Source organism: Manis pentadactyla, chromosome 4 (genome assembly GCF_030020395.1).
Source record: "Manis pentadactyla isolate mManPen7 chromosome 4, mManPen7.hap1, whole genome shotgun sequence".
In the NCBI taxonomy this organism is placed as follows: Eukaryota; Metazoa; Chordata; class Mammalia; order Pholidota; family Manidae; genus Manis; species Manis pentadactyla.
The window spans coordinates 184837831-184959084 of NC_080022.1; the positions used below are offsets into that span (position 1 = coordinate 184837831).

The window sequence follows — 121254 nt, forward strand, 5'->3', positions numbered from 1 at the left end:
ACCCCGCCCTTCCTGCTACTCCCGGGTCCTCCCTCCCAGAGCCAGGGAGGCCTTCTCTCTGCGGGAAAGATGCGGGGTGGGGCAGCCTTCGTCCTCATCCTCTGTTTTCCCTCTTTAAATCCATTTCTCACCTCCATTACAGAGTGATTTTAAACTTTCAAATCTGATTGCATTGTTTCCCAATGTGAAACCCGCCATGGCTTCCCATGGCTCCTGGGCCGAGTCCGGAGTCCTCACGAGGCTCTGTCCTGCCAGCCCCAGCCCGGGCACCTCCTGCCGCCTGGTCCTCTCCCCGCTCTCAGCCTGCAGTGCTCCGGCCCAGGCCTTTCGGCTTCTGTCTTACTAACTCCCCTTGTCCTTCAGGCCTCAGCTGTCCCTTCAGGGAGGGGGTCACCGCAGCCCTAAGCCAGGACCCTTTCTCAGGGACACTGTCTTTTCCTTTTTTATCATCTGAGGGAAATTTGTGTTTTGTTGTAGCGCAGGGGAGCCAGACACTCCTCTGCCCTCTTAGAGTCTCCAGCTGGGCCTGAGAATTAAATTAACATAAAACAGATTAATAGGAGAAAAGCATATGCATTTATTGCCTTCACAGGAAAATGAAGACCCAAAAATTTTGGCCTATTAGGTCCAGGTGCTTATATATGACGTTGAACAAAAGAGTAGTGGTTGTGGAAAAATCACTAAATATATGAGAAGGCTATAGGGGGCTGAGGGCCACTTGACAGGGCTGATTTGTGCAGGTTCTCTCAGCTTCAGTGCCCTTCTCTGCTGATGAGAATGTTCTTTTCCTCCTGGTACTGGGAGGGCATCTCTCACATGGGAATGTTATCTCTTCGTTTCAGGGAGAAAAGGGCAGGTCAGAATGCCTCCCCTGCATCTGCTTTTTTCAAGTCTCTTTAGCACAAAATAGCCAGTATGCCCAAGTGGCATATTTTGCAGAGCCATGTTCTAAACTCTCTCAGGTGCAAAATACACATAACATAAAATTTATCATCTTAAGTGTACTGTTTGGTGGCATTAAGTTGTGCCACTATCACCACCATCTCCAGAACCTTATCATCAGCCCAAACTGAAATACTCTCTGCCCATTAAATACCGACTCCCTGTGCCCCACTTTCTTCGACCCCTGGCTCCCACCATTGTACTTGCTGCCTCTATGAATTTGACTAAGAACCTCATCTAAGTAGAATCATAACAAGACGTCCTTTGGCATTTGGTTTATTTCACTTACTATAATGTCTTCAAGGCTTAACCACATTGTAGCCTGTGTCAGAATTTCCTTCCTTTCTAAGGCTGAATAATACTCCATTGTATGTGTAGACCACATTTTGTTAATCATCTTTGATGGGCACTTGGGCAGCTCCCACTCTTTGGCTGCTGTGGACATGGTGTACACGTACCGGTTTGAGTGCCTGCTTCTAGGTCTTTTGGGCTGGTCCCCAGAGGCGGAGCTGCTGCCCTTTATTAATAAAGTATCTATCAGAGCTCCAGCAGTCATGCAGCCAGCCGTCTGCGTGGTTCCTAGGAGGGCGGCAGGGGCATCTCTGTTTGGATCCCTCACTGCCGTGTCCCTAGCACTGAGCACAGTGCCCCACACTGAGTAAATCTTGTTGAATCGTGAGTGAGTTTCCAATTTTAGCTGGTGGGGCAAAATGTAGCCTCCTGGCACACTTAGGTCTGGGTAGTCTCAGCTACTGAAGAACAGATCTGGGGATGCCCCAAGGATGGACAAAGCTTCTCTGTTCCAGAGCCTGTGCCTAAATTTTCTCACTTAGTCTTCAAAACAGTGCTGTGCAGTTTGACTCTTATTCCTGTTTTGAAAGTGAGGAAACTTAGGCATGGAGGCGCTAAGTACATTACCCAAAGGCCTTACAGCTAGGAAAGGGCTGAAGTGGGGCTTCGAGACAAAACTTTCTGATTCCAGAAATCACATACAAAACCATTCACCCCTGCTGGGGCAGAAAAGCATTGCTTTTTATATTAAAGCAAAACTGGAGATACTATGGAGTAAAATTCGAAATTTGAATGTCATTTAAAAATAAAGTACATGGGACAGGGAAGCACATTTCCTACCTGCCTCAGTGTCCGGTTCCATGTCCCTCAAGCCCATGTCGGGTGTGAGCTCCTTCCTCGCCCTTCTCTGAGGGCACCGGGGAAAGAGGTTGAGGCCCACATCCTGCGTGATGCCCTTGACGGCCACCCAGGGCCTCCCGCAGTTCTGTGTCTTCTGGAGCACGTGGCTGTGCAGGAAGGGAGTGACCACATGCCCAGAGTCTGCAGGCTGGCATCAGATGGGAGCGCGTATGACGGGTGTAGGACTGAATGGGACCCTGACCCTGCAGATCAGAGCTCTTCTCCTCCCTGTGGGGGAGAAACCCAGCGCCAGCCCAGCAGAGCCATCTGCAGACCTCATCCCCACCCAGTTCAGCCCCGCCTTTCTGGCCAGGCCTTCTGGTTAAGCCACAGGCTGGGGCCAGCCTCACCCCAGGCCTGGGAGGAGGGGAGTCGGAGGAAGGCGGTTCTGTGAGTGTTCCTTGGGAGGGACAGAGGCAGGCAGGAGGATGGTCTGCCTCTTTCCTCTTGGGGTGTAAGGAGGGGTGGGAGGCAAATGCAGATAAGAGGGGGGCAGGACCCAGCAGGCTGCAGCTGTCAGGAAGGGAGTGATGCTTAGGGCTGCCACTCAGTTGATTGTTTGGAACTCAAGCCCATTTTCCCACAGAAACAAAGCTCAAGTGGAGGTTGGCTTCCCGCCTGGCCTAAAGCAGCCAAATTCAGCTAATAGCAAGACAGCCTCAGAGGAGCCTTCACACTCCCCGCGGTTGCCAGTGCTGGCGGGGGCTTCGGCTGAGCCTTGGAGACCACAGATCCTCGGCAGCTCTGCCAAGGGTTCTGGTGGCCGTGGGAACTGGGGCCCAGCCGAGGGCAATTCTTACACCGGCAACAGCACTGGGGAGCAGGGTGTGTGTGAGCGTGTGCATGTGTAGGTATATGTGTGAATCTGAGTGTGTGTGTGTGTTCAGACTTTTCTAAGCACAGGACATACCTAAGGCATGGAGCAGGGAGTACGTGTCCCATACTGGGTAGCAGAGGGTTGTTCCATATCTCTGTGCCTCAGTTTCTTCATGTGGAAATGATAGTGGTAGGTTTTGATAGAGAGATAGCAGATAGAAGTGGACTAGATTGCTGGTTGGTTTTGAGGTATTTTCTCTTTTTTGCAAGCAGTCTTAAATAAGTCCCAAAAAATCTGCCCTGATTAAAATGTTGGCAGGGGTGGTGAGGGGCTAGCCACCCCCATGGCTTGCCTCTCCCACTCTGCCAGCCGGCCTTGCCTCAGTGTACCTCTTCAGAGCTCTAGGTCCTCTCAGAGCATTGTTTGAAAAGTCACTGGGCTGCATCCACACACAAAAACACATACACTCGGGCAGACATGCAGACACACATACCATACACACTCAAGCACACAGACATGACACACACAAAGACAGCTAGACACACACACAGGCAGGGACACGCACAGAAACACAGACTCTCACATGCACACCATCCCTCCAGCCCCAGCGTCATCAAAGGTCACAGAGGAAGTGCAGGGCTGTAGGTAACACTTCAGAGTAGGGGTGACACTGAACCTCTGGGCTCGGGTCCAGTCAGCCCCTCGCTAGCTGTGCAGCCCTGGGAGGGCCAATCCCCAGGTCTGAGCTGGAAAGCTGTTAACGCTGGGGTTTGGGATTATGATCCACAAGGTTCCATGAGGCTTTGGAAGCTGGAAATCCCTCTGCAAGTGGTAGGGACTGCTGTGGCTGCAGACTTGACCCATGAGGCCCGAATTCCAGCCGGGCAGCACCAGTCCAGTGCAGGAGTGTGCAGCTCACATTCCAAGGTGTGCCAGGCCCTGTAGGGTCAGGGGCTCAGGGTCCTCTGAAAGGGGAGTGTGGGTGGGAAGCGCCGGGCTGGGGGAGGAGGGAGTGTCCCTGGGCCGGGGTCTTGGAAGGGCCCTGAGAGAGGAGGGAGGCTGGGCACTGGGACTCTGGGAAAGCTCCCATTGGTCCACGCTGTGACACTGACAGGAGCAAGCTCCCCCATCCTGGTGAGCTGGGGGCCCCCAGGCTGCCAAGGCAACTGTTGAGCACACAAAGATCCAGGAGCAAGGAGGCCCCACCCGGAAAAACAACATCCTGGCGGCTGGAGCAGAAGCAGAGCTCTGTGGGAGGGGCTATTTTTAGCTGCTGAGGCAGGACTTGTATGGCCTTGCTGTCTGGGTGCATAACTCACCCATTGTCCCACCTGACCTTGGGCAAAAGGCTAAGAGGCCTGTCTGCCCCTGCCCTCTGGCACGGACCCTCTCTGGGGTGCCCCTGGGCCATGGAGAACCCTGGGAGGAGGAGGCTGGCCTAGAAACACGCACCCTGTGGCCTCAGGTAGTAAGACTTCCCCTTGAGGGTGGAACCAGGGCCCCCCAGGTTGGTATGGGGTTCTGCGGCAGCTGGGGGCACTGGACCTTCTTGGGAGAGAAGCAGAGGCCCTGCTAGGACAAGAGCCCTGGTCTCCCGGCGCGGAGGCTGAGCGCTGTCCCCGCCACACAGCTGGCCGTGCAGACATGAGGCTGACGCCAGAGGAGGACACGGATCCTTTTACCGTAGACGTTTTCTGCTTCAGCCACGTCCTGGGGTCGGCTCTGCCGCATGCCTCGTGCGCTGAGGTGTGCGTGCCCTGCTCTTGGGGGTGTGATGTCTGCAATCGATCTTGGGCACAAGCACCATAAGGCAGGTCCCAAACTAGGCTGTGGCCTCAAGGATGAAAATAGCTGGTGGGAAGCAGGCCGTCCAAAGCAAACCCTCAGGCAGCCAGAATGCCCTGGGTCTGGGCCTTGCAGGCGAGGCCGCCTCTAGCTGCCCCTGCCCAGAGTCAGGGCATGAGATCCCAAAGGGTAGGCACCCTGCTTCAGGCCCCTCCTCCTGGCCCAGGGTGCTCCCTCCTAACAGGAATCCTAGGGCCAGGAACTGGCTCCTCCTGCCTTTCAAAACCTGGTCTTGAAAGATAAGTACTAGGAATTCTTGGTGGGTGGACAGGAAGAGAGGAAAGGGAGTCATTCATTCAACAAATGTTTATTGAACACCTATTGTGTGCCAAGCACTGTCCCAGGAACCTGGAAAAACGGTCTGGGGTAGCCTGGATCTGTCCCAGCTGTGGCCCTCTCCTGGGACAGGGTAGGAGGGGCACTTGAAGCCTCCCCAGGAGGTGGAAGGCCAAGTATACGGAAGGTGAAGGCCTCTAGAAATGAGAAGGCTGGGGATGTGGGGACTCCAAGGCTGGTATCTTCCCTGGGGCCAGACGGGGGGCACGGCAAAGCCAGCGCCCCAGGAGCCCACAGCTGTAGGAGGCCCCACGTCCCCCAGCATCACCTCCTCTTCAACACGGATATGCAGGACTTCTTGAGGGGCCCGATCTGCAGGTGGGCGTCCACACTTTCCAGGAAGAAGGCAGGCTTGAGCCTGCGCGTGAAGAGCCCCGCAAAGTGGACGTCCAGGCGGCTCTGGAAGGGGTCAATGGGCGAGGCCGGGGCGCTGCTCCGGCGGGCCCGGGAGGCCTTCAGCCTCCGCAGCAGGCTCATCTTGCCTTCCCGCACGGTATAGAAGGCTAGGGCTCGATCGGCGTATTCCAGGCAGATCCCGACTGTGGGAGAGAAGGGGTGGGGCAGGTGCGCCTCCAGCCCATGGAACCAGACGGAGAAGCCGCGGCCATTCCACTGCAGGCAGCAGGAGTGGGCGTTGCGGCCGAGCCGGCCCCGGTCGTAGGGCTCTTGTGGAGAGAAGTCTTCGGCCATGACCCCCACGCTGACCCAGCCCTCAATGATCTCCACCTCCCAGTAGTAGGTGCCCCGGTCCAGGGCGCCCTCGCCCAGCACCTGCTCGCAGTGGGTGAAGCGGGTGGGTGACTCAGGGTAGTTGATGGGACACAGCACCCTCTTTACACCTTTGGTTCCAAACAGCTGCAGGAACTTGTCCGCCGTGTCGCTGTCCAGGTCCACGATGTAGGCAACTGCTCCCACAGATGGGGAAAGACACAGGGCTCAGGGGCAGGCTTGGGTAGGATGCCCTCCCCTAGGGGTCCACCTTCCCAAGCACAGCCTCTCCCCTCTTTTGCAACCAGGGCAACTCAGCCCCGTTGGAGAGCACCCTGCAAGTCAACTTAGTTCACCTCATGAATGAGGGAGGGGAAGCATGACCTCATGTTCCAAGGCCCAGACCAGCAGCATAGGGGAGGCCCAGTGTGAGCAGCGTGGGGAGCCCAGGTGCCTGCTTACATTTGAGGAAGTAATCCCTGGGAGCCTCACTCTCCAGGTGGTTGGTACTGTCGGGGTCTTGGGACTCGGCTTCTGCTGCGGAAGGGGAGACAGTTGGGCGGGGCCTCTCTAGCCACCCGTGGCCGGGCAGCTGTGCTCGGTCCTGCCTGCCCCAAAACCTGTGACCTACATCCCCCTCCTCCCCGTTCCTCCCAGCCTCCCAAGCTACCGGTGGACAGGCACATGCCCAAATACAGGCACCTGTGTTCGCACGCATGCCTGGACCTCCGGCCCTGCCCCTGCCCCACCTCCTCCCTGGGCCTCAGCCCCTGTGAGGCTGAAAGGTGGGCCCAGAGGAGCCCCGTCTGCCCCTTAGGCTGTGGCCAAAGGGCTGACAGGTCATTACAGGGTGGTGGCTCCTGTCACTGGCAGCATTCAGGTCCCACCCTGCACCAGGCACATACTTTCCATCCTCCGCTCCCGAATGGGCACCAGGCCTGGGGGCTGGTGTGGGGAGACTGGGGAAGGGTGAGTCACATCGAGGGGCTCCCACCTTCCGTGCCCAGCTTCTGCAGCTCATCCTCATCGCCTCCCGGGCCCCGCAGCCACTCCCACTGGCTGGCGCAGGCTGCTCTCAGGGCGTCTCTCACTGCCTGCACAGCCTGGGATGACTTGGTGAAGCTGAGCTCCCTCGGGGGACCAGGCCCAGGGCCGCACCCCTCCTCCAGCGCCAGCCTGAGTGCCAGGAGCTCCTGTGCCAGAAAAGTACCCAGTAAGGCCTTGCTGCCCACAGCTCTGCCAGGATGCTGGCACAGCCACAAAGGCCAGATGCCCCCCACCTTGTCCTCCCTCCACCTCACCGCCCTCACCTGCAGGAAGTTGACTGAGTCGGCTTCAGGGACCTGACTAAGGTTGTGGCGGGCTTGGCTTAGCCTGCTGCGCTGTTCCTCCTGCTGCCGCAGGTCGCCCTGGGAGCGGCCGAGCATGGTGGCCTCCCCCTCGTCGATGAAGCCCAGCACCTCTGTCTGGAACCCTTGCAGTATGGCTGCAGCCTCAGCAAACAGCCGGCTCACCCGCTCCCGTTCTGTCACAGCTGCGCTCTGCACAGAATGCCGGTGGGGGCAGAATGAAGGCAAAGAATGTCACTGACCCCGTTCTTTCTATCTTGCCCTCTTGGGGGGACAGAGGGACCAGCCTGAGCTGCTCTGGATCTGTGCCAGGTCAGGGGAGCCACTCATCCACAGGCTTCTTCAGGGTGGGCTGCACCGTCTGAAAGCTCACATCGCCAGGGACCTGATGCCGGAGTGGAAGGGGATGGGGCTGGGGGGGGGCTCTGACCTTGATGAGGGCCACTGTGCGCCGGGACTGTGCGATGCTGGCGCCCAGCGCGTCCATGTGGTCCTCCACGGCACTCAGGACTTTGGGCTGCTCGGCCTGTGGATGACACCCTTGATGAGCATGGGGTCTGGCAGAGGCCACAGCCTGGCACTGGGGTCCCAGGTCTCACCAAGGAGGAAGGGAGGAGTGACCTGGGCATAGGTAGGACTGGGAGTAGCCACGATGTTCCATAATATGCCAGAGGTGTCAAGCCCAGATGGTGCCACTCCCAAATGCCCTGGGAGAGCACAGGCTGGCTGGCTGGGGGTTGTCCTTCCCCCCTCTGACCAGTGGGCAGGTACAGGACCATCCCTGGTCCTCAATGTCACCCACATTCATCTGACAACTTTCTGCACAAGAGGGCACTCAGCTGCTCTGGGGATGACTGTCCCCAAAGAGTCTGTGCCCCTAATCCAGGCCTGAAAAAAGGGGATTCCGGGCAAATCCCCTGGGTCTTATGAGTCACTGCTCCAGGCAGGACAGACGGAAAATCCCAAGGCCAGGGGCGCCAAGACCAGGCTGGAGGCCAAAGGAAACTGGGGGTGGAGGTAGGGGGATGGACTGTGTGCACATGCTCCCTCCACGGGCCCCCGGAACAGCTGGACAAGAGAGGTCTGTGTGCTGGGCATACCCTCTGCGGCACTCCTGTCGCCTGCCACACCCATCCAAACCCGCTGCCCCAGGCCATGGCAGATGTGAGCCGGGACCGCATGATCTCGGCCAGCCACGGTGCGGGAATCGGCCCCCGCGAGCCTAAGCCAGCTCCCTCCTGCCTTAGACCCTCACTGGCCCCAGTCCGGGCTTTAGGGCCCCTGCCCGCCCTTCGCGTCCTCACTGGGGCCCTCCATGCCCCCATTCCCATCTCTAACGGAGTGTGCTACAGCGAGAGGGTGCCATAGTCAGGGCTGGAAGGGGCAGCTAAGGTCCTCGGCTTAGAGGAGGAAATTAAGATCCAACCCGGGAAGGATGGGCCCTCCGCCGGCTTGCGCAGCCCGCCCGCGGTGCCGCCACCCCCACCTCCTGGAGCGCGCGCTCCTGCTCCAGCGGCACGAGCTCGTGCCCCCGGTGCTCCTGGGCGGCGCAGGTCTCGCACAGGCACAGGCGCTCCGCGCGGCAGTAGCGCTCAAGTGGCCTCAGGTGACGCGGACACAGGCTCTCCTCCAGTCGGCGCAGCGGCGGCACAAGGCGGTGTCCCCGCAGCGCCGGGCTGCGCTCGTGCGAGCCGAGGTGCGCGGGGCAGAAGGACGCCAGGCATGAGAGGCAGGAAAGCGCGGCGGGCAGGGCGGCGCCCTCGGGGCACGCGTCGCAGCGCACCGGCTCTTCGCCCGCCGGCCACGGTTTCGATGCGCAGGGCGCCGACGGCTCCGGGGCGCTGGGTGGCGCACTGGGCGTCGCGGGCTCAGGGGCCAGGGCCGGGGCCGGACCGGGGCCGGGCCCAGGCCCTGGTCCCGAGCCCTGGCGGAGCTGCAGCAGTTCGGACAGAGTGTGGTTCTTGCGGAGCTGCAGGCCGTCGGGGAAGGGCTCCTGGCACAGCGGGCAGCGGACCGAGCCTCCGGACCCACCGGTGCCACCCGCGCCGCGGTGCGGCCAGAGCGCGCCCAGGCAGGCGAGACAGAAGTTGTGGCCGCAGGGCAGCGTCACCGGCTCCCGCAGCGGCTCCAGGCAGATGGGGCAGCTGAAGGGCCCGCTGCCGTCCATTGCTCTGCGGCCGCCTGGGGCACCGCCTGATCTTCTCCCGCCTGGGAGGGACCCGGACCGTTCACGCCGCGGCCCCGCCCCCTGGGACCCAGGCCAAAGGCCCAGCCCCTGCCTGGCCCAGGCTCGGGCCGCCCCCAGCGCCACGAGCCCGCCCTTCTGTCCCCAGACACCAGCCCAACCCTGATGGCGCGGGCGACTGACTGTCTGGAGCTGCGGCGCGACCGCCCCTCGTGGGCCGGCGGGTACCCGCGGCTTGAGGGGAGGCGCGTTGGGCAGACAACGCGAGGGGGACACGCCCGAAGGAACTGGGAAGGAAGTCACCCCTCGTTCCCCTACCTCCTCCACCCCAGGGCCAGGCCGGGCCTCCGGAGGGGCGGTCAAGTCACTGTCACACCAGCCCCTCGGTGCAAAGTCCTGGGCTGCTGACTGAGGGATAAATAACCGCTGATGAGCGCGTGTTTTTGCCCCTTAGCGACTCTGTTTACCCCGGTGGGGGAACTTCGGCTTTTCTAAACCTAAAGGAGAAGCAGACGTCATCCTTCAAGAACCTTGTGCAAGAATTCAGTTCTAGCCCAGGGCACTCGTGGTGCGGCATCTGTGGTGCGCTTGGGGCTATTGGGGTGCATTCTTCAAGTAGAGGCATTTGTTAGGACACATCCAGCTTTGCACCTAAAAGGTGCGTTTCATTGTGCCAAGTCATACCTCAATAATGTTGCTTAAAAAAAATAGATTGGCAACAAAATAACTAAAGTAGCATTGGATTATAACCCAGAGTATATATAAGTAAACACCCATGAATCCATGCTGACATAAAGAAATGACTGAATAAATAAATCCATGAGGGAGAATAGACAAATTTCCCCTTGACAGGAATTCCGAATAATTTTGGGGGATACTCCAAGGTGGAGCATAACTCCCCACTCCTTAAGTGTGGACTGTGCCTAGTGGCTTTCTTCCAGAGAGAACGAAAGAGTGACTTTACAGTGGAGAAACCTGACAGGCACTACCCTGGCCAGGTGATCAAGGTCATTAGCAACAGAGATAAGTCTCGTGGATAGTAAGTACCCTCGCTATGATATGGTTGTCCTCCCAAAAAAATCCATAAAACCCATACTCCCAGCCTCATCATGATTAAAACAGCAGACAAATCCCAAATGAGGGACAGTTCACAAAACTCCTGGAAACTGTCACGGTCATCAAACACAGGGAAAGTCTGAGAAACCGTCTCAGCCAAGAGAGGCCGAAGGAGACGTGATGAGCAAATGCCATTTATATTCTGGATGGTTTCCTGAAATAGAAAAAGGGCCTTAAGGAGAAACCAAGGAAATTTGAATAAATTATGGAATGTATTTAATACAAATGTATCAATATCAACTCTTTAATTGTGACAGATGTACCCCAGTCTTGTGAGATGTTAATAAAAGGGGAAACTGGGGGTGAGGTCTAGGGAAACTCTGAATTATCTTTGCAACTGTTCTGAAAATTTATAAATATTCTAAAATTAAAAATACATTTATAAAATTATAAAATACAGAATGATTGAGGCAATTCTTCCTACTCCCAGGACCGAAGACCTCCTTTTGATGAAAGCCTGATGTGGAAGGAATAAAGGGGGGTGGGGGTGGCGAGCTTAACCTTCCTCTCAGTGCCAGAGCCCCCTTTGAAGCCTGGGGCAGCCTACAGAACCCTTTCCAAAGCAATGCTTTCAAGTGCACAAAATAAAGCAAATAAAGTGCGCAGGATTCCATGGAAGCCAACTACATTGAAATACAGGGAGAAAATATTAATATTTGTGATCAAGTTATATATGTGTTTCTATAACACCATAAATAACAAGATCTGATGGAGGCCTAATAATTATTATTTTTTTTAGATAGTGATGCATATAAATGATATTTCAAGTTCTCTGTCACCACTGTAATGTCCTATGAAAATATCTGTAATTTCTACTGGTGATAAGTCACAGATATTGCTAATACCATTGTGGTTTGTTCTCTCCATTTGTAATAGAAAGAAATGCTAAATTTTGGTTGGAGGACAGTGAAAATAAAGATAATTCCCCCACCCCCACCCCAAGATCCCAGGTTAAGAATGTCTAATTTAGAAAAATGCTCTGCAGAGCATCCTGACATCTTCCCAGGAAGGAGAGAGAAAAACTTAAGATTTTTTTTTCCTACGCCAGTTTTATTTAAAACACACGTATTTCTCTTTCTGTGATGGCAAATGGTTCCAATAATGTTGAACAGGAATCATTGACTAATTAATACAAGGACTTAAATATGAAACAAGGTTACTTTTAAAAAGGCAAAAGAATAAAAGTTATATATGAAAAGGACTTGGGATCTATAGGCCGATTCCCAAAAAATGGAAAACCAAGATTTACTGAATAGTAAAAGAGGTGATGGGAATCTAGTAACCACAATGTTGCTCATGTGATTGTAGATTAATGATGCCATCATAAAAAGCATATATGAAAAAATAAATAAATAAAAAATAGGTGAGATCCAGGGGGATTCATGGGAGGGTGGGGAATCGCGGAGACCCTCGTGGAGGAAGTGGCATTCAGGCTGGGCTTCGGCAGACTGCTAGGACTCGGGGAGGAGAAAGTAGGGCAGAAGAAGATCTGGGCAGAGGAGCAGCCAAGGGAACAGCCTGGGGGTGCCCAGACGGGCAGGAAGGCCGGTAATGAGTTCCATACATTGGTTTCCACAAGGGGCGCTTGATCATGACCGTCTCGTTTGCCAAGATCCAGGAATGGTTCAGAAGCTCCGGCAGCGGCACTGCGCTGCTCTCATGCTCGGCGGCCAGGCTGCCTGGGCTTGCTGAGACCACAGACCTGCCTGGTTCTGGCGGGGACAAGAGTGCCATTTAGGTTGGGGGTTGTTCAGGGACCAGTTCCAGCCGACCCTCTGCTCCCCACCCCACAGACTGTTCAGGAAGATCTGGGCCCCCTGGAAGGCATGGCAGTGTGACGGTTTGTCTGGGTAGTGGCATTCTGATATTTCATTTCCATTATTATAGCTTTAAAGTTGCCCAATATATTAATTCTTTTTGAAATGAACTAGCTCTTAAGGGGAAAGGGTAACTGGCACTGTTGAGGTCACACCTGCATCTCCCTCTGCCCCTGCAGGGCTGTGTCATGAAGGATGGGAAATGGAATTTCAACATATCTTGCCAGAAGTCACCTAATTAGTCCTTGGGAGGAGGCAGAATTTAAACCCAGAAAGTGCTACCTGAAAATAATCCTAAACTTCATATATGACCCGGTCTGGCTGCCGTATTGCTTAAAGAAAAAAAAATCAAACAGAAACAAAAACAGCAAAAGCAGTCCAACAAATGAGAATAATTAGCAAGCCATTCCTAGCTTTGCTTGCATCTCTGAAAGAAACTGAAATGGGATCCAAGCCCTGTCCAACCAGGCACTTTTTTTTTTCATGCTTTTAATGTACTTTAAAAAATGATTTGTATTTATTTCAAAATAATGTATCTGAGTATTTGAAAGGTAACAATTTAATGAGGATTATAACAAAAGCTGCCAGTCCCATGCCCTGCCTACTTGATTCTTACTCCCACAACCAGTTTCAACGCTTACAACTGTTCCCTTAGTTATTTACCTCCACATCTTTAAAGCATGAGCTCTTAAGCCCTGGACATCCATTTGGATATCTGGGCTTGTATTCCTGGAGATTGATTCTTTTTTTTTTATCGTTAATGTACAATTACTTGAACAACATTATGGTTACTAGACTCCCCCTATTATCAAGTCCCACCCACATTCCCCATTACAGTCACTGTCCATCAGCGTAGTAAGATGCTATAGAATCACTACTTTTCTTCTCTGTGATATACTGCCTTCCCCGTGTTTCCTGCCCCGCTACATTATGTGTGCTAATTGTAATGCCCCTTTTTTTCCCCTCATCCCTCCCTTCCCACCCACCCTCCCCAGTCCCTTTCCCTTTGGTAACTGTTAGTCCATTCTTGGGTTCTGTGAGTCTGCTGCTGTTTTGTTTATTCAGTTTTTGCTTTGTTCTTATGCTCCACAGATGAGTGAAATCATTTGGTACTTGTCTTTCTCTGCCTGGCTTATTTCACTGAGCATAATACCCTCTAGCTCCATCCATGTTGTTGCAAATGGTAGGATTTGTTTTCTTCTTATTGCTGAATAATATTCCATTGTGTATATGTACCACCTCTTCTTTATCCATTCATCTACTGATGGACACTTAGGCTGCTTCCAATTCTTGGCTATTGTAAATAGTGCTGCAATAAACATAGGGGTGCATCTGTCTTTTTCAAACTGGGCTGCTGCATTCTTAGGGTAAATTCCTAGGAGTGGAATTCCTGGGTCAAATGGTATTTCTATTTTAAGCATTTTGAGGAACCTCCATACTGCTTTCCACAGTGGTTGAAGGAGACTGATTCTTTATCATTTCTCTTTTGGGTTGAACTCCCTGTTGCTTGGACCCAGGGTCCTCCAACTTTATTGACTTACTCCTTTATTTTTGAGAAGCATATCCTGTGGGAGCTTCCTGTGATTGAGTGTGAAGGTGTCTGCAAAGGTCTTTGTTTAGGCTTCATCACTGATGGACAGCTTGGCTGGGTATACAATTCTAGAATGGAAGTCCTTTCCCCTCGGAGCTGTAAAGGCCTGGCTCCATGATGTTCCAGCTCCCAGTCCCTTGTTACTTGATGCCGCATTTCCTACAGTCACCATGCTATGCCCTTCCTGCCTGGGGAAGAGCAGCTTCTTATTCTCCTTACCCCTCACGTCTCTGGCCTCCAATCTGACTTCCTCCCACTCCACTTGCCCCGAGTGCCCATCTTTTAAAATCTCCCCTGCCCTTGTTCTGTCTGTGCACCCACCCTCCTGGTTCTACCTCACAGAAGCCCAGACACTATGAGCAGTGGGCAGATATGCCGGAAACCTCTATAGGCTAATCAAATGTGTTCCATTTATAAATGTTACACCCCAAAGTCCATGCTTCCTTTTCCCTCTATTTCAATGCATTTTTCCTGGACAGGAGGTGGAGAGTTCTGTCTGAATTGGGTGGACTAAGTGATATAAGTTGAAGCAGTTTCAGGAAGACGGGTAAATGCTTGCCCCCACACCTGCCTGAGAAGCACTGCTCCACGGCACACTCTACACGAATGGCAGTAGCATCTTACCACATGTAAGTAAGGGTATGAGTCACAATGAAGAATACACTCCACTGTTCTTCTGGAAAGGACCAGTAACCTGATCACAAAGTAAATTCATAGAATGACCCAAAATACTTGCACCATGGAAGCAGAAGAGGGCCTTTCTTCCTTTCTCTGCCCTTCAGACTGTGGGCTCAGCCGTTTGGACATGCACGTTGTACCTTTGGGGTCAGGAGGGCTGGTAAGAATCTGTATACCAGAGCAGCCAGCAATGGCCCCTTGGCCAGCCTAATCCTGCTTTCTACCCTACTGGGCCTTTCAACAACTGCTCTTTTTGTTTTTTTTTTTGGTATCATTAATCTACAATTACATGAAGGACATTATGTTTACTAGGCTCCCCCCTTCACCAAGTCCCCCCCACATCCCCGTTCACAGTCACTGTCCATCAACATAGTAAAATCACTACTTGTCTTCTCTGTGTTGCACAGCCCTCCCTGTGCCCCCACACACACTATACATGCTAATCGTAAGGCCCCCTTTCTTTTTTTCCCCGCCCTTATCCCTCCCTTCCCACCCGTCCTCCCCAGTCCCTTTCCCTCTGGTAACTATTAGTCCATTCTTGGGTTCTGTGCTTCTGCTGCTGTCAACAACTGCTCTTAACCCAGCTGATCAGCAAGGTCCCCACTGTCTCCTGTCATTCTGTGGGGCTTCCCAGTGTTAGAACCCCCTCCACACATTTCAGAAACTCCCCACCATAGGAATTTTTCTGGAAGCTTCTTGCCCAGGCTGTACCAATCAGAGGCCTGGCCCTACCCTTAAACAGAGAGCCACACAGCCAAGGAGCAAGGCCACAAGATGTCATTTGCAACTGTGGCATCAGCTCCGCCAGGTTACAATATGGGAGGGAGATATATTTTCCACAGATACGAAAATATTTAGTGCTTGCTTCAGTAGCACATATACTAAAATTGGAACAATATGGAGTAGATTAGCATGGCCCCTGTGCAAGGATATCATGCAAATCTGTGAAACGTTCTGTACTTTTTAAAAAATTGCACTTTTGGGGAATGTGTTTTTGCATGTTATCTTCTTAAATTTTTATTGTGAAGTATTTATACAGGTGTATATAAAACATATATGCACAATATAAAACTTATAAAGCAAACACCCTTGTAACCATGACCTGAATCAAGCAAAATGCTTCAAGTAAGAAATTACAGCTGCCCTTTGACCCAGCAGCTCCATTTCCAGAAACACAAGCAAAAACACATCTTCACCGAAGCATGTCTGAGCACCAGAAACCAAACCAAGGGGAGCTCGCGCTGTCCTGGCACTCACACACATCACTGCCCTTCATCCCACAGCCGGCAGGGCTGACACAGGGCCCGGGTCTGCCGCGCTGACTTGGCTGATGCGACTGGAGTGGGGGACGGGCACTAGTTGGCCTGACTTGTGGTTGCTTCATTTTGGCCTTTCGTATGAAAATAAAATTTTCAAGTGCTTATTGTTTTTTCTGTTTTGAGGAATTCTACTTTGGTACGTTAGCCTTTACACGTAGCCATAAACATGGTCACGGCTTCCTGCTCAAGAATATTCATCACAGCAATCTTTTTATAGCCCCAAACAAATAAATTTGAATGCCCAATACAGGTTTCCTCCACTAACCGAATGTGGAGCGTCTCTATGAAAACTTTTGTAAGCCAAAATGGCATAGAGCAGAGTATCCCTCGTTTTCAAAAGTTCGAGCTATGCCACTGATTTTACACAAGACCCATGGTAGTATGGTAAGACTTTTTTTGTAAACGTGAAAATCCTCTTTGGATTTTCTTCTGTTAGCGAACACAAATACCAGTGTAGGTGTCGTAAAAGTGAAGTGGTATAACACAAACTTTTGGAAAGTGAGGGATACCAGTAACGGGTAAGTGAATTCTGATAGTCCTTAGAAAGACCATGTATACTGTAATGGTTCAGGGACAAATTTTAATACTGTAAAAAATGTTTATGTTACAATAAAACTATGCAGAAAACACAATTGTTTATCAAAGGCAATCACAAGAATGTACAAAATAAAAGAGACTAAAACAAACCCAAATAATCAGGGGAAAAAAGAGCCAGGGAGAGAGGAGGTAAAAATCACTTTTCTCTAGATTTTCTCTAGGAACTGTCTGCGCTTCCCCCGCCCACACACTGGCGCCCCACACCAGCTCTGCGGGAGGCAAGCCACACTTGGCGTGGCGCTGCCTTGCCCCACTTTCCATGGTGTGTACCACATTGCATGAGGGCTCTTTTCTGCAGGACAGGAGCCCCTGGACATCACACTAGCCTCTGAGGCCCAGGCAGCACCCTGAACCGGGCTCTGCTTGGGGCAGGGGTTCCCCAGTTTCTTCCCTTCCCAGGCCCTGTTTCCTTCCAAGAGGCTGGAAAAGTGAACTCCAGCCTGGGGGCTCTCTGCAGAACCTCCATCTCCAAGCGGCCAGGCCTGGTCCTTAGTCCATCTTCTGGCCAACAGCTGGTCCCATTATAGCTGCGGCCATGGGGCAGGGGCAGGGGCAAGGGCAGCTCTTAGGCACACAGGCATGAGCTCCAACCTGTGTCTTCCTTAGCTAAAGCCCGAGGCATCTTCCTGGGACTCTGGAGGGAGCTTGGCTTCAGGCCAAGGGCACAGGGTCAGGGTCCTACCGTCTAGGAGCCAGAAGAAGGGGTAGAGAGGCTGGGTGAAGAAGGCTTGACAGGTGTGCAGGGCCTGGGCCTTCCAGCCTGCAGAAGGTGAGGCAGCCAGAGGCCAGGTCCAAATCCATGCCCAGGAGCCATCCCAACACCCCTGGGAGGCACTGGGCCTCTGCACTGTGGCAGGCCTGGGCACAGTCCCCCTGAATGCAGAACCCCCAGGAGGTGGGCCCGCAGCCAGGGTTGTCTGCCTGGGGCTCCAGCTTATGCCGTGTCAGTGCTGGGTAGGCGACACCCAATGTCACTGAGTGGTTAGATGTGGGCACTTCCCAGTAGTGCCACCCCGCCTGGAAGCTCTGCACCTGTCAGAGCTCGAAGCTGCCGGGCCCGACTGGGCCCCGGGGCCTGCGACGACGAAGCTTACCTGCTGGTCCTGCCGAGACAGGTAGAGGTGGCGGCTGGCACTGTCTGGATCAAAAGTCAGATTCTGATAATCTGTCAGGGAGAGATGGACCAGTGATCAGCGGGCAGACGCTGGTGCACATCCACCATCCTGTCTCAGAGGAGAGAGACGGCAGCTGATGCTGCACTAATGGGATGCTAATCGTCTAGCATACTGCAAGCTGAGCGAGCATTAGCCAAGCTTTTGGTCCTCGCTGAAGTGGGCCCTTCCATTAGCCTAATTTCAGATGAAACTCAGGTTCAGGTAAAACAGGTTCAGAGAGGTAATCTCGGTGGTAAGGGGGAGAATCCTGGTTGATCCCACGCCTGTACGCCTGGGATCTCCTTAAACACTATGCTGGTTCCTGGTTCCTGTGGACGAGGGGTGCATCCTACAGAAGGCAGCAGACCCAGGGAAGGGCATGGAACAGACGTGCCCCCCTCATGCAGTCACATGTGCCCACAAACGTGCACATGCTCTTGGCGCCCACAATCATGTACACGTGCTTGCAGTGCCCAAAATAAGGCACATGTGCCCATGATGCCCACATATGTGCACACGTGCCCACGGCTCCCACAAACATGCACGTGCTCACAGCGCCCACAAATGTGCTCATACAGCCCACACGCATGCCCAGTGCACTCACCACGCAGCTGCACACGCAGGCGCTAGGCCTCCTTACTCTGCCAGTTTCTTCCTCCACGGCCAAAGCTGGCTTGGGACTGGTGTCAAGGGACCCGTGGCCTCTAAGGGCCAAACCAGTGTTAGGGGAGTGACAAGAGACAAGAGGGGAACTCATGCTGGCAGGGCCTTGAATCCACTCGCACCTCCAGTGGGAGGGGCAGCTGGGTCCAGAGGAGGAGGGAGAGATCGGTGTCAGCCTTGCCCATGGGGCCCAGGTCTGCAGCCTCAGCTGGTAACCTGGGGTGGCCCCTTTTGTCCAGGAGGAGGTCACACTGATGTCTCAGTGACTCCTTCAGGCCACCCAGTTGATGATCTTCATCCCACTGGGGAGGAGTCAGTGGCCCAAGGGATACTGGGGGCTCCAGAAACTGTGATTCCTGAGCCCCAGGGACAGCTGCAGTTAGCCCAGGTAAAAGGGCAGGCATGCCAGTCCGCCAACCTGCCACCCTGAGGCCTGGTACCTGGAGGAAGGTCTGGTCATCCAACTGCTCTAGGAGGTCCCAGATCCTATGGTCATAGTGAGCCAGGGCTTCCAGGTGGCCCCGCAGTTGTTGCTCCCTGTCCTGGGCTTGTGCCAGTGCCTGTGTCTTGGCCACCTCGACTGTCTCCGTGCCAAGGCCTGCTGCGTCTCCAAGGCCTGCAGCAGGCAGCTGAACTTGCCAGAGACCATGTAGGCCAGGGTGCAGGCTGAGCTCTGGGTGGGCACAGGAAGAGCCTAGTGTGGCCAGGGTCAGGACTGCCCACTGGGCCGAGGGGTGGGATGTGGGGAGCCAAGGTCCCTGGAACCTCTTCTCCCCACTCAGCCCCTCCCTCTCCGCTTCCAGGAGGCATTTTCAAGATGGCTCACACCTACTGCCCAGAGTCCCAGGCTCCAGCCTTGGTCTGAGCCCAGACACATTGGGCTAGAATTCCAGGGAGGCCTAGACAAAGCCCCTTCCCCACCTAGAGCAGGATGGTGCACAGGAGGAGCAGAAGCCTGGGGCTGAAGACCTACCTTCCAGTCCTTTTGAGCAGAGCACCCACCCTCTCTGGGCTGTAAACCCACCCCTCACTACCCTAAGTCAAGAAACAGGAGCAGTGCTTAGGGTTTAGGTGGCCTGGTGGGCAAAGGGTGATGGCCCAAAGCTGTCTGACAGGCAGGCGGCGCACGGACAAGTGGGGTTTTTCAATGCCTGGCTAGTCCTCAGCCCCAGCCTCACTGGTTAGGAGAGAAAGAAGGCATCCCTGTTTGGCTGTGACCCCTCTGGTGCCCTTGGGGATCAAACTGTGGTGACTCTCATGGGAGCAAGACAAAGCGCCATTCTGGCCCACCCACCAGGACTCGGTTCCTGGCATCTGGTCAAAAGCCCGTTTTACTTCTGCTCCTCCCGGTAACACTTTGTGGTCAGGACCATCCTTAGCCCCACTTCACAGGTGAGGAACCAGGTCAGAGAGGCTGATAACTTGGCCCAAGTCATCAGCTCTTCCTGAGTCTGTGCCTCTGCCTGTCCAGGCCCCCTGCCTGCAGGGCTGCAAACAGCCCTGAGGGTAGGAGGCAGCAGGTGGTTAGACCCTCTGCGTCCCCCTGACTCCCCCAGGGCTGAGCCTGTCTCCTCACACCGTCCATGCCCCACATCACTTCCCCTCTCTTGGCAAAATTCTGGCTCCTTTGGTGCAGATGCCATCTGCTTGTACGGCCTGTCCCTCCCTCCCTCCCGCTGTTGTCATCTACTGGCCTCTCCTGCAAACTTTCCTGTTCAGCGCCTCCTTACTCTCATTCCTCAGCGGCCACAGGGACTATCCTCCAACATGCTGTCCCTCCACTCCTTGACCTCCTCACCTGCAGGGCCCTTTCCTTCCTTCCACCTCAGCCACTCATGCCTGTGACCTCTCTGGGCCCGTCACCAGCTCTGAAATCTCTCTTCTTAGCACCTGTTTTCTAACCACCATCTCCTTTTACCCAGGAATAAAAACATCCCAAAGCCACCTCCCGCTTAAGCTGCCTGCCCCTGCCCAGGCGCGTAGAGGGGCACCCCGGTGTGTCACCTCTTGCTCCCGGCGCTCCGCGTCCAGCCGTGCCCGCTCGTGGAGACGACACTCGCGCACGGTGCACGCGCTGCACACGCAGCTACCCTCGGTGGGGCCGCCCGTGCAGGGGGCAGAGCGCGCCGGGGCGGGACTCGGGCCCGAGGGCGGAGCTAGGGCTGGGGTCCGGCTCGGGGGTCGGGGGTGGGAGTGGGGGTTGGGGGCCGGGGCAGCCCCCCGCGAACACAACTTCGAGCACGCCGCTGACGGCCACTTTGCGGCGCGGCTCGGCCCGGTCGGCGACGGGCTCCCGGCACTCCGGACAAGCCATTTCGCGCCGGCTCCACCAGTCCCGGATGCAGGTTCTGCATAAGTTGTGGCCGCAAAGCAGCGTCACCGAGCCCTGCTAGAGCCCCACGCAGATGGCGCAGGTCAGCTTGTCCTCCAGCAGCTGCGTGGCCATGGCTGTGGCGGGCGCGGGGGTCAGCGGCCTCTGCAGGGGTCGCGAACCCCGCAGGCGGCGGGAGGGAAGACCCGCCTCGGGAGACCACCGTGACAACCCTTCCGCCTGCCTCCGCCTCCCCTGCGCCTGCCGCTTCCGTCTCGGCCTCCCTCCCCCCGCTCCCCCATCTGGGCGCTGAGCCACCCCTGCCTGCCTCCTGCCACCCCAGGCTGGGAGCCGGGGCCCTGCTCTGTCTGGTCCCATCCTGTGACCTCCAACTCGCTTCGCTAGACTTAGTCCAGAAGCCCCTGTGTAGGGGATCTGGCCCCGTAGCAACAAGAGCCTTGGGGGCCCAGCTGGGCGTCTGGCCTCTTGGCATAAGGTCGCCGCGGAACCTCTTCTGGGTCCCTCACTTGAGAACAGTAACTGCGTCTACCTCCCAGGCGTTTTGGCTGTTAAATGAGCACACGTGGGAACGCCGGGCAGTGGGGGCACCGGAACACAGCTTCTAGTTCGTTCAGTGCCCTCTCCCGACCTCCTCTGTAGCACTTTTTCCCGTGAGCTGGGTTTCAGACATTTCCTGGATTGGGATATGTCCCTTCTTTAAGCTACACCTAATTTGGTTTTTTTTTTTAAGTAAACAGTGAGGTGGAAATTTCTGGTCACTAAGAGACCAGTCAACAGTGTTTCCTTCACCCCCCGTTAATGGAAACTCCAACCAACCTACAACTGCACTTGGAATCATCCCCTCCCTGTCGGTGCTCTGCTGGGGGAAGTCCCTCACTTGCAGGTTCGGGCTGTTCTGGACCCTCACGTTGCAGGAAGGGGTTTCCCCTGCAGCTGGAATGGGGTCCTGACTGCTAACCCGCCTACCCCGGGGCAGTGTGTGTCGGGCCTGGGCAGGTTGGAGGAGTGTTAACTGTCCTAACCAAGCTGGCCTAATTTTGAGGTAGGATGCCCTCTCACTGCCACACAAGCATGTTGTTGTAATGTGACGTTTCTTTCTAAAAAAGGTGCAGATCTCTTCTTGACTGGCTACTACGCAGTCGCCTCTCTTAAAGAGGAGAAATAAGTAACACACTTCCAGTGAGGGCACAGGGACTTTCTGGGTCTCCGGGACCTCTGCTGCCCCCACCTGCCACCATGCCGTGAACACCAGCCAGGGGCCAATGCCTAGGGCTGGCAGATTTCTTCCAAGAGGACTGTGGGGGCAGCCAAGGCCCACTGCCTGTTCTCCTATGCTTGTGTTCCACTGGGTCACAGGGCCTGACACCCTCAGGAGGCAGAGGTGAGGGGTCACTTCTTGGGGTGGGAAGCACCCCTCTTTCCACCCATGAAACAATCGACTCCACCAGGGGGGCTCTGGCTGCTCCTGGGACACAGACCCACATCAGCTACAGGAAAAAATCGTCTTTATTCATTCCCCCATGCCCGCTGCCACCATGCCCGTCCTGGGAGGTCCACGGAAGGGCTGCCTCGGGCAGGCTGGGAACCCCGCAGCTCGGCCCCCTGGAGCTGCGTCCTCGTTGCTCCTGCCAGCAGTCTGACAGGTTGGCCTGCGAGGCCCAGCCACTCTCTAGGAGGGTGGTACTCAGGCCACTCAGTAGATGCCGTAAGTGGGTTCATGACTGTCCCTGTACCGGTCTAGGTAGCGCAGGGGCTGCCGGTGGGGGAAGCGCTTCTGCTTGGGGTGGTAAGGGGGTGGCCGCACAAACTCAAACACAGGCTCCCGCATGTCTGCAAGAGAGGGACGGGCATGGTGTGGACGCTGCCAGCCTGAGCTCCCTCCCATATGCTAAGCTGCGACCACCCAGCCACCCACCCAAGGAGCATGCCTCCAGGTGGTCCTCTCCTGACAGATGTTTCTCCCTGGCAGGTCAGCAGAGGTCTGTGAGCTCAGGCCAATCACCCGCCCCAGCCCACTCTGCCCTTACCCAGAAGCTGGTGGAAGACGTGGGTGACCGAGTCATCCCAGCGGCACTGGAAGAAGGCCAGGCCAGCTGGAGTCATGGCTTCCTGGTGTTTCTTGTAGAAATCAAAAGTGTGGAAGGTCCGCTGGGCAAGCTGGTAGCTACAAGACGGGGAGCATTTGAGGGTGGGCAGGAGGGCACCAGAGCCCCAGGCCCTGCCTCCAGCCCCACAGGCAATCCTGAGAAGCTCCTTAGGGCCCACCAAGCATAACAACCCTTCTGCCCGTCTCAAGACCTAAGTTAAGAGAAAGGAGGACCAAGTGAGACTGGCTATTCTTGGGACACTGGCCTGAGGCTTACAGGGATGTGTGTGTGGGGGGTGTAGATTACCAGGGTGAGGGCCGGGTATCCCCAGAGAAGTCAACTGGCTTGTCCTGCTTGAAGAGCAGGAAGACAAAACGGTGGAAGCCAGAGCCTCGAGCAGGGAAGGGGGGCAGGTAGGGGCACGTCTCTTGTCCATCTGCTACCCTGTTGCCTGGGATGTTGGTTCTGGTGGGAGGAGAAATATGTTAATTGCCACTCTAGGGAGGTCGCAGCAGGGCCTCCTCACCCATGTACACACGAGAGGGATTCAGCTCTCCTGGAGGACAGACCCAAAAATCTCTCTATTACACAGTCAAGCTGGAGGTAGAGCTCTGTGACCCCCCTGGAAGGCAGCTATGCTCACCACTATACCACCAACGCGTGTGACCCCCTTGGACAGACTGCAAACTTCTGAGGAGCTCAGAGGCTGAGGACAAGGCTCCTAGGCACTGTCAGGATGACAGTGACTGTTTACTGGTCCCTGGGGAGCAGCGGGTGCTGTGTGGTCATTCAGGCTGGAGAGCCATGCCACCTTTGGGCTGCTTCTCCATTTTCTGAAGGCTCTGGAGTTTGCAAGCGCTTGCTCAGCCTGGCACTGTACCTGCACCAGGTACACCTCCCCAGAGAGTTCCGCTGCACAGGTCAGTAACTGCAGTTGAATAGAAAAGACACAAACCACCCTCCCAGTTCCTGGCCCCGATTACCTAGGGAAGCCTGCCCAACTTCTGATCTCTGGTCTGGTGCAAAGTGCCCAAGGCTGAGTAAAGAAAAGGCAGCCGAGCCCAGCATGTCACAGCTGCCAGTGGCCTCTCATGGTCCTTTTCCCATCTGATAGTTGCAGAGCCCCTCAGAGTGGCTAAGGCACCCTAGCTTTGAAGGCATCATTCTAGTTTTACAGATGAGGAAATGAGTTCAAGGGGACCAACAGCTCTGTAGGCGGGGCCAAGGCCCCCTGCCGCCCTAAGGAAGGAGAGGTGAGGGGCCACCTCTCAGGTGGGAGGTTAATCCACAGTGAAGCCTACTCCAACCAGGATACCAGGCTTTCTTCGCATGCCTCTGACCCACTCCAACCCTAGGTACTCACAACAGCCAGTGGATGTATTCAGCGTCCGGCTCCAGCAGGTGTCCATCTGCACACAAACAGACCCCACTGACTTACCAGCGCTGCTGTCACCTCCCATCTGGCCTTGCCTGGCTCCCCAGGGTCCCTGGGCGGCTCATGGGAGCTGACGGAGGCAGGAGGACTGGTGAGCCCCGGACACCTACCCAAGTTGGTGAGCAACAGGGTCCACAAGGAGCCCTCATCTGCTTCATAGGTCACTTCTGGGGCCTGGGCCGCCTGGTGGGGAGAGAATGGGTGAGCTGTTACGTGCACCAGGGATGGACAAGCTGTTATACACAGACCTTTTTTCTGGAGAGCAGGAACCTGAGGGAACTTTGGAGAAGGGAGAGTCTGCTCTAACCCAAATGACCTCGACAGCCCTTCCAGAGGCAGGTTAGCAAAGAGGGGCTTATGCAAGGGGCCCTGCAGAGCTACCCCCCCAGAGATATGAATCACAAGAAGGCCCTCGAGGCAATGGGCACGGGCTGAGAGGGCACTCTGAGACAGTGGGCCAGTCACAAAAATGAGCTATTAAGATGGAGCTTCTTTTTCTTTAATTTTACATTCTTTTTTCTGTAATAACAAGAGCTATTTAAAAGCAAATTAAAAAGACAGAGAACAAAAGAACCCCAATCAGCCTATGTAGATGCCATGGTTGTGTCCTTACCACCATAAAAACTATCTCTACAAATGCTTTCAAAAAGGAGTTGTCTGGGGCCCTGCTGGGGATGTGTCTGTGTGCACATGGCAGGGAGAGGCACAAGCTAGCAGTTACCTCAGTTGGAGTAACCTCGTTGCCCTGGTACACAGGCATCAAGTTGTCCTCACCCATGGCGTACGCCACATGTAGAGGGACTCGGGGTACAAAGGTGGACCCATGGAACAGGTCTCGGTAGAGGCCATAGTATTCAGCCAGGCGCTGCTTATGGTAGGGGCCACAGGTCTTCTCCCACTCAGCCTGCACAGCCTCCAGGGGGATGCATGCTGGGAAGGAATAATGTCACTTGGGATGAGGGTGGGGGCAAGGACAAACTTGGGGCTCTCTCCCCTGGGAGGGCTCACCTGTTCGGAGGCGGGCAGCCCGCTCCTCTTCCACATTGGCCCGCAGCTCCCGGAGGAACCGCCTCCGCTCCAGCAGCTGTTGGGTCCGGCAGACCGTGGGTGGGGGCAGCCCAATGTCAACCTTGTCTTTGGGATCTCGGGAAGGAAGGCATGTTGGGAGAAAGTGAGATCAAGTCTCACTCAGTTAAGCTGCCTGTCCCTACCGAGTCCTCACATTTGCCCACTCTGCTGCTAAAGTTTACCCTTTAATTCACAGAATTAAAACATACTGTGCAGTTTGTTTCATAAACCTGAACAGGGTCTAGTTGCTAAGCAAATTGGATACACCTTGAGATTGCATTTTCTGATCCCTAAACTGGGTCACTCTCTGTCTAGATCATGGGAAATTGAGGTGGCCTGTCATCCCAATTACAGGTGGGATCCACTTTAAGCTTGTTCACAGCTGGCCACAGTCACACACCCGTGTTTTGGTAGAATTAATAGCTGAAGTTAGAATGACTTACAGAAGAACTCACACTTGAATGGACAAGCCATGCATGTCACCTGGGAAATTTGTTAAAATCCATAGTCTGAATCAGCAGATCAGTGGGGCCTGAGACTACATTGCTAACAAATTCCTAGGTAATGCTCATGCTGCTGGTCCCAGAACACACTTTGAGAACATAAAGGCTCTTGAAAACTTTCAGTTCAACAGCATTTCCCATTTACATTAGATGTAACAAGTAACGTGTGTTGAGCCCTCGTGAGAGATGGCGTTATGACTAAAAATTCCAGTGGACTATATCCTCTAGTCCTCACTGCGATTTTGTGACACAGACAGTTATATTACTTTACAGTTAAGGAAACTGAAGCTCAGGCAAATCACTCCTAAAAGGTTGACTTGGGTTTTTAAATCAGGCTTTAGATTTCATGCTTGTTCCCTTAACCACATTAAAAATTGTCTCTGTAGATGAAAGGCAGTGATTTTAATCTTTTAATGAAACTATTGCTTGTTTGACATTTTCTAATAAACACATTCTTTCAGAATTAAAAAAAATTGCCTCTGTAAATACCTTCCAAAAGGATGCGATCATAAATATAAGTTACTCAAGGGCAGGATCCCTAAGTCACCTTGCCCAGCCAGGGCTTTCAACTTCATTTAGCAAAGTACTGCACATCTACGTGCCAGGCATTAAGTGGGTGCAGGGATCCAAAGGTGGTCTAGACAGGCAGGCTCCCTGTTGTCAGGGATCACAATCTGGGAGGGAGCCTGCGAAGTATGGAGTTATTTTAGAAACCCAAACGGGCGCTCTAACCCGGAACCGGTGTGGGGGGTACGTTTCTACATTACGAGTAGAAATGTCTAATTCGTAATCCTTATAGTGGGGGAAAGGAACTTTACAAACGGGGGGACCAAGAGGTGTGAAAAATCCTGGTGGGGCTACATCGCCAACTGCGCAAGGGGACGCTGGGGGGCCCCCCTCTCGCTGTGCTCGAGGAGGTGGTCGGCGCCCGCGAGGACCCCAAGGCCGGCGCCGAGCAGCCCCTGCTCCGGTGGCCCCGCACCTGGCTCCTTCCCGAAATACTCCCTGTAGGTCCGCCACCAGTGCGGCTTCCGCGCCTCCGATTCCGCCCGGCGCCGGTAGCGGTCGAAGCTGCGGTACTTTTCCAGCCGTTCCAGGTTGCTCACATCGATGTCCTCGTTGGGCATCGGCCCCAGAGGGGCGGTCCGGCGGCTCAGGGCGGCTGGAGGCAGAGCGGGGGACGTCAGCCGAGGACGGGCGCCGGCCTGCGCCCCAGGGTGCGGGCTTTTGAGGCACTTCCAGGAGCTCCTCACCCCCAGACCCCTCACCCGAGGTGCTCAAGCCTCGCCACCGCCGACTTCCGCGCAGCACGGTTTGCCACCAGGGCGCCGCCATCTTTCCCCGAGTCTCAGTTCCTAGGCCCCGGCAGAGGTGGCCGGAGCAGCGCCTGAACGTTCGCCCAGCGGAGGCTCCGCCCCCCGCGTCCGCGGGCCAGGAGCCACGCCCCCGCCCAGGCCCCAGACTCCCCCTTCTGCCCGCCGGCTCCGGAAGTGCCGGTGGACGGCGGAGATCCCTCGCGAGCCCTACCTGCCCCTGTCCGAGGCCGGCCACCAGGGGGCAGTACAGAGCAGGAGCGGTCGGCCAGGCCTGGCACCCCCCGGGACTCGCGAGGTGGGCACCTTGGCGGGCAGCTGGGCGGCTCTCAGCGACGTCGCCCAGTCTCGGAAAGTTACACCCTGAACCCCGCATTGGTGCAGGTGCCCTGGCGCGGGGAGGGGGTGGTGCACGTGTTCTGGAGTCCGGCTGCTGGTTTCAAATTCCAGATTGTGACTTTCCCGTCGCCCTAGTAATTTCCTCATTTGGAAAAAAAGCAGGTGATAATAGTCCTTAGCTCATACAGCTGTTAGAAGCTGTAGAAATTAACATACATACATAAAGCACTTACTGTGGTATTTGTTAGCTCTTCATCCCCTCCACCGGCATAAGCTACCTGGTTAAGACAGTGCCTCTGCCCAAACCCTTCCAGGGCTGTTGCTCTTGGGATACAATTCTAACAAGATTAAATTTGGTACCCCAGGTTGTCTGGACTTTTGCTCTGGCCTCTCTGTCCTGGAACTCAAGCTTCCGTGACACCAAAGCTGCTTCACTTACTCAGAGCATTGTTCCCCCAGGCACAGGACCTTTGCACATGCTGTCACTTCTGCCTTATACTCCTCATCTTTTCCTGTGTGTTCTGGCTTCCTCCTAGCCCAAGGGGAGTGGTCCGTCTAAGAAGCCTTCCCTAATGTCCCAAGGCTGTTGACCAACTCAGTTGCTCTGGTACTAGCAGAAGCTTGACCTCCACCCTCAACTGAAATGGGATGAGAGCCCCCTCCATAGGAGGAAGTGGCCATCCCTTGAGCTTGTTTTCAGAAACAGCAGCAAATAGCTAAATCTACTTCTCCATCACTGCCAATTCACCCATCAGTAGGCAACTACTATGTGTTGAGGCTAGTGAGACCTAGTTCTATCCTTAAGAAGTCATTGCTTATCGGTTTGTTAAGTCCTGCTGAACGTATAGCAGAACCGAAGGCTGTGGGCAGACCGGGACTACACCTCGGGCCGGAGGAGCACAGGGGTTCATATCTTCTTAATGTTCTACGTGTGTTTACATCTGGCTCTTTTGCTATTTCAGAGTTCTCTTCCCACTGTCCTGGAAACCTCCAAGAGTGGGGTTCGTTTGGAATTTAACTGAAAAGCCTAACATGGATTCCCAACTTGAAGTAAATAATAAACATGAAGAACTCTTTAAATAATTAGCTCCACCAGTGTCTTTTATCATTATTACTTTCCACAGTATTTCTTTATAGGGAACTGAATCAAGTCTCTGGATTATGACCTTGAGCAGTTGTTTATAATTGGGAAGGGAAAGAGAAAGACCAGCAGATACACAACACTTGTTTCTGTGTGTAACCTTTTACCACCTGTGGCCTGGGAGAAAACTGATGTGGGGATGAGGAAGCTACCTGCCACACCCTCAGCCAGAGACAGTAATACAGAGCAGTGACTGGCAGTGTCGCGTCATTATAACCAAATGTCCTTGGAATGTCTCCCCTTGGCTGTTTAATGGGCACGGGTGTCATTTGAGTGATGCTGAGACAGGGACCATGGGCTTAGACAGTAGGGTGAGGGCCTCCGGGAAAAGCAAGGCAATATATTTACAGTCAAAGCAATGTAACAATGTAAAGTCCCTATCGAAACTCTGTGTTCAGCAGTATGCAGTCAAGGTCATACTAATTCTCTAGGGTAAAGATACTAGACTAGGAATATAGACATCTTCAGTGAGATCGGTTAAAGGTCAAAAGGCCAGGAGCATCTCCGCCTGGAATGTTTGAATGTTCCGCAAGGGTGTCTCAGCATGACCCGTGACTTCACTGTAAACAGCCCTAGCAAACAGACAACAACCCAGCCCACCTTGAGGGCGGGGCAGGTGGTACAAGTCCACACCCTAAGCCCTCAATTCCCAAAAATCCTCTACTGCCTATAAATCCCCTAGACTACGCACCACCCCAGGCTCTCTTGTTGCCTCCTGGCTAGAGCCAGGAGCTCTTCCCTCTCACTTTATTTCGAAATAAAAGCCTGTACCTTGCTCTGTACTCCTACCTTGAGTGTTTGTGAAGCTCATTCTTTGGCTTCATGAACAAGAACCCTAGCATCAATACCACCCAGTTGCCCAAGGGACACGTCCTTGACACGTCCTCCACCCCCTTCCAGGTCAGGAACTAGGCCTCGGGGGTCTCAGTTCAGTGACCCCTCCCTGCCATGCTTGGTACAGTGCTGTCTTGTCTTCCCTGCACCACTGTAAGCTGTGTTCTGGTGACTTCCCTGTCCCTACTTCTGCCCCCCCTGGCTCTTCACCCCATAGCCACAGTGGGTTTTCTAAGGTACAAATATGGCCACACCCTGTTTAAAACCTTTTAATACCCATCATCCTGAAGATAAAAGCTCAAACTTTAGCAGGATGCACAAAGCCTTACTGACCTAATGCTAGAATAAACGCATTTGACTCTTGACGACCAGGCTCCCCCGTGGATCTCTATGTGTATCCCCCACATGTGCCTCTGATCACTCATATACCGTCAGCTTAAATGCCAGCTGCTCCAGGTGTGCCCATCCTTAGAACCCTCCAGCGCTTCCCACACGTAGGAACTCCTGTGTTGAGAGAAAGACCGAACTCCAAGCTTCAACAAAGCTTCTAGCAGGACACATGATGCTTCCCTCCTGTAAGTCCAGGGAAAGGAAATCCCGGGGCAAAATGCCTCTAAAAACTAAAATCAGTCCAAGGGAGAAATAAAGTTTAAAACCCGTTTATTGCTTACAAAACTGCAGTCCAGCCCATCTCTTTCTCCTGCTCAAGCAGCCACAACACTGGCCCTCCCCTCACCTCTCAGGTACAGATAAACCCTCTGTTGCCCACGTAATCACCCATCGATGTGGAGATGAACTTTTCCACCCCGGAGGAAATATGCAAATGCACTAAAGCCTACTTGTTTATACCTCTGAATGCTTGTTGATATGCAAATGAACCAAAGCCAGGCGAGAAATTCTGGAAATGTTTCAATTTTACCCACACCTCCCCAGTGCTTCACCGTGGAACACTTCCAGGAGGCGGCGATGATGTGGCTGAAAGCTTGCGGCTTCGTTATCTGCCCAAGCAGAACTCAAACCTTGGCCCTGCTATTTGCTGAGTGACCTTGGGCAGATTATTTGAACTCCCTGAGCCCAGTGCCTTCATCTGTGAAGTAGGGGCAATAATCAGACCCTTCTTCTGGCTGTGGTCCAGCCTGCAGGAGTGCAGATGGTGGGGCTGGAGGGTACCAGCCCCTGCCAGTTTTACAACAAACAACAGTGCCACACAGCAAATATTTCTAAGAAATACCTACTGTTCAAAACAAGACCACAGGCCCCATATGGGTCGCTTATGTTAATTAGGGTCTTAGGTCAGTAAACCAAAACTTTATACCTAAACTAATTACAGGGTCAGCGTCCCCCAGAATGTAATCTTTGATCATTCAAACTAATTTCTTAGTCAACTCTAGGAGGTAATCTGAATGGAACCCTGCCCATTGCCCTTGGGAGGCTGACCTTGCCTACAGCAACGCTGTCCTTAATAAATTCCTTCCTACCTTCTCTGCCTTTAAAAACCTCCCATTTTGTGTAGGTCCTGATGATGCCAGGGTTCTTGTTTGCCGAGTCGAAGAATGAATTTCGCAAACACCCAAGGTAGGAAAGTCAGGGAGAGGCTTTTATTGAGAGATACAGTGAGAGGTCAGAGCTCGTGGCTCATGCCAGGACGGAACAAGAGAGCCTGTAGTGGTGTGTTGCCCTACTAGGGGTTTTGTAGGTGGTTGAGGATTTTTGAGAACTGGATAAAAGCTTAGGGGTGTGGACTTGTTAAGTAATGCCTGAATATTTAGAATTAACTTAACACAAAGAATTTCCTGCTCTGATTTCTCCCTGAGATACTGGTACTGGCGTCTTGGCGTGGGAGCATATCAAACAAGGCCGCCTGCCCAGCCCCCAAGGTGGGCTGAGGTATTGTTTGCTAAAGAGTTAATTAAGAATTTCTAACTTGGGTATTAAATGCAATCTTATCTTTAAGGTGGAATCCTTCTTGCCTTTTACTATGTTGTTTATGCCTGGGCTTACTTGCTAAATTAGTTGCCCAGTGTGCAAAATCACATCTGATCTGAAGGAGAAAAGACAGCACAGAGGCCTGGGCCTTTTAGCATGCTAAAGTGAATCTTACACATGATTATAAATGATTAGCATAATAAAAACATGTGCTACTCTTCTTTATCTGGGGAATATTAACTGATCTCGCTGAAGAATGACCCTAGAGCTGTGAGAAACACACTCACTGGTCCAAATTTCAATAAGTGGACACGGAGATAAAGAGAACAGGGGAGCGATACTTTAATGATGGTCTTGCAAAATCGGGTGTCCGGTGAGCAGGCACGCCTGGGGAGATTGGCGCCAGTAATTCATCTCCTAGTGCGCGAGTCCCTCCCCTGGTTCCTCATTGGCTGAGAACCACAGGGTTCACATTGTTCCCCAGACATCGCCTAAGCCAGTTACATCTTTCCCTTGTATTTGTCTTAGTCTTACTGGTAGGTCTGAAAAACTCAAACAGTATGTACAGCCAGGCCCTTAGCAGTTCCCACCCACTCTCAGCCCGAGCGGCTTCTACCTCGTGGCCCTTTGTTAATACCTGTTAAAATGTTTTAAACCTCCTGGTGGGAATAAATCACATTTAGGTTTTATGCTGTTTTCTAACAGAGCTTACTGTTTAACACAGTCTTAAACTAGGGGGGCTTTCCTTGCTCTAAACTAGGGGCTAGTTACACTGCTCTGACAGCAAACTTCGTGCCTTGCTTTTCTGGAGGCCCCCACCCTGTTCTGTCTAAGCCCATGGTCCCTGTCTCACTGAGAGCTCCCCTCTGCATGCTGACTGGGATGCTGCTTGATTCACGAATTGTTTGATAAGGGCAATGAGATCTTCAAATTTACTCTGATTTGTTTTTTAACAGCACAAACTCTGATGAACCATATAGCAAGTTTTTGAGAATCCAGTCATTAAGAATATAGCGATTTCTACCATTTGCAACAACATGGACGGAGCTAGAGAGTATTATGCTCAGTGAAGTAAGTCTGGCAGAGAAAGACAAGTACCAAATGATTTCCCTCCTTTACGGAGTATAACAACGAAGCAAAACTGAAGGAACAAAATAGCAACAGACTCAGACTCCAAGAAGGGACTAGTGGTTACCAAAGGGGAGATGTGGGGGAGGCCAGGTGGGGATTGAGGGGTATCATGATTAGTGCACATGGTGTGTGGGGGCACGGGGAAGACAGTGTAGCTCAGAGAAGACAAGTAGTGATTCTATAGCATCTTACTACACTGATGGGCAGTGACTGCAATGGGGTGTGGTGGGGGATTCGATAATACGGGTGATATAACCACATTGTTTTTCTTGTGAAACCTTCCTAAGAGTATATATCAATCATACCTTAATAAAATAAAAAAAAAAAAATGACGATGGGGCAACTAGGTAAAAAAATATATATAGCGATTTAGTGGGTCTGAGATGAAGGCTATAAATTGTTGGTAGGGAAAGGACCCTCTGAAAGCCTTTCTGAAGGAGCAGACACACAAACTGCTCATGAAGATGTCCCTCAGCACTGTCCTCTGCTGGCTTGCTCCCTTCAACAGAGGTGATGACATTGCTCTCAGGAAGAGACTGCTTCAGAAGTAATCATGATTTATTCAGTCCGTCTGTCCTTGGGTCTGCTGGGGACAACCACTAATCCTCTCGCCCCTCCCCTGGCACCTCCGCAGTGACAGTGGCCCACTGCCCACATGTGGAGAGGTGCAGAGGCCCCAGGGGCAGCAAGCAGCCTGGTCCCCCGTGCTCGGTATCCTCCCAGGGCAGGGGTGCTCCTCTGTCATCATCCCCACCTGCTGTGGCTTCAGGGCAGGTGGAACAGCACAGAGTCTTCTCTCCCTGTCCCTCCCTACAGCCCAGCATCACCCACAGCCCCCATCCCTGCCCCTGCAAGCCAGTGTCCTTGCCAGGCTAGTTAGTTACTCAGAGCTGGGAACGAGTGGGGACTTTGTGGGCGCCAACCTGAGAGCGTGAGGGGATGGCTGAGCCGCACAATACACCCACCCCCTCGGCCAGGAGGCTGGAAGGCCCTTCAAAATGTGTGGCCCAACTCTGCGTCCCCATTTGTGAGCAGGCCCCGTGCTGTCTCTTCAGGTGGGGAGGACAGGAGGCTGCTCGTGGTATCCCTTAGGAAGACACCCCTGCCTCAGAGGAGGCCCAGGTGAAAAGATCCCCACACCATCTGCCTGCCCAGAGGGGAAGGGGTCCACACAGCCCAGCCAGACCCTTGAGTCTGAACTGGAAGTCCATGGGGCCACAGAACCAAAGCTGCGGTAGACAGCGTGATGGGGCTGGGCCACGTGGCATCATGTCTCCCCTGAGGCCTTGGACCTCAAACCCTGGAGGTATGGGGGCACCATGTGCTTGAGGTGCTCAGAAAGAAGGCACTTGCACCCTGTTGACAGGAAGAGCTGTAATCAGGCCCTGGGCCTTGCAGAGCTTTCCCTGGGCCCCCTGGAGTGGCAGCAGGGCAGCGGGACAGAGTTCCAGCATCTGAGACCTCTGCCAAGGAGGTAGCCAGGCCCTTCAAGCTGAATGGGATGTCATGTTGTAGGAGGCTTTCATCAAGGTCTCCAGGAAGAACTGTTCGTCCTCCAAGAAGTCCCGGTCCTGAAAGGCACAGCTGGTGAGCAGTCACCCTCTGGCTCCCTCCTGTACCCAGGGCCGTGAACAGAGACACCAGCTGGCAGGGCGAGGAGCCAGGTGGAGCCTTGGGTGCTAACTGCACCTCTCCCCACTTATTCCCTGGCTCTGGGATGCAGCTGGGGCACGGGAAGAGCAGGAACACTGGGGTGAGGCAGGCCAGGTCTCAGTCCCGGTGAGGCCACTGTGAGCACATGACTTCATCCCACAAACCCTGTCTGTAAGCTGGGTGGTTCCACGACCCGCCTTGTCGGGCCCTGGGGGGTAAAGGCTCATCAAGCACCTGCAGCTTTATAGCACAGAGCCTGGCACGCAGGATATGCTCCTGAGTGCTAACTGCTCTCGTCACTGTCACAGGGTCTTTGTGAGGTTCAACGGTGATGGCTGCACGGAACCTGGCCTACAGGGCAGGACTCGGATGCTCACTGAGCAACCTGCAGTACTGGTCTCCTCTCGGGGGTGGGCTCGGGACGCACTCCTTCCCGCCTCTGCCCTGAGCTGCTTGGCAGCAACGTGAACTCGGAGGACCCCAGGGCCAGGGAGTCGGGGGGCCTGGGCCGGACTCACCTGCTCAGCTGTGTGTCTCAGCAGCGCCAGCTCGGCGTGGAGGTGCAAGGAGCCCAGGCCAGCCAGCAACGGGCTGAAGCCAGGAGTGCCAGGAGCAGGAGTCAGGGTGGCTGCAGAGGCGGCAGGGGGGGCCCGGGACAGAAGCACTGTTGGGCAGGCCAGCCTCAGCCCGTCCCCCAGGCCTTCTCTCCACGGCGGGCGGATGCCGGTGCACCGAACGGGCACCCGCCAACTGACAAAAGCCTCTGCTCACGCTCATAGGATCTAAGCTGGCAAAGCCAGTTCTAGGGATTAATTCAAGGGAAATAATCCGGCAAAGGTGCAGAGATGGACGTACAAGGTTTCCACTGAGATGCTGTTTAGCTTAGTGACAAAAAAAATCACTTCATAGGAAATGAGCAAAAACATGAGCTTATCAGCCTTTTAGTAAGAAATTATGCTAAAAATTATGATTAAATGTTTAGTTACTGATATGAAAACATGCTCCAGGTGTATTACTGAATGAAAAAAATCAAGGGACAAAAAAACGTATGTACGTCAATTTTGTTTTTAAAAACATACAGTGTAGAAAGCTATGCACAAAACTGTTCAGGGTAGGTCTCCGTAGACAAGAGTGGGGCTGAGAGTGATGTTTTGAAAGTAGTTCTCGCTCTACTTCTTATTTATTTTTCTATAATTAACATGCACTACTGTGCAAGGAGGGAGTAGCAAGATGACTCTAACCCCAGCTGCCACCAACCTGAGTGGCAGGATGCTCCTGGCATTGCCCTGCTCAGGGGTGAGCTGAGCCTATGTCCAGCCTTCTGGGAAAGCTACTTACCACTCAGACAGGAGGCTTCCAGGCCCTGGGCCCCGGGGAGCGGCTCCTCGTGGCTGGAGGGCAGGGTCTGCTGGACATGGTCCAGCTGCAGCCTCTGCTGGGCCAGACTTAGATGTCCCTGTCCCAGTGCCCCAGAGAGAAGGACGTAGCTGGGAGGGTGGAGATGGGGGGCACCGGTCGGGGCAGCCAGAGCTGGGAGGGGCCTTGCCTGGCGCATGTGTGGCTCCTGTTCCTGCAGCCACCGCTGTTGCACCAGCTGTAGCTGGGCCTGTTGCCCCGATGGCACCTGCAGGGCCTCGCGCAGTGCCCGCTCCCCCTCCTCATGCTTTGCTGAGGCCACCTGCCGGGAGGCCACTGGCTCAGCGGGCCGGCTGGGGTCAGACTGCCCGGGCCCCGTACGGGGTCAGCCCGGTACCTGGCTCGTGCTCTCCACCTCCTTGGCACGCAGCCTCAGGCGCAGGGCCACAGCACTGACCCTCTCCTTCTCCAGCTGCACCTTCTGTCGCTCCCGCTCCAGCGCCTCCCGCTCAGCTGCCAGCTGGTCCTCCTGGGCCCGGAGCTCGCGCGCCCTGACCTTCAGCTCTGCCTGCTCCTGGAGACGGCAAAGCCTTTGCTGTGTTCGCTTGGGAGTCGGGCTCTGCCCAGGGTTTCCAGGCCCCTGGTGCGCACTGCCTTGTTTCCGACCCACCCCGACCCTGGGAGGAGATGGTGGGGCAAGGCTCCAAGGACCAGCCACAAAAACCTGGGCTCCAGCCTCAGTACTGCCCCTCACCCCTGGGCTCAACTTCTCTGAACCCGTTTCCTCATTTCTAGAGTACGTAAGTCTGGGGTAATGGGAACGTGGTGAGGATTGAATGAGAAAATGGGTGTAAAGCACCTGCAACAATGAAGGGAGTTGCTATTTGTGCTTATTATTGGTTTAGTCCCTGTATTGTCATCTACGGCTAGGCTCCTTGCTAAGCTGATGCACCCTGGCGGTGCAGCGGGCAGTGAGCACCAGGGAAGGAAAGGGCCAGGGCCGCCCAGGCTTCCACTGCTGGAGACTCTGAGCCCTACCTTGGCCAGGCTGATGAGGGCACCCTCCCGCTGGGTGTCCACCTGCAGTGCCCGCTCTGCCTCGCGCTCGGCCCGCTCCTTACTCAGCTTCTGCTGTGCAAAGAACTCGGCCCACTCGGCTGCTAGCCGCCGCCGCTCCTCCCCGCACTTGTGCATGACAGACTTCTGCTCCTCCAGCAAGGCACTCTGGGACGAGGGGATGAGGGCACAGGGTGCGCATCCTTGGGTGCAATGGCAGGGACAACCGCTGAACACGGAGTGGCTGGACCCACCTTGGCCCTCTCCAGCTCCTCGCGCTCCATGGTGATCTGCTGGACCATGACCCTCCTCTGCTCCTCCAGTGCGCGCTGTGTGGACTCTGCCTTGGACTGCTCAGCATTCACCCGCCAGCGTTCCTGCGGGTCGAGTCAGGGCTGAGAGCACACTCCCCCTCAACATGCCACCTGCCCCCATCAGGTCTGACTGCTCCCTGGGGAGCTGTGCAAACCCACTGCATCTCTGCACCATGCCACAAACGCTCCTTGACAGGGAGGTGCAAACTAGGGTGCCTGAGGGGGCCTGCCAGGCCTAGCCGCTGGGGTCAACTGTACCAACGCTTGGGAACCACCTCGGAGAGGCACTGGAGGGCCAAAGGACAGTAACACCCGTGCCCTGAATCGCCAGCCAGAGCACCCTGCCTGGTTGTCTCCCATCAAGGCAGGCAAAGAGCACAAGGGTGGTGCATGTCTGCAAAGGGATACGGAACACACACAGCATGAAGTTAGAAGCTTAACTGTGCTTGGCCCGATGAAGCAGGGGCTTAATGAAGTCACCAAATGAAGGACTGAATAAAGATGGTTCACAGTATAAAAATATTTACAATTGACCCTTGAACAGTGCAGGGTTTGGCATGCTGACCCCCACTGAACAGTTGAAAATCCACATTAACTTTTGACTCCCCCAAAACTTAACTAATAGCCTACTGTTGACACCATGTTGATAACACAAACAGTGGAGTAACATGTATTTTGTATGTATTATATACTGTAGTCTTACAATAAAGTAGGCTAGAGAAAAGACAACATTTTTCCAAATTGTTGCAGATCTCCAAAAACCTTTCCAATGTATATATTGAAAAAAATCCATGTGTAAGTGGGTCAGCGCAGTTCAAACCTGTGTTGTTCAAGTGTCACCTGTATATCTACATTTGATACATCTATAGGATATATATGATATCAGTGGCTATCTCTGGCTAGTAGGTAATTTTAATTTTCTTCTTTACTGTTTCTGCATTTTAATTTTTTTCAGTAAAATGTGTCGTATTTAAGCTAGTACCAAAGGTATTATTTTTTGAAGAATAAAGCTTGTTCTTATACATGAATGAACTGCAGGGAGTTCACCGTGTGTATCTGTTACAGCTCCGGGTGCAAGAGCATTTCCCCCAATGCCACGGGCTTTGGAAGACAGATTTGAGTCCCAGGAGGAAAGTGGGTGGTGCGGCTGACGGGCAGAGGAAAGGCTGGGAGCTGAGGCGCGAGGAGGGGCAGGGCTGCCACCCTCGGGTGCCCTGGGGGAAGCTGGCTGCTGGCAGAAGGACAAGCCACACCTGCTCCAGGAGCCGGCTCTGTTCGCCCAGGCGCGCCTCCATCTTCGCGGTGACCTCCTGCAGCCGGCTGCGCTCCTCCTCCAGGTCCCGCTGCTGCCGGGCCAGCCTCTCCTGCAGCACTGGGGGCGGCCCGCAGGCGCTCACTGCCCGCCCGCCTTCCCACTGAGAGGAGGCGGACGGGCGAGACGGGCGAGGGGGAGGGCACGCGGCCGGGCTACCTCGGAGCTGCCCGTCCCGCTGCTGGGCGCCCAGCTCCCGCTCCTGGGTGGTGGCGAGGTGCGAGGCCTCCACGCGGGACTGCAGCTCGTGCAGGTTGCCGGAGAACTTCTCCATCTGCTCGATGATGCCATTCAGGGACCTGGGGGAGGACGGGGTCACCTTGGCCTGGGGACCCAGCACCAGCCTCAGGAAGGCCGGGCCTGGAAGGCGCACGCACCGCGTGTGGGAGGTGGCGCTGGTGACCGCGTTGATCTCTCGGTCCTTCAGCAGCTTCAGGTGCTGCAGCTGCTCCTCATGGTCCCGGCGCATCTCCAGGATGGAGGCCCTGAGGGGCAGTGGGGAGGGCGGCTCCCTGTGGGACAGGCGTGCCTCTGGGCAGGCAGTGCTCCCAGAGCCTCCTCTCTGCCTCTGCAGGACACTGCCTCAGTTTCCCTGGCTCCTCTACCTTATCTGTCCTGGTACCTCAATGCCACAGCCACTCTAAGGCCTGTTGACTCTGTTTTTCAGCACAGGACACTTGACACTTGACACAGAGAAGATAGGTGTGCTAGCAAGCTTTGTATTTGGCCAGTCTGAGTGGGGTTCAGGCCTCTCTGCCCTCACTGACCTCTAGTCGGCCATGTTCTTAGCTCAGCTGTCATCCAGAAAGGCGGCTGGGTGGGTACACTGGCATGGCACACCCCTCCAGGTCGGTCTACTCAGACCAGAGCAGGCAGTGGTGAGTGGATGAACCTGTGCTGAGGCTGCCAGGTCCTGCCTGAATGGCCAGGGGCCCCTCAGGCCCTGCGGGGACGGCCCCCTGACTCCTGGGGGCAAAGAGTCTGAGTGCTTGGCCTTGGTCCTCACCCAAAAGGCAAGCCTCAGCTGCTGAGCCACAACTGGGGGTCTAATGGGAACTGGCTTTCTCCGGCCATCCTTGAACCCAGCTCGCGCGGCCTGCCCCCCGGGCCTCGCCCTCACCGCTGCAGTTCCTGGAGCCGTTCCATTTCCTGGTCCTTCTCCTGTGCGGCGGCCGCCAAGCGCCGCTGGTGCTGGGCTGTGAGCTCGGCGCGGGCCTGCTCGGCCTCCTGGCAGTGCGACAGGTACCGGGCGGACAGCTCCTCGTTCTCCCTCCGTAGCCGCTCTTCCCGTTGCAGGTATGAAGTCTCGAGCACCTTTACTCGGCTTCTGCCAACAGAACACCCAGCCGTGGGGCTTGGAAAGCGAGGGTGGCCACAACCTGTGGAAAGCCAGGTGGGAGAACTGGGGCCACCTGTGGGCGCCCTCGATGAGCTCCAGATCAGCCTTGTGCCGCTGCTGCAAGCTCTCCAGCAACAGCTGGTGCTGCGTCCGCTCCAGCTCCAGCTTCTGCACCTGGGAGGCGGCAGGAGGGACGGCGTGGAGGGAGGGGAGGCGGGCTCCCTCAGGCTACCTGGGAAGCCTTCCGGCCCTCAGCGGGACCCCCTCCTGCACAGCCCTGCCCCACAGCCAGCTGCCCCTCACCTGGGCCTCCAGCTCTGCCAGCCGGGCCTGACTTTGCAGAAGGTCAGCCCGAAGCTCAACAGTGCTGCTCTGAAGCTGCCTCTGGTATTCTATGCTTGGCAGCAGGCTCCGCGCCACGGACTCTGGGAGCAGGGGCTGCAGGAGAGGGCGAGTGATGTTCCAGGTTAGGAAGGAGACAGGGGCTCAGCTGAGCCCAGCTACCTCTGGCCCTCAGCTCACCAGACCCCCCAGGCCCTGCACCTAATCAGTGGCTGTAGACGAGGCAACGATGTGACATCAAAAGGTCAAGGACGAGGCCTGGGGTCATGCAGTCCCTGCATCTCCCCTCTTAGGTCTGGTGGGAGAATGTGTCTCCCTTCCTCCCTCAGGACAACGTCCCCCTTACGACACCGGCCCTTTCTGTCAGGCCTCAAGTCCCAGTACAGACTCGGGTTCCTGCAGGCTGCCCACCACCCACTGCCCATGATCTCCAAAGGCACTTCTGGGTTATGCTCCTGGGGGCTAGGCCTCCTCAGGCTCAGGGGTCAGAGGTGACTGCCACACCTGGGAAACAGAGGGAGGTAGGCAAGGATGTAGGAGGCTTTCTGGACGGAACAGCAGGATGGCTGCAGCCCTGTCTTCTGACAAAGCATTCCCAGCCTGCCTGGGTGCCACCTCTAATTCCCTTGGGTGCCAGCACGTTAGCACCTAACTCTGCCCCAGAGTGGCAAAGCTCTGTTAGGAGAGTGCTGGGTGGGGTGAGCTCTCTGACACCATGACATGCTCTTCCCGGCAGGCTGTCAGGTCAAACCTCTCCCTGATGCCTCTGATCACTGGAGAACTGCTCCATGGGCACAAGACCTACACCTGTTTCCACAGCCCTCCTACCTGGACAGGAACAGAAAGTCCTGTGGGTTCCTGGGAGCTTGGGAGCCAAACTGCAGGCTCTGAAAATCAACAGCAAGAAATGAGTGGAAGGTCCAGGGGGCCAAGGGGGCTCGTGTGTGTTAGGAGAGCCCAGCTCCACTTGTCTTCGGGAGCCCTGAAGGAGGCGCAAAGTGCCTCTTCCTTACCCGAGTTCAACCCCCAAACAAAGCAGAAAACAAACCAATGCCAGAGAGGTCTCCAGGGGCTGTTCCCTTCTTTAGGTCACCTGCATGGAGGGCCAGGGTGTCCTGGTTCCAAGTCACAGAGGACCTGAGGACAGAGACGGGGAGGGTGGCAAGAGGAATGACAGCCTTCTGTGCAGGATGCAGGAGAGAAGGGGAGGGTTGGCACGGGCAGTAAAAGAAGACATCAGGTTCAGATCATTGACCGGAAAGCCCGGAGGCTGGTGGGTTACTAGGAGTGAGGTCTCAGTTATATAAAGGAGACTGGGACCTGCCTCAAGTCCCCTTCATCAGCAGTCCTGATACAAGACACTGAACACCACACACCACAGTGACCAAGTCGGAGCCCAGCATGGTCATCTGTTGTCTCTAAGGAAGGAGGCCCAGGCCAGCCCTCACCTGGCCTCTCGCCCACCCTCAGTCCTGGCTGCAGACATACCCCGAGGTGGCAAGCCTGGTGGGCGGCTTTTGTGTGGCTGTCCCTGAGGTCCCTCCAGCAGCTGCTTGCTTGAGTCCTTGAGTGCTGGCAACGGGCCGGCTGAGGAAGCAAACATTAGAGTAAAGGTGGCAGAAGGTCCAGGCCAGGCTGGATGAGGACGGGAAGCTGTGTTGCCTTCCCTCAGCCCTCCTCCTATCCCCACCATCTCATCTTGGGAGGCTAAGCCCCTGCCTTCCAGTGCCCTCTCTGGCCCCAACACCCACTGGGGCACAGTGAACGGGCACTGACCATCTGATGATAGCCTGAGGAAGGACAATGGACATGTCATAGACACCAGACTTAAGTTCAAACTCAAGTTCAAGGCCTTGTGCTGGATTCGACTTTGCTGAGCCTTAGACTGAGGCTCTGCTCCCTCCTTCCCAGGTCCAGCTGCCTTTGGGCTCCTCTCTTCCCGTCTGGTATTCCCACCCCCATCTGCTGCTCTCAGGGCTGGCAAGAAAGCTTTCCCCTGGTTTCAGGTCAAGGGCAAAGCTTTCTTCCCCATTCACCAAAGACAGGGCTGGGTGATGTCCCTGGCCTGTCCCACAGTTGCCCACCTCCCCTCCCCTTTGCTCTGGCTGCACAGCACTATGCCAATTCCTCCAACCCATCCAGCCTTGCAGCCATTTTGCCTTCCTGCCCTGGGAGGTCACTCCCTGTGCAGCCTCACAGGACTGCCATTCGGTGGCATCCCCCAGGAATGGCCTCTTAGCCACTGTGTCTTCTCTAACACAAAGAGCGCAAGCAAACCTCAGCCCACATGCGTGCCATTCACTGCAGTTTGGGCCAGCAGGAGCACAGTTTGCAGGCTGTTTTTGGTTTTTTTTTGCACCAAGGGCACCATAGGCAGAGCCTCTGCTTGGAGGCACGAGGATGGCTGTGCGTTTGTCACATTAGAGCACCCTCTGTCCCCTGCCTGATCAAGTGAGCACCTGTCCCCATGGTAGCCAGGGTATGAGTGTGAACAGCCCCTTAGTCCCTCGTGGCCGCACCTGGGTAAAGGTGGGGAGCCAGAGGCTCTCTCCGTAGTACCCAAAGAGGGAGAAAACGCAGCTAAGAGGAGGCTCCCTGCCAGCGCTCCTAACTGCAGCCAGGAGATGGGCAAGGTCGGCCCCCCACGCCCCTGCCCAAACCTTCCTCCGCCAGACAGCAGCCCAAGCCCATACCTGTCGGAGGGGGGCTGGCCTGCTGCCCCCACGGAGTTCTGGCCCTCAGAGGCCTTGGTGCGCTCCTCGCGGGCCAGACCTCGGGACTTCTTTCGAGCTAAGGCATGGCTCAGCCAATCCTCCTCCTCCTCTTTCTCAGCAGCTCCCAGCTGGGAAGCCTGGCTGGCTTTGGCAGGGGAACCTGCACCCTCGGGTGGTGGCTTTGCCGTTAAAGGCAGCCCAGCTGGGGCAGCCTGCTGGCCTGGGGCGGAATGTTGGCTTTTGGGAGCGGGTAGCGAGGGTGTGGAGAGAGAGGAGCCTCCTCTTTTAGCCTCTCTGGTGGGAGAGGGAGGGAGTGGTTCTGAGTTGTCCTTGAGGCCCAACCAGTCAGCTCCTCCCCTCCTGGGGTGGGAGGGGCTGGGTGTTGATGGGCTGCTCTGTTTGGCGTCAGGTTCTGCCTTGGGGTCGGTGCCACCTTCTGCTAAGAACCTACTTCAAGATAGAGAGGCGAGGTCTGAGGCAGGGCAAGCAGTCCACCCCACGAGCCCGACTGGCCTTTCCCCCCACAGCTGGGGGTGACTATGAGGCCCACACCAAGGGGTCTGTGATGCCCAGGGCTCTGCATGGCCAGCCTGAGGCCCAGCAAGCACATGGCCTGCACCAGCTCTGCAGCAGAGGCACTTTGAATTCCAGCCCATGACCTGGGGACAATGCCATCCATACTGAACAGAATTACAACCACAGGCACATAAGTCAGAGAAAAATCAGTTATCAGGTGGTTTCGGGTTTTCCACCAATAGTCATTTTGTTATTAGTTTGTGTACTTGGCCATCTCCTGTATGTGTTGCTGGCCAATGGCAGTAGGCCCCAAGTTTAAGAATACACTGGGATTGGGAAAAAATGTCAGTGTGTACATAGCATCATTCAGATCGAAAGGGAGGCTGATGAAACGAGTGTGTTAACGACCACCAAGTCCGGGCAGAGTAGAAGAGAGTTCTTTGTATTGTTCTTATAACTTCTCTGTCGGTTTGAAATTATTTCAAAATAGAAAGTTTAAAATATGTACTGGGAGAAAAACTCCACATTGAGAACATTCTTCCACTAGCTTAATGTTCTGTTGCAAAGTGGGGTGACAGCCCTTTCGGGATCGTCATGGCAGACCTCAGGGCTGTGCTCCTAGGGAGCAGGGTTTGAGGAGCCAATGGAGCTTAACGCTCCTGTTCCCTAGGACTGGAGGTTTCATCGCTTATGGTGCTAAGAGGCTACGGGTGCAGCCAGCCTTCTGCTCCTTGGGGCCTTTCCTTTGAAAGAGGCTGGGGGCAGCATCTGGCCAGGCTCCTGCTGGGAGCCATCTCCACTGCATGGCCTGGACTGGTGAGTCTGGGCAGCATCCCTCATCCTCTGGCCACAGAACCTGCCCTGAACACCCTGGCTCCCAAACAAGACAGCAGCACGGGGGAAGGCTGGGGCTTTCTCAGCGGGCAGCCTGCCTCTAGGTCAAAGCTCCCCACAGGCCCTGTTTACCTGACCAACTGCCGGTGGGACTGCTGGCCCTTGGAGGAGCCCACGGTGGGCTGGTAGGCCCCAAAGGTGAAGTCCTCGTCATCCCACGTGTCTTCTTCGTCTGTGAAGTAAGGAGTCTGTTATCCAGAGCAGGGGTAGTCAAACTCTTCTGTGGCTGCAGGATTGTTCTTGAAAAGCTGAACCGGCAGCTTGACATGTAAGGTCAGTCAGCCAATTGCTCTGGAGGAAGCAGGGCTGAGGGGCTGGGCCTGGGCGTCAGCTCTGTGACTCAGACCCAAGCACAGAACATCATCTGGGAGCTATAAAAAATGCACTATGGGGCCCGGCCCCACCCCAGACATCCTTTAGGTAAGGCCCAGTGAGCTGTGTCACCAAACGATTGTAAACGGATGCTTTGAGAAACCCTGGTCCACAGTGTTTCTCAAACGGTGAGCTGTTGTTATCAGGTTGAGAAACCAATTTAATGACTCACAACCAATGTATTTATAAGTCAAAAAGCATATAAGTAAAAAATAACAGGGTATTGCAAGGGCTAATTATTATTTCATGACACTTATGTCTGCTATAAACGTGTAACTATGAGTGTAGAGCTCATTTCTTGTTACGGGTCTGGGGGTCCACCACCCCTCCCCCCGCCCCGCCGGCTCCCTCACCCGGCGCCCGCTGGTACTTCCTGTTCAGCTCGAACTCCCTGTGCTCCCCGGGGCCCGGGCGGGCCAGGAGTTTGGAGGCAGTGGCCCGACCCAGCAGCTCATCCAGCGTGGAGCGAGCAGGGCGAGGCCCTTCCCTGCAGGACAGGCCGCGGGGCAGGGACGTGTGAATACCGGGGGCTCCCGGGGGGCCCACCTTCTCCCGACCCTCTAGCCTTCCCATGGGTCTGAGGCAGCAGCCTGGCAGGGACCCTCTGCTCACAAGGACCCTTGCTGGTCTCCCGTTTGCCTCCTCTCTGCTTTGGGGCTGTCTCCAAACCCCAGGGCGGCCATGATGTCATCCCCCTCGTCAAACAGAAATTCTTCTTTCTTTCGGACCGGGGTGTCCCCAGGAGTTAGAGGACTAGAAGGACCTAAAAGACAGAATGTGGCACAATGCCCACGGCCTCCATGCCCTCAGCTGCGATAGCTGCGCGGGGGGAGGGGGCGTCTCTCTGCAGGGCTGAGCTCCGCATGGGGCAGGGGACCGGGCACAGCAGCTGCTTCTCCCACCCACGCCCGGCCTCACAGATCCCACCTCTCTGCTCTGATAACCTCTGTGGTCCCTGCCTGGGGGGGCCTCTGGGTCTTCACTCCAAGTTCAGCGAGCCTGCCACCAACTGCATCTCTCCCCGGATGACTTAACAAGCCCACCACCCCTACCTTGATCTCTGACTGGGGCTGGGCTCTCTTCCAAAGCTGTTATACTCTCTGTCCTGAGTGGCTTCGTGGCGGTTCCTTCCTCTTCGTCGGAGAGAAGTCCTGCCAATGGGTCTTCCAAGTCTCATGGTCAGAAGGGAAAGTACAGGTCAGACCACACGCTTTGTTCAGGGAAACAAGCCCTGCGCTATGCTGGGGGAGGTTTCACTGGAGTGGAGATTTCTAGCTGCTCTAGTACATCCACAAGCCTCTCAGCACCTGGAGGGCGTGGACTGTGTAAGGGGGGCTCTGACGCAGGTGACACAGACTGGGCTCAGCAAGGGCACGGGGAGCAGGACAGCAGCCCTGGGCTCTCTTGCTGGAGAACCGCCCTGGCTCGCCCTTGGGCTCCCAGACTCCGCTGTCTGCACAGCCTTCTGAAAATGTTCCCAACGCATCAGAAGAGAAGTAACACATTCATGCATTCATGAATAGAAAGGGAATTGTTCCTGTGCTTTTTAACGTCTTCAGTCTGATATATGTATGGACAGCCTCAAAGTCCTTGCAAATAAGTTGTCCAAACATCTGGGCCAATGCAACATTACTGGTCCCTCCCTGGCTTCATCAGTGGCACAGCTGTCTGCTTCTCGTCTGATGCACAGCAACATTGCCCAGGGTGCTCCACTCTCAGAGCTGCAGTGCCCCAGAGGTGTGACTTGGGGGCCTGCGGTACCTTCACAGGAAAACTTCCTGAACTGACGCCCAAAGCTGCTGGGAGGAGGTGCCTTCTTGGTGGGAATGGTGTTCCCTGTAAGAAGCAAACAGAAGGCAAGGTTGGGCCTGGGCTCTCCTGGCCAAGGTTCTGCCACACCCTGATTGGGACCACTGGATGGCACGCACTTCTTCCTGGGGGTGGAGAAGGCCAGAGGCTGGGTCTACACCTCCCCAGTTCTCACTCAGGCTCTGGCAGGGAAACATGGGCTGGAGGCTGCCTCCTGCCCCCTGGACACAAGTCACTCCAAAGAGCCATGCATTTGGGAGATGCACAGGCTACCATAAAATTCTACCATGGCTCCTCCAGGAGTGGCCGTGTTGGACTGAGGGACTCAAACGGCCCTACGAAGGGAGGAAGCTCAGCCTGGCCCTGTCCCCAGCACACACACTAACACACTCAGTTAGCGCCTAGCCCCTGAACCAGGCAGAGAAAACCCACAGGACAAGGGAGCTTCCTCTGGGCATCTTCCATGTCCCCAGAGTGTCCCAAGATTTGAGGAGCTATCTCCCACTCACCTTTCTCATCGGCTATTAACATGTTGGCAGGTTTGGGATTACTAGGCAACTCTTCTTTCCCAGAGTCCTTTGCAGCTCTTTTGCTAGAGGCTAGATTAAACTTCTTCAGACCTAAGAGATCGGCGTCCATGTCATCCAGATCCTGGAAAGGCAGGGGGAGGGCGGAGACCCCACAGGTGCTCAGCTGCTGGCTATAAGATAGCCCCGTGCTCCAAGCAGACAGGCAGTGACGCCGCCTCCACTTGCCAGGGGGACAAACGGGGACTTGGGTTGGGGAACTGACCCTGACAGGGTTACAGAGCAAGGACACAGACAGGGCTGGAGCACCAGGTCTCACATGTTCTGTCTCCGCTAAGCCCAAGGGTCTCGGATTAGTGCCTCTACTGGGTCTTACTAGCACTGCTGCCTTGAAGCCAGAACGATGCGGGGGACTAAGACCTGCCTTCAGCAGCTTCTCACTGAGTCTTAGCAAATGTGGAAGCGTTGCTCGCAGTGGAAACCAAATAGCAGCACCGTGGAATTAAGACTCCCAGAGGGATTGCCACTGGGCAGCAAGAAGGGGCCCGAGGCAAAAGACACCCCTTTCCACAGTCAGAGAAACTTGGCCCCCTTAACCTGACTTGGGTGGCGAACTGCAATCAGAGGCAGAGGTGTGACGAGGGCGCTGTTCGGTGTGTGACTGCTCTGTGGAGATGGCAGTGAGACTGCCATGAAGCAGCCAGGCGGCGGGCGGGCAGGGCTCTCAGCACAGACCCGCTGAGGACTTGGACAAGGGGAGGAGGGCACCCTCAGGAGGGCAGTTGGCACCCCGGGGGCAGGACAGTGAGGGATCAAAGGAAAATGAGGAAACTCTTCAGGGACAATGTGAGTTGGGAAAGAGAATGGAACCAAAGGTAAGCAGGGGGGAGTGAGGGTTCAGCTCGTGGTTCTAGAACAAAAGACTCAAAGTCTCCACTGAAAGCTGAGTCACCGGACTCAAGGGTCATGCCCAGGGGTCCCAGCTGGCTGGCCCTGAGGAAGAGCAGTTTCAAGGGGAGGTTAAAGAAGCCGCGTCTGGAGCCAAGAAGGGAACAGATGCCCGCTCCCTCAGGGCGGAAAGCAAGCGCTCAGGGACCCTGGGTGAGGTGGAGGGATGGGAGGCCTCGGTGCTGCCAGACAAGGTGGGGGGAACACAGGGCCACCTAATGTTCTCGACCCGGCCAGGCTGCCCGAGGCCGGCGACACTGTGCTCTTATACGCTGTCCAGAATTTATGTCTTCGAATTCCAGGGCAAGGATCAGTTTGGGGCTTGGTCCGTTAAGAGGGCAGCTGTAACTGAAGGGGAAGGCAGGCGATGTGGAGAGAAATGGGGAGAAGGGCTAAGAACAAGCTTTAGAGGAGACAGTCTCCACTTCTGGCTTCTCGGTGGTGGTGACGGAGGGTGCCAGCCCTATCTCACCAGAGGACTATGGCATGGCGTGTCCCTGGGTGGGCGAATCTTTATAGGCCAGGAAACTGACTTATAGTCAGAGGGGGAAGAAGGCAATAGCTCATGGATGGGCTCCATTCTTGCGCTAGGAAGGGCTCAGAAAAAATCGAAAAGGGGGAAATTAGAGGGAGGATAAACGCTTGGCACAAACATCCTGCCCCCACAGCTGCCCCGGTTCCCAGGGCCATGCGGCTGTTCCATTACCTTCATAGGTCGGAGCAAAGCCTGCGGGTCTGCGGTGATGTCGGAAACCTGAGTGCGCAGGAGGGCAAGGACGTGCGTGAGTCAAGACCCAGTAAAGCTCAGGACTCCAGCCCTTGTTACTCTGCTTCTGTCAGGGCACACAGCTCAGCAGGAGCAGAGCTCAGCCAACGGAGCGTAGGGAGGAGGGTCCTGCCCTCACTGGGCTTGGCTATTGTCTGAAGTCAAACCTGCCCAGTGTGGAGACTGAGGAAGTGCTGCCACTTTCTGTTTCTGCCAACTGGAAAGACCACTTCCACCACAGGAAGGCCTCAAAGGTGCCACTTGCCACCCATGTACCTGGACAAATGGGGAGGCTGGTGCTAGACGGGCTGACGTCCAAGGCCCCCAACAGCTGTTAGGGGCTTTCTAGAAACTTAGCTCTCTTACTGGTAGGAATGAAAAGAAGTTTCTTTGGGTCCACTTGGCAGCCCTTGGTACTGATGTATTTAAGAACAAACTGGCTTTGCAGCGTCTTCTAAACGGTTCTGTGAGCAGCCTCTCGGCCACCACACACATTGCACTGCCTCTGGGGATGAGCTGAGAGGATGGGGCGCAGGGAACAGCCTAGCCTCACCTCCGCATCAGCTCCTTCCAGGCCTGCCATGGTGCTCAAGGCGTCATTTTTCAGGAGGGACCTGCGAAGGGGTGGAATCAGTACCCACCCACAGGCCCAGGGCACCAGGTAATTCTAAGAAAGAGTGTCTTAGACAGTTCAAGTGGATTTCGAGAGACACTCTTCTCTGAGGAACAGAATTGCTAAAAGGAATTTCACATGCTACCTATGCAGAGATTTCCAACTTATTTTTAAAGCAGCAGAGCCCCTTTAAAAATAAACTGTTAAGAACACTGGGTAAGAGAGCTAAAATGCCTGAGCTAAAATGAACGTGGAGGCCAGAGCGCTCACACTGCTTCTCAACTGCCAGGAGAACTTTAGAAGGACAAATACAATCTGAAAATCACCCATCTAGGCTGATCCTCTTCTTCTGAGGATAAGAAAATTGAGGTTCAAAGAGGTTCAGAAATTTCCCAAGGTCACAGAGTAAGTCACAAATGTAGGCCTAGCAGCCAGGACTTCTGCCCTCCAGTTCAGCTGTTTTTCTACCTGCCGGGCTCCTTCACTGACCAGGAGCAGAGGGAAGAAGGCCATGAAGGTGGGGCACATAGTAAGTGGACAGTGGTGGGTAGCGAGGCAAGAACCTGTGGACTAAAATGGGTCATGGCTACCCAAGCCGGTCTGTGCTTACTTTGTTCTAGCCCTTGAAGAAGGAGGCACCTGAGCTACACCCATGGCATCTCTGGCACATGAAGCTAGTTTAACAGGCTTCTCAGGTAGTGTCACTGGAAGAAAACAGAAGAGATGCCACTCAGCTACAGAGAACTGGAGTCAAGGTGGCAAGGACTGCACATGTCCCACCGAGCTGTCTCCAGGCCTTCCTGCTGAAAGGGCCTGTTTGGAGGAAGGAAACCAGCCGCATGGAAGGTCCTTACATAATCTTTTGAAAAACCTGAACAGGGGAGGGGGCAGTGTATTTCCAAGTAGGAAGTCAACCCTAAATGCCAACTGGTGCCAAATGAAGAGCCGTAGCCCACCCATCCACCCCATGGAACTGCAGGGAGAACAAAGCACTTCCCCCACCCACAGTTGTCAGTTGCAATACACAGGCTTGTGTTTCCTGGGTTCTTCTGGGCCAGCTTGGGGGAAACCTCAGCCTGGCTGTCCCTGGAGCTTTCCAAGACCCTGAAGCCCTGCTCCTCAGTACAGCAGACGTGGACACACAGGAGAAGGGACTAGTACCCCAATCTAGACGAAACTCTACAACTCAGCAAGCAAAGAGACAACCCAGTTTAAAAACAGGCAATGATCTGTTTACAAAGAAGATATATAAACGGCCCCAAACACATGAAAATATGCTCAAAATCATTACTTATTAGAGAAAGTACACTGAAAGCACAAGATGCAACTTTATACCTACCAGGATGGCTGTAATAAAGAAAGAGGCCATAAAAAAGAATGAAATCCTGACATCTGCAACAACATGGATGGACCTAGGGACCATGCTAAGTGGAATAAGTCACAGAGAGAAAGACAAAAACCATGTGATTTCATTTATATGTTTTGTTTTTTAGAGTCTACAGACAAAACATAGACTCATAAACACAGAGATCTGACTGGTAGCTGCCATGGGCAGGTATGGGGGTATAGGTGGTTGGGATAAAAAAGTACAAATTATAAAATAAATTAGTCATAAGGGTGAATATACAGCATAGGGAATATAGTCACTAATACTGTAATGACTTTGTATGGTGACAGATGGTAACTAAACTGTGGTGAGCATTTTGCAATGCATATGACTGTTGAATCACCATATTGTCTGAAACCAATATAACATTGTATCTCAACCCTATTTCAATTTTTTAAATTAAGGTATCGATATACAATCTTATGAAGGTTTCACATGAGCAACATTGTGGTTTCAACATTCACCCATATTATCAAGTCCCCTACCCCACCCCATGTAATCACTGTCCATCAGCATAGTATGATGCTAACTCTATTTCAATATTTAAAAAAAGAAAACAAGTACATGCAAGGATGTAGAGAAATTGGAAACTTCTTATACTGATGGTGCAAATGTAATGGTGCTACTGCTGAGGAAAATAATTTGGCAGTTCCTCAAAAAGGTAAATGGAGTTACCACACAGTCCAGTAATTCTACTCCTCAGTTTATACCCAGAAGAACTGAAAACATATATCCACATAAAAACATGTACATGAATGCTCATAACAGCATTATTCACAATAGCCTAGCTGGAATGTGGAAACCACCCAAATATTCATCAGCTGATGAATGAAAAAAATGTGGTCCATGCAAACACTGGAATATTGTCCAGCTGTGGAAAGTAATGCAGAAAGGGATGCTACGCTGCAGCCAGACCTAGAAAATGCTGTGGTAGGAAGCCACGTACCATAGGACTCCATTTGATACAGAGCGTCTAGAAGACCAAGGAGAAAATAAGCAAATATGTGGCTGTCTCGGGGTGGGAGAGGGGAGAGTGACAGGCCCTGTTAATGGGTGTGGCTTCTTTGTGATGAAAATGTTCTGGAATTAGATTGTGGCGACAGCTAAACAACTTGGTGAGTATACTAAAAACCAACAAGCTGGGAGAATATATTTGTGAATGACATATCCGACAAGGGGTTGATATCCAAAATATATAAAGAACTCACACACCTCAACACCCAAAAAGCAAATCACCCTATTAAAAAATGGGTGGAGGATATGAACAGACAGTTCTCCAAAGAAGAAATCCAGATGGCCAACAGGCACATGAAAAGATGCTCCACATCACTAATCATCAGGGAAATGCAAATTAAAACCACAATGAGATATCACCTCACACCAGTTAGGATGGCCAGCATCGAAAAGACTAAGAACAACAAATGTTGGCAAGGATGCGGAGAAAGGGGAACCCTCCTACACTGCTGGTGGGAATTTAAACTAGGTCAACCATTGTGGAAAGCAATATGGAGGTTCCTCAAAAAACTAAAAATAGAAATACCATTTGACCCTAGGAATTCCACTCCTAGGAATTTACCCAAAGAAAACAACTTCTCAGATTCAAAAAGACAGATGCACCCCTCTGTTTATTGCAGCACTTTTTACAGTAGCCAAGATACGGAAGCAACCTAAGTGTCCATCAGTAGATGAATGGATAAAGAGGTGGCACATATACACAATGGAATATTACTCAGCCATAAGAAGAAAACAAATCCTACCATTTGCAACAACATAGATGGAACTAGAGGGTATTATGCTCAGTGAAATAAGTCAGGCAGAGAAAGACAAATACCAAATGATTTCCTTCATTTGTGGAGTGTAACAATGAAACAAAACTGAAGGAACAAAACAGCAGCAGACTCACAGACTCCAATTAGGGACTAGTGGTTACCAAAGAGGAGGAGTGGGGGAAGGTGGGTGGGGAGGGAGGGAGAAGGGGATTGTTGGGGTACCATGATTGGTGCACATGGTGTGTGGGGTCACGGGGAAGACAGTGTAGCTCAGAGAAGACAAATAGGGACTCTGTGGCATCTTACTACACTGATGGACAGTGACTGCAATGGGGTTGGGGGGACTCGATAATAAGGGTGAATGTAATAACTACATTGTTTTTCTTGTGAAACCTTCATAAGAGTGTATCAATGATACCTTAATAAAAACAAAAAAAAACCCCCAAAACTGCACACTTTAAAAGAGCAAATTTTATGTGAATTCGATCTTAATTGAGAAAAAGAGAAGAAGCCTAAATCAGGGGGTTCTGGGGAAGAGGTACTTACTCTCATCCCCCAAGAGGTCACCAAGGACATCATCAATGGAGCCTGGAACAGAAAAGGAGCTGTCAAGACTTCAGGAGGAAAGAAAAATGTCCTAGTAAGCCTCATGCCTGAGGCCTCACCCCAGGACCGCAGAGTTCTCAGATGTTGGGCTTAGCCTCAGCTCTTTCTTCATTGGCCACGAGATGTCTGCTAATTCTCTGACAGTCACAGTGCCTTGATGAAAGACCCGAGGGTAGAAATTGAAATAACTTCCTCAAAGGATGATGGTGAAGATTTTTAGTAGAACCTATATTCAATGAGACACAGGCCAACAAGCCAGTCTTCCAGACTCTGAACAAAGCCCCATGTGCTTCTTGCGGAAAAGTGACAGATTTCTAAGCACTTACAAGCACCTTTCATACCAAGAGCCTCCTTGTACCCTTCCATCTGAGACCGCCTGAACTGGTCTGGAGGCATGCTTCCTTGGCCATCTCTGATGGGGGCCTGTGGGGGAACCCAACACTCATACTGCATTGGTTCCCGCATGCAGCCTAAGTGCCTTAACTGCCCTTGATCCCAACTGTACACTTCTGGATACAGAGCCCAAGGAGAAGGACTTTCCCCCAAGCCCCATCCCTAGTTTCTGAATGATCTGAGGGCCAATGGGGCAGCGGTGGCTTCCAGGGAGTCCCCCTAGTGAGACCAAAACTGCCTGTGGAATTACAGGGAAATCAGCAAGCTCACACGGAGAATATTTAGACACAGACATATCTAAGTGATTTCTGGACCCAAGGTGGGGGAACTATTTTGGATGTAAGGGCGATGCTCTGTCTCTCTTCACTCACCTTTCAACCCCTTCTTGGTTTTGGGTGCCTAAAATGGGAAAAACAAGTGATATCAACAGATTCAAACAGTGAAGGTGTATTGAAACCAAGAATGCAGAATAAATTGTTTTGCTTTTTGCCAAGTCACCAGAAGAAAAGGAACACCAGTGGCATTTAGACACAGAAGCCCTTTATGGTTTCCTGGAGTTTCTGAGAATAGACTCATTCAGATTGTGGAAACAGTCCCTGCCAACCAGCAGTGGCCCCACTGCAGTTGCCATCCAGTGGGCAGAACTCTCTCCTTTTCCCTGATTTCCGTACACTACACTCGAACCCTCCCAGGCTGGATGTACTGTGACAGGGAATGTTTTCCTCTGTTCTGATGCCTGATGCCACAATACCAGCAAGAGATACTTAAAAATGCTTCCAGCTGGATATTTAGAAGCTCAATGCTTAAAAAGAAGTTTGATATCAATTCTACTTCCCAGCTCTTTTCTCTGGGGACCTCATCCTGGCCCTTGTTACCCAGCCCCCAAAGTACTTCATGTGGCCAAGGTTCTGAGGGTGGAAGTGGGATGAGGGGGTTCATATCTCCATACATCTTACCCTGCATTCTGCCATCTCAAGGATCTGGGGGCTGCTTGCAAGCTCCTTCACAGTGCTGTCCAGCTCATTTGAAATTTTGCCCACACCAGGCTCATCTTTCCTAATGAAGAAAATTCAAGTAGTTAAAATGACATAGCTTTAACAGTGCTTGGATCCAAAGCCTATCAAGACTTCTCCTACTTTTACCCATTCAAGAGGTCAAAACCTATTTCCATATATTAAAAATTCTTTATACCAGGAGCAACTCAGATGCAAAACAAAGTGCTCTGGGTAACTTACTGAGCTTTCCAAGGCCTCACAATACTTGCATGGAGTACAGTGGCCCTCATCCCTTAACCTTCAAGAGGGTGAGGGAGATGGCAAGGACCCACCTCAGAAAAGAGGTGGTGCCTGGCACTCCTGCCAATACACCTTCCTAGGCCACACCCAGGACTCCTTTCTATGTAGCATTCAGCACAAAGAGCAGATGTGAGCACTGGTTACTCCTTGACACTATTTTTACCGATGGTGGAAGATTTCCCTTCACACTAACTGTAAGTTCAACTCACTCCATTAATAGAGAACTGTTTTCCTTAGAGTTATGACTTTCTCCCTTCCCCTCCTCAATGTTACCAAAACCGACTTTTCCCAGGCCTTGGGAGAAAGGAGTGAGGGCGCCATCTCTGTTTCTCTGGTGGTGTCCTGTCCTGTTATTAAATAAAAAGTTTATCTGGGGTTATGTACAGATGCCACTCTGAATATTTGTGTTTCTTTCTCTGTAATGACAATTTTGACGGCCTGGAAGTCCAAACATGTTTTGTCTCATATCACATCCATGAACTTAGGCCACCTCCTATTGATCCTGCCCCAGCCTGACAGACCGCGGGAATTTCTAAGGTTTGCCAAGGTCAAAGGGCACAGGGTACCATAGCGTCATGGCATCTGCTCGTCCGTGCCAGGCATTTTAGCAAGGGCCTTTGCGAGGGTCCTCTCGGAGTCAACCCTGTCCCGAGACTGCGCGTCCCTCCGTGCGTCACCCTTCTGCGCGCCCAGACCTTCTCGGCCCCGCGCGCAGCCGAAGATCCTTCCTGAAATCCCTGCCCCTGAAATCCCCCGGTTTACGCGCCATTCGCGGAGGCGCAGTCGCTGGGACCTGCCCCAGCCATAGGCCCTGGTTCCGGTTCCTCTCGAGCGCAGCTGGTCAGGACTCCCGCCTCGGAGCTCCGCGGACTCTCAATCGTCCAGCCCCCGGAAGAACGGCGAGGCGCGATGCAACCTGGGAGCTGTAGTCCGAGGTCCGCTCACCCGCGGGAGCCCAGGAGGGCACGCCGATATCAACTACATTTACATTTCCCAGGGTGCCCCGCCGCAGCCGTTAGTTGGGCTGGACCTCCGTTTGTCACTCGGCACGTTGCTAGGAGCTGTCTGAACGCCACTCCTGGAACAGGGCGCCGGGCCTCTTCCTCGCGCCCTTCCTGAGGTCTGGAGGACTGTCGGGGCTTGGACTCCAAGCCCGAACACCTAATTACACCAGCACTCCTCTAAGGGCTGACTCGTAGCGGCGTGGAGGGCTTGGGAAACGCGTTATCGATATATTGACATATAATTACGCACTTCGCCCACGAACCAAAACTTAGGCAAGTGGCTGTGGCCTTCGTTCAATTATGAAAATCAAAGCTGCGAAGCCCTAAATGAAACCCAACACCATCGGCCAGTGAAGACACGTAACACTTTGTGTTAAAGACTTTATTAAGGGGCTTTCAATTTTACAAAGGAAAAGGGGTTAGTGGTTTGGCTTACCCACAGGCCAAGCAGTGCTGGCGGGTCACCTCTGACCATGATCCACATGCTCTGGACCCATGCACCTCCTGGGTACTCCCATCCCAAAGACACCTCCAGCCAAGGATGGGTAACAATACATTCTAATGCACCTTGTCAGTTAGAAACCAAACTCAAACCACAACAGAAAGAAAAAAGGTAGCAAAGTAAAGTATACACTCCAAGAGATACAAATCATTTCCTTGAATTCATAGCAAGTGGGGAAAAAAAACGGTGTTTACCAAGTACTAGCCAGCAGTCTGAATATTATGTGGAAGATCATGTACTTGTTACCTAATCTGTTGAGTCCACATAATTGTGGCAAAACAACTTATTTCGGTTCATTATTCTTAAAATCACTCCCAATCTTCCATGATTTTCCCCAGATAATCAATGGCCCACTTAAATTTAAGGCAGTATCAAAAACAAACCTTGTAATCTAGGAATTTGCAGGATTGCAACGGTTAACACTTGGTTAAGTCCAGTTTCCTTATGTATTTTTATGTTTAGTGTCACAGACCATAGTAAGTGAAAAATTTAATGTATAGATAAAAGCAAAACACCAGTATTTTAAGATGAAAAGTCACTTTAGTCATTTGTTAAGTGTGCACTGGTCTTACCCTCCAAGAATTTAGTAGTAAATATTCAATTAGCTAAGATGATCTCTGCATTATTCTATGAAACTGATCAAAACCTTTATCTGAGTTAGGAAGGTGAACAAGACTCTTGGTCTCAGGTAGAATAATCGATTCCTGGCACTGTTCCTCTCTCCAGCTGCATTAGCAATTACTGCTTGTAGACAACCTATGACCCCAGGCATACCTTCTACATATATAAAGATTAGCTGGTGTTACAGACTATTTGTAACTAATTCCTTCCTTCCTATTAAGATCAGTGGAAATAGAAAAGGAGAGGAAGAACTTTGATTAGCAGTTATCTGAAGAATTTTCATTCCCCAGAAAATTCCAGGATCATGAATTTGAAGTTATTTCTCCAACCAAAGCCCTGCACTGAAGAAAATCCAAGAACCAACATCCAACATGCTAAGTTAGGGACCATAAACTGCCTCCAGGTATATGTAAATTTGAAATTACAAGCAGTGAGTTCTCAGAAAGCATGTAAACACAGTTAATATCACCATTAAGATAATGTTCTAAGATAAACTGATACTTAGCAGTGCTATGTTCTTTTGACAACATGAAGGGTTCCCCAAGGCTTTAGAACCAACTGTGCTTGGAGGTTATTCATGTCCAAACACTGATACACACCTCAGCATGCATCTGGTAGAACATAAAGTAGAGCTCCAAATACCTGAGGAAGAATCAACCTTCATTCATTACAAATAACAAACATCTCTATTAAACTCAAATTTCCAATATTGGGTACTGTTTAGAGCACTTTTTAAAAAAAGGTTTACTTCAGTTCTCATCTACTAGAAAAACCTCATTAATTCTACTCAGTATTTATCATTTTGGAGAAGACTACCCTGAAATTAACCTTTGTACTTTTTGTGAAAATGGTTCACCAAAGAACCCAATAGAACAAAACTTATCTGGTAAAGTCTGGCTTCTGAGGGAGAACAAACTGGATCTGCTGCTTCCTTAAACAAGTAGCCAGCAGATCGTGTACCCCGGCAGGGACCTGCATACCCACGCTGCTACATACAGAGCATTACTGCAGATTCTGAGTTGTCTGCTGAGAGGTCTCACTCCTTTTTTTTGTTCTTAAGTGTTACCTAAACCTAATAAAGATTCTCAAAACTTAAACATTTAGTTATGTGGCACACTCTTTCCAGTCTTGATAGCACAGATTAGTGAGATTTTACTATCTTTATTCCTTGATCACAGTGAATAAAGTTCAAGACAAAACATCCCAATGTTAACAAAATTAGTTATCAAATATCAGTTTTAAAATAAAACTTAAGGTGCTGGACTGAAGGTGCCTCTGTAGTGCCTACAACCTGCTCAGACCTGCTAAGAGACACCTCTAGACCTTTGCACTCTGGATTAGGTGGGTGTCATTTCAAACACCCTCAGATCCTGACTAGAGATGTTCATCTGTGAATAAGGAATTTAGTCACAAATTTTGAAACGATTCTATATTTAACAGGTGAATATTAAATAATTTATATTTACGTTACTTCCCAAAATCTGTACTGTCAGATATACCCTAATATTAACATGGAGTGTTTTACTTCAGTCTTAACAATTATCCATCAGTTCTCCTGGTGGCAGGATTAAGGCTTGTGTCAATAGAGTATCTCTGCTGGACCTCAGCCTCACACTACTGGTTCTACTGGGATAGACTTTATGTCAGGTCCCAAGGTAGGAATTACATTTCAAATGAATTATACTACATTCTTATTACTGATTCTAGAACAACTGTTTTCATGAGGCAGATGCCGCAGATACAGTTAAAGAAAAAAAAATCAAGTGATGTGTTTTACATTCATTTTTTTAAGAGAAAAATTCATTAAGAGGTCCATGTTTGACCTTTAAATATAGAATGAGTATGCAAATTAGATTTCAGCTGAAAGAACAATTTAGCAATTCAGATAAAGCTCCTAGAAGCATACTGAAAATAAAGCCAGATACATAGTAAGAAATAGATTATAGGAACTTCCATTTACCCGTAGCCACAGTTTTAATTATACTTTCTGATCTAAAAATCAGAACACATGGTTTGTCAAAGGATTTTTCTGCACTACTCTTCAGATGTAGAGGAGAACCTCAGTGATGCTTTTATTTTTGTAGGGCTAGACATCCTAAACCTCCAAGCATTTTAATGGCTTATGCCAAAATGACAGAATGTATGAAATCTATTCTTCCAGAAAAGCCAGCTGATATGGTCACCAAAGTTACAGTAACCGTAATTGAGATCTGCCTACATTAATTCTCCTAACAAGGAACTGTGACTCTCCTTTCTTCAGCATCTCCTTCAGGAGAGGGAGGGAGGCAGAGAGATAAAACACCATTGACTGAGGCCCCACAAGGTAACAAAAATTATAGGTAGAGGTAACTTTGCTACCTATTCCTTCCCAAGGAGTTGGGGACAAAGTGACAGTTTAGGGACCCCTCAAATGGAGGATTAATTCTAGCTACATGGGATAATGATCCTGTAGGAGGCCTGTGCTGAACACCCTTCCATGAAGAGTTAGACAGGAACAATACATAAGCAAAGGAGGGCAAGCAGGCAGAAGATGCGTCAGTGTGACCAGCACAACTCACTCACACTAAGTTTCCTGATTATCTTCTTTCCCACAACCCCTTTTCTTCAGTCCTGCTTAGCCAGGGCCGATGGCAAGAGTGGTAGACATTTAGCAGGAAAAACTCGAGGGGTTCTACTCCACTTAAAAAATACCTTTGCTTAAAAACAGTTATATATCCAGTGATTAGCAATTAAGACGTGAAAATAATTAACTACTTAGTAGTTAAATTCTACTAATTATCAAAAGTCATGGCCTACTGGGATCAGCAGCATTACAAATCAAGTCATACTGCATTTCTTAAAGCTTTTTCTGATGCTTAATAGATCTCTTTCAGTGTTAACTGCACTTAAAACACATCTGTTTTTTCATTTAATCATTGAAATCTGTCCTTTTTTCCTTCATTTATAAAAAGAGGAAAGGGATCAATTTATCATTTGCACCAGAGCTCTCTGAATTTGATGAAGATTCCATGAAGATTTGTGTGATGGTAAAAGGGAAGTCAAGTACCGCTGCTTTCTAGAGCAGATTCAACTTGTCACCTAGACATTTCAGAGCTTGGATTGCAGTGGCTTCAGGTGCTTATGGTAAGATTCATGGACCTGTAGGGAGGGGAGAGAGAAAAATTACTGACAAGGAGCTTGCACATGTAAAACAGCATACTTTTTTAAAATTGAGGTATCACTGACATACAATCTTATGAAAGGTTTCACATGAGCAACACTGTGGTTTCAACATTCACCCATATTATCAAGTCCCCCTCTCACTCCACTGTAGTCACTGTTCATTATAGTCGTAACATGCTATAGAGACACTACTTGTTTTCTCTGTGCTGTACTGTCTTCCCCGTGACCTACCTATACTGTGTGTGCTAATTATAATGTCCTTTAATCCCCTTCTCCCTCCCTCCAAACCCACTCTGCCCAGCCCCTTCTCTTTGGTAACTGCTAGTCCCTTCTTGGACTCTCTGAGTCTCCTGCTGTTTCGTTCCTTCAGTTTTGCTTTGTTGTTACACTCCATAAATGAGTGAAATCATTTGGTACTTGTCTTTCTCCACCTGGTTTATTCACTCAGCACAACACCCTCTAGCTCCATCCATGTTGTTGCAAATGGTACGATTTGTAGAACAGCACACTTTTAATTGAGAAACTATCTGGACCTTACTTGGATCCTGATTCAAAGAAACTGAAGGAGAAAATAAGTATCGATCGAGCCAGTTGGGAAAATCTGGACATTGCTTGGGTTAGTTCATGATATTAAAGAATTACTATTAATTTGTTTAGTTGTGAGAACGGTATTGTGGCTATGTTTTTAAAAAGAGTCCTTATCTTTTAGAGATACGTATATGGAAACATCTACAGATAAAGTTATCTGCTATCTTGGATTTATTTCAAAGTAATCTCCAGGGGGAGGAGGTAGGGGCTGGGGATTCAGATGAAACACCTGGCTCTGAGCAGACAGTTGCTAAAGCCTGACAAAGGGGGCGTGGAGGGGCATTACAGCTTCCTAATTTCGTTCGTTTGAAAATTTTCAATTATTAAATAGACAAGGAAATTAAAAACCTGCTTACTGTGGGAATGACTCAGTTCCCTTCTGAACCTGTTGTTCAAATAAAGTGATCGTCCAAAAGTGTCCACAGTAGCTTTCAGGCCTTCACAGATGGATCACTCTCAGAGGTCTCTCCTGTCTTAATATTTAAATAAATTTCAAAAGGGAAAAAGACATTGCTGTTTTTTTCTTACCTCTGCTTTGTTCAGTGGGGATTTCTTGGCCCACTCAAACAAGTTTTCATATACATTTCCGTCATAGCGGCCAAGCACAGAGCCAAGCATCACGTCCTGAAAATCAAACGCATCAACCAAAGCAACAGCGTCGGGGCGAACTGCCGTCAGTAACTCCTTTATTCGCTGGTTTACTTGGGTAATTTGAGACTCTGTCATGATGCTCCCCTGAAAGAAACAAGACAAACACACACACACATATATATGCAGATATTTATACACACACACACACACACACAACTATAAAGTAGAGCACAACTGTTTTTCTACACACACAGAAAAAAAGGACTTAAACTTAGAAACTGACCTGCAGGAAATCCCCTGCTTTCTGACTGATTCCATACAGAGAATATAAGAGACATAAATTCCTTAAGACAGCGTGGATGGGTTTATCTTGAATTTTGAGGAGTTTTTCTGAAAAGAGCTTAACTGTCACATAGTGGCAATGTGCCTAGATAAAAAGAAAACACCAGGGTGATGAGAACCTCTGAAAAATATTCAACACACAGTGACAGGGTTTCTGCGCTAAGAAAATGGGGGTGAGGGGGTGCGGGATGAAGGGAAGGACAGAGAGAGAGATAGAGAGGGAGGGAGGGAGGGGGGAGAAGAGGACAGGGAGAAAGAGAACTATCACTGACCTCACTTGCTCGAACAAGGTCAATGGAAGTTAGGTTCCACGCTACCTCCTTGCTCTTTCTGTGAATCATTTCAGTTTGCATGTTTTTCGCAGCAATTTCTACTAATCTGTTAGGAAAAGAAAGTGCTTGGAGGAAATGATCAATAGCCCTCTTCCAAGGGCCCTGAGCTCCGAGGCTCTGGCAGCTGCCTAGGCCAGCTCCTCAGGGGGCGCTCACCTGGCTGCGCGGAGCTTATATGCTTCTGTGAGGCTGTCAGGGCTGTTGATGTCCACGAGAGTAGGCCAGACTGCTACCTGCTGTGGCTGGATGCGCTGACTGGGCAGGTCATTCAAGTAGGATACTGTGCCACACACCAACTTTCCTGAGTGCACCTGGTCATAACTTTTCATCAGGAACCTAAAAATTACCAGTACACATGCTTTCAGTAACTATGCTGCTTGTGAAACAGAAATAAACTCTTGAAATGACTTTAAGCTCTGTGATAGGTGTTTCATGCTTCCTAGTCTGACCACAAGACAAAATTAGTGGGTCAGGATGGAAGGCAAACACGAAGCGAAGAGAGAACACGGGAATGGGAACCAATGCAAAGGACCTGAATGTTCTTATTAACAGAGAGAGGAACTGCAAATCACATCCTCACCTAGCCGTCTGCAGCATCATGACAGTGTTTTCTCCCTCAAAGGTACAGGTTGGGGTAAAATTGACGTAAATATTTGGAAGACCGCTGCAATGAGAATAGCCGTGCCCACCACAAGCCATCCGACATGCTTCAATAGCAGCATTAGTTGTCCAGGAGGTGAAAGCCTTCAGCCCAGCAGTGAGGGCATGGAGCTGAATGAAGGGCGAAAGCACAGGCCATCAGACTATCTGTGGTGCTGAAAGTCTGAATGCCAATGCAAAACGCTTATCATCTAACAGTGTGAAGCACTTTCAACATCACGGGCCATGCACGTGATCTGAAGAAGCAGGGTCATCTCACTGAATTAATAATATTCCCACACCCATTCTGAAGTGTTCTACTTGGCAAAAAGTCACCACTAATTTTGATTAAAATATTACCAACAGGATGCAGTACTTCTGAAACTTAAAAACAGAGCCCACGCCTTCCTATCTGATTCACTTTTAATCCAAAAAAAAAAATCTTTTTATCTTTTGAGAACATATGGATTTTTTTCCCCAAGAAATCCCAATGTCTAGTTTCTCTGGACATCACCCAACAAGCAAACAAAATGCCCACAAGAGAATGGGACTGAGCACATACCTCTGGCAGTTTGCTCAGGTCTCCTTGGCCAATGTCTTCATTAATCCGATGATAGGTCTCCTTCATGTACGCACCTACAAACTGGAAGGCATAGGCAGTGGCCAAGAGTGGGAAGAGTTTATACTGCTGGGTTTGAAAATCCAAAATCTGTGGTTCTGGTTCACTGAAGTACATAGGGAAAAAAAAAAGTCAAGTTACAGAGTATGTGCTGCTAGGTTCCAGTCTAAATGCTTTGACATATTAATTTATTTAGTCCTCATAAAGACCCTTTGAGGTAGCTATTATTATCCCCTTTTCACAGAGGGGAGTATGAGAGGTTAAGAACCTGCCCAAGGTCACACAGCTACTAAGTGGAAGACCCTTGACGTAAGTCTAGGCTGTGGCTACAGAGGACCATGCTCTCAACCACCTGTTGAGCTGCCTTAGGTAGGCAGAATTTTCCAGCTGTGAAGTTCTTATCTTTCTTAGTCTTTACAGTGTAACTAAGGAAGCTCTTAACTCATAGCAATCAGAGTTCACAGAAGGCAGGCATTGTTAAAGAGGTCTAACACAGTAGCTGAATGAACTGTATTTTGACCACGATTCCGGAGAAGACCCAAAGCACAGAGTTAAATATTTGAAGTCTAAGAAGGTCTGTTCTTACCAATTTCTTTATTCCTTCTTGAAGAGTAAAAAGGTTATCGAGAAGTCACGCCCTAGTGAAGACAGCAGTAGGAATGAGCTACGGCCATGAACACAACAGGGAATCAAGTATACCGTTACTTTCATCCCACCTACTCTGTAGTTGTTAGCGGCAGTTAGACTTTTCATATTGCCTTCAGTGTTCTGAACATTTCATTTACAGGTTCAAGTAATATTATTGTTTTTCTTAGAAGATTAAAAATAACAAGGTGGTTTTTTTCACTTTCCACTTAAGAAAAGGAGTCTAGGTTCTGAGTAGCAAGCCCAGCACACTGCCATCGTAGCTCATTCTGCACCGCCAGTGCATCTTCCCTCTACCACACTTGGGGACTTTGATGGTTGACTGGAGTCAAGACCAGGTCTTCAGTACTGAGCCCATCTCAGTCTCCACCCTTACCCTGCCTTCATCTCAGACTGGTGCCTCACGGCGCTGTATCGGATGGCAATGGTGCACGCCTTCGACAGAGAGCGAGCCGCTTCCCCCACAAGGAAGGACCTGACAAACACCATGGTCCCGTAGGTCAGCTTGTTACTCAGGGGTTTCACGTATGTGCCATCCGGCTTCACCTGGAAAAGGAACAGGGGGCTGATGCTTCTTTCTGTTAAACCCAAGTGGCAGATTAGGCCAGTGATTCTCAAAGTGTGGTCCCCAGAACAGCAGCATTGGCATCACTTGATTGAAATACAAATCTCAGTCCCTGCTCTGCCACCCGCTGAAGTTTGAGACCCACTGGTTTAGTAAACCAGAATATACTCTTCATACCTGCCTCCTTGCCTTTGAGTACACTGCCATGAAAGAAGCATCAAAAGTAAAAAAATGTTACTGCCTTGTGAAAGAGCAAGCCCTTCTCATCCCATGGTTATCAATAGTCACTGGAACCCCCGTGCTTGATACTTCTCCTATTTTCTGTCTAAATGTACCTGGGCATGCTTCATCAGCATGTTTTCTCTGGGAATACGGTAATTGTCCATCTTCAGGTAGCCATTATCCATCTCATCATAGCCAAATTTGGGGCCAATGTCTCCAACAGTGATACCTACCACAGATGAAAGGAAAGTCGCATGAAGTTTATGCTCTGCAACTCCTGGCTTTTCCCAGCTTCTCTAGTTGTGTGCTATATTTCCAGCAGAACAAAGCAATCAGTTTAATTTTTCACCTCAACATCAGATGAATAATTCTAACCTGGCAAAGGTTTATGGGTCCCAATTTCACGAATAGGCACAATGAAGGCGTGTAATCCGTAGCATTTCCCCATCGTGATGAGCTGGGCAAGGACTATCGCATGATTGGAAGTCTTTCCAACTGCAACATCAAAGAGAACCAGAGGGATAAGTAAGCAAACATTCTTACATTTTCAAAGGATAGAAACATGAGGGGAAAAAAACACATGTTAAATACTCTAGACTCTTATCAATAGAGCACGCCCAGAGTATCTAATATGGCAGTACAACCTGCAGTTGTCAGAAAGAAATCCACTTAAGCTGATACCTAATAAAATTTATCAAATTTTGGCAAAGCAATCCTTCATTTTATTTTTTTAAATACACAAAAAAACTTAAAATTTTTTTACTGAGATATAATTAACATATAACATCGTGTAAATTTGAGGATGATTTAATAGCACCCTTCATTTTAAAAAACTTTTTTCTTTTATATTTATTTCATTTATATAAAGAAAATTTCAGGATAACCACAGGAATATTAAATTACTTTGCTTTTCTCCTTTAAGGCAGAGCTTTCCAAAATAGCAGCCAGTAAGTAATTACATGTGGTTGTTCACATTTAAATTAAATTAAATAAAATGTAAGATATAGTTACCTACATTTCAAGGGCTCAGTAATTAGATCTGGCTAGTGGCTACCAAAATAAATAGCAAAGATAGAGAATATTCTTGTCATGCTGGAAAGTTCTATGTGATGCAGCTGTTCCAAAGAGATTTTTGGTTAGTATATCCAGAAATAAAATTCATCTTTTTTGCATGCCAGTTTTTTTCTTGTCAAAATGTAATGTCTGGTGAAGGGGGAAGCCTAGTAAACATAATGTTCCTCATGTAACTGTAGATTAATGATACCAAAAAAAAAAAAAAAAAGTAATGTCACACACTGAAATATATAATGTGAATAAACAAAATCCTTCAACCACTAATGCCATCTGAAATGCATATCCAAAGACAACAACTTGGAATGGAAGACATTATTAAATGCTTAATGTCAGAGCTATTTATAATAAAATCTGAGAACAACTTAAATGCTTGACAATATGGAAATGACTAACCAGGTGATACCAAGTTACTTTAAATAATGACTATGGAAACCATGCTAACATGTGGCAACGTTTAGATGAAAAACTAAGGAAAGCAGAGGAAGAGAGCTGTTTGTTTTGTGCTTTGTAAAATGTATAAATTTCCATAATATGCACCATAAGGGACTGTGAAATAGCTTAGAATAATTTAAGGACTTTTTTCTGTATTTCAAAATGATACTGTCATATTAGCTCTCATTCTAAACACAATCTTATAATAATCTTCAAAACCTCCAGTGAATGATAAAAATCCACTTACGTCCACCGGGCCACCACTTGATGGAGGTCACAGTAGGACTGTTGAGAACAAACTCCTGAGTTTCAGGGTCGTAAGTGGCTGTGGTTTCCAAGCCTCGAAGGTGAGTTCCTAAGGAAATAAATTACATTCACTTCACAAAGACTTTGGGAAAAAATAGGTACAGGGTAAAATCTCTTGCCCAGTCCTTTAAGCTCTAAGGTCTTGGAGAAAAACAAAATCTAAGAACAACAAAATATTTGTAAATGAGCTACAAATGGTTGATAACCAAGATACGTAATTTCCTATGCTAAGAGCAGACAATTCCTGCTAAGTTGAAAATATAAATGTCAAGCATGCTCTGTTTCTATAGTTTATTTAATGTACTTCTACAAGTGGGCCTGTAACATTTATTTAGATCAACCAAAAGAAAATGTAAAGGCAGCTTAGAATCCTATTTTCATGAGATCACAGGTATAAACTTAACAGAGTTAAATTTAAACCCATCTCTAAGTTGTGAGCATACCAATTTCAACTCACTATTGTGTTCACCACACCTCAACATGCTGGACTTTTGCATTACTGCAAAGAAGACGACAATGTGTCAGGGAAGAGACTCTAGCTAAAGTTCTTATAAATTGAGAATTTATTTTAGAACGACAGAATGGAAAACAAGAGCTTAACAAGGTATAGCCATGATGGGGGAAAAGATGTGGAGCAGTGACTTTTTTAGATTTCTAAAGATCCAATAAGGTCTGCATTCAACCTGCAGATTTCCAATGCCAGACCTTAACTTAGTCTTGGCTGTTCATTATTGTGACTAGGAAGAACTCCCTGCTTCATGGTTACTGGAGATGGACAGGGTAATCGTGTTTTAAATCCTAATGCAAATGTGCCAAAATTCTCTGAAATGAGGTACAGAAAAATGTTCTAAGTGATACACTTTCTAATAACACTATCGTTAAGCAAATGCTGAGAACCTTTTGCAAACCAAGCTCCTTTGATAATGCTAGACATCATTAAACACTTAAACTCTTAAATATTTAGAAACATCTAAGTGGAGTAACAGAAATGGCTATTTATGTGTGATCCACAACCTTCCCCTGAGAAGGAATCAAGAAACCAGACACTTAAGACTCATCTCACCAAAGCAGTTTTTGTAGAAAAACAGGTAACATATTAAACAAAATAGATAATGACAATTTGTTTTCAAGCGCGCAAATGAACCAAATGGTATTATTCCACTTTGGGTCTTGTGAAAATCCTGTAAAATATTACTTAGCCAAACTAGCTATTCAATGAAGATGAAATTGTACAGGAACATGGAGCAAGTGGCAAGTATATTCTAGACTAGTTCTGAAATCTCTGTGTAGAAAGAGAGAAGCCAGAAGCAAATGAAGAGCAAACGCAGAAACCCATTCAGACCAGGAGATAACACGGGACAGCTACTGCCTCCAGCCCCATCCGGTTCATTAAAAGCGGTAGGTGGGAGACGGAAATAAAAAAAAATGGTAGATACAATAGAGTTTGAAACCAACTGCCCAAAAGTATGGTTTATCTTATTTTTTTCTAAACTTTGGGCAAGCCACCTCCAGAACTTTACTGAATTCACTCAATCAAGGTACAAATAACTTAACGATATAAAATGCTGCACATTTTGGTTATGTAAGCCACCCATTTCCCTTCAGCAAGTCAAAGAACACACATACTATTCATTTGTACTTCTTCTGGAATTTGTGCAAGTTCATTAAGGCATTAGTAGTAGTAAATAAGGCATCATTAAGTTGTAAAGGTAATCAGTAACAAAGGAAAGCAGATGGATTCAGTTTCTATATGCACACACATTTATACAGTTAACTTCAAAAACCACTTAGTAAATAAATCCTGACTTGTAATTTTGACCTTTGAAGGAGAACCATGAAAAATTCATCAGCATGTCTCTGTGTTAATACAGCCCTTAATTTCCACTGACCAAAGCAATGTCTATGCCAAGACTTGCATACGTGAAAAGCCTGGCCTCTGCAGAAAGAGCGGACTTAAACAGATCACAGCCTGCGGAGATGCCAACGCTAACCCCTGGTGGGCTCTCCTGACATGCTAAGCTCACAGAGCCCCGCCCAACCCAGAAGGTAGACTGAATGCACCATACCATGACCCATCTCTGTCTGGGCATAAGTGCCAATGATCTCCAAGTTCCAGGCGGGCATGAAGAAGCGCTCCTGCTGTTCCGTGGTTGCCTGGTGAAGCAAGGTGGGCAAGAACATGCCCAAATGAAGATCCAGAGGCTCAGGGCGCCCTCGGTGCACAAAGCTTCGAAGAAATACCAACGATGGGAATTTGAGAGAAGGGTCATCAGGTGTGAAAAAATCAGCAATTTGAACAGACAGAGCAAGGGAAGGAGACAAAAAAACCTCTGTTAAGTATGAATTAGTTGGGTGGATTTTATCATGAATGGGAGCACTGTCCCTTTCTGTATTACTTTAATAAACTCTCAAATTCCAATTTTGTTAAACTGGCAAGTATTTGCTTATGCCACTCATTTATAAAACAATTAATCTCAACAGGGATTGGCTAGCGATTCCAAAGCCCATGAGGCACAAAACTATGTGAGCAAGGCAAAGGATTCCAGCCTTGAATTAAACCAAAGGAAATAAAAAAAATTTGAAGAGGCTGTATGGAACAGAGAATTTAAGCTGTACAATGATTTTATTCTGATGAGGTGACCGGAGAACTTAGTTCTCTCAGAGTGACAATATGATCCTTCAGACAAAAGCTCTTCCTAGGTGCAATTTCAATAATGATTCCAGGCAGGAATCTTCCCTGTTTGTCCATAAAACATCCAGCATAGATCCACATTCTTTACCTAACTCTGGTCATTTCATTCAGATTCATCACAAATATTCATCCATGCTGTATTGAAACAATTTAAGATGAAATTGACAAGTGTTCTCCACCTCAGAAATAAAAAAGACATGCTATTTCTAGTGAAGACCTTTACTTACAAATAACAGATTCATGCATAACTCTCCATTACAATTATATGGGAATTACCACTAATAATAATAAACATCTTAGTTTTAGTAATTTTATACCCATTTTCTAAAGTCATTGTTTGCCATTTAAAATTTGCAGGTACCTAAGACTTCTGTGTCAATTTCTAGTAGGAAATTGCTCTATATGCCTTTGTATTTTTCCATGTCACTGTCACTCAAATTTAACTCCAGCTCTTAATTAATCAACTCTATACCAATCTTATTATTCTAATTATCTTGGAACTAGGCCTTTAAACAACAGGTTTTAGAATCTTAGTTTGTTCCTTATGAGGTAAGGAGGAAAATAACCAGGGCACACCACTCAGGCAAGAGGCTGATCAATCATGTCTTCCAATCAATCAAGTGGCTGTGCTTTCAGCCACAGAAAAATCACAATGTGACTGATTTCCTCATTTTACAAATTAAGGCCAAGATGAGTTGAAGTGCTTTCAGATCAAAAAGACAGTGGTGAAAAGACAAGAATCTCATCACTTAATCACATCTTCTAGTTGGTGAAATTATCGTACACATGCAACCGGGTCTGAAGTCATCAAGGAGGACACTAGAAAGACCTGCCAAAGCCAGAGCAGCTATCCTTGGAAACTGCAAAGCAGAAATTCTGTAAGATGTTACCAGTGGTGGCAACTGGGTAAAAGGCCCAGGGGACCTATCTATGTTATTTTTGCAATTACTTGAATCTATATTAATTTCGAAACAAAAAAATTAAAAATATGGAAATCCTGAGGAAAATACATTCATGGGACGACAGTGTCTTTCACTCACAAACAGGAATGCCAACTCTCTCCAGTTTTTAAAAAGAATGGTGTTGAGGAAAAAATATAAATGTACACCCAGGATCCAAAAGGAGAAAACCCTCTAATTAGGACTGAAAACTGTGGCCTGGGACCAGCCATTTTGCTGAAAGGCTGTTTTGCATTTCCAGACGTTATGACCCCGAAGTTTATGATGTTATGACTGCCAGAGCAGTTCTTAGAGAGGGAAAGGCCCTTCTGATGTGACCTATCAGACACATGGGAGGGCTTGTATCAGTGTGTTGCACTATGGAATAATAACAAATCCCAAGGGTCACCACAATACACACTTAGTGGGGAACCACTATTAGAAACTGTTTAGAAACTGAAGGATGTTTTCAGGAGAAAAACGTCTCTTGTGACTACAATAAGGATTATTCCAGAAGTAGAAGAGATTTAGAAATGTTCAAAGGATAAAGTGACCTATTTTTTTCCTTAAACATATTTGTTGTAAAAAGGTATACATAAAGATTATATGTTTTTTTAAATAAGTTATTTTAAAATTACAAAGCACCAATATTTTAGTGAAGTGCTAGAGTCAATTTTTTTAAAACTGTAACTCCTACATGATACAGGGCTGGAAAAGCTGGCAGCCAACGCTGAGGACAAATGATTAGATTAATAATATATGAGAAAGGAAGAGACCAAAATAGGTGACAGCGTGACTACAATCCTAGGAAATCAACAACAAAACAGCATCAATAATAAATAGAATTAGAAAAGCTATTAGCTATAAGGGGGAAAAAAAATCACCACACCGTTCAAGCAGAAACCCCAGCAAAGAGAAAGGAGATTTACAAAGGAACAAAAATACTTAAAAGTTGCTAAGTTGTTTAGCTCAGGATATTAAAAGATTTAATTAGGAAAAATACAAATACTAGGATGAACAAAAGAAGGTATGAACAACAGGAAAAAAGTTTCTAATTCAAATAAAAACCGCAATGAAATTAGATCGGCTATTATCAAAGAGACAAGAGATAAGATCAATGCTGGTACAGGATGTGAAGGAAAGGGAACCCTTGTCCACTATTGGTGGGAATGTAAATTGGTGCCACCACTGTGGAAAACAGTATGGAGGTTCCTCAAGAAATAAGAAGTGAAACTACAGTATGACCTAGCAATTCCAAATATTTATTGGAAGAAATCCAAATTCTGGGTATTTATCCAAAGAAAATGAAATACTAACTTGAAAATAAATCTGTATGCCCATATTCACTGCAGGATTATTTACAACAGCCAAGACATGGAAAGAACTTAATGTTCTTTGACAGATGAATGGGTAAATAAATTGTGGTACCCCCCCCCCACGCACAATGGGATATTACTCAGCTATACAAAAGAATAAAATCTTGCCATTTGTGACCACATGGATGGACCTTAAGGGCATTATGCTAAGTGAACAAATCAGACAGAGAAAGGCAAACATATTACCTCACCTATATTTGCAATCTGAAAACAAAAAAAGCAAAAAAAAAACAAAAAACAAAAACTGAGCTCATAGATACAGAGAACAGATTGGTGGTTGCCAGAGAGGCAGGGATAGAAGATGGGTAAGATAGGTGAAGGCAGTCAAAAGACAGAAACTCAGTTATAAATTATGTCATGGGGCTGTAATGTATAGCTTGGTGACTATCATTAATAATACTGTATTTATGGTTGAAAGTTGCTAAGAGAGTTCTCATCACAAAGAAAATTCTCATCACAGGACAAAAAATTCTGTAACTATGAATGGTGACAGATACTAACCATACATTGTGGTGATCATTTTGCAATATGTACAAATTGAAGTCATTATGTGTGCACCTGAAACTAATATAATGTTATGTATCAGTTAAAACTTAATAGAATTAAATAAAGAAACCAAGAAAAAAAAAGTTGCTAATTCCGGGCTGAGAGGACTAGATAGAGATAATACATCCCCAGAAAATATAAGGATTTAAGATGGATTTTTAATACCTATAGACTATATTTCAGAACTTGACAAAATGAGATCAGAATTCATCCAGACCACTAAGTATGCAAGACTACAAAATACATATATCCTGAAATATAACTGTAGTACACTAATCTTATCAGACTGTAAAATATCTTCCAAAGCAACAATGACCCCAAAGTTTATGATGATAGGATAAAAAGAAACAAATCAATGTAATATACAATGAAGTTTCCAGAAATAGATTGAAAACTATTACAAAATTCTAAGACAACCAGGAAGAACACAATGGGAAAAGCGCTACTAGCTAATAAACCTAAAAACAGTATGGGATTCATTTCCAGTCAAGTCAAAGTAAACCCAACAAACAAAAAAACCTGGACGAAAATAGAAGATAATTATCCAGGATATGGGAAAAAGAAAATTTATATCTACTCAGAGAAGGATACATTGAATACATAAGGCTGAAATATTCAACAAAACAGAAGACAATAGAAACAGTATTAGGAGGATACAATATAATCATATGAAGTCAGTATGTAGACTCTATTCAATCAATAGTCAAAGAAGAAAAATCCAGTTTATAAATAGGAAATACAGACAGCAAGCCAAAATGCTTAACAACATGTAGGCTCATGAGTATTGGTAATTTAAATCAGAAAATTAAAACTTTACTATATTTAACTCATATATAAAAGTAGAAAAAAATTAACATGTTGATGGGGCTATGGACACACAAACACTAAAAAAATTGCTAAATATATTGTAAATTGGTTCTGTTTCAAGAAAAGTCTTTAGGTATGCAACAAAACCTATAGAATATTGACTACCTTCAATGCAGTCATTCGAGAAGAGATATTTCAAAGGTCTAACCCCAAAGGACATGGTTTTGTGAAGAAGTTGATACTGTTATTAATAATAATGGCAAAATAAGAATAGCCCAAATACCCAGGGAGCAATCTCAAAGGAAGTCCAAACTCACTTGGGAAAAAGAGGACAGGAGACTATCAGGAAGATAGAGCAGTGACGATGTAGGGGGACGGGAGGATTAGTAACTTACAAAATCAAGCTTACTCTCTATTTTTAAAGTTTCAAAGGAAGAACCATCCTTTACTTCATATCTAGTAACAGTGATGGGAATTTGCAAAGATACAGCACCATCTTCAAGGATGACAACTATGTTTTATAGAAACTCTACCTTCCTAAATAGCAGTAGTAGTAATACTGAAACGAGTAATTCTAATAATAGAAAAAAGTCAAGAAGAGTCCTTATGAAGTGGCCAGAACTTGAAATGACTGAGTATCTGTTCAGACTACAGACTCCCCACTCTGTGAGCTGGATGTGTATGGTCAGGATGATTAATGCTGCACTACGTTCCCCAAACAGTCCCTTCATCACCAGAAGCCCAGGGAGAGGGGATCCTTGGCCCAGGCCTCTGCCTTTGACTAAGGCTCACACACCCACAGACTAAACGTGTCTATGCAGACAGGTGTGTATTTAGAGGAGGGAAGACATATTCTAGAGGGAAGAAGAAACAAGTGACGGAGACTTTCTGCAGGTGACTCAATTTTAAGATTCTTGAGGATCCTGAAATGAGCCTGAGCAATCCCAACTCTCTTCACTGCTCAGTGGCTGCCTTGAGGTGACAGAACCCCAACTCCAAGTTACAGCCAATTCTGGGAGAACACTTTGGACACTCATTGTTGACCAACCAATGTTCCAAAGTCTCAGAATTTCAAGAGTCAAACGTTCATTCTGTACAAGCTGCCCTACTGCCAGTCTCTCTGGTGTTGATTTGAACAACTTTTTCTGCATGCTATACGAGGTTATACTGTTGAATGATGCAAAGCAACCAACCAAGTGACGGGCTCTCCTGGAAAAGAATAGCAGCCAACAAAGCACAACAAACACGGTATAAATGGACAGAGCGCCAGCAAAAACAGAACCAACTCTTACAACTCTGTTCCCTAAAATAAACTGTAGAGATTAAGACAAAGTTGATTCAAATACAAGAAAATACCTGAAAAATACAAGCAATAAGGGGAAGAAAACTAACAAATGCAAACTCACCCAGAGCAACAAGGACCTTAGTCCAATTTCTGGGCTCCTCAAATGCCATGCCCTTGGTTCTTCCTCTATTTCAAAATTGTGGGCAAATATCTATTTGCGACGTACTTTATCAACAGAGGTAAAAGGATTGGACCAACCACAGATCTATGTATCGGCTCATTTAGCCTCAGAATAATTTACTTTTTAGGCTTGTGAATAGCATGACTATTAAGTTAAATAAATTCCACAATGATGAATTCTTGAAACAAAAAAAGGGTTCTGTACCACAAAGCTATTTCAAGATTCCAAAACACAAATACACCGGCCCCCCCATACACACACATTCTCTCTCTTTACCAGGCTTTGGCCGTCCCGAAGCTAAAGCCTCGCATGTTCGGCAGGTTCTCACCACATCACAGCCAGAATCAGCAGTCCTTACAAGGATTATGATGAAGACAATTTCCTCAAACCACAAAGCAAACATAAAAATAAAGCTTCCTCAACCTAAATGTCCATCAGTAGATGAATGGATAAAGATGTGGTACACATACACAATGGAGTATTATTCAGCCATAAGAAAAAAACAGATCCTACCATTTGCAACAACATGGATGGAGCTAGAGGGTATTATGCTCAGTGAAATAAGCCAGGCAGAGAAAGACAAGTACCAAATGATTTCACTCATACATGGAGCATAAGAACAAAGGAAAACTGAAGGAACAAAACAGCAGCAGAATCACAGAACCCAAGAATGGACTAACAGTTACCAAAGGGAAAGGGACTGGGGAGGATGGGTGGGAAGGGAAGGACAAGGACGGGGAAAAAGAAAGGGGGCATTACAATTAGCATGTATAGTGCGTGGGGGATACGGGGAGGGCTGTGCAACACAGAGAAGACAAGTAGTGATTTTACAGCATCTTACTATGCTGATGGACAGTGACTGTGAAGGGGTATGTGGGGGGGACTTGGTGAAGGGGGGAGCCTAGTAAACATAATGTTCTTCATGTAATTGTAGATTAATGATACAAAAAAATTAAAAAAACATATAAAAGAAAATGAAGCTTCCTGATTATTTGCTTCCCATCTTCTTTCCCTTTATTTTCTTTGTTTACACAGTGTTAGCATTATGATAATTAGGAATGAGAATGGGCAGTTCAAATTCAAGACACATAAGCCTGCCCATAGCCTTGTACATGGAAACAATCATCAAGACCAAACACAAAACTTTGTGAAAGTAGCCAGGCATTTATGAGCAATTTAATCAAGAATTATTGGCAATATGAAGTTCATGGACACATATAAAAAAAGGTTTAAGAAGACTGCTGGAGCTAAAAGAAGAGAATTATGTATTTTTTCCCAAAGTGCCTTATAACCCTGCTGATGGGCAACGAAGGAGTATGGCAAGTGCTCTAACCCTCTAACCCCATTAAAATCCATAGCTTTAGCTCTGTTAAAGCCGACAGGCATTTTCTACATGTTGCTGAGGCATTAACACTCAAGAATTTCCAACAAAGTCTTTAACAATTAGATACCAACACAATTTTGGCACATTTTCAACCCCATCTTTCCAAACTGCTCAACACCTGTTAAAATGGGATAAATGTAGCAACAGCAAAAGAGCTTTAAGAAATAATAATGAAGGATATTTCAAGCCAGAGTCCAGGATCAATTTGCAGAGAAGTGACCTATGAGAGTGAGAGACTGAAATTTTAAGATTTAACAAATTAAAAACAAAATCTTCAAAAGTATAGTAGCAGAAAAAAAAAGCCAGGAGTCATTTGTTAATTTAAGTCCTCAGGTGGGTTACCCACTGACCCTCAAACATGGACTAACCGTGACCCATTTCCGTCTGTGCGTAGGTGCCAATTATCTGGAGTTCTTTGGATGAATGCAGCCATTTTTCTTGCTGAGCAGTGGTGCCCTGATTCAGCAAGGTAGGAATAAACATGGAGTAATTGAGGCCCACAGGTTCCACAAAACTGACCAAATGCATTCTACGGGAAAGAAAAGAGAAGTGTCTCAGCCATACTCTGAAAGTCGCGTTCTACCACCCACGTGTGCTGGACAGCCATGGCCAGCAGGATGAAGGCTAGGAAAACTTAACCCCCTCTCTTAGGAAATTAAATGTAAAATCTACCATTTTGCTACTTAGAAGGCCAAGAGCAGAATCCAGTGCTCTTTTTCCCCTGGTCATTTCAGGGCCGGAATTGCTATACTTCAGTGGTATACTTAATCCACGAAACAAATTCTACCCATGTTTTAGCCTAAACACTCCTTTTGTTTTTGGTTTTAATGGTATTTTTTGTTGGTCTGATTGCTTGGTTTTTTTGAAGTGTATGTATCTGTGTTTGTTTTTGCTTTATTTTCAGGTTTTAATTGTTCTGAAAATCAAAAGGAATTCCACAGAACACTTATTTGTACAGCTGTTAACAAATGCTTATTGAGAAGAATAATTTAAACTTTCCCTAGGTAACTGAAGCCAACATTCAGGATAGTAAATATACACTCCAGGGCCAAAACACAAACCTCTAAAGATCTTCAGTGTTTATAGAAGGGTAAGTAAATACATGAGCATGTTAAAAATGTACTGCCAAAGGCTTTTCAAAATTATTCCAAATAAAGGAAACTCTAATTATAATAAAATTCAGTCTTCAACTGTTTTCTCATAAAACAGAATCTGTGAAATAGTCAAAATACGAAATTACATATTGCGAGTCAGCATTGGCCACACTGTTAGATATTTTATAGGGATCTACTCTATCCTATCTACCTACCTACCCATCTCTCTAAAGAGCTTAAAGTATACAATATATACCATCGAAGTGATCTTCATGACTTCTCAAAGGACAAAGGGAAGTAGAGTCACCACCAGTTTACCCTGGTCAGTACAACAAGCATAGCATGGGTTAAAAGGCAGTAAGCTGCCATTCACTTTTCGAGAGGCCCTGAAACCATCCCACCCCCTTGAGGGCAGAGATCACCTTTCAGGGTTGCTAAAGGCAGACTCAACATCCAAGAATGCCTGAGGTAGCCACCACCAAAAATGCTTTTTAACCTGGAGGTTCTAAGATTTTTATGCCAATATCAAGTGGTAATTTAAACTGAATGGAGGGAAAGAAGGAAAAGGGGAATGGACAGAATAGGTGACCTAGTTTCCAAGTAACTCAGATTGGCAATTTATTGCTGCTGTAGAGAAGTAGTAACACACAAAACTTCACAAAACACAGCTCACCTCACAGAAGTGGGAACCAAAAATCTGATCAGATAAATGTAGGAATCATTCTCTCAAATGCAAGAACACCACAGTACTCCCTAACAATCTTTTTTACTAAAGAGGAAATGAACCTACAAGAATTCCTGAGAAATAAAACCAGTAATTTAGGTGCTAAAAATAGTGGCAATATAAGGGACTCCTATCCCCATGAGAGAACTGAGGAGGGAATGATGTTAACACAAAATAATTTAGTGTAGGAAACTGAGAGGGGAAAAAATGTGACACAGATTTTATGTCAAATATTTATGTTCTCAATATACTGAGATTTTCTTTGAGGCCACTTGAAATTCAACTCAAGAACAAAATCTGTGTGCTTGTTTTTATTATGGTTAATCCTTCTGAAGATGCTTTTCAAGGAGTCAGCTTTAAAACTCAAAAAAAGATAACAGAAACTATGGCTGATCCTCATAATAATTTTAAATTACACTTAAGAACATTTTACAGTCTTCTTTATACTACACAGGATAGTTAAAAGACAAAATTACAGGACTGGAGACTAGGAAAACAACTTTTATATCCCCCAAATAGCAAGGTCTTATTTTCTTAAGGACTGGAGAGAACAGTTCTTCTGTTGCTCACGTTGAAAGTTTTTTACTCATTATTCAGTCAACCTCAAAATAGTCTCATGTATGGTTTTATTTTGTGATAGGAGAAATGGATATGAGAGGCCAGTAAATGATCAAAATCCCCATAAAGTTACTGTTTTTCATCAATTCTAGCATCTGCACCCTCCCTAATTTAAGCATTTAAGAAATCAGATGCATCTCACAATTAATGGTATGTCATAGTTAACTAGCAGCATTTTTTCTTTCTTAGTGGTATATAAACATGGGTGTGAGTAACAATCGATGGCAGGCTTAGACTTGGTGGCAGTCAGTAACTGCCACGTAATTTTCAATCTCCTTCTCCAATGTCATATTCTAGGGCTGTTGGAAGGACGTCAAAAGGTGTGTTGGAGTTTGTACTTTATATTCCCCAAACAGCAAGGTCTGTATCATAAAAATGTACATAAAGCAACTGACTGGTGTCCGCTGACCTGATCTTTAACCTACATAAAGGAATTTGCTGTTTCATCTTGACTTCACTTGAGTCTGGTTAGGCACTATGAACAATTACAGATTACAAAATCTTTGATCCGACTCTAAAACACACTGCACCAAGCATCTAAAAGCAAAACAACAAACCTCTTCTTTTGTGTCTAAGGAAGAATAAAATCTTACTCAATTTTTAAAGTTTACAAACAGAAATTAAGCTAATTCAGAGACAATCTAGGCACTACTCTACCTCAACATCCATATGAGTTACAAACTTTAAAAAAGAGCATTTGGAAGTTAGTAAGAACTCTGATTTGGATTACCAAAAATAAATAGTATTTTTATAACTAAAATGAAAGGAGTTGTGAGGACATTCCTTAAGGGCCATAGTAAATTGTTTCATCTCCACAATAACCAGGTCAGATTGAAGATAATGTGGTATCTTCAAAATGTACTAGGGGCACTAGTTTAAGGAATAACTATCACTACATAAAGTAAGAATTTGTAACAAATCTCATTTTTCCTGGCTCTTGAATAGATGCCATTCATCTTATTTAATCTTTATTGATGAAAATGTGAAGTTCTCTTAAAATGTAGAAACCTAAAAAAGGAAATGCCCAGGAATACACGAGAAGTGTTAAGAGATGCTACAGGCCAAAGGAATCTTACAAGATCATGTAATTATAGTTTGTCTAAAGGCACAAAAATAAAAGTGCTTATTTTACTTCTAATTAAAAAACAAACAATAAAAAAGGGGGTTCGGAAAAAGGACATAACCTCTTTTCAACACTAGGACCACAAGGTATGATTTTATGAGGTGTCGTGTGCACGACCCATTTAGGAACTGCCACCAAATTCAACAATGCTGGGTTCTCAGAATACTGTATATATTCATTCTGAGGTTTGAACCAGTGTTCTTCATCCCAAATTTTCCATCATTTTAAACTCAAGATCTACACTATCATATGAAAACACAGTTATTGCTCTAAATGTTTAGTCTTGCATCCGAATAAAATCCTTCCGAATTCAGCTTCTAGATTTAGCAGGCCTCCTCCATACAAAAGCAAAGTAATTTGCATTTAAATCACTCAAAACTGAGACGCCAGCGCGAAGGGATTTTGAGAATGAAAACCGTGGTATCTCCATTTATTATCAACATTCTACAAATGTCATCCCTTTAAATAAGCTTAAATACACACACAAAAAATTATTTTCCACACATACAACTTTTAAAGGGGCGTGAAATACGCAGTTTGAGTCTTCAAACACCAAGCACTATGAGAAAGGACACCACAAACCGCGAGTTTATAAAGTTCGTGCTTAGGCACTTGATCTATGATGAGGAATACCTACTTTTTAAACCACATGATTTCATCAGGGTCTGCAATGCCATACTCCCTCATCTTCTTCACCATGTTGGCACTCTTCCTAACAGCTACCTCGTAACGCTGGCTCCGAGTGAGGAAGTTCAAGTTCTCATGCTCGAAGTCTGGGTCTTTCAGAATCAGGTTCTCTGGAAATGAGATAAAGGGCATCAAGAGGAAGACAGAAATTCAGGGCTCCGTTCCACCCCCCTGAGACCCAACTGGTTTCAGAGTCGCGGGCACAGGCCCCCTCTCGGCAAGGGAGATACCCCCACCCCCGCCAGCACAGGCCGCCCCTTGGAAATGAGGGTCCCGGCTCCCCGAAAGCTGGGCCGGAGATTGCGACCTAAGCCCCACAGCGCCCCCCGACTCGTCAAAGAGGAAGCCTCGAGCCGTGTTCGGGAAAGTAGAGAAGCCTGGCGCGCCGCCCTCACCGATCTCTCGGCGGCGCCGGGTGTTTTCAGGGCTGCCGTCCAGGACGTGCGTGAGCAGCTCCGGGGTGAAGCTGGCGGCGGCCCGCTCCCTGCGAAGGTCCTGGTTCATGACAGCCATCGCAGCAACACAGGGTGAACAAGAAGTGGTGACAGCGACTACAGGCGACCGCAGCTCCAGCGCGGGCCCGACCCTAAAAGCTGCCCCAGGACCGAGCGAGTCCCCGCCCCCGCCTGCGTCAGCCCGCCCCGGCCCGCCCCTTCTCCTTCACCGCGGCCCCTCCACGCTCGACCTGCAGCGGCCGAGGCGGAGGCTGAGGCGGCGCCGGCGTGGGCGCCGTGACCGCGACCGGCCGCGGGGCGGGTGACTCCTCTGCTGTCGTCCGAAGGAGCCCCAGAGCAGCCCCCGGAGCCGACCCGGAAAGATCAGGAAATTCTCCTGGGAGGAACGCTACGCGCTCTCGGTGACCCGTCCCTCCTTCGTTACGTGGTCACGCAGAGCGGAAGGCAGGGACCCTAGGCCGCAGCTCCGCCCTGACCGGTGGGTGAGGGGCTTGGGAGGGGGCGGGACAAAGAGGAGGAGGGGAGGAGGACTGCGCCTGCGGCTTGGGACTCGCCCGACGGACCGCTTCCGGTCCGCGCGCACAGGCCTCCCCGGAAATGACGGGCGGTTGGGTGGCGATTTTCCGGCCTTGGCTTGGTGGGTCCCTGGGCTTTGCGGAGTTGACAAGGAGGTTGTAGGAGTTCCTAAAGTCCTTCCAGATGGGAGGAAAAAATGGACGAGACAAAAGTCGCACTGGGGAGAGGCTCTGGCTATCTTTTGTTAAAGAATGTGGCATCTTTGTAGTCGGCGTGGGCTGCGGGGAACTGGGTGTGGGGTCGCGGCGCCCCTCCCTGTTTACGGGGTGGGCGTGGAGATCTGGCGGTGCGCTGGGAGGTCTTGGAATCCAGATACGTTTTCACAGTTGTCATAGTCATCGGTGTCGTAAACGCACACGTTTAAGAAACGGTATGGGAGGATTTGTAATGAAAAGCAAAGTTCCCCATCCTGAGAGGCAGCCGCTTTTAGCTGGGAGGTCTTGGAATCCAGATACGTTTTCACAGTTGTCATAGTCATCGGTGTCGTAAACGCACACGTTTAAGAAACGGTATGGGAGGATTTGTAATGAAAAGCAAAGTTCCCCATCCTGAGAGGCAGCCGCTTTTAAATAGTTGTGTTTTTGGTTTTGTTGCTAAAAAATTGATAAGTACATGGTATTTCTTGATTTGTTCGTGTTACATTTTGACTTCATGTCAAGATAATGACGATAGAGCACGCTACACCATTCCCTTCTTTCCCTCCCCCTAATTTACCTCGGTAACTTTAAACAACATACTAACCCTCTGTTTTTTAAAGCTATATTGCTCCTTATTGCATGAGTTTTTAGTAACAGTACTGAGAATAGGGTAAGATGAGCGAAGCATGCATCGTGATTACAACTTAAGGGAACGCCAAAAATAGGATCAAGATTAATAGTATTTTAATGGAATATTAAAAAAAATAAAAATTAGTGCAAGAAAATCCAGGATGAATAAAATACCTAAATTTCAGATACAAGATCATTATTACTGATTTTTTCCTTTTGCCTCAGGCTCCAATTTCCCCGGCCAAGACCCAAGTCCCCAGGAGTTAAAATGTTTAGTTTGCTCTTATCAAAAGCTGGCTCTACAAATACCACAAACACAACCTGCTGATCAGACAAAACATGACTGATTACTCAGATAAGGGAGAACCCTATTGGAAAAGCATTGGTAGTGTCTCAGGAGAAGGTACGGTCAGGATTTATTGAGAATTGGAAGTTTGATTTAAGGTGGGTCTTTCAATTTAGGGTATTGGCTGTGACTGGATAAGAACCCCTTGTAAAACAATTTAAAAAATTGGTGGAAACAGCAAGGCAAGGGGATTTAAATAATCCCGGTTTTAATTGCAGACGGGCTGTGTAAATCTGGGGAAAGGAAATCCTGGGGCAAAATACCTCTAAAAACCGCAATCAGTCAAAGGGAGAAATAAAGTTTAAAACCCATTTATTTCTTGCAAACTGCAGTCCGGGGCTCTCTCCTGCTTCAGCAGCAGCAAAACAGGCCCTTCTCTCTTCTCTCAGGTAAGGATAAGCCCTTCTTGTCCAGGTAATTATCCATTGATATGGAGATGAACTTCTCTCCACCCCTGAGGAATGATGCAAATGCCCTAAAGCCAAACTTCTTTCCATCTGAACTCCTATTGATAGGCAGATGTACTAAAGCCAGGTGAGATATTCTGGAAATGTTACAATTTTACCCACAGGCCACCCCTCCAGAAATCTCACCTTACAATTTACTTGTTCCCCCTCTTCCGACCAATCTAATAACATACAAAAGCTATGGCACTAAAATCTTGATAATCCTCAAGCCAGAGGATTCAGCCTATGCAGATTAAGTAAATGTACTTTACAGCACAATCTCTGACTAAGCACAAAATATGTTTCTACATTTGTTTACTCATTCTTAACAACCATACTAGATTGCCCACAAACCTTTTACCAAACATTAGACAAAGTCAAGCCTCTCATTAAGCATTTTTTTCTTGACAACAACAACACAATCATGGTAATTCTCAAGTCAGAGGATTCAGCTAGATTCAAAGTCCCATGCAGATTAAGTCCAAAGCTTGTCCATTCCAGTCGTCACGCAGCAGCTGCAGCTGGGGGGCTCATCCAAGACACAAGGACTGTAGAAGCAAATAACTGTGATTGTGGGGCCACTTTGCTGTTATTCCAGGAATACACAGGAGGCCAGCTTCCAGGCCTTTTCCCCAAGGTGCCAGAAGAGCCAGCCATCGCCGGTCCATGTGTTGAAATGTCCAGGGCCACATCCATTTTATTCCTAATTTCTGCACCCATCCTTGCAATGCATGTTCAATAAAGTGGGTGCTTTGATTTGCTTTGATTGCTCTTAATCACCTGTGGCCGGCTGTAGGCTGCAAGAGATGCTGTAGGCCCTTCTTGGTGGTTTGCTGATCTGCACAACGTGCAGGGAACTCCTCTGGGTTTGGCTGACTTATTCAAAGATCAATGGCAAGCCTGCCGATGGGCTACAGTCCACATTGTCTTTTGCCCTTTGTGCAACAAACACTGATGTAGCCATTGAGCCACATCAGAGGCAGGCTTTCCTTCTAGGCAGTGCACCTGGGCCAATGTGTCTGCTTCATCATTCCTTGGGGATGCCAAAGGCAAATAACCAGTCACATGATATACAGTAGGTGTCTGTGCCATGCCACTCCGTGGCCTTTGGGTCCAGTCTCTCACCCACCCCGCAATGGGATAGGTGGTTATTAACCTTGGTTGGAGCTGTTCCAGTGATGGGCTTTGTAGCCAGCAAGGCGTGGTACACAGCAGCCAGTTGGTTCTCTATCAAGGTGACCTGGACCTTTGCTCCTTACTATAGTTGTGATCAGGCTCCAGCAGGCAGCAGAAACAGCAGCAGTGGCAGAAGCAGTAGCCTAAGGCTCAATCCACGGGCTGTGGTCAACACGGCCAGCAGCGGTGGTGGTGCTTCCACAACCACACGAGTGTAGACACACATCCCTTGGCGAGAGCACCACTTCTCCCCACCATTTCTAGGGGTGGCCCTCCCAAAGGTCACACCCATTATGACAGATTTCAGGTTCAGAGGAATCCTATCGACTGCACCAGATGTAAGTCTGGGGAAAGGAAATCCTGGGGCAAAATACCTCTAAAAACCTAAATCAAAGGGAAAAATAAAGTTTAAAATCTGTTTATTTCTTACAAACTGAAGTCCAGGGCCCTCTCTCTTTCCTGCTTCAGCAGCAGCAAAACCAGCCCTCCTCTCTCCTCTGGGGTACAGATAAGCCCTCCTTGCCCAGGTAATTACCCATTGATATGGGGATGAACAACCCTCCACCCCTGAGGAATGATGCAAGCGCTGTAAAGCCATACTTACCTTTCCACCTGAACTATTGATATGCAGATGTACTAAAGCCAGGTGAGATATTCTGGAAATGTTACAATTTTACCCACAGGCTGTCCTCATTTGCCAGAGCTGGACAGAAAACAACAAACACAACTGAAGACACAGGATGACAAAGTCGTGTTAATCTAGGCAGTAAGATGTGATTTGGGTTCGCTGTGTTGAGGCTGAGTGTGGGGTAGATGCTTTTGGTTTTCACTCTCTTCTTGAATACATTCACCCATTCAGTAAATGTTCAATAATGTCCTGGACACTGTGTCAGGGACAGGGATATCCTAAAAAATAATGCAGAATCCCTACCTGCATAGAGCCAATAATCTAGTGGGAGACATAGACATTGGATAAGCGAACAAATCACACTCTTTGAAATTGTATTACTTAGTAAACTACAATGAAGAAAATAAATCAAGGTGAGGGGACAGAATGACCGGGGGTTGGGGGGTAGAGAATTCTATTTTAGAGTTTGTATATGGGGAAGGCCTCACTGGGTTGGAGGTAGATGAACTGGCCCTGAATGAGAGAGAACCAGGGGGTGAAGGTTGGGGGAGGACTGCAAAGTCTGAGAAAAAGCAAGTGTGCACGTCCTGAAGGTGAGGGTGAGTTAGAGAAAGGGTGATGGCAGAAACGTAGGCCAGGTGCACAGCCCACGTGGCATTGTGGGCCACCATAAACATTTTGCCTTGTAATAGCTATGACAGGAAGCCTGTAACAGGTGTTCAATGGGCTATGTGATCTGATTTACATTTTTGAGCATTTTATTGTGGAAATTTTCAAATGTACAAAGGTAGAATGAACAATGCAATGAACCCCATATACCCAGGTTTACTGACTGTACCTCCACCCACTCCCCCACTGCATTCATTTTAAGCAAATCCCATATCATATCATATATAAATACTTTCAGTATGTATCTTAAACTATCTTTAACATAGTCACAATACCATTATTACACTCAGAAATAACAAAAATCCCTTGTCATCATCACAGATCCAATCAATATTCAAATCACCCCGATTGTTTCATAAAAGATTGCCTACAATTGGTTTGTTCAAATCAGGGGCTAAACAAACTCCACATGTTGCAGATGACATGAATCGCAAGCCGCTTTTAATGTATAGGTTTCCACTGCACATGGTGTTTGTCTTCAGTTTATTTGTTGAAAACGCTAGGTCATTTTTCATTTCAAGTTTTCCCACAGTCTGGATTTTACCATCTCTGTGGTGTCTTTAACATGTTCCTCTGCTTCTGTATTTTCTGTAAGCTGTCAGTTAGCTCTAGAGGCTTTATTAGATTCAGACTTGAGGTGTTGGTAAAAAAAATACTCCCTATAGCCTATTTTCTATTTTAAAATGTCAGCGTGGTTGTTACGAAGACAGGACACTACAGAAAGAAAGGGTGGAAAGAAAGGCACCAGTTACAAAGTTGAGGAAGGTGTGGACTGGGTGCTGAGCATGGAGGTGAAGGGACGCATGTCTATTCAATGTGGATTTTGAGGTAGAATTGAACAGAAATGTGTGGTGGCTTGGATGAGACATGAGAGAAAAACTGAGAATGATTCTGGGCTTGAGCAGATGGGAGACAGGGGTGCTTTCAGGGATGGAGAGGACATGGGAGGTGGCATCAGAGCCATAGGACTCAGTTCTGATAAAAACATCATCCGTTGTGCCTATTTCCTCTCCCTCCCGAGGACCCACCTGCATGGACAAAGAAAACAACAGCAGTTATCAAATGAAGGCGATGGTGAGCAGGCGGAGGTGTTGCCAGAGTGGCATGCGCGGAGAGCACGCCAAGCCTCTTGTCCCTTCCCGCACGCCCTGCCCTGTGCATCTCTTCCATCTGGCTGTTCCTGAGCTACATCTTTTCATAATAAACTGGTGATCATTCTAATTGAGGAGTCACAAACATATACCATCAAGATTCCTGTCTCCAAGAAACAAACTCTAAGTTTATTTTAAAAAAAGCTTTAATCAACTTGATTGCAGATGTTACTTCTCTGACTGACAACCCTACTACAGAAATCTTGGCAATTGCTTCAGAAAAAATGAAAGAAGCAGTCAGATTATTTAACCCTATCCCTCCTGTACAGTGTTTTCAAACTTCCCAGTCATTAAAAAAAGAATATTTCTCTTGTTCATACCATAATTTTTCTCCCAGAAGTGGCTATTTTGCCTGGGAGATTGAAAAGGTCAAGGCCCTGAAGTACAGACTGCACCATTTACTCAGACTTCTAAAGGGATATTTTGAAATCCAGTTGAATCACAAGAGCATCCTGTCTTGATAAAATGTGTAACAATATCTAGGTAATGATTTATTGAGCCAGCTGTGCTAATTTAAGTTAGCTGCAATGTCTTAATAAACACATAGCAACTTTTATTTGAGAAAAAAATTAATGAGGCTACAGTAGACAAAAGCATATGCCCCCTAAATTCTATTCTACTGAATGAGAGTCAATTCTACTACATGATAATTGAAAAAATAAAAATAGATAAGTAACAGAGTTACATACCACTTAGCTTATAATATATGTGGTACTTCAGAGTAGAAAATTTACTTTAAAAAAGATTTCAGCTTTTTTGCTAGAGTGGATGAGATTGTCCCCATTACCCCAAACAGGAACCACTACTATTTTTTTTTCTTCTTTTGTCCATTTTTTGTTTTGGAGGCTTTATTTTGGTTTTTGTTTCTCTCTCATGCCAAAGATGATTAGGGGGCTGTCTCATGTCTGGTGACAGAAATGGCCCTGCTCCCTGGTTGCAGTGATGCAGAATATTTGCATTTAGGGGAAGAGGACTGAGCCTTGGTCAGATGCTCCTGCACTGCTCCAGCCAAATCCACTCTGGACATGCTGTCTTGAAATGGCCACTGAATAGTGACCCACAACACTGCCCAGTGACCTCCTAGGTAGAGGATACTGAACCCAGTTATGCAAGATTCCAGGTTGCATTAAATTCCAGATTAAAGCTGTGTCATTTGGTTTCTCAAGGATCAATACTGAGATTAATCACCACTTTCTTTGTTCACATCTCCACTTCCTTTCCTTATGAAGAAATAATTGAAGGCTGTCACCTTCAGGATTCCTTTATCACTGAATGATTGGTTATTCCTGAATCCACACTTTGCTAACACTTTCTGTGCGTGGTTCCTCTCATTGCATTGTTATTGTAGAATTTAAGCAGTCTTCTCTTTCTCTTTAAAAAATTATTAATACAACCCATAACCACTGTTCAACTGTGAGAAAAATATCAGACAAACCCAAATCTAAGGTCATTCGACAAAATGACTGACTGGTACACCTCAAAACTTTCAAGGTCATCAAAAAACAAGGTAAGTCTAGGAAACTGTCACAGCCCAGAGGATACTAAAATGGCAGAGTTGAGGAGCTGTGACAGAGATCATATTTGCCCTTTTGCAGACCTCTGCTTCAGGAGATTGGGGAGGGAGCAGTTGGCATAGGGATTGGAGTGGGAATAATACCTCTCCGCATAGAGCTTTTTTTGTTGTTTTTTAAAAAATACATGTGAATGCATGACCTATCAAAAACATTTTAAAAGGAAATTCTAAACCACCACTCACGGGAACTAGCCTTTCAGATGTTCTGGTCTCAGTCTGCTAATCTCAGTCTCGTGGTCTGCTTGGTTTGTCAGGAATCTTCAGAACTCCATCTCAGCTATTTGGTGACTGATGCTGCCCAAACCTGGGGTCTATTATTTCCCCTGGGAGGTCGGGGCTGGCCAAGTACCTGATGGGGGCACGCTGAGAACATTCGGCAGGTGAGAATGGTGGTTTTTTCACATGGTAGGAGGATATTTAAATGCTCCCACCCTCACGTACAAAAAAACCCCAATTGGCGTAGTTTCATTATAATTTTGTCTAATTATTTTTAAAATTCTAAAAAATAAATATGTTCTCAAAACAGCAGCAGACTCCCAGACTCTTAAGAAGGGACTAGTGGGAAGGAGTTGGGGAGGGCGGGTAAGGAGGGAGGGAGGGAGGGAGAAGGGGATTCAGGGGCATTATAATCAGCACTCACAATATAGGTGGGTCACAGGGAAGGCGTTACAGCATGGAGAAGACAAGTAGTGACTCTATAGCATCTTATTACCCTGACGGACAGTGACTGCAATGGGGTGGGGGTGGGGGTGGGGGTCGGGGGGAATTGATAATACAGGTGAATGTTGAAACCACGGTGTTGCTCATGTGACACCTTCATAAACTTGTATATAAATGATACCTTAATTTTAGAAAAAGATGATAAAAGAAGTTATCAGAAATGTAAAAGGAACACTAGGAGAGGGTGATGTCAAAAAAAGATGAGTATGTTCTCATTGTAAAAAATTTTATACGATTCATAAAGGTATAAGGAAAGCAAGCAAAGATCATCTGTAATCCCACTGTCTGACCAATCACTGCTAACCTTTTGGTGATTCTTTGCACCCTTTTTCATGTGTGTGTGTGGGTGTGTGTTTGCGGGTGTGTGTGTGTGTACACACAATGTGTGCATATATATATTGTGTTAGTCACATATTGCTATGTAACAAATCACCCCAAAATTCAGTGGCTTAAAATGACAACAAATGCTGATTACTTCCTAGTTTCTATGGTTAACTATGACCAGTACACCTCAGTAGGAGCCACCGCAGTTTTCCTTGACCTCCAGGTTGTGCCTCTACGACATGATCCAGTCCCGAGTGACTCTGATGGCTCAGCATGGATCTGACCAGCACCAGATCCTCATCTGTACCAAGTTGGTGGAGCCGTTCCAAGCCCAGGTGGGCTCCCTGTACACTGTCCTTGGGGAGCTCGAGCACCAGAAGGGTAAGCCGTGGCCTTACCTGCCCCTTTTCACTCGGGGTCCTGAGTGGGGTGGTCATTTGGGTGACTCAGGATTGGACCTGGCTGCTGAGCCAACAGGAGTCCCTCACTAGGGGTATTCCTTCCAAATCAGCCCACGAGTTCAGGGACTCGTGGGAAACAGATGTGATTGGGCACAGAGTGGCCCTGCCACAGGAGAGTGAGAAATGGGAGAGAAATAACTTATTTCTGAAGGCCTATAATACACCAGGCCTGGTATAAGGGGGTCGGCTTTAATCTTGTTGAATCTGCCCACCGGCCCTTATTCTGAGTCTTATTCCTATTTCAAAGATGAGAAAACCAAGGCTCAGAGAGGGTGGAGCTGGAATAACAGGCCAGGAAGTCAGGGTAAGAAAAATAGAACACAAGGGAAGGAATAAGGGCAACCTGGGAGAATCTCTCTAGCCTCAAGAGTTGAAGATTGCTCTTTAAAATCTAGGCACTTGAACTCTTTGCTTCCCTCTCTGGCTGTCCCTGTGCCATTTTCCTTTTCACAGTTTATGTCATACTATGTAATGTTGTGTCTGGTTATTTTGGCTTAACATTATATCATAAATATTTCCCCATGCCTTTGAAATTTTATAGATATGTTGTTTTATAGCTATATAATATTTCATAGATTAAATGTGTAGCTTAGTTTACATGACACTTGGACATTTATATTGTTTCCATTTTTTGTTCTTATCAGTGTTCTGTACACTTCCTGGTTAAAGAAATGATGGTATAGTCTGTCAGTAGAATATTACGCAGCAATTAAAAATGGCGCTGTAATTGTATATCAGCTGACATTATAAGATACAATATCTTACTAAGAAAAAGCAGTTTACAAAATGACAGGTATCATATGATCCCATTTTTTGTTTAATATACACTTTTTATATACATAGAAGTTTGAAAGGTTATTCACCAAAATGTTAGTAGTAGTTGTTTCTGGATGGTAGGATTATGGGATTCTTTGTAGTTTTATTAGTATTTTACAATGAAAATGTGCTGCTTTTATAGAGAGGGAAAAATAGCTTAAAAAGATCTGTTTATCTCAACATGTATTTAAAATGCCATAGTTGTTATTCTCATGTGCTAATCTTTGTTTTCTGATTATTCCTTTAGGATAGTTCCATAAAAGTAGAATTGCTACCTTAAAGGACACGAACATTTATGTTTCTTGCCTTATACTACCAACTTACTTTTTAAAAGCCACAGTGAACTTTAACTGGGGGTGAAATACACTAGGGAAAAAAAGTAATTAAATAGTAAACTTTTATAGTAAAAGTAAACTTACTTTAACTATATTTGCTTTAATAAAAGTTAATCTTTATTTAGGCTTAAGCCTTTGAGCTCACAGAGTTTCTGGCCTCATATTTGATTTGAGATATCAGACAACTGGGTGGAAATAGGTACAAAGGGCTTTTGCATAAATGATTTCTACTTTGGCTACAGCCCAGGTCACGCAGCTTTCTTTGAATTCTCGGACCCTGCAGTGAGTCCTGGAGGCTCTGGAGAACCCACTGCCCAGGGCCTGGAACTCAAGGGCCCCATTGCAAATACAGAGACAGACTGAAACTTAGGTGGGGCAGCAGAACAGGACGAAGGCAGGATCTGGAGTGGACATTTAGAATTTTTTGTTGGAAGAAAAATAGGAAAAACCTTAAAGTATAAATTCAACCCATATAACTTTTTTAATTTAATGTTTTCAAATCAAACATGCATGTACCTGTCACCCAGATTCAGCAGTAGTCTACATTCCACTGCTCTGTGACGCCACAGCCCACATTTATTTATTTTGCTGTTGTATTTTAGAGAAAATCTGACATCATTTCATTTACACATAAATACCTCAGTTTGTATCTCTAACATTACCACAATCACACCCAACAAAATTAATAGAAATGATTAAACAGCCCTGGCAAATAATAAATCTGGGCAACAATCATTACCAGTGGCTGCTTAAATCAGCAGATGAAAGCTCAACTGGAAGCAGGCCTGGGTCTGCCTGATCAATACAAACATTACGAAAAGCAGAAAAGCAGAACAATCTATCGTGTGCCTCTGCTGTGACGTGTGGGAAAGGTACGGACAATACTGCTCTGAATCGAACCTGAATAATCAGTTTCAGATTAAGCAGCCTTTTTCCTAGTCTCTGGCTCATTTACTGCTTCTGATTATTTCCATCACAATCTGTTTTTTTCTTTCTCTCTTCTTTTCTTTTTTTCCCCCTAAGTTTCTAATTTCTAAGTAATACATATTCATCAGTCTCAACTGACATAAGGGAAGAAAGGCAGTGAAGAGGAGGGAGGGGCAGAGGGCAGCTGAGTGAAGAGGTGGCCATGACCTCCGGCCTGGGCACGGCGTGGCTGCCTCAGACCTCCCCCTCTGGCCCTGCCAGGTCCTGAGTCCTGTGGGGACACAAAGTTCAGCCAGACACAGATCCTGCCCCATGGCAAGGTTGGCAATGCTGAGGACAGACAAGAGGCCGCCTGAAGTCATCATTTCTGAAATGTGTACACACACAGCTAGCTGAGGAGACCAAAAAGGGGAAGAAGTGCCCAACAAAATGGGGGAGCCTGCTGGCTGTGACACTTCTTGGGGCATCATCGAAGGGCCCGAGGGGCTTCCCATGCAGGCACTGAGGTGCTGGGCGCAGCCTTTCCCCAGCTCTGCCATCCGTCCTACAAATCCCTTGCTGTCCTTCCATCTGGCCCCAACTTCCTGCCCCAACAAGCCCTCCTGTGATGTCCTCGGCAGTCTTTGCGTGTCCACCTTCAGGCCTCCCTGGGACGCTACTGCCTAATCTGGGACTTGTCCACATCCTGGCTTTTTCCCAGGACAGGGTCCCACCCCCACCCTCCCAAGCTGCATGTACCCCAGAACCCAGAGGTGCTGCCAGAACCTGGCTGGCTCTTCCGGTTGTCACCGCCACCTTTTTCCTTGTCCTCTGTGGCCAACCAGTTCTGCCCCCTGCACACCCACCCCGCTTCTGCCGGCCACACCTGGGCCGCTCCCAGGCTGCCCTGTCTCTGCTGCCTGCAGCCGAGGCAAGCCCGCACCCGTCTCTGCCCTTTGCCCCCTCGGCCCCATCAGCCTCGACTTTGGACTCCTCGGTTTTCTCCCTCCGTCACTCCCCTCTCTGCACCCGGACCTCACACTCATTCCAACTGCTTTCCTGGCAGAAGCGTCAACCCTTTGCCTTCCACCACTCCTGCCTGATGAAACCCAGCCTCCACAGTGTTGATGGAGAAAACTCCCAAAGCTCCTGGATTCCCAGCACAGGGATTTCAAGGTCCCTTATCTCAACGGGGTGTCCACCCTGCCGAGAAGCCCTTCCATGCCTCCCAGCCAACCCAGCCAGCTCCCTGGCGCACACCCACCACAGCTGTTACACACAGGCCTCCTGCTTCATCACCTCCCCCTGTCCCTTACAGAAAGTCACCTCACTTCCTGTGTCCCAGGTAACACTGAGATCACAGCAGCACTTTGACTCCCAAAATTATAGTGTCCACAACTGTCAGTAGCTCCCTTCAGTCTGGGAGGCAGATAGACCCTCCTGCCTGAAAGTTCAGCCCCAGCGCTGTGATCCAGACCTGCCCCCGCCCTGGGACTTTGCTGTCCCCGCTGAATCCTTAGCTTGTTACCACTGGATCTTCCCTCTTGGCATATAAATCCCTCAAGCCTCTTCTGTATGATGATAACGGTGATAATATCATCCTCTGCTCTGTATCCCTACCTAGCTATGATCCTCCTTCCCTCCTCAGCTTCCTAAAGTAAGTCTGTTCCCCAGGTCACCAGTTCCTTGCCTCCTACGCACACCTGCTTTCTGGCTGCTCCTGTAACCCGGTCCCTCCCGCTCTGCTCTTACCTTTACAAGGAGAAATTCCCCTCAATGACTCTGCCCTCTAGCTATTTGCATAAACTCCTTTCTCTTTTCCCTGCAGCACTTCTGCTAACACTGTTCTCTTCATTCCATTTACACAGGCCTTCTACAGATAACCAGAATTTGCCGATTTGTCCCTTATGATAATCATGTTTCTAATAACTTTTTTTCATGCACAGGGAGAAACAACATGTTTCACTATAAAAATCTAGAAGGGAGGGTTTCCCCAGACCGAGGGGAGGAAAGGGCTGATAGGCATAATGTAAGGAAGGTTCTGTGAAATTAAGTCAAATAAGTAAGAGAATCATCACATAGAAAGTGTGGGAACATTTGTCAGGATCCTATTTTGAAATATAGGTTTGTGCTCCCCGCGCAGCTCTCCGGAGCCAGGTACTCAGCAGTCCCAGGCCTTCCGCTCCCCCCCCCCCCGCCCCGCGTCTCTCCCCCCCGCCGGGGAGCTGGGGTTGTGGGGGGGCTCGGGTCCCGGGAGCCGCGGCCCGTACGTTACCCCGGTCGCTGAGGTCTGCTCTTTTCTCCAGGGGTGTGCAGTCTGGCGCCGCCCTCTCTCCTGTTGCTCTCTCAGGATTAGCTGCGCCAACTAAATTTTCTAATTGTATCCAGTTTTAGGAGGAAGCCTCCGTCTCTCCTCTCACGCCGCCATCTTTAATCCCATCCTAGGATCCTATTTTGGTATTTTTAACTCTGCAGATTAGATTTCTCTAATTGTGCCCTTGCTTTCCCCATTTTGTCCTGAACACATGCAGGTGCTCTGTGAAAACTTTATTGGGCTACATGTGTCACAAGAAAAGGTGTAGGCCTCTCAGTGCCAAGTGAAGTTAAGACAAATATCTGCTGTGATTGATCAGTATGGATCACCCAGCTTTTCCTGAAGTGATGAGAATCAACGATCTGCTTGATCAACAGCAGATCCAGATATTGTCACATGCCCACTCTACTCTAGGCTATGCAGACGGGCCAGTAGACGCTGGTGACACACGGGCAACCTCATGTTCCAAATAAGTCCGTCTTCCTGTGTTGAAGGCTGAAATCTAGACAGTTCAACGCTCTGAATTCTGTCCCCAGGCTGTGTGAAATCAATAAAGTGGCCTGGACCAGAAGGAAGGCTAGGGTGGACTGTATCCTAACCAGGGAGACTCTATGGCATCAAAAGAACACAGGGTAATGTCCTAGAACATTGAATGTTATCCATTGATGTGCCCACGGAGCAGAGAATATGAGTAAAAAAAAAACATTAGGGCAAACCCCAGAAGTTTTTTCTGTTCGATGTCACCTGAACATTGACTAACCTTTCCTCAGCATCTGCTAGACGCCTCCCTCCATTGCCCTCCCCTCAGCCCCTCATCCATGGTGGGATGACTTGCCCCTATGAGGCCAAACTCCCCCCGTGAGTTTACTAAACATGGGGTTCTCTTTACCCCCAATTTCCAGTGCCAGTGGGCCCCAGAATGCCATGGGGACCCTCCCTTGGTATACATGGAGAACTAAGGTGATGGCAGGAATTAAGATGGCAAAGGAGGGAAGTGGAGGGTACATCTTGGCCCTTCCTCCCCTGAGAAGTGGAATCTTCAGGGTTCCCCTAAGATCAGACGTGGGCCTGTAGCTCCTGGTGGGCCCACAGTTCCTAGGCCCAGGTAGGAAACTGCCCCCAGCCCCCAGGCTGTCCTTGGTGCACCCTGTCAAGCCCGCCTGGTTAAGGCTCAGGACAAGGCGAGCCGAGGGGGAGTGGCCGGGATGCACCTGGACAGTGCGTTGCTGACATACCAGGGACGCCCTGGTATTTGTGTCTTTCAGATGGAGGTTCCCTGGTGAAGGCCCGGGTGCTGACCTGTGTGGAAGGGATGAATCTGCCCTTGCTGGAACAAGCCATCCAGGGGCAGAGGGTGTACCAGCAGGAGAGGCACAGCAGCCAGTAGGAAACGGCAACTCCCGGCAACGCCCCTCTGCTGAATCTGCGCCCGGGGCCAAGCCCCCCCATAGACGCCAGAGCTGCTACTGAGAGGACTCAGGAGCTTCCCCCCAGTGACAGCCTTTATCTGGAGCCAGAGAGAAGGGGGGAGGAGTTGTTAATTTGCGATTGTTCCAGAAATAAGAGCCCAGAGAGCAGGCGCCAAAGCCTGACATTCCCAGGCGAGGACGCCCCAGGAGGCTGAGCTGTGGGGTCCTGGGAACTGTGCCTCGTGTGGGGGCCATGGAGGGTTCCAGAAGGTCCCGGTGAATAAAGGCCCCAGCGGGTGAGACCTTGTGTGCGCACGTGGTGCAGCGCTGGCAGGGGCCAGCAGGGGGAGCCGTGGAGCGCAGCCTGCCTGGCCGTGAGGCTGTAGGAGCGCAGGGCTTCTGGTGAATTCGGGGCTGTGGGCCTGAGGGGAGGGTGCTGGGGGCACCTGGGCCGGGGTGGGGGGCCCAGGACGCTGGGGAGCCACTCCTGCCGAGGTTTTGCCCTCAGAGGAGGCCCAGTGTCCGCAAAGAGGCCGGGCCCAGACCCTCGTGCTGCCTGTGTGGCCTAGGACAGGACTGTGGCTTCAGAAACCCTTCCTGACCCCCGACCTATACCTCAAGCTGACCCTGGACCCCCAGGCAGCCTTTCTGGGCAGCCTTCTACCCTCAGAGCCCTGGCCTGGCGGGGTAGAGGCAGGGGCTCTGGCTCGAGAAGTTTGGGCTCTCCTGCGCTCCGTAGCTGGGCACTTTCCTGACTGGGCCCCTGGTCTGTATTTATTACCCCACCTAACCTGTGAGCTTCCCAGGCAGGGACCACACTCCAAGCCAGGTTCCCAGGGCTGGGCAGGGCCGGGGGCGGGAACTGCGGTCTGGGCGGCCTGGCGAGCAGGGCAGGGTGAGCCCTGTGGACCGCAGGCCTTGGGAGAGGGGAAGCCTGGGCGGGGGCTGGGCAGAGTGTTCCATGGAGGCTGGAGAGGCAGCAGGGATGCTGGGTGTGGGGGCAAATGCCCGGACACCGTCTGTTTCCTAGGGAGCTCTGCGGATATGGATGTGTTCCAGAAGTTGGAGAAGATCGGAGAGGGCACCTATGGGGTGGTGTATAAGGCTAAGAACAAGGAGACAGGGCAGCTTGTGGCCCTCAAGAAGATTAGGCTGGATTTGTGAGTTCTGGCATGGCCCCGAGACACCGCCCAGGGGTGGCCCACTGCCTGGGAGCTCCCCTGTCCGGGAACTCCCCTGTCCAGCCCTCATCTCCAGGTTTTACATCCTTCTCCCAGTGCTGCCCAGTTAAACAGGGTGGCCACAGAGTACAGCCCTACTCCTCCTCACTAGGCTTTGCCCGAACAAACTTGTCCTGGGGTCCGGGGTCCTAGGTGGTGTTAAGTATGTGCAAGGGGCACAGCTCCCATCGCTGGGGGATGGGAGGGACACAGAGGTGACACCCCAGGGCAGAAGCACCCTTCTTGGCACCCTGCCTCCACTGCTGTGCCCTCCTTTTCTGCAGGGAGACTGAGGGGGTCCCAAGCACTGCCATCAGGGAGATCTCCCTGCTCAAAGAGCTTAAGCACCCCAACATCGTCAGGTGAGGTAGGGAGGGAGGTGGGGAAGCTGGGCCTGTCGGAGTCCAGCTGGGAACTGCGTCCTAACTGGTGTCCCTGGCCAGGCTGCTGGATGTGATGCACAGCGAGAAGAAGCTTTACCTGGTATTCGAGTTCCTCAACCAGGACCTGAAGAAGTACATGGACTCCACTCCAGCCCCTGAGCTCCCCCCGCATTTAGTCAAGGTACCAAGGGAAAGAAGGGGGAAGATCAGCTCACACCCGCTCAGCTGACTCCGCCTCACGCTTGCCATTTCAGAGCTACCTCTTCCAGCTGCTGCAGGGGGTGAATTTCTGCCACTCCCATCGGGTCATCCACAGAGACCTGAAGCCCCAGAATCTGCTTATCAATGAGCTGGGTGCTATCAAGCTGGCTGACTTTGGACTGGCTCGAGCCTTTGGGGTGCCCCTACGTACCTATACGCATCAGGTACTGCGGGACAAAGGAGACTGAAGTTCAGCCAAAGGGAGGTCACCCGTGCAGTCAGCCACCTGAAGGCTGTTTTCCTGCCCGCACAGGTGGTGACACTCTGGTATCGTGCCCCTGAGATCCTCTTGGGCAGCAAGTTCTATTCGACAGCTGTGGATGTCTGGAGCATTGGTTGCATCTTTGCAGAGATGGTAGGGAGAGAGACAAACATGGCCCCAGGGATGCCCCCGGCAGGGTTCCACTGGGGCGGGCTGGGACTCTGATCCTATCAGAGATGGATCAGCAGGTGTTTGGAACTGGCTAAAAGACTGAGGAAGTGAGCCTTATTCCAGAAAAGGCTGGGATTCTTAGCACAGCCCTGGGAAGGATATCTGGAGCACACTTCCCTTGTCTGGCTGCTGCTCTAATACTGGATTCTGCGTAACAAGGGAGGAGACCCCACACCTTCTCTTCCCCATTCTAGGTGACCTGTAGAGCCCTGTTTCCTGGTGATTCCGAGATTGACCAGCTTTTTCGTATCTTTCGGACCCTGGGGACACCCAGTGAAGCTACATGGCCAGGAGTCACCCAGCTGCCTGACTATAAGGGCAGCTTCCCCAAGTGGACCAGGAAGGGGCTGGAGGAGATTGTGCCCAACCTGGACCCGGAGGGCAAGGACCTGCTCATGGTAGGTACAGCTAGTGTCAGGGGAAGGCACGAAAGGCCTCCCAGCTCCAGCTGCTGCTCCCACCAGAGGTGCCCCCTTTGTCAGCCAGCCTCTTATGTAATCCTGGCTCTTCTGAGTCCAAGCTGGTGTCTTTTCTGACCCCTTTGCATATGGCTTGACCCTGTCCCTGTGAGTATTGATTGATCTGGAGGCCTTTCCCATAAGTCCAGTGTTCACCTTCCCTCTTAAAACTTCTTTCTTCTAGTTAGCTTTCTTTTATGCTGGGACACTGCCCTTTTTCTTAGTTGCCTTGTGTTTTTGGTAATTTTCCCTTGTGGACATTATTACCCCACCTAACCTGTAAGCTTCCCAGGCAGGGACCACACCTCCTACTTACTCCCCACAGGGCCTTCCACAGTGGTTACTCTTCACACAAAGCTGTCCCCTGCTGCCTGGGCCCCTGCCACAGTCCTTACTCACCTGTCCTGTTGCACCATCCTCACTCCATGGGCTGGCCCAGGCCAAACTGACCAGGCCTCAGGCAGAGCCGTCCATTCATACCCACAAAGACCTAGAGCTACATTGTCTCTCTAGCCTGGTGTTGAGGAAGAGGAAGACACAGTAGTATTTTCATGTTCAAGCTGTGCCTACCTACCCAGTGCCAGCAGGATGGCACAGACCTCCAGCCAAGGCTCTTAGCACTCCACCGTGGCTACTCGGAGGCCGGCTGTCCTTCCACAGCCTGGCCAGGTTTAGGAACATGCTGGATTCCTGCCCCATTCTCAACTGTGCTCCCTAGGCAGGACCGGCCCCTACTTCTTGATACACAGAGAGAAGTCTGTCTCAACTAGAAGTAGGCTGTGGGGCCTGGAAACCTCAGTAAGGAAGGGGAGAGACTGCCTCAGCCTCAGTAGCCAAAAGGAGACCAGGGCAGGGTTGGGAGGACTTGACAGGGCTGGACTAGAACTGATCCTTTGTCCCCAGACTCTGGGAGTGTCCAGAAGTGGCTCTTGAGCAGGGAGGTAGTGGCTTCGTGCAGTTCTGGGTTTGAAGGCAGCTGCTTGGAGGCTTGGGGCCTCCCAGCTGGGACCTGGGAGGGTATTCCTCTCCCCACCCTGGCCACACCACACCCAGGCCCAATCTCTCTCCTTCTTCCTCCACAGCAACTCCTTCAGTACGACCCCAGCCGGAGGATCTCAGCCAAGACTGCGCTTGCCCATCCGTATTTCTTGTCCACCCAGACCTCCCCAGCCCCCAACCAGTATGTGCTGGAGCGTTTCTGCCGCTGAGAGCATGGGAGGCCCACCGCCTTAAAGCCTCTCTCCAGTTGCTTCCTCACCCAGATTACGTATCTGGGGAGAGAGCAAAGCTCTAAGGAGTTTGGCATCAGCCATCAAGAGGGCTGAGTTTGGGTTAGACATGCCAGCAGGTCAGCGAGTTCTGTGTTGTCTGTTGGGTTTGACGGTGCCGCTTCAAGACGGGCCCGCAGAAGCTCTGTGCACCTGGGGCTCTGTTAGGGACTGGGTCCCCTGGCCCTGGAACAGCAGGTGCCATGGAGAGCTGTGACTGCCAGCAAGGTAGAGCCCTGAGGGAAAGGATGCCCCCTGCTGGTCGTTTTGGATTTAAATGTTTTGAGGAAGAGTTGCATTCCAGTTGAGTCCCAAGTTAAACAGGAAGAAGGTGAGGGGGAGAGAGGACATTTTCCTGATCCCAGGGGAGGTCAGGGTGAGTGTGGCCGTTTCTTGTAGTTGTCTATCACCTAGGATATGCTTAAGTTCGTTTGCCTCTGGCTTTAAGAACAAAAAATAAAAGTGATGCATTCCTGAGTTTTTCAGTATTTTTCTGCCCAGTGCCACAGGGGACACTAGGGGCTTGCTGACAAAGGGGAGGCTGCCAGAGGGCTGGAAACAGTTCCTGGCCGGAACTGAGAGGTACAGAGCAGAAACGGAGGGAGGAGCCGCTCATGATCTCTTCCTGCCACCTGCTGGAGCCCAGGAAACCAAAATCCTCCGAAAAGCCCGCACGTCTACCCCTACCCTGGGAAGGATCCAAGCAACGCTCTCCCTTGAGTTCATGCCGCAGACAGATCGATTCTGCATTCCCGTATGTGAAAGAGACACTGGCAGAATCAGTTTATTGGAAGCAGGGGGTGGGGGAGGGAGGAAAATCAGGTCTGCGGGACTTCAGGTCTGGGCAGGAATTGGGCATCAACGTTAGGGCAGGGAGCCCAACACCACTGACTTCAATAATGGAACAGCGATCAGACAGAGTCAGCCCACCCCCTCGGATTAGACTGCCCAGGGGCAAGGGGTGCAAGCACCCTACCTCTCCCCCTCGTACGCCCCCAGTGAGAGTGGCGTGGCCTCATCAGCACAGGGAGCGCTGTACGGTGGGGGAGGCTGTGCGGTAGCAGTGGTAGCCCTCCAGCGCTGCTGGGAGGAGCAGCAGGCCACTCGGGGGGTCTTTCCGGCAACGTCCCATGGCCTCCTTGTAGCTCAGCCGCTCCTTGGAGATGGGGTCTGTCAGATCCTTCTCGTAGCTGGCCTCATCCTGCAGGAGCTGCGCCAGTTCTTCACTGATCATCCCAGAGAGCACAGCCTGGGGGACCGGGATGCGGCCTGTCCTCCTGGGGTCGATGAGCCCGCCGGTCAGGTACTGCGCCTGCAGGTGCGGGAACGCGCTCTCCGGGGGCATCCAGCCCTTCTGGATGGCCTCGCCCACCGACAGCCTCTTCTTGGTGATGGGGTCCTCGATGCCTGTGAAGGCCTTCTGGGCGTTGAGCAGCCTCTGCGCCGAGGTGTTCTCGATCAGCCCCCTCTCCAGGGCCTTGTGCACGGAGTAGCGCTCCCGGCTGAGGAGGTCCACGATGCCACCCGTGGCCGCCTGGGCCTCCAGCAGCTTCTGCCCAGTGATGGGGTCCAGCATGTTCTTGGCCACTGCCATCTTGACGGTGCATTTGTTGTCTGTGGTTGTGTCGTAGACCCCGGCAATGGGGAAGCTGTCGTCGCTGAGCCCGGGGGAGAAGCTGGGACAGAAGAAACTGGAGCTCTGGGGGGCCGGGGAGGCGAGCGGGGACTTGGAGATGATGGAGCCAATGGAGAGGGAGGAGCAGGGCTTGGTCTCTCCCGCCACAAGCAGGGCAAACTCGGAGATGGGGAGCTGGCCGTCCTTGTAGAGACGGTGCTCCTCCTTGGAGATGCGCCGGCAGCGCAGGGCGGCCCCGATGGAGTACTGCCTCCCGCTCTTGCGGTCCAGGAGAACAGACTCTTCCCCACGGGGTCCCGAGGTGGTGACCTCCTCCCAGTCACACTCGAGCTCCTGGAGCTGGAGGTACTGACCTCCATCGATGATGCCCCTCTTGTAGGCCTCGTACGGGGACATGTCCTTCCCCGTCTCAGGTTCCAAGATGGCGATCTTGGTGGACAGGTTGGTCTCTCGCGTCTGGGTCTCCTGGTTGAGCTCCTCTCGGCTCAGCTGGGTGTGAAGGTCCCCGAGGGCCCGCTCCTTCTCGTAAATCTGGTCTTTCTCGCGGAGGACGGCTGCCTCGAGCTGCGAGAGCTCCTGGTCCCGCTGGGCTGCCTTCTGCCGCTCGCTGTCCGTCCTCCGGCTGAGCAGCTCGGACTCCTCCTGCAGCTGGAGCACCGCTCGCTGCTTCTGCCTCTCCAGCTCCTGCAGCTCCTGCTGCAGCTGGCTGTGTTCCTGGCTGGCCTGGTCGCGGGCCTTCCGGAGCTCAGCCTCCTCCCGGGACCAGGTCCTCCTCAGCGCCTCGGCCCCGTCAATCCGCTCCTGCAGGTGCAGCACCTCCTTCTCCCGGTTCTGCCGGGCCACGCGCTCCCTGTTGAGCGCCTCCCACACCCGGGACCGCTCCCCCTCCAGCACCCGGTCTTTCTCTACCAAGATCACTTCCTTGTAGATAGTCTTCTCCTGAGATTTGGTTTTCTGGAGGATGTCGATCTGGACCTGCAGGTTCTTGCACTCCCGATGCAACTCCATCACCCGGGTTTTCTCCTGGTCCAGGTCCTGCCGCAGGGCCTCCGTGGACTCCTCCAGATCTGGGTCTTTCTCCAGCTTGACTACCTCTTCCATGACGATCTTCTCCTGCGCCGCAGCAGGCCGCCTCTCCAGCTCCTGGATCCTCAAGGTCAGCTGCCGCCGCTCCTTCTCCGCAGCCAGCTTCTTGCCGAGGTCCTCCTGGAAGCTGAGCAGGCCCTCCTTCTCCTCCACGCCGGCCCGCAGCTGCTGCACCTCCCGCTCCAGCTGCCGCCGCCGGCCCGCCTCCTCATCCAAAGTCCGGCTCAGCCGGCCGTGGTCCTCGCGGAGCTTCGGGTCCTTCTGGGTGACCACCACTTCCTGCACCACCACCTTCTCCTCGGGCCGCCTCCTCTCCAGCAGCAGGTACTTGTTCTGCAGCTCGTAGACAACATCCTCCATGGCGCGCCTCTTCTGAGCTGCTTCTCGCACCTCCTGGCGGAGCCGTGCAGCCTCCTTCTCCAGGACGGGGTCCTTCTGGTGGCGCACCACCTCCTTGTTCACCGTCTTGGTCTCCACCTTGGACCGCTCCCGCCTCCACTCGTCGCGCTGCCCCCGCAGCCGGATGAGCTGCTCCTGGGCCCGCCCGCTGCCGTTGACCAGCTCGTTGAGCTGAGCCTTCAGGCGGTCGATCTCCCGCAGCACCTCAGGGCTCCTCTCGTGCTTCACCACCTCCTGTGTCACCTGCTTGTACTCCACCTCGGGCTTCTGGGAGCGCAGGACAGCCAGCTCTGCCAGCAGCCGCCCCACCTCTCCCTCCACCCTGCTCCTCTTGCTGGCGGTTTCCTGCAGCTCAGCCCTGAGCCGAACCATCTCCTGCTCTGTCTCCGGGGCCACGTGGAAGGTCTCGTGGACACGCTCCTGGAATTCCACTTTGGGCTTCTGCTTCTCTACCACGCTGTGCTTGCTGTGCAGTCCCTGCAGCTCCTGGGCCAGCGTCTCATTCTTACTTCTCGCCTCCTCGAGAAGGTTCCTCAGCTGGGACACCTCTTTGAGAAGGCCCGGGTCCTGCTCCACCTTCCTCACCTCCTTCACGATCACCTTAGGCTCCACAGCGCTGATTGCCCGCTCCAGGTCTTTAATGCGAGCCTGCAGCTTGGCCACGGCTGCCTCTGCCCCCTTCCTCTGTGCAGCATCCTCCTCAGTCCGCAGCCTCAGGGCCTGGATCGCCTTGACCATCTCCAGGTCCTTCTCCACCTTGACCACTTCTTTCACCACGACCTTTTCCTTCACGTTTGCCTCCTTCTGCTCAAGGGCCAGCAGCTCCTCCTTTAGCTCCTCCAGCCGGGCCAAGACAGCAATGTTCTCTTCCCGCAGGTGCTGGGTCTCACTGCTGAGCTGCGACACTTGGCTTTCCAGGCCAGGGTCCCGCTCAATCTGGGTGACCTCCTTGGTCAGCAGATGAGGCTGCACATCCCTCCTCTTGCTCTCCAGCTGGACGACCTTCTGGGCCACTACCTCCAAGTCTGCTTGCAGGACGGCCCGCTTCCTGCCCTCGTCTTCCACCTGGGAGTTCACCCTGGACAGGCTGCTTTCCAGCTGGGGGTCCCGGTAGAACTCCACCACTTCCCTCTCTTCCAGCCTCTCCAAGGGCTGCTGGGTTTTCAACTTCAGTAACTGGTTCCTCTGCTCCTCCAGCTCCTGCTGCACCCGGGCCACCCGCTTCCTCTCCTCCTCCAGCTGGGACTTCAGGGCCTCTGCCTCCTTCCCTGCTTGTGCATCATGGGTCACCTGGATGTCGTCACTGAGCTCCTTCTGCAGCACGAGAGGAAGAAGGGGCAAGTGCTGGGGTGGTAGGAAAGAGGTAAGCTTCATCCCCCTGAGATCAGGGTCCCCACTCTGCTTCCTGAGACTGCCTGGGAGGTCTGGGAGGTGGAGCTGCAGACCTGAGATGCTCAGAGACAGCACTTGGAGAGGACCTATCAATGCCATATTAGGGTGCAAGGCAGGGATCAGGCCGAGTTTGCACTTGAACATGCAAATAGGACAAGGTCTCCCTTCCAAGCATTTCCCTTCCTTCCCCTTCCTCCCAAGCTCCTGGAAGTGGGCTCACACTCCTCTGGGGGATGCTGGAGTATGGCTGAGGGTAGGAGGAAGCTGGGGAGTCCCTCAGCCAGTCACCAAAGTCACAGAGGGCTTCTGGCTCCCGGTCACCGAGGGATAGAGACCTAGGTGGCCTCTTTCCCACTGCAACTCATCCTAAGGCTGAAGACCTTGCAGGGACTTTCTCTTTTCCCCAATGGGGGACTGCCCAGTGGCTAAGCTATGACCACCCTGAATAACATCTCCAGGGCCTGACTCTGCGAAGATGCCAGCCTGTTAGAGCTGCCAGGGGAGGCAGGGAGCTGCACCCGCTCGGGCCACTGAGGCTGCCCTGGGCTGCAGGCTGCATGGCAAGGAGGAAGGGAAGACTGCCAGGTTGACGGCAGGCCATGCTGCCCAACGCGGGGACGGAGCATCGTCTCTATACCTTCTCCAGCATCTTTCTGGCAAACTCCAGCCTGTGCAGCTGCTGCTGGTGGGCAGCTGCAAACTCAGTATAGGCTTTAGTCAGGTCCTTCTCCTGGAGAGGCCAAAAGGAGAAAAGGCGGGGGCAGGTCAGCTCTCACCTCAGAGGCCGTGGAGCAGGCAAGCCTGCTGGGTCCCGTCTCACCTGGGCCTGGATGCTCTCCTGCAGGGGAGCCGCTCGGGGTCTCTTGGGGGCTGGCCCTGCCCGCGTGGGCTCCAGGGAATAGCAGTAGGTGTCTGCCTGCAGCACATAGTCCTGAGCAGGGAGGGAAGGACAGCAGGCTGGTGGTCAGTGGGGGAAGCTACGGATGGGGATAAAGAGGGACAATCCGAAGTGACACTACTCACCTGGAGAGCTGCCTGCAGCTCCTGGGAGAGACGGCACGCCGCAGCTCTGTCCTGCTCATGGCCCTGGATCTCCTGCAGCAGCCTCTGCCGGGGAAGAGGCGGGAGCCGGGATGGTCAGGCTCTCCCCCAGCCAGGTGCCTCCAGAGGCAGGGGGGCCAGCAGCCGCGGCAGCAGGACGGGTTGGGTGGGAAATGGCCTTGTCCTGGCCTTCTCCTTTCCTGGTTTTCTCCCTTCCTTCCCTGGGCAGAGTCCCTTTCTTCTGCCTAGTGCTGCTCAGAGTTATGTCCCAGGACAGCGGCTCTCACACCGTGCTGGGCATCAGAGTCACCTGGAGGGCTTGTTAAAACAGAGACTCACCCCTGAGTTTCTGATGGAGCAGGTCTGGGCTGGGGCCTGCGATCTGCATTTCTGACAAGTTTCTAGGCACTGTTGGTGCTGTGGCTCGGGGACCACTCTGAGAACCACTGTCACAGTAGTTCTTAACCCTTACTGCCCCTTTTATTTACTTGGGGACTTAAAAAAAAACAAAACTGATGCCCTGGCCCCAGTGATTCTAATTGAATCGGTCTAGGCTGGGGTTTTGGCACAGGGATGTCTCAAAGCTCCCTGATTCCAATCTGCAGCCGGGGCTCAGAATCTCTGTCCCAAGCCCCCTGCCTGACTTTATTTCCTGTGCTCTCCATGGGTGTCCCCATCCTTCTAGCCCAGGCCCATCTCTGCTCTCCTGCACACCCCACAGGCAGCCCCAGCTCACCACTGCCCCATACTCCCACCTGCAACGTCCATCTTCCCCTGGCTGTTTGGGCACCTCAACTCAGCACAACCTGACTGACTTCCCTGCTTCCCCCCAACTGTGCTCTGTTCCTGGTGCTCCCTAACTCAGGTAGGTGCGCCCTGCCTTCCCAGGTGCCCCAGACAGAACCTGGGGCCCGACCAGCTTCCCCGTCACCCTCAGGATGGGGTCCGGCCTCCTTCCTACTCCTTGAAAGGGCCTGCACCCTGGTCATTCTGACCCATGAGCCCCTCCTTTCCCCTGACCCACTTGGGACCCTTCGCCCCCTCTAGTCAGCCATCCTATCTGTTCCTCTGGCCTCAGCTCAGAAGTTGGTTCCTTCCAGACCCCTGGCCCTGACCCCACAGGGTCCTGCAGCGGGCCCCCAGGGCACTCTGGCTTCTCCACCAAAGCACTTACCAGCATCATGGCCTGGGACACACCAGTCCCCACCCCAGACTTGAGTGCACCCCTAGTCTCTGTCCATTGAAAGTACATGGTAGGGGCTTGGCAAGCATGAAGAACAGTAGGGGTGCAGTAGGAGTTGGAACCCCTGGAGCATGAAGCCCACTGCCCCCGTCGGACCGGCCTGGGATGCGCTGGCCATTCCTGTGGGCCAAGTAGAGCCCTGGGGGAGGGTGACTCAAGGCATCTGGCCTGACTGAGCTTTGAGGGCTCTTGGAACACTGGCCACTAGGGGGCCCCCATGCACAGGCGGTTCTCCCTGTGAGGGCCGAGGTGGTGAGGCACACTTGAGGCCCTAGCTCTGGGCAGGGGCCTGACCTGCCCCCAGGTTGCCAGCAGCCTCAGCCCCTCACCTTCTGCTCCTGCAGCTTGTAGGAGATCTGGCTGGGCCCGTCACTGGGCCACACCTGGTTGCCGGGCACGTGCTCCAGCCAGGAGCTCAGGTTGTCCCTGCAGTTCTTGAACTGCTGGTAGGTGAGGCTGGCATCCTGCACCATCTTCTCCCTGCAGGGGGATAAGGTCCAGAGCAGAGGTGAGAGGTGCCCCCTGGGGACGGGTCAGGAGGCCTGAGCGACCCACCATGCTGATCCCCTAACCCTGGCCCTTGGCTGGAGCTGAGCATTCAGAGCTGGACTGGGCGGTGTCCGCCAGGCGCACCGTGGGAGAATCCTGCTGTGCTGCCGTCCCATTTTAGAAGTAGCGAGACAGCCTGAGGGGGGTGAAGTCACCACCCGAGGGCACACAGCTTGTCAGCAGCGGCTGCCATGCACGAGGGGCATGCCTCGAGCCCTAACGGCCCAACCACTCACCGCAGGTCCAGCTGGTCCCCTACGGCGTGGTAGCGGTCGGTGAGGGCCCGCACCTGGCGCTGCTGGCGAGGCAAGTCCTGGCAGAACTCGTGGAAATTGTTCTGCAGCGCGCTACACGCGTGCTCAGTGGCCTTCAGCTCCCGGTGCAGCCCCAGCACACAGGCCCGCTGCCCCAGCAGCTCCTTCCGCTGGCGCTGGGGGAGAAGGGGACACAGCATGGTGCACCCTCGTGGCTTCGTAAGACACCACATCACCCACCATCTGCCCCTGAATGCTTAGCAGGCTATGCCCCCTCCCACCAGAAGGCCCAGCCCTTACCTGAAGCTCGCCGACCCTTTCCTGCAGTGCACCCGGGCCAGCAGGGATGGGGGCCTCCTGCACCAGGGAAGACTCAAAGCCTCGGATGACCCTGTCTGCGTCCTGGATCTGCCGTTCCAGACCCAGGGCGGCCATGGCTCTGCCGTGGAAGGGGTTGATGGTCAGATGCCCTCTCGGCCACACCCATGCTGCCCTGCCCAGCTGCCCCGGAGCACTCACTTCTCTCCATAGAGGTTGCAGAGAATCTGCATGTCTCTGTACTTGTTCTTGACATTGTTGAGGGCCACAGGCAGGTGCAGAGCATCAGGGCCCACAGGCCGTGCAGACAGAGACTCCTCACACTCCTGCTGGGCGGCCTCCTTCTCTGCTCCCAGGTTCTGCAGCCGCTGCACTGTGTCCTGAGACAGGGCAGCATGAGGGTCAGAGATCTCTGCTCTGAGCAGGTGGGTCCTCCTGCCAGGTCAACTTAACTCTGCCCATGAGGCCTGAGAGTGTGGTGGGTACATGCTCAGACCCAGGCCAGAAATCAGGGCACAGCCTCTGTGTAGATGACCTGGGGCAGGTCAACCTCTCTGACCCTCCATCTCCTCATCTACAGAATGATTGATGGAAGGATGAAATGATACCCTGGTGTCAGGAGCTCAGCAGCTCCAGGCGCACAGGTGCCCACCTTCATGTCACTGTCCTGTTCACAAAACCTTCAGACAGCAAAGCCCTAGCTTTGTCCACTCGGGCTTATTTTGTTCATTCATTAGTCAGTTCTTTGCTCATTTGTTCCATAAGTCATTGTGCCAACTCTGTGCCATGCACTGCCTACCTTCCAGTCTAACTGGACTTCCCGCAGTCCCCCAAGAGCCCTGATGGAAGGTGCTGTGACTTCCAAACCCAAGGAGCTGTGTGGGCGCTGCCTAGGCTCAAGAGAGCCTCCATGTCCCAGGCCAGTCCTGAACAGGGACTCAGCAGCGTGGGGTACGAAGGCCTAGCCCTCCATCAGCTCCAGAGCGTCCCTAGGGCTGCAGGTCTTCGCTGAGTCCACGTCAGTGCATGTTGCCTCCTTCCGACACTCCTGTCCCCTCTCCCACCCCGCAGGTGTTGCGCCCATGGGATCCTAATAGACACCCTGCATGCTCATGTCCACCTCATCATCGGCCTCTGGACCCAGTGTACCACTCCTTCCAGCCCTCTGCCCCGGGGAAGGCTGCCTGCTACTAGCTACACTATATGGTGGGGTGAAAATACAGAGCTGCACAACGTGAACGACGTGACTCAAATTCTGAAAAGCCAAGCCTGCGTAGAAACTGGATTGGAAGGACAGAACCCCCAGGTGCGGGGAAGGTTGGCATTCACTACTGGCTCTTCAGAGGTCAAGTGTGGGGCAGGAAAGGCCACAGTGTGGGACATTGTTGAGGGCCACAGGCAGGTGCAGAGAACTGAGGGAGGGATAGCCCTAGGAGCTTGCCAACCCAGGAGATGGAATTCCCAGGGCAGGGTCCCTCACCCAGGGTCCCCACTGCCCTTGCGGCTCACAGAGGCCTTGTGATCACGTTTGCACACACTGCAGCTCCTCCCGAGGCCCCCGCCTGCTTTCTGGGAAAGATCACCCCTAAGGTGGTTTTTGCTGTTCTCAGGATCCTCCTGCCCCAGAACACCTCCCGGGGGTGCAGTGTAGGACCTTTACTATGAGCCTTTCCCATCTAGAACCTTCCCAGGCCTTACACTCCATCCTCAGGACAGCCGGATGAGCTGGGTATTATTGTGCCTGTTTCCAGGGACAAGGAAACCAAGGCCCAGAGAGATTAAGTGAATTGCCCAAGGTCACAAAGGTGGTCTGTGGAGGAGCCAGGATGGGACCCAACTTGTCTGAGCCCGGGACTGTCCCCTCCCTTCCCCCTCCGTGGGTCCCTGGGTGCTCACACACTTACTTGTCTTCAGTCTGTGCACCCCCAGGGTGGGCCCATTTCTTCTCCTGGCCGTCCTTGCTTACCCACCTTGTGGCTTTGGATGCGACCCTCCAGGTCCTCCAGCGGAGCTGAGCGGCTCAGCGGGGCCCGGGCCCAGGCCAGCACCTGCTCCTCTATCTGCCCCAGGTCCCTGTCCAGCTGGGTCATCTGTGTCAGGAGCTTCCTGGCCTGTGGGTCGACTGGGGCTGAGTTGGTCGGAGCTGGGGAGATAGGGTGCCTGTGAGGGTCCAGGGCCTACTCCCAACTGTCTGCCTGAGGGGCCCCTCCCTGAGTGCCTACAGAGGGTACAGTGTGGGGTAGGAAGGAGGGCTGAACTGAGAGAGGGATAGCCCTAGGAGACTGCCAACCCAAGAGATGGAGTTCCCAGAGCAGGGTCCCTAATCCAGGGTCACCCCTGCTCATCGCAGCTCCCCTTAGAGTGGCCAAAGTAGGAATCTACTCCCTGTATCCCAGCACTGCCCCAGGTCCCCGGCCAGCCCTTGGTACCCTGCTGGCCATGTCGTAAGGGGTGCACAGCACTGTCCTTCACATGGCTCTGGACTGTGGCCAACTTCTGCTTCAGGGCCTGCAGCTCTGAGGCCAGCCTGGAACAAAGAGGTGATTAGAGCGGGATGCACCTCCTCTCTCCCCTGGACACTCCCCCAGCCCCGGCAGTCACTGGCCCAGGCAAAGGCCAGGCAATGGCCTCCAACACCACAGGGCCAGGTCTGGGCCCAAAGCCTGCCTCCTGCCCCTGAGTATCCCTCGGCAGACCCACTTGGAGGCCCTGGCCACGGCTGCAGGGTCTGGAGCCGGGATGCAGAAGCAGGCGGCTGGGGCATGCTTGGTCTCCCCACCTGGGCCCTGCACGACCCAGGTGTGCGGGTCCGTGTTGTCCTTCAGCGTATACCGCTCACCCCGCAGCAGCTGCACCTGGGGGACAGTGGGAAGGGGCTCATGCAGGCTCAGGGGCAGGGGCCAGAGAAGGGACAAAGGCCAAGATGGAGTAGGGGCTGGGACAGGAACAGGTGGGGGACAGGAGTTGGGGCAGGGGCAGGAATAAGGGCAGGGGATCCTGGGGTAGGGACAGCGAGAGACCAGAGGCAGGGCGCGGCTGGGACTGGTCTGGGGCTGGGCAGGAGCGGAGCAGGGGCTGGGTGGAAGTGGGGAGGTGAGGGGCAGCCATGGGACTGCAGGGGGCACGGATGGGGTGGAAGGGGGGTGCTGGGTGGGGCCAGGGGCAGGAAGGGCAGAGCCCCTACTTCTCCAGAGTCCCAGTCACAGATGCTGTCCACTTGCAGGGGCTGCTGGGGAGGGGTCCTGCGCTGCTGCAGAGGGGCCACCTCCTGGCTCTGCCGCTGCAGGTCCCCAACAGTCTTCTCGGCGATGGCCAGCTGCTGCTGCTCTGCCTGCAGGGTCCCAGGCAGTGGGAGCTCAGGCCTGGCCCCACCACTGGCCAGCCTCATACCTGCCCCGCAGGAAGGCCCGGGGTCTGGCCTTCACAAAGACAGGGTCTTTAAGTCAGCAAAGTAAAAGGGGCTCCCCTGGGGTCTGCTGGTTGGCGTGGGGTGGGGGCTGCCCAGCATCACCCAGGCCCCCAGAGCTGGAGGGGCCTCAGAGGCCAGATGGCCCCTATCACACCATATGTGAGGAGGCCGCGGTCCAGAGCAGAAATGGGCTTGTGGTAGCAGACCAGCCTCCTCCTGCTGGAGAAGACCCCTTTCTCCTGTCCCCCAGGCTGGGGTGGGTGAAGCCCAGACACACAGGCAGGCCCCATTCCAGGAGTGGGGTACAGATGGCCAGGTGGGACCGATTTACCTCCAGCTGTTGCAGCAGCTCTGTGGGGGTACCAGGGGGGCCCCCAGGGGCAGGGCTACACTGGGTGTCCAGGCTGGAGTTAAGCTTTGCCAGGGTTTGGCTGATGGAGTCGGCCTCTTCCTGGAACTAAGGTTGGTGGGTAGTCAAGAACAGAGCCCCCCCACCCTGCAACCCAGCTACAGGCAAACTGCCCGTTGCCTACACCACTGGGCTCCCCACCCAGGCAGCGGGGCCTAGGTGACAGGAATGCTCTGCAAATGGGGTATCGCCTTCACTGATCTTGATTTCTTTTAGTGTCATAAAACACTGTGGCTTTTGTCCCTCCTGCCTCACTCCCTTCCCCTGGAATCCTCCTGGCGGGTACCCTGGGTGGGTGCCAGGGCATCTGGCTGCACTTCTCCCAGTCCCGGATTAGAAGCTGGGAATGTGCTCTTAAACACACATCCAGTGGTTGGGCAATATTACGGAATTCTTGTCCGTGGGTGTGATGATGGTATTGTGGTTATATAGGAAAACATTAAAAAAGAAAAGAGAAAAGAAAAATTTGGCTTTTGTCTCAAAGTATATGAAACATTTTGGGGAGAAATTACAAAAAAAAATCTGTGTATATCAATGTTTCTCAACACTTTTTTACAATTCTTGTCCCTTCTAAGAAGCCTTTCTGGACAAGTTTTCCTTGCTCTTCCCACCACCTCCAGGAAACCTTAATCCCACAGACATGCTGTCTACCCTTTACATGTGTGTATCTGTGTTTATGCATAAAAATAACAAGATTTTTCTTCGCCTGTAAGAACCAACTTCTACTCCCCTCAGAGCAGTAGATCACCTTGTTAAGAATGTTTGCATGGCACTATTTTCCCTGTGGGACCTCGTGACAATGGTACAGCTCTGCCATTTTTATGAGGTGCCTTGTTTCCTATGATGGATCGTGTCCTGTGGGGTCCTCGGGCACCTCTGTGCCCCGGCTGGCCCTGGTGGCTGCCCACCCTGCCCGGGCCCCCCTGCCCGGCCCTGCCCTCAGGCGCACCCTGCGGTAGTCCTCCACGTGCCGTAGCTGGCTCTCCTGGCAGATGCACAGGTTCAGGAAGTTCTGCCACTCCATCTTCAGGGCCTCCTGGTGGGCCTGGGGACAGCAGAAGGGAGCCTTTGGACCACGGTCCCTGGTCCGCCCGTCCGTCCCCCAGCCCTGTCCCTGCTGTGGGCCGCCTCTCCCTCTCTCTAGCCTTCCTGGGAAGCCCTGGATTGAGGGAGTGGGACTCCCAGCAGTGATGGGGAGCAGCTGGGCCTTGGCACCTGGATGGGCCCCACAGCTGGGTGCCCGAGCTCCACCATGCGCTCGCCGTCGTCCTCCAGCTGGTTCACGCACTGCTCCTGGCTGAGCAGCTCCTGCTGCTTGAAGTGCTAGAGAGGACGGGGGAGCCGGAGTGAGGCTGAGCAGGTCCCTGTCCCCCTCCGTCCCACTCACCCTACTGACCTCGTACTCCCGCCGCACGCCCTCGGGGTCCGCCATGAGGTCGCTCCAGTCCTGCTGCAGGATGCGGCGCTGCTGCTGGGCCAGGGCGCTCAGCTGGCGTGTGCAGCCCTGCAGGTGCGTGTACAGGCTGCCCAGGCTCTGCCCGCGCCACGAGGCCGCCTTCTGTGCTTGGCGAGAGGTGGGGAGAGGAGAGGGGTAGCGAGAGAAGTGCTGGCCCTGCCCACTCCCAGCCCACCCGCTGGCCATCCCTGCCTCTGCTCACCAGTATGTCCCGGTATTGGTTCCTGATGGGGGCTGCGTCCTGCCTCGACCAGGGTGGAGAAAACACAGGCCCAGTGAGGGCTGGGTGCAGGGGAAATTGCACCCTAGGCCCTAGGCCAACTGCGCCCCAACCTCCGTCCCTTTCTCAGAGGGCCAGTCGGGCCCAGCTCAGGCTCTGATGGGAGAAAAGGGGCCTGGGAGCGGGGCCAGGCGGGGATGCGTCCAGACGGCTGGCTCACCCACCGGCCCTATGAGGCTGCGCAGCTGCTGCCCATAGGCCTCCATCTCCTTCTGCAGGATGTTGTGCTCAGCAATCTGCTGCTCCAGCTCCGCCACGCCTGGCCCGTAGTGGCCCTCAGAGACCTGCTTCTGCAGAAGAGCCCCCGCGCAGCTCAGCCAGAGGGCCCAGGGTGGAGCCCTCTCCACATCCCCATAGGCCGGAGGTCTGTCCTGCCCCCTCACCACCCGGGCCTCAGTGCCTCCTTCCTGGACACCTCCAGCCAGGCTCTTGGACCCGGTGCTGCCACGCCCCCTCAATGTCCCCTGACCGTCAGCAGCAGCACCCCTTCTGCTGGGTATCAAAGCCCAGCTCCTCACCTGCTGTTGAAGGGGCTGCGGACTGGCTCTGCCTGCCCGCCCAGCAAATCCCACTTCCCAGCACATCCCAGACTCTAGGTGGGAGGCTCTAGTCCTTATTTCTGGAATGTCCTCTCTCTCCACTTCACCTCAACCCAACCAAGCCCTCCCGCTTCTCTGAGGCCTCTGGGCCTTCTCCTGCAGGAAGCCTTCCTGGCTATGCTGTCTCCTCTGCTTTCTCCCTTCCCAGCCCCCCAAACACCCCCAGGTCTCAGCATGCTGTCAGGCCCCTGATGATATATAGCTGTCTGATTATGCCGGGTGTGACGTGGAGCTCTTTGAGGTGGCTCCAACATTGGGGTGGCCCCTGACCTGTTTCTGCTCCAGCACACGGGCCCAGTCAATCCTGGACCCCATGTCAGGAGGCAGCACCATCCTCTCATACAGGGCGCGGTACTCGGCACACTCCTGGGTCACCCGCTCGTGCAGCTGCTTGATGCTGCCAAACAGGTGGCCGGCGGGTCAGGGCTGGGCCTGGGGCGCCCAGGACCCCAGCACCTCTGCCCTGGAGCCCAGCCGCCACCCCACTCACTCCTTCTCGATCTCCTCTGCCTGTGGGTGCTTGAGCCGCTGGGCCTTGTCCACATCCAGGAAGAGGTCCTTCAGCAGCACCTCGGCCTCCTTCAGGCTGCGGCCCGCCTCCTGCCGGTGCTGCAGGGCCTGGCTCTGCTCGCTGCGCAGCCGGTCCTGCGGGCATGGATGGCATCCTTGCTGGCCCTCACCGCCACCCGCACCCCACCCTGAGGGACTCCGGCTGCCCGCCAACCGCAGTGCCCACACTGCAGAGGGCAGGCCCAGGGCATCTGCGGGGCAGGTGCAAGGACAGGGGAGGCCTGGGCATCCCGGAGCCCCTTTGGCCCCCCAGGTTGGGAACTCAGCAGAGAAGGAGGACCAAGCCCTCTCCCCCACTGTGCTTGGGGATGGCCAGTGAAGGACAAGGGCTGTCAGGTCCACTTCACCACCACCAGCGGGCATCCCAGGGACCACCTCCCGCGCCCCCGTGCCTTTGCCTCACCTGCTGTAGCTTCTTCTGGGTCTCCAGGACATCCCTCTCCACCTGGTCAGCGCTGGCCTGCATGCGGGAGATGAGCAGGGCCAGCTCCTGGGTGGCAGCCCTAGGGGTGGGGTGGGGACAGCAGGCAGCATGTTGAAAAGGCCCCTTTCTTCCCCTTGGGAGGGTCTACCCACCTGGGTGGGGTCCCCTGACACTTTCTGCCCTGTCCTGCCCTAGAGCGAGGCTCACTGCCCTAGAGGGAGGAGTCCCAGACCCGGGCAGCCCTGTGTCTCTGCAGGAGGCTGTGAGGTGCCTTGTCCTGGGTGGGGGAGTACTATCCTCATACGAGGGCTCAGAAAGCGGGGGCTCCGGGTGTGTGCCGCAATGACGCAGGTCGACACCACTGTCCCAGCAGTGAGGTCCCACCCCCACCCAGCTCTCTGCCGCTTCCTGGGGCTGGAGGGCGGCAGGCCCCGGGAGGGAGTGAATAACCAGCTCTGCTGCTGATACCTGAGAAGGCATGGCTGGGCCTTGGGGAGGGGCAGCTGGGCTGGCTGGGGACAGGGGACGGAAGCATGCTCCCCCCTACTTCCACCCCAGCCCTGTCTGCACCCAGGCTAACAACCGTCCGGAGGAGCCACACAGCTTAGGGGCAGGGGGAGGCCAAGAGGTTGCCAGAGCACCCCACCATTTTCCAGCCTGGAAGGTTCAGGGCCCAGACTGGGACTAGCCTTGCTCCAGGTCACCGAGCCAGAAGTAGAGGGAGAGCCTGAACTGGGTCCCAGAGCTCGTTTTCCACACACCTGTTCCAAGCCTCCTAGGCACCACACTCGCTGGGGCCTAACAGAAAGCAGAGTGGTCCAACCTCATGAGCACAACACCTCGTGAGGTCACAGTTCTGGGGAAAGGGAAGGCTCACCAAGCTGTGCCTTGAGTCAGGGGTCAGAGGACAAGCCCTCAGGCAGAGAAGCAGCGCCAGCAAAACCAGTCTGAAAGAACTCTGCGGCCAGACAGCATGGGTTTGATCCATCTCCATCAACACTGCTGCGTGGCCTTGGATAAGTTACTCAACCTCTCTGTGTCCTAGGTTCCTCTTCTGTAAATTGGGGCTTTACTAACATGGACCTGACAGTGTTATTGCGAGTGTTACGAGAACTACTCCATCTGAAGCGTCCAGTGCACAGCCAGCACCCGGAGTTTGTTTTTATTGCACCAGAATGTAGGTGCCAGGAAGGTGAGGATCTGTCTGTTCTGTTTAAGGCGCCGTCCCCAGTGCCTAGAATAGTCCTGCCACATGGTAGGCGCTCCATAAATACACGACAAATGAATGGATTGCACACGAGGGGAGTGATGAGCCCTGTTTGGGGGCTGTGGCCAGAGTGGACAGGCCGTGTGGACGGAGCTGCCCCGGGTCAGGAATGTGCTGCCCAGGAGCCTGCCTGGGTTGGGAGCCGCTGGTCCTGAGCCCTGGGTGCCCCGTCCTCAGGCCCATCCTCCTGGAAGGGCTGCTCCCACTGCCAGGAAGAGCCCACTCCACCCTGGGCAGGGCCTGGGAGCCCCGGCAAGGACAGGTTACTCCAGCGGGTCTCTCTGCCCACCTAGGAGCCCAGCCTCCACGTGGTTATTGACGTGATCCCTATCGGGTAATAGGCCTTTCATCTCCGCCCCCATCTGCCACCACCTCCCTGCAGAGGGGGCTGATGGTCAGTGAGCGGAGAACACATCTGCATGCGGGTCTCGGAGAGCCAGGCTGGGCCGGCAGGTTGCTGGGTGACCCGGGTGACCTGAGGGAGGCTCTGAGGATGTCCCTCCTCCCACCAGCCTGTGGGCCCCTCCCTCTTTCCCACAGCACCCCCCCGGACCCCCCGCCCCAGAGGCATCAACTCCAGCTCCAGAATAGCACTCTCGGCCCGAGGTGGGAGCCTGGTGGGGGCAGCTGCCCTTCGACCCCAGGCAGCACAGCCCCGCCTCCCGGGCATCAGGCCCTCACCCGACCTCTAGGCTTCTCGCTCCTTCTGCCCACCCTGCACCCTGTGCCAAGGATCATCCCCACTCAAACAGAGCCTTGAGGGCAGAGCCCTGGACAGGGAGCCAGTCGTTCCAGCCTCGGTCCCCCTGCAAGGGCACGCAGCTGCTCAGGCCCTGTCCAGCACGTCCCCAGGAGAGTGCCTGGACCGGTGGCCCGCAGGGCCCGGGGGGAAAGTGAGGAGCCCGAGGGCTTCCCCGGCCTCCTGCCAAGGGAAAGGGAGAGTCCACCCCTGCGTCCTTTGGCCTCAGGACACCAAATGCCAGCGCTGGGCTGGTCCTGGGCTCCAGGCTGCTGCCTCCAGGTGGCCGGAGCACCTGGGCCTGGCACCACCCCCATCCCAGCCCCTCCTTCAGCCTTGCTCACCGGTTGTGCTTGCTGGGGGAGCCCTTAGGGGAGCCCTTGGCTGGGGAGCCCTTCGGGGACCCCTTCCCTTGGGAGCCTTTGCTCAGCCCCTTGAACATGGTGCTAAAGGCAGGTGCCAGCTCAGGCTGGGCTCGGCAGGCGCAGGAGGGCCGTCGGGCGTGGTGGGCAGGAGGCGTGTGTCCTCGCTGGCTGCTCAGCTGGGCTCTGGCAAGGTGGGGCAGCTGGGCACTGGGAAAGCAGTTTCTGGGAGGCCCCTCCCTGCAGGTGAGGCAGCGAGCTGGGGGAGCAGAGCCGTTGCGCACGCACCCATGCTCACCCACTTACACTGCTCCTGCACAACCAGTTTGGGAGGAAAGGGCACAGTCCAGAAGGCGGGGCGCCTGAGGCTGCCCGACTCCCAGGGAAGGTCTGGACTTGTTACACCCACACACCCAGAGGGAGCCAGCAGTGATTACACCCAGATGGGGAAATAGCTGAGTGCAGGAGGCACAAACCTCCAGACAGACAGACCCATGCATGCAGGCACAGACTCAAAAACAGAGGCCTGGCCTTAGAGCTCTTGCAGGCTCCCACCCACGGCTGCCACCCGCTGGAGGAGGTGTGACCACTCTGCTAGGCCAGCGTGGGTGGGAGGGCCCTGGCATGATGAGGCACCCAGGGGGCATTGGTCCCAGACAACTGGCACTAGGTACATTTTAAAGGTGGGCACTACCCAGCTAGCTCCCCTGCGCATGACCCAGCATCCCGCTGCCCTATGTTGCTGGCTGGCTCGGCGCCACCCCGTCTGTGCGCAGCTCCAGGACCAGATGCGGTAGGACGCGCCTTGCTGGGCCCTCAGGAAGAGTCTCAGACCAGCTGCAGAGGGGTCAGGACTCTCCCTAGGCTTCTCCCCACAAGGCTCCCCGGTGTCAGCCTTCAGGTGCCGCTGAGCCCCCGGGGAGCCCTTGGGTTTTCCTTCCTGCCTCTCCTCACTCCACCCGCCAGAAGTGGCCCGTATGGCTTCCTGAAGGATGGAGTGGCTGATGGTGGGGCCAGCTTGTTAGCCTCGTCTTCACATTGTTGTCAGGGAGGGCACCTTGGTAGCTGCCTTCCCCTCTGGCGAACCCCAGGGTCTTCAGGAAGGGAGTGGGTCCCCCGCATTTCCAGGCACCCATTTTGCAGGCCCAGCTTGAGAAGCCCCTTCTCCAGATGTGAGTCATTCCCCGGAACACTTACAGCGCCGGTGGAAGGAGGTCTGCGGGGAGCAGGGGGGCTGCCGTCATGCTGCGTTTGGGATGCTCGGGCATCCTGGCAGGCCTGGCTGAGGGTAGAAAACATCCGGAGGAAAGAAGAGGGTCTCGGCAGCCTGGGGAGGCCAGGGACGGATGCTGAGACTGGCCACATGCTCCAGTGGGACAGAAAAGGCCTGAGACCCTCTCGGCTGCACCTCATGGACAAGTCACTGGATTTGGCTCTGGAGAGGGGACACTGGAGTCACCCACCCTCAACGGAGGTGCTGCCAGTGGCAGTTGGGGTGGGCAGCAGGTCTTGACAGAGCAAGAAGCAATAGGGAAGCACAGTGGTCTCCATGTTCCGCTCCCAGCTCAGTGTGGCAGTGAGATGGAGCCAGAGATGGGACGCTGGCCCGGAGGCCATGTAGCTTCTGCCCCTGCCCCTCCCTCCACTTTATTCTTGGGTGACAATTTTCTTCTAACCACTAGTGGCACACCTGTAATCAACTCTTCTCAGAACCGGACCATGTGTCTAAATGACTGCAGGGTCCAGGAGCCAGCCGACTGCTGGCCTGTCATCTCAATCCTGAGTCAGCTCACTTCCTTATCTTTGAGATTGAGCATGTGACGGTGACAGCAGCCCTCAGCCCACTGCCCCATCTCCCCGAGAAGTCCAGGCCCCTTCCTAGGAGGTGGTGGTCATTGGAGGTGGGGGCCCAGGCAGAAAAGATGCCCAGACTCTAACCTGGGAGTGGGAGCAGCCAGGGGAGGCCCCACTGAGCTGGGCAGGAGAGAGGGTCCCATCTCCAGGTGGTGAAAGGCCGCCAGGCTGATATCTGGAACATTGGAGCTTTGCCTCCTGTCTGCAGAAGCCCTCCTGGAAATAATGAGTGCCGAAGGGGCTGTCACATGCCCCAGAGATTAAGGCCGATTGATTCCTGCAAGAAAAACAAGAGCTGAGTTCCTGGCGTGACTGTCTAATGCCAAGTCAAATCAGAGTCCAGCTCTCCAGACTGGGGCTGACGCACAGCTGGCGGGAACGATGGGTCTCTGAGGCAGCTAGTCCTGCAGGGTGCTAGCCTAGGCAGGCGGCACTGACCCCAGCCCCCAAGACTAAGGCACAAAACAAAGGATAGGGACACACAGGGACGTAGGGCTTTTGATATAGGAGAAAAAAAAGAATGATTTAGAAGGCTGGATGGGGCTGCTGCCTCGGCTGAGGCCTGAGCTGTTGCATATGGCAGCCAGGAGCCCTGTGTGGCTACCGAGCACTGAAATGTGGCTGGTCTGAACTGACATGTGATGTAAGTGTAAAATCCAAAGACTTAGTATGAAAAAAGGATGTAAAATATCTCATTAATGTTTTCTATTGATTACATGTGAAAATGATAGTTTGGATATATTGTGTTAAATGAAATGTATGTTAAAAAATTAATTCCACCTGTTGCTTTTTACCTTTTAAAATGTGGCTACTAAAAAATTAAAAATCACAGTGGTGACATGCACAGACTACCTGGTGCCTCATGTAATTCTACGGGGTAGTTCTGAGCTGGAGGCTGGGCAGGGTGCTCCAAGTTTCAGCCTTCCCGGGCCTTGCGCCTGCCTTGCGCCTCTGGAACCAGGCAGGAGGCTTCGGGCTCGGCTTCTCGTCCTGCCCCTGAGGCTTTCCCCTCACTTGCTTCCTCCTCTGCAGACTGAGAGGTCTGAGACCAGTTGATCCCCTCTCCCTACAGTACCGGGCCAGCTCTGACCTTAAGTGGCGGCTTTTGGGGCCTGAGGCTGGAGCAGGAAAGCAGCGTAGCTCCCAGTTCTGAGGCTGCCGCACACATACACAGGGAGCAACAGGACGGCAGCTTGGACAGTGTGCCAGGACTTAAGCCACCCACCCTGTCCTCCAGCTCACAGGGCTCCTGCAGGAAGGAACTCTTGTTCCTGCTGAAGCAGATGGTGACAGCTGCCTACTTTGCCCTGGGAGCTGTAACTGGCCAGGCTCCCATATGCTCCCAGATCAGGACAAGCTTTGCCACCTCAGGAAATGGCCCTCTCTTTGGACAAAAGCCTCGCCACCAGAGCCTTGGAGCCGAACTTGCTGATAGCCTCCCCTGCCTTATTCTTCCTTGGCCTACTGACAAGCAAAGGCGCCTCCACCAGCTGGTCAGGAGAGGACAAGGGCTGGTGGGGAGGGCAGCTGGGGGACCAGCCCCCTCCTGTCCACAGGCGCTGGGGGAGGCAGGGGCTATGACCCCAGGAATCCACAGGGCGGTCTGGAGGAGGCTCTCTTGGCTGAGAATCTTCCCAGCAAGCTTGATAAGAAGGAATGCCGAGGGCCGGCCTGGAGAGAAGCAGGTGACCAAGGCTTGCCTGACTAAAGCAGAGCAGGCAGGAAAAGGGGCCAACTGTTCTGTTTGGACCCTTTATAGGGAGAGCTACTCTCTTTTAGAGGAAGCAACTAAAACAAACCCTATGTCGAGAGGAGGGTTTCCCATGCAGATGGCAAGACAGAGGACAGAGTGGTCCTCAGGAGTCCTCAAGTCCCTCTGGCCGGGAGGGCAGGGCCGAATCTGCCCTCTGCAGAAGTGACTCCCTTTCTCTAGCCTTAGGCAACAGTGGCCAGCCCAGTGCCCCTGTGGGACTGGTGCTGGGACGGCCACCATCTCTGGGCCCCAGCAGCACATGCTGCACAAGCCATCCCTCATTCCAGAAGACTGCAGCCTGTCCACTCTCTCAGGGGCTGCCAGGCCTCCAGGTCTCCCCAAGTTGGCAGGGGGTCTGGGGCCCTGGGCCTCTGCCACCTTGAAGACAATGGCTTAATAGTTAGGTCTGCACACCTGCAGGTGTGCTGTGGTGCTCAGGTATGGAGGCGCCTAACTAACTGTCCTTCGCAAGGTCGACACCCAGCATGGTGGCTGGAGACAGTTATACTGGCCATGGTGATGCAGCAGAATTAAGTTGCACCAGGCCCTGTTCCCTGTCTGAGGAAGAAAAAGGCTTATAAGGAAAACAAAGAACTAATAAGCTTTCAGAGCTAAGCCATAGGCCTTTCTAATTAGACTTTATTGTGAGGAAATTGGAAAGCACACAAGGGCAGCTTCTTACATGCAACTTGTTGCCCTAATGGCACTGTTGAGAGCTGGCAGGACTTAGCTCCAGGAAGGGTGGAAGAGAAAGGCTGCAGGTGGAAAGGTCCCCTCGCCTCCCGGCCGCCTGGGCCCCACCAACTCATTGCACAACAGCCATGCTTCCTGGACCCTGGGCTCACACTTCCCTTGGGAACTTCTTCAGTGAGGCTACAGTGAGAGCCTTGTCTGAGGATTCAGTCCTAGCTAGGCAGGAGCTCCTCCCCTAGGGCCCTAGGTCAGAGCCAGGAACGGGCTCAGGTGTGGACAGGCCAGACAGCAGCAGTGCGGGCACATGGTGTCAACACCAGTTCCCACCCTCGGGGCAGCCAGAGGATGGCGAGTCATACTGCCAAGTGCCTACTAGGTCCTAAACTCTCTGTATATTTTCTTTCTACCAGTAAGTTAAAGAAATAGATGTCCTTGTTTTACAGGTAATTACCTGCAACCCCTTCCATCCACAGGTGCGTCAGACCCAGCTAAGGCCACCAGCTTTCAGGGACCCGGCTCACCTGCCTGTTGTAACTAACTGCAGTGCCTCTTGCCAGATCTCAGGGAAAAGGCCAGCCCAATAGAAAGGGTTCAGTTCTTTCCCAAGTGGTGAGGAGTCATTCAACCACAGACTGTGCATGAGGACACAAACTTGCAGTTAGTGCATGTGAAAAAACCGTCTGCTGAAAATGGGGCCCACAGAGTGGCAGAGCTCCCCATGGTGGGTGCGGTGAGGGAGAAGGCAGCCCACCCACCTTGGAGCTCCGTGCCTGCCTCTGCACTAGCGTGGCAGGGGCCTGACAGAGCTGCTAAGGCTCTCAGAATCCTGCCCCCAGTGCGAACCAAAATCAGGACCAAACCTTACATGTCCCCTAACAGCTTGACACGGTCAGACTGAAGGTTCCCACAAGTACTGCCGTCAGTACTCA

General features: G+C 51.4%; 8 protein-coding genes, 1 long non-coding RNA gene and 1 other non-coding gene across 19 annotated transcripts; 4 read left to right on the forward strand and 6 right to left on the reverse strand.

The window, feature by feature from the left end:
- Positions 1 to 5086: 5086 nt before the first annotated feature.
- TRIM47 (tripartite motif containing 47) lies at positions 5087 to 9733 on the reverse strand. Of its 2 annotated transcripts, none has more exons than XM_036900281.2 (6): positions 8675 to 9733; positions 7619 to 7714; positions 7150 to 7380; positions 6834 to 7032; positions 6302 to 6373; positions 5087 to 6036 (listed from the first exon to the last, which is right to left on the reverse strand). In XM_036900281.2, exons 1-6 carry the CDS (start codon positions 9353 to 9355, stop codon positions 5396 to 5398), a joined length of 1920 nt encoding a protein of 639 aa, XP_036756176.2. In that variant the 5' UTR covers positions 9356 to 9733; the 3' UTR covers positions 5087 to 5395. The 2 variants fall into 2 exon arrangements, with proteins under 2 accessions (XP_036756176.2, XP_036756175.2); XM_036900280.2 differs by having other exon boundaries at positions 6302 to 6376; positions 8675 to 9730.
- Positions 9734 to 15140: 5407 nt separating this feature from the next.
- Positions 15141 to 21324, reverse strand: TRIM65 (tripartite motif containing 65). The gene is given in 10 exon segments (XM_036900010.2): positions 15141 to 17244; positions 17246 to 17571; positions 17574 to 17656; positions 18286 to 18293; positions 18295 to 18349; positions 18490 to 18664; positions 18749 to 18891; positions 18894 to 19002; positions 20313 to 20406; positions 20408 to 21324. Coding segments are annotated over 10 exon segments (1734 nt in total). The 5' UTR covers positions 20998 to 21324; the 3' UTR covers positions 15141 to 17093.
- Positions 15433 to 15539, forward strand: LOC118919912 (U6 spliceosomal RNA). Its single transcript, XR_005027712.1, has one exon. It is a non-coding gene; the product is annotated as a U6 spliceosomal RNA (small nuclear RNA).
- Positions 21325 to 22128: 804 nt separating the features above from the next.
- MRPL38 (mitochondrial ribosomal protein L38) lies at positions 22129 to 27155 on the reverse strand. Its single transcript, XM_036900301.2, has 9 exons — positions 27002 to 27155; positions 26716 to 26895; positions 25171 to 25305; positions 24884 to 25092; positions 24273 to 24345; positions 24091 to 24136; positions 23034 to 23192; positions 22668 to 22804; positions 22129 to 22470 (listed from the first exon to the last, which is right to left on the reverse strand). Exons 1-9 carry the CDS (start codon positions 27066 to 27068, stop codon positions 22334 to 22336), a joined length of 1143 nt encoding a protein of 380 aa, XP_036756196.1. The 5' UTR covers positions 27069 to 27155; the 3' UTR covers positions 22129 to 22333.
- A 43-nt stretch (positions 27156 to 27198) lies between these two features.
- Positions 27199 to 28471, forward strand: LOC130683610 (uncharacterized). Its single transcript, XR_008997457.1, has 2 exons — positions 27199 to 27344; positions 28348 to 28471. It is a non-coding gene; the product is annotated as an uncharacterized LOC130683610 (long non-coding RNA).
- Positions 28472 to 30935: 2464 nt separating this feature from the next.
- On the reverse strand, positions 30936 to 55282 carry FBF1 (Fas binding factor 1). 7 transcript variants are annotated; one of them, XM_057501715.1, is made up of 29 exons: positions 55094 to 55282; positions 54060 to 54159; positions 53475 to 53502; positions 52651 to 52692; positions 49559 to 49652; positions 48889 to 48949; positions 48276 to 48323; positions 46604 to 46745; positions 46047 to 46121; positions 45338 to 45457; positions 44898 to 45048; positions 44639 to 44772; positions 43986 to 44085; positions 42483 to 42950; positions 41278 to 41376; positions 40838 to 40926; positions 40618 to 40676; positions 39751 to 39885; positions 39521 to 39621; positions 39229 to 39435; positions 38486 to 38593; positions 38268 to 38407; positions 38050 to 38168; positions 36737 to 36859; positions 36465 to 36650; positions 35824 to 36000; positions 35409 to 35748; positions 34589 to 34698; positions 30936 to 33988 (listed from the first exon to the last, which is right to left on the reverse strand). In XM_057501715.1, the coding sequence occupies exons 1-29, from the start codon at positions 55165 to 55167 to the stop codon at positions 33905 to 33907; spliced, it is 3714 nt and encodes a 1237-aa protein (XP_057357698.1). In that variant the 5' UTR covers positions 55168 to 55282; the 3' UTR covers positions 30936 to 33904. The 7 variants fall into 7 exon arrangements, with proteins under 7 accessions (XP_057357698.1, XP_057357700.1, XP_057357699.1 ...); XM_057501717.1 differs by lacking the exon at positions 55094 to 55282 and adding an exon at positions 54965 to 55079 and having other exon boundaries at positions 42483 to 42953; XM_057501716.1 differs by lacking the exon at positions 48276 to 48323 and having other exon boundaries at positions 42483 to 42953.
- Positions 55283 to 55769: 487 nt separating this feature from the next.
- ACOX1 (acyl-CoA oxidase 1) lies at positions 55770 to 80175 on the reverse strand. Of its 2 annotated transcripts, none has more exons than XM_036900276.2 (14): positions 79893 to 80175; positions 79448 to 79607; positions 68109 to 68269; positions 65984 to 66091; positions 64606 to 64725; positions 64344 to 64459; positions 63820 to 63989; positions 62742 to 62904; positions 62121 to 62311; positions 61697 to 61876; positions 61481 to 61586; positions 61150 to 61293; positions 60804 to 61010; positions 55770 to 59663 (listed from the first exon to the last, which is right to left on the reverse strand). In XM_036900276.2, exons 1-14 carry the CDS (start codon positions 80008 to 80010, stop codon positions 59613 to 59615), a joined length of 1995 nt encoding a protein of 664 aa, XP_036756171.2. In that variant the 5' UTR covers positions 80011 to 80175; the 3' UTR covers positions 55770 to 59612. The 2 variants fall into 2 exon arrangements, with proteins under 2 accessions (XP_036756171.2, XP_036756172.2); XM_036900277.2 differs by lacking the exon at positions 68109 to 68269 and adding an exon at positions 75620 to 75780.
- A 51-nt stretch (positions 80176 to 80226) lies between these two features.
- TEN1 (TEN1 subunit of CST complex) lies at positions 80227 to 94869 on the forward strand. The gene is made up of 4 exons (XM_036900334.2): positions 80227 to 80430; positions 87539 to 87664; positions 88552 to 88709; positions 94426 to 94869. Exons 2-4 carry the CDS (start codon positions 87576 to 87578, stop codon positions 94545 to 94547), a joined length of 369 nt encoding a protein of 122 aa, XP_036756229.1. The 5' UTR covers positions 80227 to 80430; positions 87539 to 87575; the 3' UTR covers positions 94548 to 94869.
- Positions 94736 to 99069, forward strand: CDK3 (cyclin dependent kinase 3). Of its 2 annotated transcripts, none has more exons than XM_036900317.2 (8): positions 94736 to 94865; positions 95600 to 95729; positions 96074 to 96151; positions 96233 to 96353; positions 96427 to 96597; positions 96687 to 96788; positions 97061 to 97264; positions 98407 to 99069. In XM_036900317.2, exons 2-8 carry the CDS (start codon positions 95614 to 95616, stop codon positions 98530 to 98532), a joined length of 918 nt encoding a protein of 305 aa, XP_036756212.2. In that variant the 5' UTR covers positions 94736 to 94865; positions 95600 to 95613; the 3' UTR covers positions 98533 to 99069. The 2 variants fall into 2 exon arrangements, with proteins under 2 accessions (XP_036756212.2, XP_036756209.2); XM_036900314.2 differs by lacking the exon at positions 94736 to 94865 and adding an exon at positions 95050 to 95335.
- Positions 99070 to 99351: 282 nt separating this feature from the next.
- Positions 99352 to 116239, reverse strand: EVPL (envoplakin). Its single transcript, XM_036900205.2, has 22 exons — positions 116008 to 116239; positions 113637 to 113736; positions 113154 to 113308; positions 112934 to 113060; positions 112229 to 112354; positions 111987 to 112025; positions 111725 to 111886; positions 111544 to 111651; positions 111278 to 111373; positions 110251 to 110376; positions 109695 to 109841; positions 109211 to 109365; positions 108940 to 109037; positions 108481 to 108653; positions 106712 to 106890; positions 106493 to 106631; positions 106175 to 106368; positions 105719 to 105869; positions 104129 to 104212; positions 103926 to 104036; positions 103743 to 103835; positions 99352 to 103027 (listed from the first exon to the last, which is right to left on the reverse strand). The coding sequence occupies exons 1-22, from the start codon at positions 116103 to 116105 to the stop codon at positions 99611 to 99613; spliced, it is 6078 nt and encodes a 2025-aa protein (XP_036756100.2). The 5' UTR covers positions 116106 to 116239; the 3' UTR covers positions 99352 to 99610.
- Between the last annotated feature and the right edge of the window lie 5015 nt (positions 116240 to 121254).

Coding starts and splice junctions, on each gene's coding strand:
- TRIM47 (XM_036900280.2), bottom strand. CDS start 9,355: ATGGACGGCAGCGGGCCCTTCAGCTGCCCCATCTGCCTGGAGCCGCTG. Junction 7,033..7,149: donor ACTCAGTCAACTTCCTGCAG/GTGAGGGCGGTG, acceptor TTTCTGGCACAG/GAGCTCCTGGCACTCAGGCT. Junction 6,377..6,833: donor GCAGAAGCTGGGCACGGAAG/GTGGGAGCCCCT, acceptor CCCCTTCCGCAG/CAGAAGCCGAGTCCCAAGAC.
- MRPL38 (XM_036900301.2), bottom strand. CDS start 27,068: ATGGCGGCGCCCTGGTGGCAAACCGTGCTGCGCGGAAGTCGGCGGTGG. Junction 25,306..26,715: donor GTATTTCGGGAAGGAGCCAG/GTGCGGGGCCAC, acceptor TTCCTTCCCGAG/ATCCCAAAGACAAGGTTGAC. Junction 24,346..24,883: donor ACGAGGTTACTCCAACTGAG/GTAACTGCTAGC, acceptor TCTCCCCACCAG/GCGGCCCAGGCCCCAGAAGT.
- FBF1 (XM_057501715.1), bottom strand. CDS start 55,167: ATGGCGCGTAAACCGGGGGATTTCAGGGGCAGGGATTTCAGGAAGGAT. Junction 38,169..38,267: donor GCGGGACGGGCAGCTCCGAG/GTAGCCCGGCCG, acceptor GGCCGCCCCCAG/TGCTGCAGGAGAGGCTGGCC. Junction 36,001..36,464: donor CCCTCATCAGCCTGGCCAAG/GTAGGGCTCAGA, acceptor TGCCGTCTCCAG/GAGCAGGCAGAGCTGAAGGT.
- ACOX1 (XM_036900276.2), bottom strand. CDS start 80,010: ATGGCTGTCATGAACCAGGACCTTCGCAGGGAGCGGGCCGCCGCCAGC. Junction 64,726..65,983: donor CAAGTGGTGGCCCGGTGGAC/GTAAGTGGATTT, acceptor TTGATGTTGCAG/TTGGAAAGACTTCCAATCAT. Junction 59,664..60,803: donor CCCCACTGAACAAAGCAGAG/GTAAGAAAAAAA, acceptor CCCTCCCTACAG/GTCCATGAATCTTACCATAA.
- TEN1 (XM_036900334.2), top strand. CDS start 87,576: ATGCTGCCCAAACCTGGGGTCTATTATTTCCCCTGGGAGGTCGGGGCT. Junction 87,665..88,551: donor ACGCTGAGAACATTCGGCAG/GTGAGAATGGTG, acceptor CTTGACCTCCAG/GTTGTGCCTCTACGACATGA. Junction 88,710..94,425: donor GGAGCTCGAGCACCAGAAGG/GTAAGCCGTGGC, acceptor TGTGTCTTTCAG/ATGGAGGTTCCCTGGTGAAG.
- CDK3 (XM_036900317.2), top strand. CDS start 95,614: ATGGATGTGTTCCAGAAGTTGGAGAAGATCGGAGAGGGCACCTATGGG. Junction 95,730..96,073: donor AAGAAGATTAGGCTGGATTT/GTGAGTTCTGGC, acceptor CCTTTTCTGCAG/GGAGACTGAGGGGGTCCCAA. Junction 97,265..98,406: donor AGGGCAAGGACCTGCTCATG/GTAGGTACAGCT, acceptor CTTCCTCCACAG/CAACTCCTTCAGTACGACCC.
- EVPL (XM_036900205.2), bottom strand. CDS start 116,105: ATGTTCAAGGGGCTGAGCAAAGGCTCCCAAGGGAAGGGGTCCCCGAAG. Junction 111,374..111,543: donor CAGCTGTGGGGCCCATCCAG/GTGCCAAGGCCC, acceptor TGCTGTCCCCAG/GCCCACCAGGAGGCCCTGAA. Junction 104,213..105,718: donor ACAAGCTGCAGGAGCAGAAG/GTGAGGGGCTGA, acceptor CTTCCCCGGCAG/AGGCTGCTGCAGGAGATCCA.